This window comes from Osmerus mordax, chromosome 4 (assembly GCF_038355195.1).
Source record: "Osmerus mordax isolate fOsmMor3 chromosome 4, fOsmMor3.pri, whole genome shotgun sequence".
NCBI classification, from domain to species: Eukaryota; Metazoa; Chordata; class Actinopteri; order Osmeriformes; family Osmeridae; genus Osmerus; species Osmerus mordax.
Genome location: NC_090053.1, coordinates 17,125,265 through 17,264,162, shown reverse-complemented (window position 1 = coordinate 17,264,162; position 138,898 = coordinate 17,125,265). Strand labels below are relative to the sequence as shown.

At 43.7% G+C, this 138,898-nt stretch overlaps 10 protein-coding genes and 16 non-coding genes across 32 annotated transcripts; 16 read left to right on the top strand and 10 right to left on the bottom strand.

Annotated features, from left to right (window-relative positions):
* The first annotated feature begins 724 nt into the window (after positions 1-724).
* Positions 725-4,987, top strand: si:dkey-12e7.4 (uncharacterized protein LOC558132 homolog). 2 transcript variants are annotated; one of them, XM_067235207.1, is made up of 7 exons: positions 725-934; positions 1,074-1,125; positions 1,332-1,519; positions 1,828-1,989; positions 3,985-4,095; positions 4,366-4,496; positions 4,592-4,987. In XM_067235207.1, exons 1-6 carry the CDS (start codon positions 785-787, stop codon positions 4,477-4,479), a joined length of 777 nt encoding a protein of 258 aa, XP_067091308.1. In that variant the 5' UTR covers positions 725-784; the 3' UTR covers positions 4,480-4,496; positions 4,592-4,987. The 2 variants fall into 2 exon arrangements, with proteins under 2 accessions (XP_067091308.1, XP_067091307.1); XM_067235206.1 differs by having other exon boundaries at positions 4,366-4,987.
* Positions 4,988-5,338: 351 nt separating this feature from the next.
* syt19 (synaptotagmin XIX) lies at positions 5,339-10,292 on the top strand. Its single transcript, XM_067235111.1, has 7 exons — positions 5,339-5,484; positions 6,250-6,443; positions 6,629-6,699; positions 6,787-7,173; positions 7,533-7,655; positions 7,847-7,958; positions 8,191-10,292. Exons 2-7 carry the CDS (start codon positions 6,269-6,271, stop codon positions 8,496-8,498), a joined length of 1,176 nt encoding a protein of 391 aa, XP_067091212.1. The 5' UTR covers positions 5,339-5,484; positions 6,250-6,268; the 3' UTR covers positions 8,499-10,292.
* Positions 10,293-11,682: 1,390 nt separating this feature from the next.
* On the bottom strand, positions 11,683-21,521 carry chka (choline kinase alpha). Of its 3 annotated transcripts, XM_067234669.1 has the most exons (12): positions 20,813-21,507; positions 20,315-20,423; positions 18,846-18,899; positions 17,728-17,841; positions 17,400-17,533; positions 16,622-16,726; positions 16,455-16,513; positions 16,260-16,347; positions 14,988-15,096; positions 14,522-14,628; positions 14,342-14,423; positions 11,683-13,806 (listed from the first exon to the last, which is right to left on the bottom strand). In XM_067234669.1, the coding sequence occupies exons 1-12, from the start codon at positions 21,043-21,045 to the stop codon at positions 13,747-13,749; spliced, it is 1,254 nt and encodes a 417-aa protein (XP_067090770.1). In that variant the 5' UTR covers positions 21,046-21,507; the 3' UTR covers positions 11,683-13,746. The 3 variants fall into 3 exon arrangements, with proteins under 3 accessions (XP_067090770.1, XP_067090772.1, XP_067090771.1); XM_067234671.1 differs by lacking the exons at positions 20,315-20,423; positions 20,813-21,507 and adding an exon at positions 19,769-20,057; XM_067234670.1 differs by lacking the exons at positions 11,683-13,806; positions 14,342-14,423; positions 14,522-14,628 and adding an exon at positions 14,636-14,834 and having other exon boundaries at positions 14,889-15,096; positions 20,813-21,521.
* A 6,243-nt stretch (positions 21,522-27,764) lies between these two features.
* On the top strand, positions 27,765-31,456 carry si:dkey-12e7.1 (uncharacterized protein LOC557553 homolog). Its single transcript, XM_067235014.1, has 3 exons — positions 27,765-28,153; positions 28,438-28,798; positions 29,303-31,456. The coding sequence occupies exons 2-3, from the start codon at positions 28,499-28,501 to the stop codon at positions 30,128-30,130; spliced, it is 1,128 nt and encodes a 375-aa protein (XP_067091115.1). The 5' UTR covers positions 27,765-28,153; positions 28,438-28,498; the 3' UTR covers positions 30,131-31,456.
* A 1,533-nt stretch (positions 31,457-32,989) lies between these two features.
* anpeplb (alanyl (membrane) aminopeptidase-like b) lies at positions 32,990-40,895 on the top strand. Its single transcript, XM_067234499.1, has 20 exons — positions 32,990-33,669; positions 34,051-34,193; positions 34,291-34,433; positions 34,615-34,735; positions 35,102-35,256; positions 35,811-35,924; positions 36,043-36,186; positions 36,293-36,358; positions 36,691-36,756; positions 36,884-37,032; positions 37,107-37,186; positions 37,544-37,677; positions 38,003-38,058; positions 38,213-38,360; positions 38,600-38,688; positions 38,840-38,947; positions 39,242-39,409; positions 39,842-39,982; positions 40,409-40,490; positions 40,634-40,895. Exons 1-20 carry the CDS (start codon positions 33,068-33,070, stop codon positions 40,790-40,792), a joined length of 2,868 nt encoding a protein of 955 aa, XP_067090600.1. The 5' UTR covers positions 32,990-33,067; the 3' UTR covers positions 40,793-40,895.
* A 1-nt stretch (position 40,896) lies between these two features.
* On the bottom strand, positions 40,897-42,967 carry arpin (actin related protein 2/3 complex inhibitor). The gene is made up of 6 exons (XM_067234500.1): positions 42,801-42,967; positions 42,176-42,251; positions 41,932-42,064; positions 41,628-41,834; positions 41,383-41,549; positions 40,897-41,245 (listed from the first exon to the last, which is right to left on the bottom strand). Exons 1-6 carry the CDS (start codon positions 42,890-42,892, stop codon positions 41,237-41,239), a joined length of 684 nt encoding a protein of 227 aa, XP_067090601.1. The 5' UTR covers positions 42,893-42,967; the 3' UTR covers positions 40,897-41,236.
* Positions 42,968-45,140: 2,173 nt separating this feature from the next.
* LOC136942630 (U2 spliceosomal RNA) lies at positions 45,141-45,331 on the bottom strand. Its single transcript, XR_010876625.1, has one exon. It is a non-coding gene; the product is annotated as a U2 spliceosomal RNA (small nuclear RNA).
* A 3,340-nt stretch (positions 45,332-48,671) lies between these two features.
* Positions 48,672-48,862, top strand: LOC136942619 (U2 spliceosomal RNA). The gene has a single exon (XR_010876614.1). It is a non-coding gene; the product is annotated as a U2 spliceosomal RNA (small nuclear RNA).
* A 1,828-nt stretch (positions 48,863-50,690) lies between these two features.
* Positions 50,691-50,773, top strand: trnal-cag (transfer RNA leucine (anticodon CAG)). Its single transcript has one exon. It is a non-coding gene; the product is annotated as a tRNA-Leu (tRNA).
* A 474-nt stretch (positions 50,774-51,247) lies between these two features.
* trnal-cag (transfer RNA leucine (anticodon CAG)) lies at positions 51,248-51,330 on the top strand. Its single transcript has one exon. It is a non-coding gene; the product is annotated as a tRNA-Leu (tRNA).
* A 514-nt stretch (positions 51,331-51,844) lies between these two features.
* trnag-gcc (transfer RNA glycine (anticodon GCC)) lies at positions 51,845-51,915 on the bottom strand. The gene has a single exon. It is a non-coding gene; the product is annotated as a tRNA-Gly (tRNA).
* A 2,973-nt stretch (positions 51,916-54,888) lies between these two features.
* Positions 54,889-54,971, top strand: trnal-cag (transfer RNA leucine (anticodon CAG)). The gene has a single exon. It is a non-coding gene; the product is annotated as a tRNA-Leu (tRNA).
* A 539-nt stretch (positions 54,972-55,510) lies between these two features.
* LOC136942469 (uncharacterized) lies at positions 55,511-57,103 on the bottom strand. Its single transcript, XM_067235378.1, has 2 exons — positions 56,903-57,103; positions 55,511-56,633 (listed from the first exon to the last, which is right to left on the bottom strand). Exon 2 carries the CDS (start codon positions 56,518-56,520, stop codon positions 55,612-55,614), a length of 909 nt encoding a protein of 302 aa, XP_067091479.1. The 5' UTR covers positions 56,521-56,633; positions 56,903-57,103; the 3' UTR covers positions 55,511-55,611.
* Positions 57,104-68,823: 11,720 nt separating this feature from the next.
* On the top strand, positions 68,824-68,906 carry trnal-cag (transfer RNA leucine (anticodon CAG)). Its single transcript has one exon. It is a non-coding gene; the product is annotated as a tRNA-Leu (tRNA).
* Positions 68,907-69,050: 144 nt separating this feature from the next.
* On the top strand, positions 69,051-69,121 carry trnag-gcc (transfer RNA glycine (anticodon GCC)). The gene has a single exon. It is a non-coding gene; the product is annotated as a tRNA-Gly (tRNA).
* A 3,541-nt stretch (positions 69,122-72,662) lies between these two features.
* trnag-gcc (transfer RNA glycine (anticodon GCC)) lies at positions 72,663-72,733 on the top strand. The gene has a single exon. It is a non-coding gene; the product is annotated as a tRNA-Gly (tRNA).
* A 7,454-nt stretch (positions 72,734-80,187) lies between these two features.
* On the bottom strand, positions 80,188-99,699 carry vac14 (vac14 homolog (S. cerevisiae)). Its single transcript, XM_067235219.1, has 20 exons — positions 99,348-99,699; positions 99,126-99,250; positions 98,363-98,513; positions 97,818-97,985; positions 97,640-97,702; positions 96,574-96,681; positions 96,291-96,400; positions 94,605-94,726; positions 94,362-94,499; positions 94,016-94,153; positions 85,781-85,844; positions 84,329-84,473; positions 83,929-83,994; positions 83,617-83,752; positions 83,160-83,277; positions 82,708-82,882; positions 82,184-82,302; positions 81,925-82,004; positions 81,544-81,694; positions 80,188-81,364 (listed from the first exon to the last, which is right to left on the bottom strand). The coding sequence occupies exons 2-20, from the start codon at positions 99,227-99,229 to the stop codon at positions 81,193-81,195; spliced, it is 2,328 nt and encodes a 775-aa protein (XP_067091320.1). The 5' UTR covers positions 99,230-99,250; positions 99,348-99,699; the 3' UTR covers positions 80,188-81,192.
* On the bottom strand, positions 86,313-86,383 carry trnag-gcc (transfer RNA glycine (anticodon GCC)). The gene has a single exon. It is a non-coding gene; the product is annotated as a tRNA-Gly (tRNA).
* On the top strand, positions 87,654-87,724 carry trnag-gcc (transfer RNA glycine (anticodon GCC)). Its single transcript has one exon. It is a non-coding gene; the product is annotated as a tRNA-Gly (tRNA).
* On the bottom strand, positions 88,179-88,261 carry trnal-cag (transfer RNA leucine (anticodon CAG)). Its single transcript has one exon. It is a non-coding gene; the product is annotated as a tRNA-Leu (tRNA).
* On the bottom strand, positions 88,583-88,653 carry trnag-gcc (transfer RNA glycine (anticodon GCC)). The gene has a single exon. It is a non-coding gene; the product is annotated as a tRNA-Gly (tRNA).
* On the top strand, positions 89,323-89,394 carry trnad-guc (transfer RNA aspartic acid (anticodon GUC)). Its single transcript has one exon. It is a non-coding gene; the product is annotated as a tRNA-Asp (tRNA).
* On the top strand, positions 91,704-91,774 carry trnag-gcc (transfer RNA glycine (anticodon GCC)). The gene has a single exon. It is a non-coding gene; the product is annotated as a tRNA-Gly (tRNA).
* trnal-cag (transfer RNA leucine (anticodon CAG)) lies at positions 92,138-92,220 on the bottom strand. The gene has a single exon. It is a non-coding gene; the product is annotated as a tRNA-Leu (tRNA).
* On the top strand, positions 98,487-104,201 carry zpd (zona pellucida glycoprotein d). Of its 4 annotated transcripts, none has more exons than XM_067235221.1 (10): positions 98,487-98,568; positions 101,113-101,161; positions 101,287-101,394; positions 101,513-101,721; positions 101,918-102,075; positions 102,326-102,452; positions 102,748-102,860; positions 103,449-103,632; positions 103,814-103,919; positions 104,054-104,201. In XM_067235221.1, the coding sequence occupies exons 3-10, from the start codon at positions 101,331-101,333 to the stop codon at positions 104,182-104,184; spliced, it is 1,092 nt and encodes a 363-aa protein (XP_067091322.1). In that variant the 5' UTR covers positions 98,487-98,568; positions 101,113-101,161; positions 101,287-101,330; the 3' UTR covers positions 104,185-104,201. The 4 variants fall into 4 exon arrangements, with proteins under 4 accessions (XP_067091322.1, XP_067091323.1, XP_067091321.1 ...); XM_067235222.1 differs by lacking the exon at positions 98,487-98,568 and adding an exon at positions 98,879-98,928; XM_067235220.1 differs by lacking the exon at positions 98,487-98,568 and adding an exon at positions 100,880-100,919.
* Positions 104,202-105,099: 898 nt separating this feature from the next.
* Positions 105,100-114,418, top strand: mmp15a (matrix metallopeptidase 15a). The gene is made up of 10 exons (XM_067234056.1): positions 105,100-105,330; positions 106,338-106,486; positions 107,151-107,276; positions 107,392-107,729; positions 108,046-108,207; positions 109,235-109,617; positions 110,105-110,243; positions 111,292-111,442; positions 111,664-111,779; positions 113,187-114,418. The coding sequence occupies exons 1-10, from the start codon at positions 105,208-105,210 to the stop codon at positions 113,690-113,692; spliced, it is 2,193 nt and encodes a 730-aa protein (XP_067090157.1). The 5' UTR covers positions 105,100-105,207; the 3' UTR covers positions 113,693-114,418.
* The last annotated feature ends 24,480 nt before the right edge of the window (positions 114,419-138,898 follow it).

Sequence of the window (138,898 nt, the reverse complement as noted above, 5' to 3'; positions counted from 1 at the left end):
AGAAGGGGTGGGTGAGAGGATGAGAGCAGGAGAGAGGGAAGGAGAGGAAATGAGACATTGTGCAGTGTGAACTCACGTGATGCCAGATTTGGTACATTGTCCTACCATCTCTCTACATCAGGCCTGACTACCTTTGTGCAAATGTCCTATATTTGAATATTTGCTATGACTCCATACCACTACATCTGAATGTGGACTGTTACAGTTTGTCATTGAGGGGTGGTTGTGGAAAGTAGCCTAGTGTACTCATGTGAATGATCAGTGACTAGCTCTGTTTTGGTAGGCACACCCATTTGAGTTACCTTTTTTTAAAGGACAATGGAATACCCTATAAAACTTTTAAAAAGCAGGATTGAAGTGCTCCGGGATCTATTAGTATGCTTACCATGAAATATACAGTATCTGCCGGTCTACGGTAATGCCATCTTATCCTGGAGCAGGATCAAAGTGCAATGCTCCCATCTTGTGGTGAGATTTGACAACGAGCGATTCGGAGGGGCTGGAAATGTTACTGTTTGCATGTATACGGTTCTATACAATTTGACAGCTATCTAGACTATCAAGAGTAGTATGTCTGAATTGAAGGGGCTATAGACGATACAAATGCGAGCGGTGTAGGTGATATGTGGCTATTGCGCCGGCATTTATCCGTGGTCGTAGATTCGACATGCGCAAGAGTTCCTTTCAACCACGTGACTGGCTAAGCTTACATTACAGTATTTACATGCCTTACTAAAACTCACTACAATACTCAAATATTGACCTTTTACGTCACAAAAAAACGATGTCTGCCGCAAACTTTAAAAACTGCCGGAATATAATGATAACGGGAGCAAGCCGAGGACTCGGTCTGCAAATGGTAGAAAGCCTCGCTATCAGTGGTAACTCACCGGCCAAAATAATAGCTGCCGCAAGGAATCCGAGCGGCGCACAGGTAACCTTCGGTACACATCCCAGCTCGCCAAACCATTCATTTGGTGGTGGAATTTCCAGATATAACTATTTATGTGTGCAACTTAGGTTAAGTAATGTACCACCAAGCATGATAGATTTGTGTGAATTTATTGTTGCAGCAACTGCAGAAGTTGGCAGAGAAATACTCCAATATCCACATAATCACCCTAGGTACGTTTGGGTATGCTAAATGTGTCTGCTTGTGTGTGTGTGTGTGTGTGTGTGCGCGCGCGCGCGCGAGCGAGCGTGTGTGCATCCACGCGCTCATGTGTATCCACGCGCTCATTTGTGTGTATTAAGACAGCTCTAGCCTCAATCCGATATGATTGTGTTGTAATAATAATATCACAGTGTGTTGTGGTCCTGATGTGTTGCAGATGTGATCAGCCAGGAGAGCATTGAGAGGGCCGCACAGGAAGTGGATGTGCTTTTGCAGGAAGAAGGCCTCAACTGTCTGATCAACAACGCTGGGATCAACGTGGTGGCCAACTTTGAGACAGTCACAGCAGAGAAGATGCTGGAGAACTTCCACGTTAACTCTGTGGCTCCGCTCATGATCACAAAGGTACTGACTTCTCCAGAGAAACCATGAATAAATATATTCAGATGATAAATCCCTAATGCACTGTAGCTGTTGGTTCCGCTTTTTTACATACTTTTTACATTTGATATAACAGACACTTTTTAGCCCCAGCATTTTTGTGATGATACTTGCTATATGTCATGTTATTGTCATGTTATTGTTGTAGAGGATAATATAGAATAGGATAGTATTGGATAGTGTAGAATAGTATAGGATTGTATTTAATAGGATAGGATAGAATAGTAGTCTAGTATGCCTACATCATGTGGGTAAGTAACTGTCTTTACCAGGCTGTGCTGCCGCTGCTGAGGAGGGCAGCCAGGCAGGGTGGGCCGGGCATGGGCATCCACAGAGCTGCTGTCATCAACATGACCTCCCTGCTGGGCTCCGTGGAACTCAACTGGGGAGACCGGGCCAATAACTTCAAATGGTACCCGTACAGAACCTCCAAGGTACTGGCCCCTACAGAACCTTCAAGGCTCTGGCTAGGTGGGGTGGACAAGGACCTGGCTAATGCGGTTAATGGTTCCGTATTATGAGGTGCGTTCGACATGGACTGACTTCATGCATCGCTGCAGCCGGCTGCAGGCGGCTGACTTGAAACAGTGAATTCTGGCTAGGTCACTGTGACGTACCCATCAAAGTACCGTGAGATCGATTCGAGAACTGCCGGCTGTGTAGCCCATAGATATATATAAACACTAGATGTCTCGTCCGCGTTGCCGGACAACGGAGTCGAACGTCCGCACATGGCGGCCATCTTGCTACAGTCAACTCGCTCACCCATAACATTGTGTAGATGCTACATGTACTTTTTAAATGACCATAACTTGCTCAATTTTCAACCGATTTTGAAACGGTTTGGTTTGTTATCAACGTCAGAGATGTTGGTATGCCACTGCATACTTATGAATAATTATGTTTTTGTTTTTTTTATAGAATAGAAGTATGCAGTGGCATAACGACATCTCTGACATTGATAACAAACCAAACCGTTTCAAAATCGGTTGAAAATTGAGCAAGTTATGGTCAGTTAAAAAGTACATGTAGATTCAACACAATGTTATGGGTGAGCGAGTTGACTGTAGCAAGATGGCCGCCATGTGCGGACGTTCTAGACTCCGCCGTAAGACATCTAGAGCCGAGTGCACCAGCTGGGCGTAAAAAAGTTGGTCTTAACTCCTACGTCGGTCTTAGTTACGTCCGACTTTGTGATTTGAATTTACACCGAGTGCACCAAGCTTGACACGCCACGGTCGTAGCTACGCCTGGTTTTAAGATGCGCGTCCTTGTGAAAATGCGAAAGCGTCCATCGTTGCCAAGCAACACATTTAAGATCCAAAGCGCACTTAGCTAGCCTATCTCCCTTCAAATCAAGCCATGGATTTAAAAAAGAAAGAAAAGGAAAATACGCCCTTTATGTGCCGCACATAAAGGGCTTAAGTCTAGCTGGTGCACTAGTCGTAACTTTAAGTTAGTCGTAACTTTCAGTTCTACGTCGGACGTAGCGTTACACCCAGGCGTACGCCCAGCTGGTGCACTCGGCTCCTGACGACAGTTTATCAAAGGAAAACATAGTATTGTAACGACCCTGTGTTGTAGTTATTGCTCTTCAAGCCAAAACCCAAGAGAGAGAGAGATATCAAGACAGCCGCTCTGATTTATAATTTCTCAACCCCGCGAGATTACCCAACATCCCCCCCAACCTTACTGTCTCCCCAGTGTTTATATATATATCTATGGTGTGTAGCCGAGCGCATTTTCTAAAGAGCAACTGCACGGGTTCTAATGACGACACAGCTATTTCATGATTGGCCAGACTCACACACGACAACTTAACGCGTGTTTTGTAATTATTCTGACACCTAAGTTTCGCCAACGCTGAAATCCAGACCAATCAGTTTAATTGAATTAAACATTTGTTGAAGAAAGGGTTTTAGTCCACATCTTCACTAACGGAAAGATTAGGTTTAATTATAAATAAAGTAAAGTAAGCAAACAGCGCTTGATCGGCCATGACTGACGTCAACGCAGCAAACCACGAGAAGCTGGAATGTCCGTCTTCACAAAGCCGTTTTCAACATCTCCCCGACTGCAAGCGGCTACTCTCACCGGTCGTTTCATGCAGCCGCAGTCTATGTCGAACGCACCTATTATTACATTCTTGTGTCATACACTGTCTTATATGGGGCGCCCTGTTAGCTCACCGGATTAGTGCGTGTACCTGGGTTCGAATATGCCCGGATTTGGCATGTACCGCAGTGACCTGGGTTTGAATCCTCTCCCGGACCCTGTGCTTCATGCCCTCATAAAGCATGAAAAATGCAACAACAACAACCAAAAATATCTAAAAACAAACACACCATCTTACATTTTGCAGTGTCTGTTTTTGCGTTGTGGGGCAACTGCAGTCGTGTGTGACGTGTATTTATTGTGTGCTGCAATAGAGCGCTCTGAACATGGTGAGCAGGTGCATGGCGGTGGATCTGGTGGAGGACGGGATCCTCTGCATGATGCTGCATCCTGGCTGGGTACGCACCGACATGGGCGGGCCTGAGGTAAGACACACCCAAACACAAAATGATCATGATAATAATGTATTTACTTATCCAAAGTAATATACAGAGGGTGGATTTCAACCATGTGACATCCAGATCTGCAGTCAAATGTCCAACCACTGAGTTATACTAATCCCCACACCTGTTATTGAGAAACTTTTCCTGCAACTTTTCCTCTCAGTATTTTTAGCTTTCTTATTGTGTTTCAGCAGTTGTGTTACTATGGTTACTGAATGACCCCCCTTGACAACTGTGTTGTTGTGTTCCCAGGCTCCCCTCAGTGCCGAGGACAGCATTTCCTCTGTCCTGGCTGTGATTGGTGGACTGACCGAAAAGGATCATGGGTCATTTCTGCACTACACAGGAGAGCCTTTGCCATGGTGATAGAGAGCCGATTGGAAGTATGGATTAGTAATTGATCGGTGTGCACATATTTAAGCTTGAGGAGCTGAAAGAGATGAGTAGGTAGACAGTGTCTTGCTCTGTTTGTGTTCAGTGAGAATCAGCATCTGTACCATCTGGAGACAGAGACAACACAATGGGGGTCCAGGATTGGCTTTCACAGTTCTCCCACCCAGAGGAAAATAAGAGCATCTTTTTTGCTGTTACAATATTTAATGTTTAAGATGTCTCCAACTTTACTGAGTGTCTCCGGTGTTGTTTAAATGCTGCATTTTGTTAAGCACTCTACTGTCAGTTAGTATTATCAAAGCACAATAAATGTCATGAATGACATGAGAGTTAGTTGTAATAATAGGAAATAGATCAGTTATAAAATACATTTAGGATATCTAAGGTAATCAGACTGGGAGAAGTCATATTCAGTGCTTTTTATACCGTTAAGCACTTACTACTGTAGCTCTGCTGTTAGGCTTCCAGTCTGTCCTAAATAAACTTGTATCTACAATACCTTTCTGCTCCATTTGTCTTCATGCTGCTGGTTGTATAGGTGATGGTTCGAACCAAAAAGAAGAAGGGCCAGTTTTAGTCTTATTGTTCTTCCTCCTTACTTCCTCATTCCGAGAGTACAGTAACATTTCAAGATCTGCTTTGTACGTCTATAGATGCCTGTTCTATGCCTCCAGCCTGCCTGACTGTATGTCTGACCATTGTCAGGCTGATTGTAAAGCCGTGATGGCAGAAGCTCTTTCAATAAAGTTGCTAGTGTTGACACACCAGGAGGACGGCTAGGGAGGCAGCCACCATCAACCAACCAAACTTGTTAGTCAAAATATGTGCTGCAGATCGTGACAGACCAACAGAGGACAGACAGAGGGAGACGGATGCCCTCGGATAAATCGGCCAAGGAGGCAGAAAAGGCAGCTAGATAGCGCTTCCAATGCATTTGCATTGTTTTGTATGAAACTTCAGGGTGAATGGTTTCCCAAGGTAAGAGCTTTAACTTTAGTTTTGTTATTTTCAATCTTTCCTCAGTTTGTGAACAGTGAAGATCCTAGTGTTGTTTGTGTCAGGATAGCCAAGCTGCCTAGCAAGTCTGTACAACACGAGGAATATCAGAAATAGAATAGAGACTTGTTGCTCTTGTGGTTAGTGGTAACTGATTTAAAATTGTTTGTACTCGCCGTGATATATTGTTTTTTATTATTGTTGCTTGTCTTTTTTTTTTTTTTCACAGGTACACTTGCACTTATAGCAGTTCATGTTGTTTAATTGTAACTTGTTTAACTACATGCTCTTATGGTTCTTCCCTTTGGCACTTACTTTGGTTGTTCACAATGTGTGCTTCATGTTTTGGCTACTCGCAATGTTTTGTGGCTATCTCGTTGTTATGATCAGTGACCTATGCACTTTGTAAAGCTCTCTCTTGGAAGTCGCTTTGGATAAGCGATAAGCGTCTGCTAAATGAATAAATGTAAATAAAAAATGTGAGTTACTGAGGGGTTGTGGTACACTGTCGAGGACACTGTATTGTTCTGACAGCAAGGTTTACAGGGAGAAGGGCTATAAATGTACTTTCTCTGAAGTATATCTGACAGTTAGTGAATGTGGAGACCTTTCAGGACACAGAAGCTGAAAAGGTCCATCTTTCTTTACTCCCTGTCTTGATTTGCATGCTGCAAACATTTGACTAGTTGGTATCTGTGGGGTGATACAGGTGGAGGCTTGACTGAAATATGGTTCTACTTTCTTCAGAGAGGCTCTGCACAGAGCAATGACCTTCCTCATTCATGACCCTGTGTCCTGGAAGGCCATGCTTTTGCCAATGTCGGAGCAACTGAAATTGATCATCCTGGGAATATCAGTAGTCTTTTTCATTCTGGCGATGGGCTTCCTGTTGTGGCAGACCATCTACTTCTGCACATACACTCCCACACCCCAGGAACCTGGTACGCACGCACACACACACACACACACACACACACACACACACACACACACCAGGAACCTGGTAAGCAAGCACACACACACAAACTCTTTAGGAACAGAACCAAATTCAATGGAACATAAATGTACTGTTTGGAGTCAGGATAATTGTACCACACATTATTGACCTACATTCTGTTTTCCTCAGATTCTTACCTCCCTCTTGATACCGCACCACAGGGGCCACAGACCCGACACTCGTTCATTCCAAACTACAAGGTAAGCCACTCCAAACAGGCAAGTACTTAAAACAGACTGAACTCTGTAAACTTGAGAACCACCCTGAGTAGAACGGCGCATTTACAGATGGAGGCCCCGAGGTGGACCAGCTCTCCGTCTACGAGCAGCGACCTGCCGGCAGAGCCCGGCTGCAGCTGGCAGGATGTGGAGCGGGAAGCGCAAGGTTCCCTGACGTTCTCCCTCTATCACAACCACGTTCAGTCCCAGCTGGTGGTCACCGTGCTGCAGGCCAGTGGGCTGCAGCCACGAGCTCCCAACCAGAGGCTCCACCCCTTCATCAGGGTGCGGCTGCTGTGGGCGGGGCCTGTGGAGGAGGGGCGGAGCCTGCAGCGGGTGCAGGGGGAGTGGCAGAGCCGCGTGGTGAAGGACAGTCTCAGCCCCTCCTTTGGGGACCAGTTCATCCACACCCTGGAGCAGGAGAAAGAGCTGGCTCGCTACACAGTCAGGCTGGAGGTACAGCCCTCTGCTCTACACTCTAACACTCTTATGTCCATCCTATGCTACACTGAACACATGTCAGAATCTGACTGTACATCATAGAGACAACAGCATTCTGGGTGCTCTGGAAGCTCACTGGGCTTGAGCAAATACTATCAAGGCTAATGACTAACGCAGGAGCCTTGGTTCATATCCGATAAAGGCTATTTCCTGCATGCATGCTTCCTGTCTCTATCTCTGTCCCTGCTTTCCTGTCTCTTTCCAACTGTCCCATCAATAGCAACAAAGCAACAACAAAAAAGCCCCCAAAAATATCAGTATTCAGAATTTTTTTCAGGTGAGTTTACTGTCCAGCACCCCTGTGGTTTTCCCAGGTGAAGGATTATGACAGCTTCTCCAGAGAAGAGTCTCTGGGCGAGGTGAGGGTTCCTCTGGGTCAGCTCCACATGACCTCCTACCCCCTGGAGCTGCTGAAGGACCTGCACACACCTCAGAAGGTACAACACACACTTACTGAGCCTTGCTCTTCAGACTGTGTAAGATTGTGTGTGTTTGTGTCTGTGTGTTTGTGATGTGGGTTTGGTTTAGGTGTGTGTGTGTGAGTTGATGTGGGTTTTGTGATGTGGGTTAGAGTTAGGGATGTGTGTGTGTGTGTGTTGTCCAGGCTGATTGTGAGTGTGTTTTCCAGGACCTGGTGGGTGAGGTGCTGCTGTCCCTGAGGTTTCTGCCCACCTGCCAGAGACTGGAGGTGGGGCTGTTGAAGATCAGGACTCTGCCACCACACACACACACACAGAAGGGTACTACACGCCTCCCAACACACACACACATACATACATAAACAAACACATACATACAAACTCTCTCACACACACACAAACATACACACATACATACACATTCACACACAGATACACACACACATACATAGTACATGCATACACAAATACACATGGTATAACAATGCTGTCACACAATGCTTCCACCCATGCCAATGTGTCTTTGTGTGTGTCGGTGTGTGTATGTTTGCAGCACTGCATGCCAGGGTCAGTGTCCAGTGTAACCAGGTTCAGCTGCATCATCAGAAGAGCTCATACCAGCCCTACACAGAGGTGACCATCTTAAACCAGGTCCTTCCCTTCTCCCTGCCCGAAACTGACATCTATCAGTGTTCCATCCTGCTGTCTGTCTACCACAGCCTGGCAGGCAGGAAGTCAACACGCCGCCTGATTGGTCAAACCAGCCTTGGGAAGGGAGGGGCCTCTGAGGACCAACACTGGAGCTTGATGATGCGATCAGTTCGCCAGCCAATCGCACAGTGGCATCCACTCTTCATCTGAGGCCGGCTTTTTCAAGCGTGCCTCCAGAGCCTGTTTAAGGAGAGCCTGCCCACTCCCTATTAAGCCCCATTATACCGAATTTTGTTGCAGTTCCACCAGAGTTCCACTGGGAGTGATCGCGGTCGAGTGCAAAATGAATGGGAGTCTATGGAGCTAAACGGCTATATTTGTCTCTTTCACCTGATTTTTCGTTGAGAAATCTCAGATTTGATTGTAGTTTTTGCATGTTCTACATGGATTATAGGTAAACATTTGAATGAACGAGTACTTATTTCCTTTTGATTTCTTACAGGGTGAGTCGTTGTTGCCCATAACACGATAGCATTCTGATAATGAATGCTGATTGGTTAGTGAAGGACTGACTATACGACCAGAGATCCCGCTTGATGGCATCCAAAGTGGAATCAGAATGTCAGAGCATTAGCAACATTAGCAACAACATTAGCAAGCCAAAACTCTTTCTAGCATGTGTATTGACAGGGAGAGCCTAACTTGTCAGCTATGTTGTCGATGCCTCGAGAGAAAAAAGGAAGTGACCAGAGCTTGCCGTAATGCAGTATCTCTGGCCGTACAATGTGTATGACGTCATTGACATTTTAAAAGGCTTTGTAGAACAAAAGGTGACTTTTTTTTTTTAACCCAGCAGTGTGTATTGTATTTGCCTCCCCTTTTGAATTCAACATTCAAATTACTAAACAAAGAATTATATCCTGAGAAAAGTGGATTTTGAGGGGTATAGCTCCATAGACCTCCATTCATTCTGCACTCGACCGTTAGCGCCCTCATATGGAACTAGAGTGGAACTGCAGAACCCGGAAGTTTCCCGAGAGTGGGAGTTCTCCCCATATTAGACATTCTCTGGTGCCTCCTAGGCAAGACCAGGAAATTATCATAATATTTGATCACAAATATACATTTTATTTAGCCTGACGTTGTCATACTCATAATTATAGTCAGAAAATGAGTCTGATACCGCTCCGTTGGGCTGTGAGTATGGGGCGTGTTTCAACCGAACCCGGAAATAAAATACCTCTTCGCTCAATTGGATAGACCTACAACCAATCAGAGCAACGTAGTATGTTAACTTTTACCGAATCCCGTAGGAAGGACGGCAAAAAAAATTCCATCGACAAATGCCTTGATCGCGTTTCTCTGTTCCTCTTTCAAAATGAATGCGCTGTTGATGTCTTCTAAAACAGACTTGATGGCAGAATCTACACATCTCAGCTCTCAAGCGGCAGCCATGTTTGTTGAAAACGAATTCAACCCAAGCACTCTTTGGTGACGTGGTTGATTACGTTACTGTTGATCATCTGTCCATCATCGTATAAAGCCCGCCCTGACAATTTGATTGGTCCGGACATAGTTTTTCCCAAAACTAGCGACCCCAGACCCAACTCCCATTTTTTTTTGTGGGCGGGGCTAAGCTGGGTTGGCACCCAGGCTACATTTGATAATTTACATATTTATTTAACTTGTGTATGTGGACATGTATGAGTGGTATGTGAAGGACTATTACTTGAATGTGAGTGAGAGAATATATTGGCGGTGTTTTTTTATAACAATCTTGCCACTGTTTTATGAAATATATAATGTTATAGTATTTTAAATATTATAGACGGTATATGATCTTCTTGTGCATCAATCGTATGCAGATATCCTTGTTTACCACACGAGGGCACTGTAATACTGGGGGTGTTCAGGCCATGCAGTCATCTCAGCCAAGGGAGATTCGGAACGTTCACAGGTTTCCTTCCTTCCTCCCAGCTGCTATGTCATCTCATATTGGTCATTTGGTTTTCATTTGGACAGAGAACAGCCAGTGTGTGTGAGAGACAGAAATAATGGTTTGCTAATTGGAAACAAGAAAGCATTGAGAGAGCAAAAGATAGAGAGAGAGATAGAGTCTGTGAGATAGCACGCCTCTCTCCCCAAAACACAGCTTTGTTGATCCCCACCCCCCCTGCAATCCAGTCTAGTCAAAGCGCAACATCACCATAGGTAAAACCAAGTAATTAAACGCTGACTGTTGCTTCTCAAGGCCATTCCCAGGCATGACCCACCCCCTCTCCCAGCCAATGGGCTGTTGGGGAAGCACGTAGGGGGTAGAGGATAGGGGATGAGGAGGAGTCATGAGGCCCCAGACTCTTACGACACATTCCAGCCTGGTATCAAACAAAGCTGTTTCCTGATACGGATTTCAGATGTTGACATTAATGGGCAACTGTGATGCCTTTAGTTATATTGTTTGTTATAAAAAAAATAAAAATAACAATTGCTTGCTATGCATTTTCCATTTAATTTCATTCACTCACTCACACACTGTATTCACACACGTTCATTCACACACACACCCACACACACACATGCGTACTGATCCGTGTTTGACTGTTGAGAAGCTTTTGGGGACCCTGCAGCCTCAACCTTGGGATGATGTCATCACATTGGAATGCTAGGCCACATACTGACACAAGACAGGAAGCTGGGTCCTTAACAGTAAAGAATCCTGCAGATCTCGACACAGTTTAAGATTGAACTCACTTTCCACTTTAACTAGTGGTAGTACCACAATTAGGTCCACTCCACCAGTAAACATCTAGTAAACCGTATACATTAAAAGCGGCTAGTTTAGAGCTCATAACCTGTCTCCTGGTCCATCCTTCAGTTTTTTGATTTCCCTCCCCCGCCCTCCATAAGACTTTGGCATCTGAGGCAATGTTAGAGAGCCAACTGTCACCCATCCCCCAGCTCTCTCCCTGATTACTGCAGCAACTCAAACATTTTGAGGACTGCAGACATACGTTTCTGGTGTATCCTAGGCTGTGCTGATCAGTTGTACAGTGGTCAGTTGGAGGGTAGTTAGTGGTAAGATGGTGAATTTAAAGTGGTTATCGCTGTACTGGTGAGTTAGAAGTGGTTGTCACTGTACTAGTGAGTTACAAGTGGTTGGTTTTGAGTTGGAGGTTGGTCAGAGATGTGCTGGCAAGTACATCCCTGACCAACCTCCAACTCCAACATCCTACAGTAGATTTTCTGTACTCTCATCTATGTGTTGCCCAAGAAGATTCCATGTCCACATGGTAAACATCATAAACCCTCATTATCTTGACTGTCCATGGTCATGTAACATACTGTACATTTTGAGAATATACACTTCTTGTATATCGGAATGACAACAAACAAGTCATTGTTTAATTTATTTATTTTTATTAGTTGACCACAAGTTACATTAGTTACTTGTTTTTTCTACAGTTTGCAAAGCAAGACTCCCTTTAGAAAATCACAAAGGTAGATGTTTTATTTTTTATAATTATGATATTATGTTATTTTTTTCTTTATTTGTGCATAGCTAGATACCAGTCGGTATGCAAGATAACTACTTTTTGCAAACTTCTTTTCAGTTCCATTGGTTAGTAGGATGTTGAAGACATAACATTGTTATTCACACGAGAAGAATTTAGCTTGGCTAGGTTGTTGTATAAACAACTGATTGTATCACTATACAGGACAGCAGGTTAGCACAGCCTGAGGCTGGACACCTACAGTATACTGGCTTTAGAGTAACTATGCAAAACTTTATACCCCAGGTGTTTTAACACATACGTTGAATTCACAGAAGATCTACAGCAGGAGAATGAGAGGTTTTGGTATTGACAGAAAATAAAATGTAGAGCATCCTAGCTCTACGTGAATGGAATGGCATCGCCATGATCACACAACTGTGACGTAGCATGTGGAAACACTGTTTTCTTATTAAGAAAAATACATATTCCATTCAAGGAAAAATGTAAGCACTTCATCCAATGGTACTGTATTTACTGGGAATACTGGGTAAGTACTTGGTGTATATAAGTATTGTTTGCACTTTTAATACTGTATTTACGCTATGTGATGTGGTAGGTACTGCTTGTATTGTCTGTGTACTAGATATTTATTAGATGTGTACTAGGCATGAACTAACTATATTTGTGTGTGTGTGTGTGATAACAAGATGAAGTGGCCAGAGACAACACTGTCCGTGGCAAACAATGCTTGTCAGTGTCAGTAAAAAGGTAGATCAGTCAGACAGTTTTGGTGAGACTGTCATTCACTGTCAAGTAAAAACCCAGTTGTCTCAGTATCTGACCAATAAAGTGCAACCAACAAACAATGTTTGTCAATGTTTCTTAAAAAAACTAAAAGTGGAAAGGAAAGTGCTGCTGACATGGTAACCACCAATGCCAGGCGAGAAAGAGGTTCATTAGATAAAACAATAACATCAACATTACTGTCAACAGTGACACTGTCTGTTAACAGACAAATACAAAAATGTAATATGCATTCAACAGAACTAGCAATCACAGTCTAAGTAACAAATTACAAAAACAAAAATCTAGCAATAAGGAGGTTAAATTAGTCAGTAAAATCCAGTTCTGAAGATTAATAAACAATCAAATCGTTTCTAGATGAAGGTTAAAACCCCTCTAAATGATTTTCTTTTGTCATAATCATTATCAGTTCACAGTTTACCCTCCCCCTGCTCTCCTCACTGCACACAATGTCACAATATGTCACAACAAAACACAGCAGCCAATGACAAAAGCAGTTAATGACATTTGGGCGAACTGTCGCTTTAAAGGTCAGCTACTATTGTATGTGTTTATCATGTTGTATTTACACTTCATATTAACAAGACATTGGGAAATCGCTGTTTACATTTTCAAGCTGACCCTGCTGCACTATGACCACTGGTGGGAGTGAGAGTGATGAGTTAGACAGAAAGTCGGAATAGGCTCTAACGTCATCAGCAGAAGCTGGACCTTGGTCATATGTTGATGAGTCATACAGTAGATAACAGGTGAGGTCAGCAGGGGGGTCCAGTTATTTTCCACTCATAGAAGAGGGTTTTTTTCCATCAGGGAATGATGCATGGATACATTGATACAATGTTGACTTTCCAAAATAAGGATCTACTCTGGGGGAATGTACAGGAAAAATCGGAGGCCCTTTACTTCCTTCTCACGATCTTCCCACAGAGATTTTTAGTTTTCACTCGCGACTACGGGGGGGTGACCATGACAACAACGGGAGTATGGAATGAAAGGTAAATGCTTAATAGCGTGAACACTGAGCGGTAATGCATACTGAGACTTCCCTTCAGATATCTGGGGATGGGTCCCACAGGGGCAAGACTGCAGGCCCCATAACAGCCTTGTCATGCACTCTGACTGGCTGAGTTAAAGTGCAGAGGTTGCGTGGCTCCTCCCCTTTAAACGCCAAACATCCTCTTCTGCTTGAAGTATGCCTCAAACCTGGCCTGGGCGTATTCCTGAAACACATGAAACACTAACGTCAAACCTGGCATGGGCATATTCCTGAAACACCAGTTTCAGACCTGGCCTGGACGTATTCCTGAAACACCAGTTCAGACCTAGCCTGGGCGTATTCCTGAGATACAGGAACACTAAGTCATACCTGGCCAGGGAGTATTAATGAAAAACCAGGTTCAGACGTGTCCAGGGTATATTCCTAAGACACATCACACACTATCGTCATACCAGACCAGGCCAGTCTTGGCAGAGTCCAGGCCCCTCTGCTCCAGTATTCCCTTGTTACCCTGACACAGCAGATATTTATGGAAGTCAGAGTGCTAAAGGCGATGTGGCACAGACACAAATATGTCTGTGTGTCCCACTGCCACCAAATGGGTCACGTCACCAGCTGAGAAACATTCGCTACGGTGACAGAGAATCACCATGGAGACAGATACCTTGTTAACAGACACCTTGTTACTGACACTCATGGTAACAGGGACCATGGTAACATACACCTTGGTAACAGGGACCATGGTAAAAGACACTCACCATGTAGCCGAACTCGATGGTGGAGATCCTGGACTGTATGATGGACCACAGACCCCAGAACAGGTGGGAGGCCATAGCAAACCTGGTCAACAGACCCACAGACAGGTTAGTAGACAGACAGGCTGGTCACAGACAGACAGGCTGACTAACAGACAGGCCTTGGTAACCACCTTAACTAACCTGTTGACTTCAATGTACATCTCCTCTAGAATGTTCTTCTGGTCCTCCTCAGAGAGGTTCTCGAAGCCCCGGTCAGACTCCCGCAGGTAGCTCCCAAAGAAATGCAGCTGAGGAGAGAACTCACATGACTGGATGATGTAGCGTGGAGCTGTCCCTGACCTATGTATCAGGTCTGGGTGCACTAGATGCTACCTTTACAAGGAGGGAGGAGGACTGTCTGCTTGAGAAGGTCTCAAACTCTGAGCTCATCAAACTCTCAGATCTCGGTCTTATGAGGTGGTGGCTCTTCACCCCTGGTCCTGACAGTATATACCTGGTACACCCCTATACACACCTGGTACCCAGCCCTGGTCCTGACAGTATATACCTGATACACAGCCCTGGTCCTGACAGTATATACCTGATACACAGCCCTGGTCCTGACAGTATATACCTGATACACAGCCCTGGTCCTGACAGTACATACCTGTTGGGCTTTGGTGGGGTAGTTCTGGGAGGTGACCTTAAAGAAGGGGAACTTCTCATAGCTGTAGTCATACATCCATTCACAAAAGTGATTGCCAATGTCAAAGCCCCTGCAGATGACAAGAGGAAACACATGAACACATAGAAATCTAAAACCACCACTTACAAGTCACATTTTTATTAACATAGCAAGCATGCTATGTTAATCTTGAATACTTTCTGCCACTATGTGAACACATTTAAGAAACGTAATTTAAATAAAGAAAATAATTACAGTATTTTGTTTTTACTTTATCAAGCTATTGCCTAGACATACTTGGTGTAGAACGAGAGGGAGACATGAGCTAGTGAAAAAGACAAAAAGTTCGAGAGAGTGAGAGAGCGAGGGGAAGAAAGAGAGGAAAGAGAAAGAGGCACGAGGTGCAGAGCCCTAGACACGTCTGATGCGAGGGAGGGAAGCAGGGGGGCTGGTGTAATGCGAGGGAGGGAAGCAGAGGGGCTGGTGGGGGAGTTTCACACTGAGCTACCAGGCCTCCACAACACAATAACAGGGGCAGCCTGGCTTCCAAGAAATGAGGCACCAAAACATTCCAGGATTTACTGAAATCCAAAATCCCAGTACAGTAACAGTCAGGAGGAATTACAGTAGTAATTCTGTAGTGTTGTCCACACTTAAATAGTACAGCATTGGAAAAATAATTAGGGGATATTAATGGCTTAATAGGACTTAGGAACAACGTTTTTATTTAAACGTACAGAAACGTTGAGAAAACTGTTGAGCATCAGTGGCCTCATGGCGTGTTACAAAGTCTCACCAGTCTCAGTTTCCTAACAAACTGCATCAACAAATGCATAGAATGCCATGACTGTGAGTCATGGATGTGTCAGAGCAACCTTAAATAGTGGTTGGAAACATGAGAAATACAGGGGAAAGCTGAACCCTCTAAACACATTGGTAAACTTGCTTTATGGAACAGGCCTCAGGTACACGAACCGTCAAAGGACATTAGGTTATGTTAAAAGTCAAACCGTAAGACATAATAAGATGTCCTCCCTGAAGATTTGATATGAAACAAGAGGACAATATGTCCTCCCTGGAGAGGAAACAATGGGAGTAATTAGACCAGTCTAACTGGCTGTAGTCCAGAACATCCCTCTACTTAAATAGAGGTGGCCAAACCGTCAAGGTGAAATAGTGTCATAGTGTGGGTGTCTGTGTGTGTGTGTCTTTGTGTGTGTGTGTGTGTGTGTGTGACTGTGCCCGTGGACCAACCTGAAGTTGTAGCTGCTGTATTCAAAGTCGATCAACATGAGCTTCTGCTTGTCTGAACGCTCACGTCCATGAAGCAGCAAGACGTTTCCTGAAACCAGACCAGATGCAGTCCAATCAAAACATCAACAGGGTTTTACAAACACGTTTTACATGTATTCACATCTCCATGCACACACACACGGAGCGGCCTCGTACCTTCTTGACAGTCGTTATGACAGAAGACAACAGGCGAGTGGGTGGAGTCTAGAAGGAACCTGCAGCAACAAAAGGTGATTTGATATTTTATATTGGATAGTATAGTATTGTGTAGTATAGTATAGTGTAGTTTAGTATAGCATAGCATAGCATAGTGGGGGCCGTACTTGAGGGTGTCCATCTCGTGAGGGAGGTTGTAGCCCAGCAGGCGGTTGAACCTGCGTGTGAGGCTCTCCTTGGTGAAGGAGATCCTCAGAACCTGCTTCAGATACCTGCAGACAGGAGCAGCAGCGGTCAGACTGGGAGGCAGTACACTCACTGTTCCACCACGTTGCTCTTTGTTGTTCTACCATATTGTATACAATAATATTAAGATAACAGAATGGAATTAAATAACATTGAAATAATGACATTAAAGTGGTACAATACAATTTTACCATTATGTTACCCTCTCATTTTTACCCCTCTCTTTGATCGTTTGGTTCTTCTTCTACTCTTTGAGGTCTTTTACCCCAGACAATATCCAGCCTGTGATGGGGATTAGCTAACCAAAACGGACGTGCCACGTCTCCACAGGAGATAATGCTGATAACGGTGTTTGTTCACTGACGTCGAGATCAGACCACGCTCTTCTATCACTGAGTCACCTACTGGCTTCCCAGTCATCACCTGAGATGTTGAATGTTACGCAACCATGGTTTCTTCAGCCTTCTAGAACAAACCTATACGTTGTTACTGGTTCTCAAGGAACAGAATGGAACACTTACAGAACAAAACCACCACTCCTGAGTTGTTGGAATAAAATCCAGTCTATCGTTCTAAGCCCCCACCCCACTCACTTATAATGCATTAATTGCCAAGAATGGAAGTTGAACCTGAAACCTCTTGATCTGCTCTAACCACCCACCCCACTGAAATATGTTTGAACAGAACAGAATCACTCACTTCTCCATCGTTCCAAACAACCACTTGGGCTCCTTGTTGAAGGGCATTCTCATTGCGTGGAACTTGGCCATCTTCTCTGCAATCTCCGCTGAGACACTGGGCACGCTCAGTTCAACCGTCTCCAGCTTGCGGCTCTAGCGACAGAAAGACATGGTCATGTAACACGCTGCTTTCTGGTTCCTCAGTATCCTGTATCTCCCCTCAATGTTTAGGACGCAGGACAACTGTTGACATGACATTAACACAGATTGTCTTGGCTCTGATCGTCTCATTTCAACACACACACACACACACACAAGGGTTTTGAGCAGCCTCAGACATAACTCACAGGAACATACTGCTCCAGCCTTCCCTGGGGAAAGATGCCGTAGAGTTTAGGCCCCAACTCCCTCTCAGCTAGGATGGCAAACATCACACTTTCCAGGACCATGGCCTCCGCCCCCTGAAACACACACACACACACACACTGTTACACACACATCGCAATCACACAAAACATAGGTCTGCACACTTTGCCAGGGGTTAGAGATGGACCGGTATGAGGTTCCAGATACCTGCACCAGCATAGACGTTAGGACATACGGGTTACAGTTCACAGCTGTGGGTAAGTGAATGTAGCAGTAGTGGGCCTGGTTGCCCTGGAGCAGGGAAGACAAGGGCCAGATTGTTTTAGAGAGTATGCGAGAGAGATAAAGCGAGAGCGAAAGCGAGAGACAAAGCGAGAGAGAGAAATAGAGAAAGAGAGCTGGCCAGGCCACCATTCACTGCAGCGGCTGAGCTGGAGAAGACAGCACAGCTTTTCTACACAAAAACAAGTCAAGGACATTATCTAGGTGCCATGGCTCGGCACAGCCAGACTACCAGAGGAGCTTTAGAGGAGGAGTTACTCTGGTGTAGCAGAGGGAGAGCTCTCTGCTGGGGACACAGCACCACTGTATTTAATAGGTTTAGTATAGACCGGGCCCTAACCCGTTTTAATAACCTATGAATGCATGTGTCCAACTTCAGTTTATTGTACTGGAGAGGACAGGACAACGATCGCCCCTTGAGCTCACACTAACATCTTCTAATTAGAATGGGGTGGTTATGCAACACACAGCCACAGTGCTGACAGCGATAGCTGTAAATCTACTGAAGGGGTATTATCTTTATTACAATAACCGTCCTTGGACACATACAGAAGAGGCTTAAAGTCTAATATCCGATTCATTACTAACCATCTGAGCTGCTATGATTATTATTTGCATCGCAAGAATATATTGCTTTTTTCTTTGTGTCTGATTCCACTGCAAAGCAAGGACATCGGAAAATTCTAACTGGCATAGCTCACACAATGAGAGTCAGGGACAATTGAGGTTAAGGTCAAGTATGTTAGGGTTAGACCTAGTCATGATCAATACACTAGCTTATCTGATAAGACATCTGGAGAGATGGCCGATTACTTACTTGAGATTGATTTTCTTTGTTGGATTGTCTGGACTCTCCTTTATTACATGACATCTATCAATGAAAGAAAACAAGGTACATGAGTACACACGAATCAATCACAACAATGAGTCGGCAGGACTCACACACAGTCCTCTAGTGGGACACACACCACTAGCTCCCATGGCTGTAGAGGACAGAGGGCACGGTCTAGTTCCCATGGTCCCCCAGGACAGAGGACATGGGGATGTAGAGGGGGTACGGGTGATAGCCCTCATTGGAGGACTGGTCAGTACCAGATATGTTTCCCCCTGCGGAGGGTAGACAACAGTATTTCTATGTCCCTCACCTCAGAAGATGACCTGAACAACCCTGCACCATCATATCTGTGGTGATAACCGGTTTTAAGACGGTTTGAGGTAGTCACCTGATGATCAAAGGGTGATGGAATGTTAGTTGATCAGCCGACAGGTTCTAGAAACCCTCCCCTACATTATTGTAAATATGAGTCATCTAGTCAAACATTAGTCAGTCTCTGGTGCTAATTTTTGTTCAAGCCAACTAGTTAATTTCTCGTTGAAACCCACTAGGAAGACTTTAACCCCATATTTTCTTCACAGATGGACAGGCAGGGTGTTTGTAGTCAGTCACTGTCATCACAGCAGAAAGACATCACATGGTCTGAGGTTGAGATTCAGGGGAAGGGTAGGCTACTTCATAACAAAGGAGTTTTTACCAACACTCCTTTAAGCATCTCACTAACTTGTCTCACTGCTTTATTTAACAACTATATACTGTGGCTTCTAAGCACAAATCTATAGATAGGACCAGAGAACAGAAGCCCCTGTTCCAGACGTTCCACAGTGGAGAGGTTCTCAGGATTGACCTGCGAGGTGTGTGTGAACTTTGTGGTGGGCTGAGACTTCAGGGATCTCATACTGTACCGTGTGGTGTGTAGGGGTCGCCTGGCAACAAGAGTGCTCAAGGCACGCTCCTTTGGATAGCCTACGGCAAAGAACACACGCATATACAGCCTTGGTGGTACATGACCTCACAGCAAACATCATCCACACCAAAACACACACGCATATGCAGTATGCACACACACACACACACACACACACACCCACACGCACACACACACACACAAATACACTCACTCGTTCACACTCTGCTCACTCACTGAGGACATCCTTCGGGTGTGCTGTCTGACAAGTTATGAGGGCAGCCTACAGTTTTGTCTGATGGGAAACACAGCAGACCTCCTACACCAAGTGGAACTCATAAGCACTCAAAGGTACAGTGGAATCATAACATACAACATCAGTTACCGTCCTTTTCTTGTAAGACAGTTTGATGTCAGTGAGATCAATATTACAATGTTTGTGTGTTGAAACTACATATAATTATTTGTGTAAGTATTCTGAAACGTGATCAGGCTACTTAAGTTCAGTAAAATTTAAGAAGGAAATACAGTTTATGGGACACACCTGTAGGATGGCACCATACAGGCGCAGGAGGATGTTCCGGGGTTCCTCTCCCAGAGAGCTGAGACTGTCTGGCAGGGCGCACAAGAACAGCTTGTTGCTAAGGCCTCCCCTGTCACGACACCAGATAGGAACGACACATTTAGTCCGCATGAACGTTTGTGGCCTAATTCAATATTCGCTTTAAACCCGGACTGAAGACATCAATGATGTAGACACCAACATCTTTTATAGGCCTAAATGGCTATGAGACAATCAATTAAAAATCAAATAATGAACATAGGCTGCGGATATAAAATAATCGAGACAAATAAACTTAAAGGATGCTATTGTGGCCATGAAACCCAAACTGTTTGGCTATGCTACATAGCTTAAAAGACAAAAAAAACGTAGGCCTATTCACATTTGAAGAAAACTATTTTTTTTTCGGAAAAATAACATGGGTTGTGAGATTTAGTATCATATATATGATGTGTCACATTAAAATACATATATTCAAACCTTATAATGCTGATCTGGAAATCTTCCTCTGACACAGTTTTCCATGCGCCATGGAGAAATTCTTTGCACCATAAATACGCTTTGCGTTTCGTCTCTAGTTCAGGCTCATCAGGCCGGATGATGTCTTTGCAGTCTTCAGTGTCTGGGTGAACCACCAGTGCGTTCTCTGTAACAAGGCGGTCCAGCGACATAGACGGAGAAGAAGACACTCCGTTGATGAATTTAGTCTTCATATTGATAGGAAACTGTAGCCAACAGCTCAAATAAATATTTATGCAAATATAAGGGTCTCTTCGGGGTAAACGCCGCTGTATAAAATATATGTATTTGCGCTTCTAGTATTAAGGAACACTAATAATCTTGAGTGATTTTTTTTTAAACTGAAATAGTTTCTTTCCAATGCAGTTTGCTGTGAAGTCGTAGGTCTGTTCACTGTGTTTGAATGAATCGACTGAAGCTCCTTTCCTTGCTGCGCCACAAGATACAGAGGCGTTTGCTAAATGCGTCACTGTATTATATTCCCCCTATTGGTTGGCTCAGACACAACCCTTCCAAGGACCAAAACAAAAGATGTGTAAAATGATGCATGAGTAAATGAGATCCGTATACAGTACTTAACCGCTTCGTCATAAACAACCCACATCGGATGCGGGAAATATAAAATACATTCTAGACAAATGTAGCGTATAATAGGCCTACACAACTGTTGACCTAATTTCTTAGACCACCATCGAACCTGGCTTAATCGACACGTAGGGCACGATTACAGCATAGTTCAAAGAGAGTTTTGCCAAGTTTGTCTAGATGTCAAACTCAGGCTAGTAAGAATACGATTTTCTACAACGACATCGTTCTATTAAGACCTTCCATAGAGAGGAAAATGTCAGCATCTGGCCAACAGTCGTCGGTCGGAAACTTCACTGTAGTAAACAACAGCGCCACCTTCTGGACACTCGGAAGTTAGTATTTCTTGTTCCGAAACGCCCACTGGTGTCTCTTCTTCCCACTTGTTTGATTACGCCCACTTTCGAAAATACACCCACGCATCCCGTTATCTAACCGTTTTTGACAAACGCAAAATAGGGCCGTAATGTCGTTTTGTCACTTTAATAACTCAAACACACATTTACAACGGCTTATTTTGGTTGTTTCGTTTTGAAACAAGGAAATAATGGAAAGGGGAAAGAGGAAATAACCATACAACGCAAATGGTATAAGCAGGGTTCTAAATTAACACCCGCCAACCCGCCAAATGCGGGTTAAAATTCATTTTGGCGGGTGTTAATAAAAACTCACTAGACAGTTTGGCCGGTGACACATGATGCATTACATGAATGATACATAAGGCTCTGTTCTCGGCATGGTTCTCGGTCATTTATCCCCCTGGCAGTACTTACGTAATATAAGTTTCCCATGAACACTGTGCCGTAATGCTACGTTATAACGTTTTATACGCCCATTGGCTGCGCGCAGTTAAAATGAAACCGGCGCGAGAAACCGTGGAAATGAACGGAGCGTCCACCAGAAAACACAAGGAAGAAGTAAAACGAAGCATAGCGGATCATAGGAGGTAATAAGAGCTAGCTAGAGTAGGAAAGTAAAGTCAAAAGTTAACTTAATGCGGCGGTGGTTAGGACAAACTTCTGGGGGCGAGAAATAGTGATGGGTCGTTCGCGAACGATCCGGCTCTAAGAGCCGGCTCTTGAAGGTGAACGTCGGGAGCTGGCTCGCATATCTGAAGAGCCGACTCTATTTTTAATAGATTAATACAGCCTATAAAAACTAAATGATTATGAAATAATGAATTTTAATTGTATTTAAAATAATTGACTAATTCAAAGGACAACAAAAAAATACTTGTAGGCTTAAAGGCGCACACGATCATCCTCACATTCTGTTCCTGTCAATCCTGCATGAGGGAGGGCCGAGCCAACTCACACAGTCAGAGAGTAGTCAAAACTCGGAGGAGAGCCATGACAAATCAATGCATTTTTAAAGATATGTGGTTACGGTCGAGTATGATTTCATTTAATAATTTAATTCAAATTGTTTTCACACCCATCATAGTCAAATTCATAGTTAAAACATGTATTTTTTAAAGAGCCGTTCGGGAGCCAAAAGAGCCGGCTCTTTTTAGTGAGCTGAGCCATACAAGCCGGCTCACGAAAAAGAGCCGGAATGTCCATCACTAGCGAGAAGAGGAACGAGGCAGGGGATGAGGATATTGATAGCACTAGAGAAACGAAGAAAAGAAAATGTAATGCCAAATGGCTGACGGGTCGGGAATGGCTTGTGTTTGACAATGAAAATGTTGTCATGTTTTGTAAGGATTGCCGCATGTAGTCTACGCATAAGAAATATTATGTTGCTTACTGACACAGTCTTCTGTAATGTAAATACACTGTTCTTAATAAAGAGTATATTAGGTCAGTTTAAAGATCCTGTAAAGTGGACCTGGAAACGAGTTTTAAGTTCGCCACACCACAGAATAATGTGTTATTAACTACCCATCCAAATTCGAATGAAAAAATAACACCAAGTATATTAAATTAGGCTTTGAAATCAGAAAAAAATCAGCAGTCTTCTCTGCTTGAGACTGGGGGGGGCGTGTCGCCTGAAGGAGCTGAAGCTCCGCCCCTCGCTGCCTAGTGCCTACCTCCGACCCAGATAATGGACGCTATGTCAAGCCGAACAAAACCGTATAGAATTAGAATTTATTTGTTCAATGAGTGAAACATACAGATACATGTAAATGAAATGTTCCCCTTAGCTGTAACAGTAAAAATGGACACCAGAGACAGCAGACAGTGAGCTCTTCAACTAGGCTACTTCTAACACATTAGCTACCATTTCACCAAAATACCATCATTCTACACCGAGTAGCCTAATATCAATTTAGCGGTTTGCACTAACTCATAGCAGAGATACCTCTGGAAAAGTTATCTAGTATAATTATAACAAGCACACAGAACTGAGTGATGACCTGCTGGCGGCGGTGGATGGTCCAGGTGCGACCGGAGGATGAACGGCCGGAGGGGCGATGCTCAGTACGGCTCCGCGCTGCAAGAGAAGCCGTGTGTTGGTGAACCCCGTCTGTCTCTGGTCCATGTTAAAACTGTCTGCCGTGAAATGGTCAGTGCAGAGGCGGCTGTTGGAGTTTATCCGAAGCATTCCATGAGCGTGGCTCTTCACAAAATCTATACACCTATTTTTCCTTTCATTATCAATAGGGAACTTAAATGGCGTTGCAGCGCAGCTGGAGTTCTTGCATCCAGGGAAGATGCAGTTGCGGGTGGTGGGCGGCATCCAGAAGCTAGCTAGCTAGCTGATGTAAGCTACAATAACAGTACAGCAGGAGGAGCCATTGAGTGATCTGACGTAGGTAGGGCGAAATGACGTAGATAGGGCATTTTTTTGGCTCCGCCCATTAAAACCTGATCTGAAAACGGAAGAGACTGTTCTTCGGTTTAACTCCACATTTCAGTGTGACAAAGTTTTAGCCCTTTGCACTTGCTGTCAGGAACTAATTTCACACGTATATAATGTACTTAGAAGCAAAACATGGAATTTACTTTACAGGATCTTTAATCAATGCCTGCTTAGGACAAAACGTTACTGTAAATGCATGGGCAGGAGTTAATCTCATGACGGGAATGGACGTTTTAGCCATTTACAATAAATCGTGTCCTTAGTCACGTGTTGGTGATTGCACATACCCTTGCATCATACTTCGGTGCTTCATTTGACTTCATTTTCTGTGTTTTTCATGCCAACAATGTTAATAAAATGATTAAATGCATTCAGTGAAACTCATAATTGTTCTTATTTTCACCGGAAAGAATTTGGCTAGTGGAAATTCTGATCAAAAAAGTTAATTTAGAACCCTGGGTATAAGAGTCATTAATCGTTGTTTTGATTATTTCATATCCTTTATGCTGGTATCTGCAAACAATGAAAAATAGGCTCGTAGTATCGTTTTGTCCATTATGGATGTCAGAACCAGATTATGGAGAAATGCTTGGTTTTCGTTGTTTTGTTTTATTTTGGAATACTGGAAATACCATATAACACAAACGGTATTAGCCATTTACTTGTTTGTTTGATTGGCCGTACTATGTATACTGGCACGAGTGAAAAAAAAGAGAGAGGGGGAGAGATGTGCAATGATTGGAGGAGTTATTATTTTCGAACACCAGAGTGCAGCAACAACTATATATATATTTTTACCTGTGTACTGTAGGTCTACCAGAGCCTGTTTGCGGCTTCAGCATTCCAAGTATTGTTCTTTGAATCTTTATTCAACTTCTTCATATTAATATTATTCTATTTCTTCCGCGACACCTTTCAGCGCCTTCAAATCTTCAGCTATTAAAACTGTTCTGCTATCAAAAGATTCAGCAGTTTCAGGCCATGGGTGCTATGACTTTTCAGCTTTGTACCTCTTATGCTTGAATTAATACAAATCAATATTCATGTTTTTTTTTTCAAATCCTCTTAAACTTCTTAAACTTTCAAATCCTTCTTCTTCCTCAATCCTTCAGCTACAGCCACCATTTAAACTATAAAATGTTGAAAAAACCCTGAACTATTTTTTTTAAAATTCAGCTTTTTGATATACAACTCTCCGTTACAATTCATATTTCAGCTAAACAGTACATGTAAAACAGCATCTGAATTAAAATGTGACGAGAAATGGGCAGTGTAGTTGCTGAAAATGTGCGTATTTTATTGATGAAACAGCTAATTTGTAAATTTGCTCCGACTTCTCGATAACCTTGGTAAATAAACACTCGACGACGACTTACAAAAAACCGTTGCGCCACCATCTCTTCTGGCGGTGAATTGTTTTCAGCACCCACAGCCTACGGAGAACCATAAACGAAGTCTATCCGTCCGTATCCGTGCGTATCCGTGCGCCCGCCCATCCGTAAACGGAGACGCAGAAGCATATTTCGGCCTTAAGAACACTATAATTTCAGCTACTAAAACGAATATTCTACTTCTACAGTTTAACAGTTCAGCTTTTCCATCATTGTATTTCAGCTCTTAGCATTGTTAGATGATGCAGTTCAGTTTCCACACTGCCTCTTTTGTGTGACACAAATTGAAATTCATTTCATCTTGCGGGTATCACCCGTTGGAGTGCCTGCTGTTCAGCCTTTGTGCAGCTGGAGAACCACACTAAGAATCCGTACGTTAAAACGCTGCTGATGGCACAGTTGTAAAAGTTTGCCATCAGTGGTTTCGGGATTTTGGCACTCCTCAGTTTCCTCAGATAGAGGCGTTGTTGGGCCTTTCTCACAGCTAAGGCAGTGTGAGTACCCCAGGACAGGTCTTCAGTCATGGTCACCACCAGGAACTTAAAGTTGGGCACCCTCTCTACCTCCTCTGCGCCAATAGAGAGTGTCCAATGGTTATTTTGCCCAAATTTGCGGAAATCTACAATAATATCCTTGGTCTTCTTGATGTTCAAGACCAGGTTATTGCAGTGGCACCATGACGCCAGATGTTGCACCTCATGCCTATAGGCAGTCTCATTGTTGTTGTTAATGAGACCGAGCACTGTGGTGTCGTCAGCGAATTTGACAATGAGATTGGAGGAGGAAGAGGCAAGGCAGTCGTGTGTACAGAGTATAGAGCAGGGGGCTCAGCACGCATCCTTGGGGGGCCCCGGTGTTAATGAAAAGGGTGGAGGTGTACTTGTCCACTCTGACCCTCTGTGTGCGATTTGTTAAAAAGTCAACAATCCAGTTGCACAGTGTGGTGTTTAATCCAAGATAATATAACTTGGCCCGGAGTTTGAATGGCCGGATGGTGTTGAAAGCCGAACAGTAGTCCACAAAGAGGAGCCGTGCATAGATGTGCCAGATTCCACACTGCCACAAATCCAAGGCAGGTCTGGGAGGGCATCAGGGCCATCACAGACTATAAGAGGAAAACTCCACCTCCCTCAGCTGACTGTCCCACCTTAGCTGAGGACCTAAACCTCTTTTTTGCCCGCTTTGACAGGGAAAACACAGACCCTGTCCTGCTCCCCCTACCCAGGTGTCAGGTGGCTGAGCGGCTATCCGCTGAGAATCGGGCTAGTAACCAGAAGGTTGCTGGTTCGATTCCCGGCCGTGCCACATGACGTTGTGTCCTTGGGCAAGGCACTTCACCTTACTTGCCTCGGGGGAATGTCCCTGTACTTACTGTAAGTCGCTCTGGATAAGAGTGTCTGCTAAATGACTAAATGTAAATGTACCCCCCACGAACTCCGCCCCGGTCCTGAGCACACATGAGGTTAGATGTGTGTTCCGTTTTGACATAGTTCTGTCAAGGACTTGACATCACCCGATTCCTTCAATCTCTCGATACAGTCGCCATGAACTGACCAGAAGATGTCCCTAATGGAGAAGATGTATCAAACACTTCGAAAAAGTGAGACTTTTTTGACACAATTGTTTCAAATAGCTCGTTGTTTCGGAAAGCTTTGTTTCCCCCATCACTGAGGATCAGTATATGAAGTGATTCAATCTAGTGCAGAACGAGGATGAGATTTTTGAAACTTTTTTACTTAATTTAAGATCCGTATATGTTTATTGTCTGCACCTTCCTGCCACAGTAAATTCCGTGTTTGTGTAACATACATGGCGAATAAACCGAATTCTGATTCTGAAACAAGAAACAAGAGGGCAAGAGATTAGGTGTTTCGACTTCATGCAGAGTCGGCGGCGCCGACAGCCGGCTGCCTTGAATCTGAGAATGCCATTGGCTGCTTCAAGTCAGCCGGTGCTATATGAAATCGAATGCACCCATCCTAATATCGGTAGACCATAGACATGTATGTCTATGCCGTAGACGGGTTCTGACTCAACCTTACGGCAACGCGCTCTTTGATGATGTCATCGGCAAAACACAACAACACAACTCTTCTGTCGGCTTGCTATGTAGCCTAGCTATCCTGCTAGTTAGATTGCTAACTGTCTTAAACCAAAAATATTGCTATCCGTAACGGTTATACGATACATTGTTTTACTAATCTTCCAAATGAATCTTCTAAATGGCTAATCATAAATGACAAACTAAATTCTAGCTACGTTACGCTGGCGTCCAGCTAACGCGTTGGCTACAGTAGACTGTCTTGCTTGCTATATCTGCTACAGTAGTGTCGTATACTAGCTAATATTCTTCGTAAGAAACATCACACGGCACACTTTTACCCAGCTTGTTAGGTACGTTCGCTTGAAAAGTTTATTGCAAAGCAAGCTTCCGTACCCGGCCAACTAGTATCACAGTGCAGACTTAAAGCTCTCCCGATTGTTTTGGTTCTCACTCATATCATAAAAATCAAGATGGCAGGTATGTAACTTTTTAACATGTTTGCTTCAGTGCGATATAAAACAAATGTAAATCATTTAATTTAGAAAGTGTTTCGTGTGCTCTGAGTTGAATTCGTAATTAGTGAGCTACACGACGTATTCTTCTCACTGGCCCTTCAAAAATCATGAAGGTAAATGCGACTGTGGTACTTGTGTACGATATAGTATGCTGTGAATGTAATGTTACTGTAACGCTTTGTGTCCATCTTCCTTAGCTCTGTTTAGATACTAAGGAATAAGGATACTTATCATTCTCATTTTCAGGTCTTAGGGAACCACCTCTAGAAGATGAGAGTTGAGAGATTGAGGAAATTGAGCTCCACCAATGAACCTCATGTCTCCCAGGAAGAGGCCTCTGGTCCCAGTCAGTGCTAGGCGGAGGGCCAAAGCAGAGGAAGACTTCTTCCCTTTCAATCTGCTGCCCGTGGAGTGCCAGCTCCACGTGTTGTCCTTCCTCAGCGAGGTAGATAAGTGTAACTCAGCGTTAGTGTGCTCCAGCTGGAGTTGTCTGGTACGTTCATCGAAGTTGTGGCGGGTCGCCGACTTCTCCCGCCGCGGAGTGTTCCACCTGGGCCACGAAGGACTGCTGGTGTCCAACCGAGAGTTTGAACGCTGGAAAAACTGGGTGTGTAGGCTACCGTAACATTTCTTTTTACAGTTTACACGCATACTTAAGCAGTATCACACGTTTCATCAGCCATGCTGATATTCAGCAATAACGCACAACTTCGAGTGTGATATTGCTTTTAAACAGCAGTTCCACAAGTGCCATTATTAACAAATTGAAACAGATTATAATTATAACAGATTATGATTTGTTTGTTTATTTCATCGTTTATTTTGCTCCTCTAACTCAAAATAGTTTTGCAACTGGACTGTTGCCAAGCGACACATTTTCCTGGACACTACTAGCGACTAACTTTCGTTAATGTATACCGAGTGATCCATGTTTAGTTAAAAGTTCCAGTGCATATCTAAAGCTCCAGTGTTAATACTAAATACCATGAACGCCTCTTTTTCAATCAAATTACTTGACGGAACTAACTGTTCCATAAAGTAAAAAGGAGACAACATAGGAGAAGGGAGGCACAACGTATTTTACATTAGCAAATTTGTATTCATTTTTCAGGTGCACCACTACACACACCACCTAATTTCCCGTAGAGCCAGCCTGCTCACCCTCAAAGCCAGCTTTGACCTTGGGGACCAGTGCAATAACTGGGGGCAGCTGCTCTGCCACCTGTTGGATAATGTCCACTGCAGAGACCTCAGCCACCTGGACCTGAACTGGACCTTCACGCTGCTTGTTCCTCTGGACCTGCGTGTCCACTCCAGCTCTCACCAGGACAGCATCACCAAGATGGAGCAGGTCTCCAAGTTCCAGGAGCTTCTTGCAAAGCTGACCCACAGCTGCCCTCGTATCTCCAAGCTGCGCCTGCACTTCGACTGGTCCGAGAACTCTGTGCTCCTGCTCTCCCAGTTCCAGCAGCTGCGCGTCCTCGAGCTCAAGTACTTCTGGGTCTTCAGAGGCGTGAGCCCTGGCACCCTGCACACCCTCACCAAGTCCCTGCCCAACCTCAAGTCGCTGACCCTGCACATCTTGGTGCCCTTGAGGAACCTGGGCATCTCCTACACCCTGGAGTCAGACTCCCTGGAGTTCCTGGATGTGTCCCCCAGCCGGGGCCTGGTCTTCTCCCGTCTCCAGCTGCCGGCTCTTCGGGAGCTGAGGGCCAAGAAGATTGTCCGCGGCATCACCCTGGACCGGAGGACTCGGCTGCGCATCCAGAGCCGGTGGCCCTGCCTCCACCAGGTGCTCCGGGAGGGCACCCCACGGCTGCAGGCGCTCAACAACGAGAGGCTGATTCCCACCTGGAGGGATGAAGGCTACAGAGAGCTGTCGTCCATTTTGCATCAGTCCTGCTACTGTCTACAGCACCTGGACAGCTGGCTGTGGTAGAATGAAATTGTCACACCTGGACTTCTCTGGTGGGTTTACTTGGCCAAAGTTTACCACTGCTTCTGGTAAACCAAAGGACCTTATTGACAACCTATTAAGCTAGTTGGGGTGTAATAGCTTTTTGTCATCTGTCTAAACTAGCAGAGGTATAGCTGATAACAAACCAGTCAGTTAAAGGGTTGAAACTGTATTACTTAACATGCCAAGTTTTTTGGCATGCCGCTAGCCACACTGCTAGGATGGTTGAGCTGAGAAAGTCAGGAATGCTAGCCTAATCAGGGATCACGCCAGTCTTGGCCTCTTAGAGAACATTCCTTCAACCTTCCTTTGATCAAAGTTGTGGGGGTTGTTAGTCACTCATCAGTCTTTACTTTTAATCAAGACTTTTGTACAGAAATGATTAGACAACTTACTGTGAAGCCTGAGTCCTTCCAAGGGTCCGTTCATTTTCTAGCCAAAATTATTTCACTCACAGGAGTGAAGAGAAGTTCCTCAAGCTGAAATTCTGTTGAGTTGTTGTCCTGAGATGGTGTTTTACAGCTGGTCTCACTTACAACAACCAGGATGAAGGGCTTGATGTCAAATGTTGGTCTTGTTGTTAGACTTGATAGGTGAGACTTTTTAAAGTGGCTTGGCATTATATTTATAGCTAGTGGAAATTATGCTTTAATTACAAGCTTGTTTACTTTCTTAATGTTTTAACATTCCAGTAATATGAATTTTATAATGGAATAAACACAGAAATGCTCTGTGTTGAATGCCATTTGTATAATACAATATAGACGAAACGTATACCTGAGGTGTGGAACCGGTAATGTGAGATATTGCCGCAAATCTCATGCTGGTCAATGATTAGCCGGAAATTATGAAATTGTAAATTTCCATTCAAAAACCTCTTCAAGGAGTCTTGGTTGTTGTATCTGAGTACTGATCAGAATGAAGGAGTTTGATGGACCACATTTGTCTGCTGGGACATCACTGTGCACTGCTGGAAATACTTTCATCAGCCATTTTGTTTCACTCTATGATAGGCAGCCACTGTTAACGCCCACCAACATCAGCATGGGTGGGGTTTTTTATTTTAATTTAAAAAAATATTTTCTTAAGAAATACATTTTTGGTGTTTACGGATACTCTGTGTGTATGTATGTACCCCCTGTAAATCTACAATGTTGCAGTGCCCATTTCAATCAGTAGAGGTCACAGCCCTCTGCTTGTCGCCTTCTGGCCTTGATGATTTATTCCAAAGGTTGTTAGACTGCACATACCTGTATAACTTGCCTGTATTTTCAATTGCACTAGTAAAACATAATCTAGACTCATGAATTTCAGGATGTGTGTGATTATTTGTGTCATTGTCATTGATGACAAGTCTCCAAACCACTTTAGGGATACTGTGTGTAGATGATATTGGATTTGCAAATACTGTAAATAGTCTAACCCTGTCTAATGTCTCCTCACCTGACACCTTGGGCTGAAAGTTTGCGTCTTATCCACACACAAACCCTGTATTACACATTGCTTCCTGCAGAACCACTTTTCCTAAAAGCTTTGTTTGTTTCATTTGGTTGTTTTCTCGTTTTCTTTCGAGGAAAGGAATGAGCGGTGAGTAATTGTGTGCCTGCCTGCTGTCCTTCCTGAAATACACTCTCCTCCAACACCTGCTCCTCGTTTACTGGAGCTCTGTATTCACTGCTGCTGCCTGGGACACATCACAGACCAGGCTGATACATTCATGTTCTGACCATTAAATCCACAGCTTCCCCAAGGGAATGAATATAGTCTTACCATTCATCCATCTACTTGGTAGGCAAGACAAAACATGAGCTCATGAGAATAGCTCAAAGCAGATCTTTTTCTTCTTCTTCGAGCTATAATTACATAGTAGATATTCTATACACAGGTGTGTGAGTGTTCTGTAGTGAGTTAAGGATTCCACTGTAATGTGTGAATCTATAGGTGTGTAAAATTCCAAAGCAGGTGTGAGGTTTCAACAAGTGTGTGAAGGTTCTGCAAACATGCATGTCTGTAATGAGATGTGTAAAGTTTATGTGAATGTATAGATTTGCATGTGGACTCTGTAGCAAACAACGTGTGGGTTCTACTGAGAGGTGTGTGAAGGTTAGGCCACATAGTTTGGTGTGTGAGAACCGTACCTTCTGGTTGATCAATTCTCCCGAGGTTCTGAGAGCCCAGCGGTGGAGGGAGGAAAGCCTAAACACAACCAGATGTTTTACATTGCATTCTGATTCACTACATGGAGGAACTAAGTGAAGGAACATCGTCCTCCCTCTAGGGCTGGGCGATATATCGAATATTAGCAATAATATCGCAATAATTTTGACGGCGATGTAAAATTGGAAAATATCGTGAATATCGAAGATTTCAAATTCAAGCCTACTTTCTCAAAGAACGTGCCGAACTTCCAATATTACGTCCCCTTTTCGTCTTGTCGCATGTTCCTGCACAAGAGACGGGGGAGGGTCTTTTTGTGTCTTTTTTTTTTTTACTGCTTAAATTTGCACTACACATTTTGTACTTTGTAACAATAGCTGTTCTATCTAAATTGTTTTTGTTCTTTTCTAATGGGGGCAAAAGAAAATCATGTTTTTTTATTATTTAAAAGCAAATGCAAACATATCGAGATGTATATAAAATATCGTAAACATTTGGACAATATCAACAAAAAAATAATAATATATATCACCCAACCCTACCTCCCTCCCTTACGTGCTTTCTGCCAGCGCTGCAAATTAATGCCTAATCTGTGGGTCATAACTGGTTTGTACATGCCCTGTTTATGGCAGGTGAGCTCAGTTTCAGCTTTAGTGAAGTTTCCGACGGCAGAAGAGCAGAGAGACCACAGAGAAAGAAAGACAGTGACACGCCACAGACAGTGGAGAAGAAGGTTCCAGCTGAGACTTCAAGGGACCAGACATGGGTAAAGGGGTCATCTTGTCCAAGGTCTTGGCCATCATGACGGTGGTGATGACTGTCTCTTCTGTGTCAGGGATTGTTATCATGTTGATAATTTACCAGAAAGCGTACGAACTCAACCCACCCACCCGTCCACCTACGCCCAACGCCACCGACCCGCTGCCCACTGGACTACCACCCAACATGAGGCTGCCGAAAAACCTGGTGCCCCAGAGGTACGACCTCCACCTCCAGCCTCTCCTCTACACTCAGACCACCAACACCACAAACCAGACACTGGCCTTCAAGGGATCCTCCAACATCTCCTTCCTCTGTGTGGAGAGGACTGGGACCATCTTCCTTCACAGCAAGGACTTGTCTCTGACAGAGAACACAATCAGGGTGAACAACGTCGACCGGGGCAAAGTCGTCCCTGTCAGCGGTGTGCGGCAGCACATGAATGATACTAACTTCCTGGAGATCCAGCTGAACGGAGAGCTGACGGTGGGAAGCAACTACAGTCTGTTTATAGAGTTTGAGGGAGAGCTAGGGGACAATCTGGCAGGTCTGTATGTGAGTAAATACACAGAGAAAAGCACCACGGACAGAGTGGACGATGAGCGGTAAGCCTTCTCGTCTGTCTTTCTGTATTCTGTTTGTGTATGTATATATGTATGAGCCAACGCTTTGCTTTGTCACACTTGGTTAACGTTGCGGACACATGTTTATGTATGGATATATTTCTGACTTAGTGTCACTGTTTGTGTCAAGAATGTCATGTCGTTGGAAAGCAGAATGCTCACACCATGCAGTTGAGTTCTACTGCAGAAATAATTACTGGATAAGAATCTTTCAAAATACTGTCACTTGCTTTACTGTAGTTATTCTGACACCATGTGATTTCCTGACTACATATTAATTTACCATGTGCATTTTTGTAGTTTGCAGACGGATGTAACAGAGTGTATTTTGAGTTTTCTGCCATATATGTAACATGTTTGTAGGCTGCTAGTCATCAGCCAGTTGCAGCCGACCGATGCCAGGAAAGTGTTTCCTTGTTTTGATGAGCCAGCCATGAAGGCAGAGTTCATGGTGACCATCATCCACCGAGAAGGAACCAAAGCCCTGTCCAATGGGTATTTGAAAGGTATGGTAACACCAGCAGCATTAATACAAACTTAACCCCAAACTTAGACATTTGAAACAGCAGCAGTAAATTAATTTGTTTTCATTTCCTACTCAAGAGTCCAACTCTGTGGTAATAGATGGAGAGCCTTGGGAGATCTCAACCTTCCACCAAACCGAGAGAATGTCCACCTACCTCCTAGCTTTCACCGTGTCCAACTTCGAATATACGTCATCCCCTCATGATCGAGTTGAAATCAAGGCACGTACCACACAAGTTCTCCTTTGTGTGGACTGCATGTGTTTGAATGTAGAATCATTTTCCTCACTCTCGGCTGTTACCTGTACCTCTGTGTGTGTTGTGTCCATGTCTGTGTGTGTTGTGTCTGTGTGTGTGTGTGTTTGTGTTGTGTGTGTGTGGTATCCGTGTGTGTGTGTTGTAGATTCATGCTCGACCACAAGCCATCAAAGCAGGACACGCAGACTACGCCTCTGGCATCACAAAAAAGATGCTCTCCTTCTATGAGGGGTACTTAGGCAGGATATACAGCTTTAAAAAAATGGGTATGTATCTCATCTTGGTATCAGTGGTTGTGGGTGAGGTTTTGAGTGAGAGTGGGGTACAGTATACAGTACTGTGGAAAGGTTTTAGGTACACAAGATTTTTTACATGTATATTGTCTTGAATATTTTGTTTGGGCTTCTGGATTTATGTAGCAGTATAAAAGGGCAATGTAAAAAATGAAAAATGAAGTGTTTTAGTCTTTGGATTTTATTGTTATTCTAACGTTAAAAAAAATTGTGGCTAAGACTTTTGCAAAGTATTGTGTGTGATGGGTTGGTAGGGTACAGGATGTGATGCATTGGTGGGGTACAGGATGTGATGCGTTGCTAGGATACAGGATGTGATGCGTTAGTTGTGTCCTCCAGACCTGGTGGCAGCGCCAGACTTTGGGGGAGTGGCCATGGAGAACTGGGGTCTGATCATGTTCCGGGAGTCTGCTCTGCTGTACGAGGAAGGCGTGTCCTCCATCACCAATCAGGAGTGGATTGCCACCGTTGTGGCCCATGAGCTAGCTCACCAGGTATTAACACTACATAATTCATAATTCTGAGTTATTCAATCAGCCTGTGTAAACCAGAGATTTAGAGAGAAGTAGGGCAGAGCACTTTATTGATCCCAAGGAGAAATTCCTTTGTTACAGTAGCAGAGGTATTTACATTGTAAACTAATAATTAAGTTATAAATCTGATGTAAACTCTGAACAGCATATACTTTTTTCTACAGAGGTAACTGTCCCACTTAGCACAGATGATTTGGTTGTCTGGTTACATTTAGTTATTTAGCAGACGCTCTTATCCAGAGCGAATTACAGTAAGTACAGGGACATTCTCCCTGAGGCAAGTAGGGTGAAGTGCCTTGCCCAAGGACACAACGTCATTTGGCACGGCCAGGAATCTAACTGGCAACCTTCTGATTACTAGCCCGCTTCCCTAACCGCTCAGCCACCTGACTCCTGGTTGAATAATTTATTGTTGATGTGGTTATAGCCAGAATCAAGATGGAATCTTCGAAAACTTTCAGTTGGAGATTTCCAATACAGGAATGACCTAAAATAAATCCAGAACGTTCTTTCAGTGGTTTGGCAACCTGGTGACGATGAAATGGTGGAATAATCTGTGGCTGAACGAAGGCTTTGCTACGTACCTCTCCTACCTGGGAGTGGGTCATCTTCAGCCCGACTGGAACATGGTATGTCACCTTTAACCTGCATTCCTGCCTGTCTGTCCACCTGCCTGCCCGCCTGCCTGTCTGTCTGCTTGTCTGTCTGCCTGGATGTGACTGATGGTCTTCCATGTGTTATTTTCAGGAGAACCTCTTGGTTCTGAATGAGATTCAGACGGCGTTCCAGGTGGACTCTCTGGCCTCGTCACATCCTCTGAGCTGTGAGGAGAATGACGTCCAAACCCCCAGCGACATCACCGAACAGTTTGATGACATTAGCTACAGCAAGGTAGACAAACAGAGAGACAGACAGACGAACAAAGACACACAGAAACAGACAGGCAAACAAAGAGATATTGACACACAGAACATGTAACAGTATGTTTACTCCACAGGGGGCTGCTTTACTCAGGATGTTGGCTGACTACATTTCCAAGGGATCCTTCATCCTGGGCCTGAAGGTACGAAGACATCTGGGGTGTTCAGGGTGGAGTAACAGGGTTTAGTCCTGCATACACCTCCAAGACCCAAATCTGGTGGTCTGGTTTGGTAGATATTTGGGTTCCCATGTGGAAGGTAGTTCCAATTCCATGTGATTTGCATACAGTACTACTGTATACAGCTTTGTGACTGAGTTTACCAACCACGTTCACCTCAGTTTACAGTCAAACGTGTCTCAGAATGCTTTGCAGCATCTGTTGTTCACGATGACACCATGAATGTTTACATCTGAGATCAGTGACTTTTCCAAGTCAATTGTCATAGTATGTGTAACTTTTCTGGTCTGTTTCAGAAATATCTTGACGCTTTGCAGTACAGTAATGCTGACAACAAGGATCTGTGGAAACATTTACAACAGGTAAACTGTAATGGTCAGTGTGTCTCAACATATACTGCATCTATCACAAACCTTTCTGACTTTCGATTCAAGGAGAGGGAGGTTTGTCAGTACTTAAGGAAACCTGACCCCCACCTCATGTCTCCAGGCAGTGAATGAGGATGGTGGATTTGTCAATGTGGAAGAATTAATGTACACCTGGACCAATCAGATGGGCTATCCTCTCATCACCATCAACACCACCACTGGAGCTGTCTCCCAGCAACACTTCCTCCTCAACCAGACCTCAACCTATGAGTGAGTGGATCCTGACACATGACCCCATGACCTTAACCCTGACCTCCATGTTAACCCTGACCATCTCTCCTCAGTCTTGTGTGGCATGTTCCCATCAGAGTGAGAAAGAGCGGCGACAATCCAGCCATTGTGCTTCTCAAGAGCAGTGGTCCAGGTCAGTTTGTTTTGCTAGGCGACAGGAGTCCAAGTCATCTTGTGTTGCTATGAGACAGGCGCATATCGGCAGTCTCCCTGTCTCAGACTTTGTGTTTTTTCCAAGTCAGATCTCTATCAGATCACTGCAGTGTTATTACAGTGCTGCTACTGCTAAGAGTGTATTACAATAAGAGTTTTATCTTTGCAATGTTTTTACACTGTTGTATTAACAGTCTAATAACAGACAGTTAATTGTTATTACACTGTTGTTATTAAAGATACAGTTCATATATTGTGTGAGACAGCTGAAAGACTACCGATTAAAGTCAGTCGTGAGTAGTAAAGTTGTGACCTGTGGGTTTTATCTCCCATCCAGAGATGAAAGCAGCCTTCAGGGCTAACCATAACCAGTGGGTTCTGGCCAACCTAAACTGTGTTGGATACTACAGGGTGAACTACAACCCAGAGAACTGGGCCAGACTACTGGACCAGATGGAGACAGACCCCCAGGTAACTGGTACTCCCCTGGTGTAGCCAAGACACTGTTGGTGGGAGGGGGTGAAGGTTAGGGTCAGAAATTAGGTCAGAGAGGGTCAGCATTGGTTTGAGAGTGGTCAGCATTGGGGAAGATTGAGGGCCAGGTTTGGAGTGAGAGAGAGGATAAGGGTTGGGGTGAGAGGGAGGATGAGGGTTGGGGTGAGAGAGAGGATGAGGGTTGGGGTGAGAGGGAGGATGAGGGTTGGGGTGAGAGGGAGGATGAGGGTTGGGGTGAATTGTAAGAGCTAACACACAAACACACACACCAGTCTCTAAGTCTCATCTGAATCGTTGACAGGAAATTCCCGTCATCAATCGTGGTCAGCTCATTGACGATGCTTTCAATTTGGCAAGGTAATTTACACTACACTGTAGCTATGTTATTGCGTATTGGTCTGGCATGTGATCCACTTCAAATCAGATTTTATTTGTATAGCCCTTTTCAACAAGCAGTTTCACAGAGTGTTTCACATCCACCTGGGTGTGACTGATGTCCCATGTCTTCCAGGGCAGGCCACGTCAATGTGACCCTGGCACTAAGCACCACCAGGTATCTGAGGAACGACACAGAGTTCGTCCCCTGGGAGGTTGCCATCCGCAACTTCAACTACTTCCTGCTCATGTTCGACCGCTCAGAAGTCTACGGCCCCATGCAGGTGAGTCACCAACCAGGCATGACTAGTACATCACCGAAGTCGTTAACCAGGCATGACTTGTTCATGTCATGAACTGCACATGACTAGTTCATTCAGAAGTCATCAACATGGCATGACTGGTTCATCACCGAATCATCCAACACTAAACGTGCCGAGTTCATCTCAGAGTTGGAGAATAGAAATGAATGGACCGTCACAGTGAACTTCCTGTGAGTCAGTTTCATTTCTGTCATTACCAGGCGTACTTGCAAAACCAAGTCCAAGGCTTATACCAGCACTTTGAAAACGTCACCCTGGCGTCATCAGTTCCAGATAGTCATAGTGACCAGTGAGCCATCCTCTCAATGTCATCTTCATACATCACACATCATCAAAAACAACAACACTGCTATTTGCATGATACTGCTATCTGTGAACTTGGGCGTTTTTCCATGAATGTGTTTTATAACAATACTGTTAACACGTCCCTCCGTTCCCAGGTACAATCAGATCAATGCTGTCAATGTAGCGTGCAAACATGGGCTGCCTGCCTGCCAAACCATGGTACAGGAGCTCTTCAAAATATGGATGCTGAACCACACTAACATGTAAGGCCGCCACCGCCCACACACTGTACATGGTATTCAGCCTGCACTTAGCCCCTGTACATGACAAAATATTTACAAGCGGCATCTGCTGATGCTATCTTTGTGAAAAAAATGGACACTCAAATTATTCCATACACACACATATTAGGAATTCCATAAACTCAATACACAAACATGTTAGGAAATCACCTACACATAATACACACAGGAAACTGCATAAACGTAATACACACACCTATTAGTAAAGCAATTAATGCAGTTGTGTGTGTGTTTGTTATCATCCCACATGGTCAGTATCCATCCCAACCTGCGGTATAGTGTGTACTGCCAGGCAGTGGCACTGGGAGGAGAAGAGGAGTGGGAATTTGCCTGGAGAATGTTCCAGAATGCCACCTCCGCCACAGAGAAGGACAAGCTACGCTATGCCCTGTCTTGCACAAGGAAGATCTGGCTGCTCAACAGGTACACACCCTAAGGCTTGGACTCTAGCTAGATACCGTACATGCACAGCAGTTACTCTCGACCAGGGCCATAGGTTTGTTTTCAAATGTGGGTGGGACATGTTATTTTGACAACTCAGGATGTGGCAGGTTAAAGTGGAGGGGACTAATGTATAGGTGTAATGACACCTACGCCCCTGCTACAGGTGTACACACCAGCAGGCCTGAACTCTGACTAGATATTGTACATGTACAGCAGGTTCCCTAGACTGAATATGGGATGTACATTATTGGATTTATGCTTAGGACTTAGTTGGGTTGGGTGCATAACTTAGCTTGCTGTTTTATTATGCATCATACTTTTTAGAACTCATTGACAACCAGATATGTATATGTAACTTGATAGGCCCTTTACGAAGACAATTTCCCAGTCATCTTTATTGTTCTCTGGCAGATACCTGGAGTATACCTTGGACCCTGACAAGATCAGGAAAATGAACGCTGTCTCAACCATCAACTATGTTGCCGAGAATGTGGCAGGGCAGGCCCTTGCCTGGGACTTTGTACGAGCACACTGGATTTACCTCAGCCAGGAGTACGTTCTTATAACCGTTCTTTAACCTCCACTGATCGAGACTTCAGTCGAGAACCGATTTAGAACGTTTCTACGTGAAATGCATCATTTACGGCACACATTTGATGGACAGATTATGATAGTCAAGTTCATCCAATGAAGTTGGTTTCCCCTGCCTAGTTAACCCCGTCATTCCTTTTCACATGAAGGAAGTACAGTAGATTATTCTAGACAAGCTACGAAAAAATTTGCCAGTAAAACAATTTCCAATAAAAAGATAGTGTTGGTTTGTTTACATAACCAAGCCCAGCACTGGGAGCAAAGGTTTGCCTAGGAAATCAAAGCTTATCTGATTCATATTCATTGCTGTTGGTCGTTGCTTAGCAGGTGAAAACAATCTCTGAGATACAAGTGTCTCTCACAAACAAACCTCTGTCTCACCTGCAGGTATGGGGGAGGAATCATGTCGTTCTCCAGCCTAATAGATGGAGTGACACAGAGATTCTCAACAGACTTTGAGCTCCAACAGGTGATCCCAGTCATTGACTCTTGATCCAAACCTACAGTTTATAATTGAATGGAGACATACAATAAACTATCCAGGTGACAGTGACCTCCTGCTGACACCGTTTTGTAAATGCTTACACATCTCCCATCTGCTGACCTGTACAGCTGAAGCAGTTCCAGAGTGCTCATGGTGAGCAGGGGCTGGGGTCAGCCAGCAGAGCCCTGGAGCAGGCCATAGAGAGAACCCAGGCCAACATCCAGTGGGTGAAAAAGAACAAGAAGACCGTTCTGGAGTGGTTCAAGGGTGAACTGAGAAGACCCTGAGAGAAAGTCACTACTTGGATAGCGTCCTATTTATCTATTCATTTCTATAATTATTTATCTGACTAGATGGCAACAATGACTGGACAAAATCACTTATTTAAGGGTATTTAAGTCATACTCATTTATTTTACTTCTGACAAGCATTTTACTGGCTTTGTTTGTAGGTGCTGTACAATTCATAAGAAAAGTGATTTACATTTACAAAATATGACCAAAAAAATTATCTAGGTATTGAAAATAAACATGCTGTGTGTATTATGTCCAAACTTGTACACTGTGTCAGAATATTGCATTTTGTTTGTTTTTGTAATACAGAAGAGTTTGTCAGATTTCAGCAATACGTGAGACATACTACACTGTGAGGAACACACACACAATAATGAGATAGTCAGGAGAAGGCCCAGAAGATATGATAATCTTGTATAATAACTTTCCCTCCTTTCGTTAATCGTCCTGAAGAAAACAAACACAGCAGCACATTAAGTATAATACTAACTGAAATTATACAAACCCCATTTACTGTGCGGTTTACATGGTTTTATGTTTATAGAATATTTGGGTGTGGTCATGCTCATGTACAGGCCTCTTACCCATTCATCTTCTTCGGCTCCTGCACCTTCTCCTCCTACTGGCCGCTGCTCACTTCCTGATTCTGCCCGATTGGACAGAATCTTATCGGTCCATGACGCTCCCGCTTTTTCATCTCCAGCGAAGTTACACTTGGTGACGGTGCCTCCATCCACTTTGGCAAGGGAGTCTAAAAAGAAAACAGTGTAACAGCTGATTTATATTTCCTTTCAGCAGAATTAGCATTCTTCAGGGATGCCAAACTCACAGATGAATGGTCCGTCTCCACTGGTCTTCAGCCTGACATCCTGGCCCACTTCCAGCTCTGTTTTGTCCATATCAGCCTCGGGGTACCAGAAGGCAAATGTGCCAGACGGACGGTGCTTCTCTGTCAACCCCAGCAGATCGTCTTGCTTCAGCAGGCCTGCCAACTGCTCCTCACTTAAACGATCCGTCTCCCCCTTAGCCTCCACTTCTGATTAACAGCAAAACAAATGCACCCAAATCAGTCCATCCTGAGTTTACAGTTTGGAACTTCCACAGGTATTCAAGGATAGCAGTGGTGTACTTACTGAAGGAGGACATCAGATAGCCTGTGTTGACTTTCTTGGTGTCGCTAAAATTTGGCTCCACCTCTGTCCCGCAGGCATCATACCGTCTTTGATGGATGCGACTGGGCTTGATGTACACTACATAGAAACGCACCTGCCAAGATGATAAAATGTTACACGTTACATTTTTACCAAAGTCATTACAAAACAAAAAAAGGTTTAATGGTGCATGATGTTCTGCGCTACTGAAGAACAGTGTCGCCACCTTCAGGTTGTTGACATCAGTAATGGAATGTCTTGACACGTCCAGCAACTTTCCCTCCAACAACACTCCTGGGCCTCTGAATGGGACAACAATAAATAAGTTTAACGATTAGTTTGTTTTCGGGCATGTTTTGCTTGGTGTCAGGGATACTGTTAGAAGAGTTAAGTGACAAGGATCAGGATGCGCCGAAAAGATGTACATGCGCAGCTATCATGTAGCTAGTGATTATGGCAGCACCCATAGGCGCCGATACCATGGATGCTCCGGAGCTCGAGCACCCACGGAAAATACTGAGGACCCACGCGTGCCAGACTGCCAGTAGGCTACATTGATTTAAAATTAAACATTGCAATTAAACTACTTTTTTTAAGGGCGTGCGCCCATGAGCACCCACGGAGGAAAACATAATTCGGCGCCAATGGCTGCACCCATTGCGAAGTTGACTCCTAAACTTTTTTCATATTCTCATGAACAAGTCGTTGACCAGATGCATTAGGTATAAGCAATGATGAAGGTCCTGACCAAACCATACAGCTTCTGTCACAGTGTAAAAGTTGCAATCTAAGCCGTTAGGTTAGCTAACGACGAAGCTAACTAGCCAACAAACTTCAAACACAAAACGTACCGTTGATATTTCGCGGGAGACCATTCACTATTTATCTTTTCATTGTGCACAGGTTTATTTAATAAAGGCGTATTGTGGAGAATTCGGCTCATTGCATTCCGTAGGCGTTAACTCTTCCACAAAAACAAATCAGACCGAATTCTCTCTCCACCAGCAGTGACTTCCTGCTTCTTTTCCAGAAGTAAAATGACGTGTTTCGAAGCTGGTCTGCAGCAGGGTTAATGCCATTTAATGATGTATGGAAGAATACAAACACTTATAGTTTCGCCTTAATTATTCAATTTCATTATTACACTGCAGTAGCATAGCCAGAATTTTATTTTTTGGGGGGTCCCATCTTAAAATGAAGGGGAACAAAAACAACAGGCTTCCTTTTTTATTGTAAGCAATCTGAAATCTGTGAGGGGGACATATAAATGAGGGGGCCTAGCCCCCCCCCTTTTTTTAATTATAAAACATTTTCCAATATGCCTGCAGAACATTTCCAAACAAAGCTGCCATGTAGTTGAGAAACAGCTGTATGACAACACTGTTCGAAGGTAATAAGTAAAATTTGCACCATGTTTAATCTTTTTTAAATCTTATCACAGTTGAATGGCAGTAGCAACATAGTTGTAGCATCTAAACTCATTTTCTACCATCTAATAGATTATGTTTTTGTGCCCAGTATAGTGGGGGTCAGGGGGGCCGAGGTGTTGCCGGTCTGGTCTTCCGATCACCGCCAGCTCAGGGAGGATGCTTTCCGAGCCAGCTTCATGGACCACTATGAAGTGTGGGCCCTGCTCAAGCCCTACTTTGGCTCTGTGGTAGAGTGGTGGCAAGGTTCACACCCGGACCCTGGCTATGGGATACTGCTCGGCCAGGGAGCGGGAGAGCTTACTGGCCTCCAGAGGGCACTGCAGCACCTGGTGGCCACGGAGTGGAACTGGCCTACGTGTACCCGATGCCGCTCAAGCTAAGGGCGCCCCTGGCGTGGGACGTTTTATTCCTTTGTGTGGGGAGGGCTCCGTCCGCCGGGATTGAATGCACCAACAGGTGGAAGTGGGGGGGGAACTATTCTGCAAATTTGCCTTGCAGAATAAAATAATACTAATACAAAGTCAGTCCAAAGTGAAATTAAGTGTTGTGTTAGGTCAAATAAAGTTAACATTTTACAAGAAACATTTACATGCTAACTGAACTGGTACGTGGTCAATTTAGCATAGGTAAATCTTGTAAAAATGCTCATCTACAAAATGTATATAAAGTACAGTGCATTAGCTCATGGCTTCTCCTACCCCAAAACCTTGGCACAGTCGTCATAGTACTTCATGGAGTTCTTTACAAAGCTGAAGCCGTTGATGTCACAGACAAAGGAATGGCCATTCGCTCTCAGAAGGTTGAAACTGCACACAGTTTGCTGGAGGGAGAGAATGACCAATGTCCCCCCCCCTCTCCCTCTGCCTCCCTGCCTTCTTCTGTCCTTCTCTCTCTCACTTTCACTCCCTCCCTTCCTTTCTTTCTCTCTCCCTCTGGTCAGCTGATTTCCAGTCTGTCAGTATTGACAGATGGTAGTTATCAGCTTCTCTGAGTGAGAGAGAGGGCCCCAACTGCATTTCTGTCTCCTGGATGATCGCTAGTAGCCACAAAAAACCTCACCCCAGTCATCCAAAATATCATCATCAATATCTTCATCATATTCATCACCATTTTCTAAACTGTCCACACACTGTCTAGATATAGCAAACTTCTCAATACTTCCCCTGTATGCTTTTCATTTGCTACCATTTTCATGACATATTTTATACATTTAGTCCAGCTTTCCTTGGGAAACATCTTGTGTTCATGAATAGGACACGTCCTCTCTATTCTGAACTTTGTCTGCTTATGAAAGTCTGAAACAACAGCATCACTCGAGGTACACATCTCAGCTTGACTCCAGTCAGTGTTTATAGATGCATGTTTCATTAGCTGTGGTTAAAATTACAGCAGAAACAGTATTTCTGCCAGGTTGACTTGAGGAGCCAGCTCAGTCCGTGTTCTCTTGGCTGTGGTGGAGAGAGCTCGCAGTACCAACACACCAGTCACATGAAATATACAGTCAAAGCCTGAACAGAAACCCAAATGGAGATGACAGGATCACAGAGCCTTCCTGACAGTGGTTGGACTTCCGTATTCAGGGAAAACCCATTTCAGAACAGGCAGTTCTCTCTATGGCTCTAGGTTTGTCGTGGGAGCAAACCAGATAGTCTGCCTTATGTGAAATACGTAGTATAAGCGTGATCTACACACCAACATTACCCGACCCGCTGCAGTACTGTACGTGATAACTTGTTTCAGACACTTTGTTTTCCCCAGGAGGGGAAGTGCACCGTTCCTGGAAGTACTGCAATACCAGGTCGATGCGTGGAGTGGACGGAGCAAGCCCCTATTCCATCTCCCTGTTCCAAAAATCAATTTAATATATGGTCCCCGGGTAGGGGACGTATCAGATATTAAACTGATAAGAACAGATACTACACTTGATCTTAGCCAAAAGGCCGAGAAGCGATACCGGTTTGCTCCTCGAGGGACCTAACTCATTTCCAGGAACGTCATATTAATATACGGCTTCACGATTGTACTAATGAGCTACATAATCCGTAAAAAAACTAAAAACTAAACGGAGTACAAAAAAACATCATTAGCAAAGGAAAATCGCTTTAATCAACGTGTACACTTTGAAAACTAACGTGAAAACGTGGTGTAGCTGTCACGTGATACACGGCCCTCCAATTGGAAATGAAAGAAAAAATAATCGCAAACAATCGCAGTTAGGCTAATCTTCCGAGAAACAACCAGCCAATAACATGTACATTATGTGAAATATTTCGTATTTTCGGATGACGACTGTTATGATAGCTCACGGAAGAACAAACAACAGCCATGCGAACAGCCGACTCTGGCTACGACAAAACCCTGCCATCTGCTGGGCATCATAGAACAGCAGCAGCCACAGCATCGGGCTTCCCAACAGAAGACCGGTCCGTCATGCTGTTAAGCATGACCAACATGAGTGGATATGCATTTTGGCCATCAGTTGGGACAGAAGAGTATGGGGTTACATTTACATTTTACATGTATGCATTTAGCAGACGCTTTTATCCAAAGCGACTTCCAAGAGAGAGTTTTACAAAAGTGCATAGGTCACCGATCAAGTGACAAAAAATACTAGGCCTTCCTAACGCTACATGCCAACTAACTAATATAGCCTACCTCTCAACGTGTCTTCTTTAAGCCAATGCCGGGACACATTTGCCATGACACATTGCGCATCGAGTTGTTCGATAATAGGGCTATAGGCCTGCTACTACTAGGCCTGGAACACACACAGGCCACGACGACGTTAACAGCAAGTGTCTGACAACTTCAGCAAAACGAGTATGTCCTGACCGTAGCTGACATGACCGTAAACATTAACACACGTTAACCACATACATTGTCACGCATTTGGTCATAAAATTAATGAATGAAATAAAAAACAGCAGCAATGGCTGTGTGGCCTAACCTTGGCCTATCAGCCGATCATATTCGGTGCCACTTGCAAACAATACAAAATGAAAGGGGGAGTGTGTGCCTCTCCTCTGGCCATATCTGAACTGCCAGGTGGATGAACAAATAAACAGAAAGCAGCACTTCGAAACTGGGCAAAACAACTACCACTACTTTATTTAAACAACTATGTATTTAAGAAGAGCAAGACAATACGATACAAAATTCAAGTTACAAACATAACAAGATGGTGAGGTTATCGTTTTTTTTTTTTACTAACGCTATATCCTCCCATCCACTACCAAAAAGCATGTTAACTAGCTACTTGAACATCCAGCCAGCCAAAAGTGTCTAAAATTCAATCCAATGATGTCCGACAAGGCAAGGAAAATACAAGGAATGAAAACACAGCACAGCAATACAAGAGATCCACAAACCTTCTCTTCTCCCAACCCCCCAGGACCCTCAAGTTCTGTACCTCATTAACATTTCTCAGGTATGCGCAGGTCTGCACATTGTATTGGATTAGGCCTTTTGCAAGTGGCACTGTCTTTTGCAAGTGGCATCAGTCGTTTAGTCGATGTTTAGTCGGCCTCGTCTGAAGTAGTTATAGGTCTACTTCCTTCACAAACGGACCAAATAAGCCTATATATAAGGACATGTGGAACAGCAGTTTAAATAGATTTTGTAAATTTCACGCCTTGCAGGATGCCTTGTTTGAGCTCTGGGATCATTGCTCCGGTGAGGAACGACGTTGTCGTTTTACCCTTCAAACTGAGTAGGTCTATGTTTAGACCTAATGGTAAGCTAACTCCTGTTGCAAGTCGTATAAACCTACACATTCTTTCCAAATCTGCCAAATTGATTAGCCTCAAAGTTGTGGTTCTTTAGCTTGCCTTGTGGCAAATCACATCAAAAATCAAGTTTGAAGTCAGACCGATGTGCTGTGAATTGTCTGTGAAAGAAAATACACACTTTTACTGTAGGCTATCTGTCCTATTAAACGGCCTTCTGTGGAATCTGCAAATGGCACATTTCGGAGTTATTTTTAGGAGTTGTAGTGGAAGTGCTTCAATGGGGAGAAATGGAAGAGCTCTCACTACAGCGCATTGATCCAAGTCATTCGGAAAGAGCGCTTGTTGGAAGAGAAACGCAAGCATCACGACTCGCTGAATGATAAGCACCAGACTCGTCGAAAGGTATTTTGCTTCGGTTTTGTCCGCCTCTTTCCTAGATACAGGTAGGCTATGCTGAATTTGTTCATCCACCTGGCAGTTCAGATATGGCCAGAGGAGAGGCACACACTCCCCCTTTCATTTTGTATTGTTTGCAAGTGGCACCGAATGTGATCGGCTGATAGGCCAAGGTTAGGCCACACAGCCATTGCTGCTGTTTTTTATTTCATTCATTAATTTTATGACCAAATGCGTGACAATGTATGTGGTTAACGTGTGTTAATGTTTACGGTCATGTCAGCTACGGTCAGGACATACTCGTTTTGCTGAAGTTGTCAGACACTTGCTGTTAACGTCGTCGTGGCCTGTGTGTGTTCCAGGCCTAGTAGTAGCAGGCCTATAGCCCTATTATCGAACAACTCGATGCGCAATGTGTCATGGCAAATGTGTCCCGGCATTGGCTTAAAGAAGACACGTTGAGAGGTAGGCTATATTAGTTAGTTGGCATGTAGCGTTAGGAAGGCCTAGTATTTTTTGTCACTTGATCGGTGACCTATGCACTTTTGTAAAACTCTCTCTTGGAAGTCGCTTTGGATAAAAGCGTCTGCTAAATGCATACATGTAAAATGTAAATGTAACCCCATACTCTTCTGTCCCAACTGATGGCCAAAATGCATATCCACTCATGTTGGTCATGCTTAACAGCATGACGGACCGGTCTTCTGTTGGGAAGCCCGATGCTGTGGCTGCTGCTGTTCTATGATGCCCAGCAGATGGCAGGGTTTTGTCGTAGCCAGAGTCGGCTGTTCGCATGGCTGTTGTTTGTTCTTCCGTGAGCTATCATAACAGTCGTCATCCGAAAATACGAAATATTTCACATAATGTACATGTTATTGGCTGGTTGTTTCTCGGAAGATTAGCCTAACTGCGATTGTTTGCGATTATTTTTTCTTTCATTTCCAATTGGAGGGCCGTGTATCACGTGACAGCTACACCACGTTTTCACGTTAGTTTTCAAAGTGTACACGTTGATTAAAGCGATTTTCCTTTGCTAATGATGTTTTTTTGTACTCCGTTTAGTTTTTAGTTTTTTTACGGATTATGTAGCTCATTAGTACAATCGTGAAGCCGTATATTAATATGACGTTCCTGGAAATGAGTTAGGTCCCTCGAGGAGCAAACCGGTATCGCTTCTCGGCCTTTTGGCTAAGATCAAGTGTAGTATCTGTTCTTATCAGTTTAATATCTGATACGTCCCCTACCCGGGGACCATATATTAAATTGATTTTTGGAACAGGGAGATGGAATAGGGGCTTGCTCCGTCCACTCCACGCATCGACCTGGTATTGCAGTACTTCCAGGAACGGTGCACTTCCCCTCCTGGGGAAAACAAAGTGTCTGAAACAAGTTATCACGTACAGTACTGCAGCGGGTCGGGTAATGTTGGTGTGTAGATCACGCTTATACTACGTATTTCACATAAGGCAGACTATCTGGTTTGCTCCCACGACAAACCTAGAGCCATAGAGAGAACTGCCTGTTCTGAAATGGGTTTTCCCTGAATACGGAAGTCCAACCACTGTCAGGAAGGCTCTGTGATCCTGTCATCTCCATTTGGGTTTCTGTTCAGGCTTTGACTGTATATTTCATGTGACTGGTGTGTTGGTACTGCGAGCTCTCTCCACCACAGCCAAGAGAACACGGACTGAGCTGGCTCCTCAAGTCAACCTGGCAGAAATACTGTTTCTGCTGTAATTTTAACCACAGCTAATGAAACATGCATCTATAAACACTGACTGGAGTCAAGCTGAGATGTGTACCTCGAGTGATGCTGTTGTTTCAGACTTTCATAAGCAGACAAAGTTCAGAATAGAGAGGACGTGTCCTATTCATGAACACAAGATGTTTCCCAAGGAAAGCTGGACTAAATGTATAAAATATGTCATGAAAATGGTAGCAAATGAAAAGCATACAGGGGAAGTATTGAGAAGTTTGCTATATCTAGACAGTGTGTGGACAGTTTAGAAAATGGTGATGAATATGATGAAGATATTGATGATGATATTTTGGATGACTGGGGTGAGGTTTTTTGTGGCTACTAGCGATCATCCAGGAGACAGAAATGCAGTTGGGGCCCTCTCTCTCACTCAGAGAAGCTGATAACTACCATCTGTCAATACTGACAGACTGGAAATCAGCTGACTAGAGGGAGAGAGAGAGAGAGGGGGAGGGAGGGAGGGAGTGAAAGTGAGAGAGAGAGGGACAGAAGAAGGCAGGGAGGGAGGCAGAGGGAGAGGGGGGGAGAGAGAGAGGGAGACAGAGAAAGAAGGACAGAAAGAGAGGGAGAGAGAGAGGGAGACAGAGAGAGAGAGAGGGAGTGTACAGGGGGGGAGAGAAGGAGGCCGGCTCTATGCACTGAGGCAAGTTGAGTCTCAAGACTGATGATGGATGTCTGATGTCTGATTCTGTGGCATGTCTGTGGCTCTGATGTGTCTAGAGACAGAAGAGCGACTAGACAGGAGCGCGCGTGGGGGTTACAGGTCACACTTAGGTGTGGGTCGTGCACCACGACAGCCTAACTAAACACTACACAGTCAACAAAGTTGTTAAAGGTATTTTCGGTAGTTTTGTTTTATAGACACACTTGTTAGGCTATGTATTTTTGTTGTTTGTTTTTGTTCTGTTTGTCTTGTTTTTGGTTGTTTCGTTTTTTGAAAGGATTGATAAAATAACCATATAACACAAATGGTATAATGAGCCATTAATCTTTGGTTTGATTATTTCATATCCTTTATGCTGGTATCTGCAAAAAACAAAATACAAATTAGGCTCGGAATATCCTTTTGAATGTCAACGGAATGTTTCAGTTTTGGAATAACGGAATAACCATATAACCCAAATGGTATAACTAGCCATATTATGCATTCTGGCACTAGTGAAAAAGAGAGAGAGAGATGTGGTCGTGCAACGATTGGAGGTATTACCTCCGAACACTAGAGGGCAGCAGCGACTATCTTTTTTTACCTATTAATGTGTAGGCCTATTATCTTGACGAAACAGCAGCATTTTATTTTATTAATCCCCAAAAAACAGAACAACCAAAAACAAGCCGTTATACTTAAATGTAGTTTTAAGTTACTAAAGATAAACCTGTATACTACTAATAGTTGATGTTAAATATCGTAATTTTTTTTATGGTGACTATGTCAGGATGGCCGAGCGGTCTAAGGCGCTGCGTTCAGGTCGCAGTCTCCTCTGGAGGCGTGGGTTCGAATCCCACTTCTGACAATCCTTTTTTGTTCAGATTATGGAATTAATTTAAGGCTACATAAAGGCCGGTGCCTCCAAAGTAATGTGTCTATACATACTACGTAATAATGTGATATAAAATAGCATGCAATGTGAATTCAGTGGTATATTCCTTTATGTAGCTAGTTGTGTGTGTTCCGGCTATTTAGTAAAAGTTGACAACTAACTAATAGTTTGGCAGTTGATTTCAGTATACAGCTGGAGACTGCTGAGGTGTCCACAAGCACAATTTGCAATTTCTCTAGAAATTGTACCCCCTCTTATTTTAATTGTTAATACAGTTATGATCGTATATTTTGAGTGCTATTCACATAACAAGTGTTAAAGAGTCTCATGCATTGGCCGGGAATGGAACCCAATATATCGCAATAATTGATAAACTAATACTAGTTCCCATTAGGTATGTCTAACCTTTATGTTAGTAGTCCCCAGTGTTAGGAACGTAGTCAACCAGTCAGGATGGCCGAGCGGTCTAAGGCGCTGCGTTCAGGTCGCAGTCTCCTCTGGAGGCGTGGGTTCAAATCCCACTTCTGACAGTACTTTTATGTTCAGATTATGGAATTAATTTAAGGCTCCATAAAGACCGTTGTCTCCATAGTAATGTCTTTAGTTGTAAAATATAAAATGGCATACAATGTGAATTCAGTGGTAGAATTCCCACTACCCAGGAGGCCAGGGCTCCAATACAAATCAATTCTACTTCCTTTCTTTTGAGCCCTTTTGGAGCCCAATTTTAAGAAACCTATATCAGTTAAACCTAATATACATAATCAGTATTTTTCAAAGAAACACTTACAAAAAAACTCTACAGGTAGCTTTCATTTCCTTTATGTAGCTAGTTGTGTGTCTTCCGGCTATCTAGCTAAAGTTAGAAATGAACTAATCGATGGCAGTATTACAGCTGGAGACTGCTGGGGTGTCCACAAGCACAATTTCCCTAGAAATGGTACCCTCTCTTATTACAATGGTTAGACAGCTATGATTATGTAGATCGGGTGAGGTTATGTATATTTTGAGTGTTACAAAACGAAGTGTTAAAAAAGAGTATCATGCATTGGCCGGGAATCGAACCCGGGCCTCCCGCGTGGCAGGCGAGAATTCTACCACTGAACCACCAATGCTTTGACTCTCAAACTCATTCACCCTGGTTACTTGTCCCTGGGCCTTGGCAGCCGAGTATTGTTTAGCTAAAACTCTCTTAAACGTTTCCCATTCTTTCTCAATGGTAGTCCTAAATCACTACGGATGTAATATTCTGACGGCCTCTCGTAGGTTTTTGGGCGCTGTTCCGATTTTACCATAGACTCCCATAGAAAAAGAGAGAGGCAACTGTCTCAGTGAGTTTACCTGTATGGCTGCAGCCGGGAACCTCCCGTGTCATCATGCCCTCTCGTCTCATGCCAGCCCGCCTGGTGTCGTCCCTGAGTTTCTACTTTTCTAAGTAAAAGCTCGCGTCTAGTCCGCTATGTCTCCTTCCTACTGTGTTTTGGGTGGCTTTTTTTACTACACAGAAATGAATAAAATCCTTTAAAAAAATCTGTCTTTAAGATAAATGCAGACTATCATGCTAATTAATAAAATACTTACAAATATATGTCAGTCTATAAAATAAATGCAGACTATGGACAAACTAAAAATCTATATATATATATATATATATAATATATATATAGAATATAAAAATAAAAAGGATAACAAGTGGAACATGTTTATTTTTTTATTCTTGTGTGTGCAGATCCTTGTTATCCCTCCTCAGGAATCAATGCATACAGCATCCAGATGGGAATTTGCAGTGATGTCTCTGACAGCTTTATCGGTGTGTTGTCTGTAAAAGTGCTTCTTGATATTTTTTATTTTGAACTGCACATTACATTGAGAACAAAGTACATTTGTCAACTTTGCAGGTCAGGACTGAATAGCATAAGAACAGTTTCTTTCCATCCGCTGTTGGCCTCTTCAACAAGGCCAAGGGCTCACACTGACTTTAAAGACTTAATCACAATCTGCACAATGACACCTTGCCACATTGCAATTTCCACTATTTGTATCTTTTGTACTATTTGTATTTTTTGTACTATTTGTATTTTTTGTACTATCTGTATTTTTAGATTGTAAATTATGGTTACTTTATATTTAATTTGTATTCTAAATCCCCTTAGTATTAGCTAGACTTCGTTCCTTTTGTATAGTTAGACCACATATTTAAGTTTTAAGATTCCTATATGTTTAATGTATGCACCTTCCTGCCAAAGTAATTTCCTTGTCCGTGCAAACCTTCATGGCGATTAAAACCCTTTCTGATTCTGAAAAGGATTCTGGCGGTGGGTGTTGGGGTCTCTCTGCTGGGTCTCTTTGTCATTGCATTTCATTATCATGTACCTGAGAAACAGAGACACACACAAACGTTTAATATGCACATGTGAAAAACACAGAAAACATTCACACACAGATAGTTTTGTTTACAAACAGACACACATATACTCACCGATACAGGCAGTTTGTCAGTGCTGAGATGAGGTAGGCTCACACATTCTGCTGCAGAGAATTGACAATCAAACTGACAATCAACTAACAGCATTAAGTGAACACAGCCAATGCAGCTCCACAGAAAATGAAGAGTGATGCACTCTGGGAAGTGATGCTCATCTCTCTGCAGTCGGTATTAGCGTCCAACTGGGTGTCATGGAGTGGTGCCCTACAGATCTGAAAATGCCTCAGTGTATCCTGCCTTTTTATTGTGGTCTTGAGGCAGAAAGGGCAGTGGAAGTGACCCCTGCTTCCACTTCTGCAGGCCTGGTGGCAGTTTGTTATGAAGAAATCTATGAAGGGCTAAAAAGTCACTTGTTCCGGGAGTACAACGGTACTTAGGAATGACTTGCTGGACCTGATGTTGGTTTCCTCCAGGAACACAAAGACTCTTATTGAGGGACTTTTTGCTCTTGTTGGTTAGTTGTAACTGATTTAACTTCTTGTACTCGCTGTGAATTATATTATTGTTGCATGATTTTCCTACTTATTGAGGTTCATGTTTAATTGTAACTTGTTTAACTACATGCTCTTATGTTTCTTTCCATTGGCACTTATTTGCTTTTCACAATGTATGCTTCATGTTTTGGCTACCCACAATGTTTTGGGGCTATCTCGTTGTGTATGATCACTGACCTATGCACTTTTGTAAAGCTCTCTCTTGAAAGTCGCTTTGGATAAAAGCTTCTGCTAAATGAATACATGTAAATGTAAGGGACAAAGCATTATGTGCTTGCTTACCCTATAAGATAAAGCAACTAGTATGTCAAGTTACTATTGGTAAGCTTGCTAAGTAGCCGTAGTTACAAACAAACGATAATGGCATAGCACAATGCTGATTGAGGAAACTAACCTTCATATTGAATGGCATTTTTTACATGCACCTCCATGTGCTGCAAAACCTTTGCCCTACACCGGGGCTTGTACACTGAAGTGGGGCATAGGGAACAATGATGGTCGGTAGAGCACACCGTGCATCGTGTCACCTGCAATGTGTTCTTTTTTTTTTTGAAAGACACTGATGTGTACCTTAAGGAATTGCTTTAGGTAACGTTAGCTAATATTCTCTAACAAATGTCAACATATGCAACTGATGCAGTTTTAAATGGAAGTCATCGCAGGTTTCATCAAATATACGTTAACATCAGGGACACAACAATAACATCCAGAAATCAGCAAACCATATGTATGACTAAAATGGTTAATTTAACAGTTTTTCAATTGATTGCAACATGTGCTCACGAACTTACCCGTGACTCCAACTGGAATATTCGCCATTTCATATTTTTGACCCTCTGAACTTACCGTTGGACAGCCTGGGCATGCGACGGGAGGGCATGCGACGGGAGGGCATGAGAGAACTCCATAAATCCAACACCAAACCCAGGCCTCCTGCATAGCAGAATTCTACCACTGAACCACCAATCCTTAGATGCCTAAATACTCTGATGCGTAGACAGGGTATATTGTCGCCACTTGGTCAACTAGCTTATCTTTTAGGCAAGATGCAAGTGTGAAATTATCAATGAACGGATAATATTGGATGTAGAACGCAATTGTAATTACTAGTCAGGATGGCCGAGCGGTCTAAGGCGCTGCGTTCAGGTCGCAGTCTCCTCTGGAGGCGTGGGTTCAAATCCCACTTCTGACAGAAATTTTATTTCCTTTTTTCCCCCTCACCCCTCCTTCTTACCCATCCTCCTACTTTCCCACAACTACTGCTCCTCATTCCTGCTTACTTACGTCTTCTCACTTATTTTGAATCCCCCAGAGTACAAATGTTAAGAATCAAAGCATTGGTGGTTCAGTGTTAGAATTCTCACCTGCCACTTTGAGGCCAGTTACGGATAGGTGTAACAGAAAAAACAAGATTTTACGTGCCTGTTCTTTGTCATGCCAGAGATTGGGGTTCAATTCCCAAAGGCTGATTCATTTTTAAGCCCTGGTATGTTTTTTGTACTAAGTTTTTGTAAAATGAAGTAATTTATATAGCCTAAATATCAAGTCAGTCAAAATATGAAACTTTTGTCATCCATAGTTTTTTGTAATGTTTTTCTGTGTTCTGTATAGATGATAGCAATAAATCCAAGACTCATGCTGAAATCTGAACTTTGTTTTATAGTGTATTAAGTCTCAAGATCAAAAGCAAAAAACTATTTACACAAAAGCAAAACACTAATGACACACCCTTTCACTATTTCTATTATTTCACATCACTATTTACACCACTATTATTTACACAAGATTATGTGCACATTACTAATTACACACCATTATTTACACTCTCCTATTCATTTCCCCTTCTCAGCCAGCCATCTCAACTTCTCTGCCTCATAAAAGGCTGAACCCTTGAACTCCCCCCAGGTCAGCTCCTTCTCCATGCCTTGGTCCTGATACAGTGAGAAAACCTTGGCAGGACAGTATACATACTTCCCTGCCACTCCTGGGAATCCTGTGTGGATGTTTGGGCTATCAGGGCCTTGTTTAAAGACAAGGTGGCAGAACCTGCACAGCCGCCCCTGTGGTGGCACATCTGCTGCCTTCCTTTTGGCCTTCTGGCCCTGCACTTTTTGCTGGGTTGCAGCAAGCTCCCGCTCAAAAAATGGGGTGTCCATGAAGGCCACAAGTTCCATTCTGGGGTTTGTTAGTCCCTCTGCCCCATATTTTTGGTGGAGCAGTAAAAGTACCTGGTTGGCCCATTCTGGTAAAAAAAAATGAATGGATGAGCCGTCATTTTCGAACCGGGACTTGGGCTGGCCACAGGAAAGACAGGTTTTTGTCTTCTGCTTTTGTCCTCTGGTTTGTTGCTGTTGCTGCTGCTGTCTTTGGAGAATTTCACTCACCATTCTCTCAATCGTCTCCTCTGTCAGTGGCACTGCCTGTGCTGGAGGATTCACAGTGGCAGGTGAGAGGGTGGTTACAGGCACAGTGACAGTGTCACTGTCCTCAGTCAAGTGCTGCCACAGCTGTTGGGTTTCCAGCAGCTTTTCTGGATTGATGTTGAGTGAGGAGCTGGTGTTCTGCAGCTTGGCCAGATGTTTTACATATCTGCAGATGTGTAGCCGTGTTGTCGGGTGTACGAGGGAATTTGGGTTGGTGCTGGAACTGTGGACCATGGCTGCATACTCGTGGTCCACAAGCCTCAGCATGCCCTTCTGTCCATGGTGTGTGGTGAGCAGACCGTCAATGGCCACTTTCATGGGGCTAGTCCACTTTGTGTGGTCAAGCACAAAGACCCGGCCTCCAGTTTTAACAGGCCCGGTGCGGGCACTCCGAGGAGGCAGCCATTGGAAGGGTCGGTGTTATGGCACAGCTGAGAAATAAATTGGATTATTGTTAGTAAATACAGTGTATAGTTTGTTTTTGAAAACCACAAATGGATGTCTGTACGTGTAAATATGTGTACTATTCAAAATTTCCCTTTCAGAATAAAAATTTGTTTTATTTGCTATGTAAGTTCACACAAACAAGGAATTTACTGTAGCAGGAAGGTGCATACAATAAACATATACGTATCTTCAAAAAAAAGTAGAATGTATAAATTAAAGTCTAATACTAAAGAACTGAACAATATAAAATTACCTGTATTGTCCTGGGGTTCCTCTGAACTCGCGCTTGAGATTCAGTGCAGCAGGGGGGAGAGGCGCAGGACAATGAAACAGCGCTATGGAGGGCTCGCTGGAGGACTGCGTGTTTGCAGTCGTAGGGGGACAGGGCTGAGTTGGGCCAGGGGCTCTGTATTTGTCCCAGTCGGTAGGTACTGGATGAAAGCTAGGTTCCAGGTATTTCAACCCAAACATTTCTCCAGTGTCTCTGTTTGAGATGTACAAGGCTTTGTACTTGGGCTGGCCTGTCACCCTTACAGAGGCTGCATTCAGCTCCATCATGAGCACAGGGTCAAACATCGCTGGAAGGAGGACATCAGGCTGTTTCAGGTCCACCAGCCTCTCAAAGTTCCAGCGTGCCACTCCAGTCATACCCTGGGCCTGGAACAGCTCAGGGGAGACACGGTTGCCAGTCACCCATTGAGCCTGGTGAAAGTGGTAGCCTTCCTGCTGGGAAGTGCCTCGGACTGGGATCCAGATGGGCACTCTGGCACCCTCCCCCTGGACGTGATTGAGCTGTAAGGTTCCCCCATACCTGTACATGATCCCATCTTCCAGCTCTGGTTCACTGAGGCAGCCCCTCAGTATGTGGACCCGCTGGATCCTCCAGGTCTTCAGCAATGTCGGCTTGAAGAGTGGGACATTGTTTGGGTCCTTGGACATTTGGAAGTGCTGAAGAACCTCCTCTATCCTGGTCACCAGCTCCTGAGGCTGAGGGATCTTGGTCCTGCAGTGATCCCAGATGTGCTGCTTGGTGGGGTTTGGAGGCACAATGCCACAGAAAGTGTATGCAACTTTCAGCCTCTGCAGATCTTCCTGGTCAACCACAAGGAAGGCAGCAGAGAGGAACTGGCAGAAGGAGCTGTACAGTGAATGATGCTCAGACACACACTCCCTGCAAAAACGCCTCATACAGCGAAACAGGTCTAGTTTCATTTCTATGTCCGGGTAGAATTTTGACCTTGAGGCACAGGTGTTGGTCAGCTCCCCTGCAGTGACCTCTGCCATCACGGCCTCTGTGTTCTTCCAAGCATCCCACAGTAGATGTTCACCAGGGTGGGGGTCTGGAACCCTGAATGCTGCACAGCAGTCCCTACACAATAACAAAAATGGAAAAAAACAAAATTAGAAATATGCAAATATAGGGGCTACATTTATAACACAAATTAAGTTAATTAAGTTTGTCTTTTGAATTGTGTGCTATATAATAACCATACCTGTCCACCCAGTGGTACTTGCCATGTCCAGTCCAGCAGCAGTGTAGCGGTTGGCCAGACCTAAATACATGGGCTCCAAGGAGCGCTCAGACTCAGACTGCACCATCACCCAGGAGAGGATCATCCAGTTCTCATTCATGACGGCGTAGGATGACATGGCCCCTGAGGAGAGAGTAACCTTTCTGGCAATCTTGCGCGTGTGGTCAGATCTCAACACCTGCCCAAAGGTGCCCTGTAGGAGCTTGTTGATCGCTGGCTCCTGGCGTCGAAACTCCTGGAGCAAGCAGTCTGTCAGGTATTGTGCAGACACTGACACTCCACTCCAACCATCAGCATCTTCATAACCTCCAAAAGGAGGCACCTGGTTGTGCCCCCTGATGAAGGCACTGATTGTTTTCTGGCCACCCAAGCCCACCTCTGTGTCCTGGACATTCTGCACACAGTGCAGGTAGGAGAGATGAGCTTGCTCATATTTGAGGTGCAGCATCTCCGTCACCTGTTTGGCCATGTCATTGGGTGATTTACCTGTGCGCCTCAGCTCGTGCAACACCGTTTTGCAGATGGCCTTCTTGTATGTCAGAAAGGCAGGCAGGATGTTGGTGAAGCGCTGCGGAAGTTTGTCCAACCACTGAGGGTTGTCAGCAAACCAGGGCTTCCTGCAGGTCTTGCAGCACAGACGGGATGTAAAAAGGTAGTACTGGCCAATCATGCCAACAATGACACGAGGCCTTCCCACCCCCGCCGATGCTATCATCGGCTGCGGACAACCATGGAGACATGGGAGCACGTAATTGTTTCTTAGGCGCTCCATGATGTCATTCTCTGGCTTCCAGATGAAGAAAGGATGGAGCTGGAAATATTTGTGGGAGGGCAGGTCAGAAGAGGTCTCAATGAGCTCTGGCTGAGGTGGGTAGCGCCACAAAGAGAGCATCTTCATCAGATGGCGTACTGGGTGGGAACCTGGCCACAGCCCCAAAGCTTCCATCTCTGTCTTTATCCATATCCGCTGCTGATTGGAGCAGGTCCAGCGACAGACATCCGAGTCATAGCTAGGGACACTAGAGGATACTGCAGGAGAGGCTGCAGGCTGTTCTTCGGAAGGAGGATGAGAGACTACAGGGTCTACTGGAGGAGCAGTGTGTGACAGAGCTATGAAAAAGCAAAAAACAGATTGAGATATTTACATTTAATCGGCCGAGAAAACATTCTGCTCTTTTCTCTCAGTAAGTGGCATGAAATTACCATGTTTTACTTTTCAGAAAACTAACTTGTTTATAGACAGCAAAATAAGAGTTTGTGTCCATTGAAAATGAAAGGACATACTTTGTTCTGACAAGGTTGGTTGTGGGATCAAAGATTGACCCAAGGCAAGCAGCTGAGGAGGTACCGGTAGGCAGACTTTCACTGGAGCGGAGGAAGCTGGTGAAGATAAAATAACACAAACTTAAACATAAATGGGAGACACTTTCATAGCAAATAAATATGAGATATACATGTACAGATATCAACCTTGCAAAGGAGAAGCAGTTGTGAGGCAGTCAGCTGGTCTAGAGAGTGTAGCTGTTGGTTTGCTCTTCACTGTTAATAAGGAAAATAAAGTGTTATCATCTGACCCCTCGACACAGTTTGGCGTGTCAATCTTATTTGTATGTGTAATTGGTAAGAGTCACTTCTGCCTTACTTGTTATCAACATAATAACAAAGCTATCCATGCATTCTGAGTAGTTCAATAAATTAATACAAATGAAGATTTTTCATCAAATAGTAGATTTGATACCGTTCTATAAAATCTAACTATATAAATTTGATATTTCAATAATAACAGGTAAAGCACAGTGACAATACCAACATAAAATAGTAAATAGTCAAGGGTTTGGCATCTAGATTTCAAAGGAGAGAGTAACTGCAGTTTTCATGTAGGTAAGTAGAGTCATAAGTAGAAGTCATAATTAAATTAGGTTTTTTATTTTAAATGAAAGTGTGCTACAGACATCTTCATCCTTGTCCAATTGGCATGCCAAACCCTTGAAACAGCTTCATAGAAAGCATGCACAAATAGAACTCATATGAACACTTACCCTCATCGCTGACATGTTACATCCTTAGGACAGTAGTAAGTAGAACAAAAGAAAACAAGCATCAGACAGGCATATTAAAACTAAGTTATGGGAGATAATTCTGCGCGTGACAAAATTATCCTCCCAAACTGATGGATGGTTAACCTCGAGCTGTGGATGAAGCCAATGTCCCAAATGCTGCTACTGCTGGTGAACCTGAACAGAGAACAAGTACATTGCATTATGTTTAAATAATACATTTTAATTGATCTGAAAGTGACTGATATAAGTATGGACATGTTCCTTTAGTTAACTCACTCAGCTGGGTCCCAAACTTGGAAGGGGACAGACTCAGCATTGCCCTCTCCAAATCCTCATCATCCTCTATGACTAGGAAATAAAACAAAGGTCACATTACAATTTGTATGGAACAAATATGTAAACCGTTATGTAAGTGATGTATGTTACATGAACAGACCTGGAGGATCAGAGGCAGGGGTTGAGGTGGTATTGGAGTCGGCAACATTAAGGGGTTGATGTGTGGATGCTGTCAGGGTACTTTGCTTCATAAGGTACTGCTGTAGATTGTGCATTTTGCTGCGCTGCACGCACTTCTTTCCCATTATGAAAGCTGCGTACCCATCAGCTCGATCGTTCCAAATCTCCCCCCAGGTGCTTTTAGCCCTGGAACCAAAGCCAACTAAGTTGTCATGGTCAGAGGCAACGGGTGCAGCGGGTCTTTTGGCAGAGTACCTCCGGAGGTCCTCAATTTCCTGAAAGCCTTTGGTGTACTCCAGGAAGGACAGTAGGCTGTCTTTACTGTCGCCCGTTGGGTTGAACTGCCCGGCTGTCTGCTCCTGCTCTACCTTGTTGATTAAGTACAAGGTGTAGCCTACATCGTTTTCCAGGAGCCACCTGAAGGACTTTCCTTTGTATTTTCCAAACTGGAGGATGTATTCTCCTAACACCTCCAGCCGGTCAGACACATCCCCCCCCCTCTCAGAAACACCTCAGTGTGGGCATTGGTTTTCACCAAGTCTTCGCTTTGAGGTGCAGACTTGTCCTGGGGGGGCTGTTTCAGAGGGGTCCTGTCTCAAATACCCAGATGAGCCTTTTCTGAAGGAGACTTGCATTTTTCCAGGGAAAAGCGGTAACTTCTTCATATTGATCTCTACAAAAGACAATGTGCATAGAGTGATAAAAATGCTTTCATCTAGATTGTTTCAATTAAACAATATACTGTAATACTAAAACTGTTATTGGGTGTGCTTTGCCTTCGGCAAGGGCACAACCTTTGTTCTCTCACATATATATTATTGGGTGTGCTTTGCCTTCGGCAAGGGCACAACCTTTGTTCTCTCACATATATATTATTATTATTGTGAGAATGCTGTTAAGCATTCTCACTATTGTTTTCCTGTTTCTCTTTATTATTATATCAACTTCTTAGTTCTTCCGCCGTTTTGTGGCCTTTAACTAGTTCTGCATACTTTCACCGATTCCTACAATTTATGTATCAAAACGTTCAGCTCCTTCAGGAGATGTTGGCTATGACTTTTGGTATTTCTCACTTTTATACTTTTTAAGACATTAAGGTTTTTGTGCAAATTATTCTCCCATTAAAAGTAATGGTAAATCCTTTCAAATCATTAAAAAGCTTCCTCCTCTTTCAAACGTAACTACTTCAGCATACTTTCAGCTAGAGACCCCATTCAACCTTTAAAATGTTCACAATTCAGCCAATTTTGAATTATGACAGTTTGAAATACATTAAAATGTTTGCTCCTTCTTGTTTTTTATGAATGAGCAGCAAGCAGAGTGGCACACTCTGCTGGCTGCTCTTTTTCTGATATTCAACTAATTTGTCAAACAAATTCCTCTAACGTTCATATAGTTTAACTTACAGAAACAAGTTATACCTTAAAATGTAGGAATAATTGTCCTCTTTCAGACAATGTAACTACTAAAGAGCTCACATTTACAGATTTTCAGCTATGAGCCTTGAAGCGAGAGCAGCCTTTCAAATTCTCTCACTAACTTCAATGGAGAGGTGAGTAAAATCAGTCAGAGAAAGCAAGAAGGAACAAGATTTTGAAACTGCCGATAGAGTCTTATTTCTGACCGCACAGACATATAAAGGACATCTCTGGTTTCGGCAGAGTCTTATATTCTGGATTGGACGTATAGTTTTGCGTCTAGATCAACTTGTTTGAGGTGTGGATGCTAGGTAAATGTTCGTTTTTCTCTCTGCCTAGCTCGTTAGCTATCACAGCTGCGCCATCACCGTGGCAACCAAACAAACAAGCACCAGGAAAGCAAAAGGAACACGTTTTTGAAACTGCAGGTAGAGTCGTATTTCTGACTGCACAGACATATAAAGAATATCTCTGGTTTCGGCAGAGTCTTGGGTCTCGGAAAATATCCTTATATTTTGGATTGGACGTACAGTTTTGCGTCTAGGTTATCTTGTTTGAGGTGTGGATTCTAGCTACATTTCTCTTATTCTCTGCCCTCAGCGCGTTAGCAATCATAGCTGCACCATCACCGTAACGACAGACACGCACCACTCAGTCTCTCACACAGGTGATTGGTACGTTTACTTGACCATGAGAAACACGATTACTAGCAATTGTCGGTTTATGCCAATAATACGATTACTCCGTTTACATGTGTAATTAGTTATGCGATTACTCAATAAACACGTCTACATGATTCTTTTTTATTAATCGTTGTATGCTCCACGGACAAAACTTGCACCATCATCCTTCTGCAACAAAGTGTCGCCGTGTCTTCCTGTATCGGCCCTACTGCTGTATGTTTCATTCCATCAACACATTGAATCCAACTAAGAAAGCCGATTAAACGCATAGGCTACATCTGCTACTGCTAATACTATCCCAACTATAATTTAATCTGTTAAAACGATAATATTCTTGTTACGACTAGCTAGCCTACTTCTTCTGTTTAACAGTTCAGCTTCTCCCACATTGTAGGCTATTTTAGCTCTTAGCTTTGTTAAGATGATGCAGTTCAGCTTCCACACTGCCTCTTTTGTGTGACTCACACATTTTTGAAATTCATTTCAGCTTGCGGGTATTTTCTCATTTCTCACTTTTATACTTTTTAAAATATTAAGGTTTTTGTGCAAATTATTCTCCCTTTAAAAGTAATGGTAAATCCTTTCAAATCATTGTTGGAATGCTGCTCCAGCCCCTTTCAAAAATACCTTTCGGTTGCTTTGAAGCTTCATCTTATAACTTTCTACAAAATTTTCACTATTTTAGCATGGTCAGCTATCCCCATTCAGGTTTTCAGCATTCTCACTGCTGTTTCGCAGGAACAGCCTTTTCTAGTTTTTATTTCTTTTTGCCCCACTAAATCTTCGTCAATATTTGGCCTACATAGACAACCTAGGTGTCAAAAGTTTCGTCTTGGTAGCGATTGAGTTGCTTGTATTTTTATTTACGTTCCGTTGCGGGGTTTAGGCTCAAGTTAAGTTTTTGTGACGAAAAGTGAAGCTAACCGTGGCTAATTTGCTAGCCACAGTCACTGACGTTACTAACTAACTAGTCACGAAAACACGCGTGACTGTAGCAGAACATTCGTTTCGCATCTGTTAACTTGGGGGATAGCTAGGCTAACTATAGCTTTACTGCAAGGCAGCTGCAGAAACGCCACAAGCAAAGAGGCCAGGGTGATAACTATTTACTCATTTTACTTTGTGATATGACACACAATTGTGATGTGTAATGTACAGTATAAGCTGATATTATTAAGGAAGTACATCTACTTTAGGAAACAGTAGTCTACTATTTCACTGAAGTATTAGCATCATGACATTAGCCTGTGTTGCCCGGGCAACACATACTACAGTGGTCTATGATGTAGCGTTATCTGTTTTCAATCGTTAAAATAAACATTCCTCACATATACATTTTCGTTGTAGGATTTATTCTGACATTAGTAAACGATTTGTTGGTGAAATTACCATTACCTGTGGTTTCAAACCAGTGTAGCTCACTGCAACGCTGTAGTTTACGCAAGACACACTACAAAAACATCTACTGTAGACTCACGGTGTTCCGTACACAACTTTTACTCACGGTGTTCCGTACACGTCACATAAAACACGCCAGCCAATAAAAAATACTTTCTGGCAAAATGTGTAATCGATACTGTTACAAAGTTAATTTTCTCCCGCTTCCAGCCAAATCAAATTGACATCAGTTGGACTTCTGCTGTCAACAAGAGCACAGTAAGTAGCGAAGCTCCCCCTACCGTTGAATCATGGGCTTTAAAAATGGTGCCGGGAGAGGAATTTGCATAGCAGCTAGCTAGGCGGAGCCATATCTCCGTAAGGGAAACTGCTCTCTAAGCCTTGTTTTATCAACTTACAAATGTCTAAATTAAACAAAAACATCTTAAAGTATGTTTTGACGTATCATTTCATACAATTTGTAGTTTTAAAATGACTTGTTACAGTCTTGATTACGCGATGGTTTAATGCTAGAATCACCGCAGGAAAATTGACTGTCATGACGCGTCTTTTTGAGTGAAACCAATATAAATGTATTATTATGTATTGAATTACGTCAAACTGATCTTATTTTATTTAATGCCAATGTATTCCTTTACAATCATTATCAAAACTACCCAATAAGACCATTTTTTTTTTTTTTATTACCTCAGGAAACCTTAACTGTCATGTTGCGTCTTGTGCAGCCGCAACCTAAAATCATTAGACTGAACACTACTGTTAGGACGTGATATTTCTCTTACTTAAAATACAATTACTGAACAGTTATTACTGATGCTGTAGTCAACCTTATTTAATATATTATGAAATAGAAAACAGGTACAGTAGGGTCTAATACTGTGTGGCGCTCCTTTTGACTCCAGTGGTGGCACTCCTGCTTTGTCAGGACGGGGTTCAAATCCCTGTGGTGTCTTTTGCCTTTATTAGTAGACTTAGCATGATCAATATATATGATCATCAATATACTGTATTGTAGCCTAACTGTGGCGCACCAGCAAAAACAATATCTAGAAGAACTCGAGCTTCATCTATTATGCCACAAACGATAACGCTTAGTTATCATTCTCAGATTGCTCTCCTGTCTGTGTCCCTTGTCAGGACATGTGAAGCACTAGGTCTGGTCCCCTGGTGTTCTCCAGCACCATCCACACGTGTGTTCACAATGTGTTATAGGCCTGAATAAAGGATTGTCGTTTTCTTTGTCTATTTCTACAGCTATGACATCAAAAGAGTCCAAGAGGAGGAGGACCTACACCCCTCAGGAGATGGAGGTAAGGGTGGCAGAGGTGAGGGGGGGGAGGAGTGTGAGGGAAGTGGCCAAGGAAAGTGGCATGCCTGCCACAACCCTCCAGGATTGGGTGACTGGTAAGTACACCCATGGGCCCCACACCAACCTGGCCATCACTCCGGATGAGGAAGAGGAGCTGATCAGATACTCCCTGTGGATGGCAGACCATGGGTGGCCATTGAGCCGGGCCACCATAAAGGTGTATGCGCTGGAGATGGTGAAAGCCTCAGGGAGGGCATCTCTGGTCAATCTGGAGCGGGGCCTGAGTGACAACTGGTGGTCACGGTTCCGGGCTCGCCACCCGGAGCTGTCTACCAGGATCCCCAGCCACATCGACAGGGCCAGGGTATTTGCGGCCACGGAAGAAGCCATCGATGGCTTTTTTGATATCTACGAGCCAATCTTCCACCAACACGGCTTCCATATGAAACCGCACTTGGTTTTTAATGCCGATGAGACGGGGTTTGGGGACAAACCCAAGTCCAGGGAGCGGGTGCTGGCGCCTAAGGGCAAGAGGCACATTTACCGGCAGCAGGTGACCACCCGGGAGCACATCACTGTGCACAGCTGCATCAGTGCTGCAGGGGCAGACATCCCCCCCTTCGTCATCTTCACTGGCTGCCTCCCGAGTGCTCCATATGCCCTGGAAGGCCCCCCTGGTGCCATCTATGGCAGGTCAGAGAAGGGGTATATGGACAGTGGCCTGTGGCTGAAGTGGTTAGGCCACTTTATCAAACATGCCCCCCCAGAGAGGCCTCTGCTCCTTGTGGTCGACCAGGCGGAGCCACATAAGAACAGGGAAGCCATCCGGTTCTGCAGGGAGAACATGGTGGTTGTTGTGTGCCTCCCTGCGCACACCACCCACGTGATGCAGCCACTGGATGTGGGGGTGTTTGGTCCTCTGAAGAGGATTTTTGACCGGGATGCTGCCCGTCTTGGCCTGGTGAGGGGGGATGTTTTTTTGGGGAAAAAAAACTTTTCCCCCCTCCTTAAGGAAGCTTGGCCTAAGGCTGCCAAGCCTGAGAACATCCGAGCAGCCTTCAGGAGGACAGGCCTCTTCCCTTGCAACAGGGGAGGGTATGACAAGACGCAGCTGACCAAAGTCAGACCTGCACCCTCCACGGCGACCACCACCGGCCCAGCCCCCTCCACGGCGACCACCACCGGCCCAGCCCCCTCCACGGCGACCACCACCGGCCCAGCCCCCTCCACGGCGACCACCACCGGCCCAGCCCCGTCCACGGCGACCACCACCGGCCCAGCCCTCGTTGTAGGATTTATTCTGACATTAGAAAACGATTTGTTGGTGAAATTACCATTACCTGTGGTTTCAAACCAGTGTAGCTCACTGCAACGCTGTAGCTTACGCGAGACACACTACAAAAACATCTAGCTACAGTACACTACTGTTTAGGAAGTCAAACGGCGACAGAACATGTTCGGCACTCCCCTTACTTAAATCAAAAGTCTAACTACTAACCTGAACTTCATTGCCACAGCCTAAACGTTGTCAATCTGTTCATGAAAATAATTAATTTCAGCTTAAACCATACAACGGAACGTTAAATCCAATTCAACCAACGCAATCGCTACCAAGACGAACAGTAGTCTAGTACTTTACCGTAGTAGTACAATTTACCGGGGCAGTTTCTCCACACAGGGCTATATCGCATTTTGCGTTGTTACTGACAATGATCGCTACCAGTGAGCTTTTTATGAATGAGCGATTTTCCACTAAATAAATGTCAAGCTTATTTACGTTTTGGGGGGCATATTTTCAGTTAGCAGATGGTACTGTTTGAATCGCGATTCCATCTTCTACTGCCGGGTAACGTCGTAGAATAATCTCCAAAGGGGGTTCTTTATTAATGAATGAATGCAATGAGTAAGCTAAATGCCTGAAAATATCATGAGAAGGGAAAAACTTAAGATGACGTTTAAGTCATAGAGATTAGGTAAATTTTTACACCGGTCTGCCAAATTTATTCGTTTTGATTCAACGTTGAGGCTGCCTCTTGCAGGGGAAATGAGAAGACATCTATTTCATTCTACACTTCACTCGTATTTTCAGTTGTAAATGAGCAGCAAAAAAAAGATGCTTTTAAATCTATGTAATCTTTAGAAATAATAAGTATGAATTTTTATATAAAATATACAGAAATATCAGTTGTAAAAATGTCATTCAAAAACGGAACCCTGTGCAACCGACACAAGCAAGCACACCCTACAATTTCCCCAGAAATTGTACCCTCTCTAGTTATTTATGCTGTTCAAAATTCTTCAACATTGCCCACTGTAACCTACTCATGAAACACTTCATAATGTAGCAACATCAGAAAATGACTGCTAATGTACATGAACGCTACTGTACTTCAGTAATAGGCTACTCTTCTTGATTCCTAGACTCATCCCCTCTCCAAACACACGGTCATTTGTTGTAGCTGTCTAACATACTCTGTACACAAATTATTAGATTGCTAGATACAGACCGTGAGCTAGCTAGTCTAGCTTGCTAAGTAGCCGTAGTTACAAGCAAACGATAATGGCATAGCACATGCTGATTGAGGAAACTAACCTTCATGTTGAATGGCATTTTTTACATGCACCTCCATGTGCTGCAAAACCTTTGCCCTACACCGGGGCTTGTACACTGAAGTGGGGCATAGGGAACAATGATGGTCGGTAGAGCACCCCGTGCATCGTGTCATCTGCAATGTGTTCTTTTTTTTAAAAGACACTGATGTGTACCTTAAGGAAAATCACAGAAAGAAACCATCAAAGTCTGTAACTATAAATTGCTTTAGGTAACGTTAGCTAATATTCGCTAACAAATGTCAACATAAAACGCTGATGCAGTTTTAAATGGAAGTTATCGCAGGTTTCATCAAATATACGTTAACATCAGAGACACAACAATAACATCCAGAAATCAGCAAACCATATGTATGGCTAAAATAGTTAATTTAACAGTTTTTCAATTGATTGCAACATGTGCTCACGAACTTACCCGTGACTCCACATGGAAAATTCGCCATTTCATATTTTTGACCCTCTGAACTTACCGTAGGACAGCCTGGGCATGCGACAACTCCATAAATCCAACACCAAACCCAGGCCTCCTGCATAGCAGAATTCTACCACTGAACCACCAATCCTTAGATGCCTAAATAGTCGTACACAGGGGTTAATGTCACCGCTGAGTCAACAAGCTTATGATCTTTCAGGCAAGATACAAGTGTAAAATCGCCAATGAACCCATCATATGGGATGTGAAACACATTTTGGCACATGCTTTCACCAGTCAGGATGGCCGAGCGGTCTAAGGCGCTGCGTTCAGGTCGCAGTCTCCTCTGGAGGCGTGGGTTCAAATCCCACTTCTGACAAGAATTTTACTTCCTTATTCTTTCCCTCACGCCTTATCCCTACCCCTCATCCTACTTTCCCCACAACTACTGCTCCTCACTCCTGCTTACTTACCTTTTCTTACTTATTTTGAATGCGCCAGGGTACAAATGTTAGGAATCTAAGCATTGGTGGTTCAGTGGTAGAATTCTCGCCTGCCACGCGGGAGGCCCGGGTTCGATTCCCGGCCAATGCATGAGACTTTTTTAACACTTCATTTGTGTATTTAACACTCACTACACTTACCTACATAAATATAGCTGTAGTAACAATCGTAACTGGAGAAATACAGATATCACATGCTAAACTAAGTTGAGACATAAAAAAAATAGAGTTACATTACATTACATTTATTCATTTAGCAGACACTTTTATCCAAAGCGACTTCCAAGAGAGAGCTTTACAAAGTGCATAGGTCACTGATCATAACAACAAGATAGCCACAAAAACATTGCGAGTAGCCAAAACATGAAGCACACATTGTGAACAACCAAAGTAAGTGCCAAAGGGAAGAACCATAAAACAAGCAACAATAATAAAAACAATATATCACAGCGAGTACAAAAATTTAAAATCAGTTACCACTAACCACAAGAGCAACAAGTCTCTAAGCAAGAGTCATTGTGATCCTTGAGGAAACTAACATCGGGTCAAGCGAACCATTCCTAAGTACCGTTGTACTCCCGGAACAAGTGCGTCTTGAGCCTTTTCTTGAAGGTGGAGAGACAGTCAGTGTCTCTGATGGAGGTGGGGAGTTGATTCCACCACTGGGGGGGCCAGACAGGAGAAGAGCTTGTGTTGGGACCGGGCGGTCTTGAGCGGTGGGACCACCAGGCGGTTGTCTGAAGAAGACCATAGGTGACGGGTGGGGGTGTAAGGCTGTAGGAGAGACTTGATGTAGACGGGTGCAGTCCCGTTCACTGCTCGGAAGGTCAGTACCAGGGTCTTGAATCTGATACGGGCCATGATAGGTAGCCAGTGGAGAGAGATCAGGAGCGGGGTAACATGGGAGCGTCTGAGTAGATTGTAGACCAGGCGGGCCGCTGCGTTCTGAATCCTCTGAAGAGGGTGGGTTGCACATGCTGGGAGACCAGCGAGCAGCGAGTTGCAATAGTCCAACTTGGAGAGGACAAGTGCTTGGACTAGCAGCTGGGTGGAGTGCTCAGACAGGTATCTCCTGATCTTCCGGATATTGTAGAGGGTGAATCTACACGACCGTCGCAGATCCCAGGGTGATTGAGAGATCGTGGGAGATGAAGGGTTTAGCCGGGATGATGAGAAGTTCTGTTTTGGCGAGGTTCAGGCTGGAGGTGGTGCTCGGTCATCCAGGCAGAGATGTCTGTGAGGCAGGCCTCAATCCTAGCTGAGATCCCCGGATCGGTCGGGGGGAACGACAGGTACAGCTGCGTGTCGTCAGCGTAGCAGTGGTAGGAGAAGCCATGGGAGGTGATGATTGGTCCAAGTGAGGTGGTGTACAGAGAGAAAATGGGGGGTCCAAGGACGGAGCCCTGTGGGACACCAGTGGAGAGCTGGCGAGGGCCTGACAGTTTGCCTCCCCAGGAGACCTGGTAGGATCTTCCCGACAGGTAGGATGAGATCCACTGGAGTGCAGTGCCAGTGATGCCCATCTCAGAAAGTCTGGAGAGCAGGATCTGGTGGTTAACCGTATCAAACGCCGCAGAAAGGTCCAGCAGAATGATGACGGATGACCTGGAAGCCGCTCTGGCAGACTGGAGGGCAGTGGTGACTGAAAGGAGGGCAGTCTCTGTGGAGTGGCCAGTCTTGAAGCCCGATTGGTTGGGGTCAAGCAGGTTGTTCTGAGAGAGAAAGTTTGACAGTTGGTTAGATACAGCACGTTCAATTGTTTTTGAAAAGAAGGGTAACAGTGATACCGGTCTGTAGTTCTGGAGGACGGCAGGGTTAAGGGAGGGTTTTTTGAGTAGAGGGGTAACTCTAGCCTGTTTGAAGGCAGAGGGGAAGGTGCCGGAGGTAAGAGAGGAGTTTAGGACATGGAGAAGAAAAGTTATGATGGAGGGGGAGATGGTTTGAAAGAGAGGGGAGGGGATAGGATCAAGGGGACAGGAGGTGGGGCGATGAGAGAGAATGAGGTCAGAGATCTCTGCCTCAGACAGGGGAGAAAAATAATTTAGACATTTAGTTGGGTCAGTCATGGAGGGTGAGAGGGTAGGAAAGGTGGGTTTAGGGAACCGACTGCTAATGTCGGCGACTTTTTTCTCAAAGAAGGAGGAGAAGTCGTCTGCTGTCAGGGTGGAGGGAGGGGGTGGGGGAGGTGGGTTAAGAAGGGTGGAGAAGGTAGAAAAAAGTTAGCGGGCGTTTGAAGCTGAGTTAATTTTGTTCAGAAAGTAGAGGGTTTTAGCACCAGTTATGTGAGAAGAGAAGGATTTGAGGAGGGAGTGATACTTATCAAGGTCCAGACCGCCTTTGGACTTGCGCCATCTCCTCTCAGCTGCCCGAAGGGTGGACCGTTCTTCACGAATAACATCCGTAAGCCACGGGCAGGAGGGAGAAGATCGTGCAGGCCTGGTTGACAGGGGACAGAGAGAGTCAAGTGATGCAGTTAAAGTGGTTAACAAGGTGTCGGTGGCAGTGTTAGTGGGGTGGGACGAGAACTCGTCAATGGGGGGGAGGGAGGATGTTACAATAGAGGAGAAATGGGAGGGGGATAGGGAGCGGAGGTTGCGCCGGAAAGTTACAAGGGGAGGGGAGGTAGGAGGAGTTGGAGGGAGAGAGACAGAGAATTGGATAAAGTAGTGATCAGAAATATGCAGTGGGGTTACAGAGGTTAAGTCAGTGATACAGTTACGTGTCAGGATGAGGTCTAGCTGTTTGCCTGCCTTGTGGGTCGCCGGTGTGCTCAACAGCGTCAGGTCGAAGGAGGTCAGGAGAGACAAGAAGTCGACGGCCTGCGTTCCTTGGAGGTGGATGTTGAAGTCCCCAAGGACTATCAGGGGGGTTCCATCATCCGGGAGGACGCTGAGGAGCATGTCCAGCTCCTCCACAAAGTCGGCTAGCGGGCCTGGTGGGCGATAAAGAACAATTAAGCATGCTTTGATAGGATCAGTTAGCATCACATAATGGTGTTCAAATGATTTGGCAGTAACAGGGAGTGGTGTGGATGTGTATTTAATATGTGGGGAAAGAAGCAACCCTGTCCCACCACCCCGCCCAGTTGAGTGGGGTGAGTGAGTGAAGGAGTGGTTGACGGAGAGAGCAGCTGGAGTTGCCGTGTTCTCAGGGCGGATCCATGTCTCTGTCAGCGCAAGGGCATGAAGAGAAGCATGAGATGCAAACGCTGGGATGAAGTTGCAATGCATAGCAGAATTCTACCACTGAACCACCAATCCTTAGATGCCTAAATACTCGTACACAGGGTTTAATGTCACCGCTGAGTCAACAAGCTTATGATCTTTCAGGCAAGATACAAGTGTAAAATCGTCAACGAACCCATCATATGGGATGTGGAACACATTTTGGCAGATACTTTCACCAGTCTGGATGGCCGAGCTGTCTAAGGCGCTGCATTCAGGTAGCAGTCTCCTCTGGAGGCGTGGGTTCAAATCACTCTTTTGACAAGAATTTTACTTCCTTCTTCTTTCCCTCACCCCTTCTCCTTACCCCTCCTCCTACTTTCCCCACAACTACTGCTCCTCACTCCTGCTTACTTACTTCTTCTCACTTATTTTGAAATCACCAGGGTACAAAAGTCAAGAATCTAAGCATTGGTGGTTCAGTGGTAGAATTCTCGCCTGCCACGCGGGAGGCCCGGGTTCGATTCCCGGCCAATGCATGAGACTTCTTTTAACGCTTGATTTGTGTATTTAACACTCACTACATCTACATAACATAGCTGTAGTAACAATTGTAACTGGAGAAATACAGATATCAAATGCTAAACTAAGTTGAGACATAGAAAAATAGAGTTGCAATACATAGCAGAATTCTACCACTGAACCACCAATCCTTAGATGACTAAATACTCCTAAACAGGGTTTACAGTTTTTCTCGATTGCTAAAACACGTTTATGTTACTAGTGCAGAGTGCCCGTGATGCATTTGGTGCTTCCTTAACCCTTATGCTGCCTTCGGGTCACATGACCCACATGTTTTTACCCAATACAAAAACAAATAAAAATTATTTGATTTTAACCTTTGCAATGTGGGGGGTCTGAGACAGCCCAACGGTTAAAAGAAAATGCTTCACTTTGTTTTTGTATGCGGTAAATTTGTCGCAATACGACGGTGGGTCACAATGACTGATGGGTCAGAATGACCCGAAGATAACACAAGGGTTAAAGGGATCATTGACTGATTTTATAGGGTATTTCACACTGTTCCTTAAGGTTTCCGAATAGGGTATGTAACATTGGTTAGTCAGATGTCTCCGGTAGATTTTCTACCGGCGAATCAGCGAACAGAGGGAGTGGCTGAGAACGATGACGTTGATGTTGTGCGCTAGTTTGTGTTGTAGTTCCGTAATGGCGGCGGAGCGAAGCCATTCGGTCCGTTGTGGCAACACTGCCGAATATCTATAAACTAAAGCCGGAGCAAGAACAAGTTTTGCTGAGTTTTGTAGGTGGCCATGATGTTGTGGCCCTCCTCCCCACGGGGTTCGGGTTTGATTTTCCAACTACGGCAGCTAGCTCTGCTACAGTAGTGGTGAAGTACTCGCCTACAAGGAAGTCAACGCTTGTCAATGGAGCGAGGCCAGACTCTTTACAAATGAAATGTACGAGAGTCTGGTTAGGACCAGGCTAGTTTCATTCGTCATTTGCCTGAGAAAGCGACCTCCGTTAGCCAGGCTAGTTTTGCCCGATCACTTGGTCAGGCTATTTAAAGGTATCGGGGTCAAGTGACTTTTGTGCATGGACAACTGAAACGTAAATGTACTTGTCCAAAGGAGAAGTGCATCAAAAAGTTAATGTCAAGCCCTGCAATCCAGTGGCCAGAGATATATGATGACCTGATTGACACTCCAAGTGTATTATATCCGGGAGAAGTTCGTCTTTTGCCTCCGACATGAGCAGTTGAGCCTGCTTGACAGTCGTGTGACGTAGGGTGATAATTGGTCTGTATGAAAACACTTCAACAAATCATAAAACAAACAACATTAACTTTTACAGGAAAAGGTAGGGCCTATCTAGCAGAGGACGGACCCTCCTGATTGGACAGACTGTCGTTTAACAGGAAGGAGAGGTGAAAAACACGTCTATTTTGAAAACAGTACTCCCGAAGATACTTTAGATATTTTTAAGAATTATTTTGATGCAAGGCATACCTACGACGTGATAGTTGATATGTTGTCAACCAATCACAACATCAGGATGAGTATACGCACTTTGAAGTCACGTTTGCGAGAAGCAGGGTTGTACAGAAGGAAAAACTATCGATAGCCAAATAGTTGCCCTGGTCCACGCAGCTCTTTAAGGATGGCACGTCTCACCTTATCCAGTTTTGAATCGTTTTTCCTTCTGTACAACCCTGCTTCTCTCAAACGTGACTTCAAAGTGCGTATACTCATCATGCATTTGCAGCAGTACCTTATGAAGCAAAGTGCCCTGACAGCATCCACACTTTCAACCCTAAATGTTGCAGCCTCCAATACCACCTCAACCCCTGCCTCTGATCCTCCAGGTCTGTTCATGTAACATACAGCACTTACGTAACTGTTTAAATATTTGTTCCATATAAATTGTAATGTGACCTTTGTTTTGACCTTTGTCATTGATGATGAGGATTTGGAGAGGGCAATGCTGTCCCCTTCAAAGTTTGGGACCCAGCTGAGTGAGTTAACTAAAGGAACCTGTCCATACTTGTCCATGTCCATCAGTCACTTTCAGATCAATGAAAATGTATTATTGAAACATATTGCAATATACTTGTTCTCTGTTCAGGTTCACCAGCAGTAGCAGTAGCAGCAGTTGGGACATCTGCTTCTTCCACAGAGGTTTACCATCCATCAGTTTTGGAGGATAATTGTGTCACGCACAGAATTGATCTACCATAACTGGCCTGTTCTGATGCTTGTGTTCTACTTACTACCGTCCTAAGGATGTAACATGTCAGTGATGAGGGTAAGTGTTCATATAAGTTCTATTTATGCATGATTTCTATAAAGCTGTTTCAAGGGTTTGGCATGCCAATTGGACAAGGATGAAGATGTCTGTAGCGCACTTTCATTTAAAATATAAGCCATCATCAATATAAGCCAGCAGGAGAGGACACTTGCAGTGAAATCTACTTGCCAAACCCTTGACTCTTTACTATTTTATGTTGGTATTGTCACTGTGCTTTATTTGCTTTATGTTATTATTGACATGATCAAATCGATATAGTTTGATTTTATAGAAAGGTATCAAAAATATCTATCTACTGATTTGATAAAAAAAAATCTCCATTTGTATTCATTGATTGAATTAATCAGAATGTATTTATTAATCAGAATGCTTTTATATCTGTTATTATGTTGATATCAAGTAAGGCAGACTCTTACCAATTACACATACAAATAAGATTGACACGCCAAACTGTGTCGAGGGGTCAGATGATAACACTTTATTTTCCTTATTAACAGTGAGGAGCAAACCAACAGCTAGACTCTCTAGACCAGCTGACTGCCTCACAACTGCTTCTCCTTTGCAAGGCTGACATCTGTACATGTATATCTCATATTTATTTGCTATGAAAGTGTCTCCCATTTATGTTTAAGTTTGTGTTATTTTATCTTCACCAGCCAGGGCTCCAGACTAACTTGTTGCCTTGGTTGCACTGGTGCGCCTAACTTTTTTATTTAGGTGCACCAGCACAAAATTTAGTTGCAACCAAATTTTTCCTTGCGTCGCCACAATTTCAAGGTCACCTTTTTATCACGCTCCATATACATTCATATATATTATGTAAATGATCTTAAACAAGAATAAGGTGTAGGTAAATATATTTTTTATTTGAAGCACAATCATACTGTATATATATATATATATATATATATATATATATAAAAAAATATTTTAAGTGCTTCACTGAGCTACCAAACTAAAACATTTTAAGCAAAATAAAACATTTCAAAATAGAAAGTGCTACTGTTTAAAAGTGCTTCCCTGAACTGAGACCTAACATTTCATGGCTCAAAGTCTTATAGCGGGTCCCACCTTGCTGTCGCATGCCCTTCAGATGGCCAACACCTGTAATTTGGCCTTCTTGCCCTATGGCCCTGGCTAAATCATCTTGCCACACTCTCCCTAGCCTCAAAATCCTAGCTCCATGGGTTAGCTCCATGGCCCAGCTTCGTAACTCAGGGGTCCACAATTCATTTTTACAAGGGGCCACATGAGAAACCTGAAATGAGTTGGAGGGCCTCATCAATTTGCTCACTATTCATTTTCTCCCATTGTAAAAAGCAGTAACGTATATATTTTGATTAGCTGCTACTGGTTATCAGAAGAATAAGGATATTCTGTAAATATTTATATAAATATTTTAGATTTTGGTGTAGGTCAAATAGGAAAGATTATAGAAGTAATAAACAGTATAAACAACAACAACAGTGTTTCATTTTATTTGTAACCAGTTAATCTTCAGAAACACTGAAAAGTTGTTTTGCAGTATGTTAAAGATGTGGAATTGATCAACTTTATACAAAAAGCAATACGTTTTTTCAGTTCATTTTGTTCTCTGAGAGAAATCCAGTGGGCTTAAACAAGTGCATCGAAATCTGTCTGAATGTCTGAGGTGGATATGCGAAGGACAGCTGACAGGTAATGATCAGGGTCTGCAGTTCAACTAGCAAACCATCAGCCCGCGCCCACTGAATCAGTCAAGTTCTTATTATGTCCGCGTAAGTTTTTTATCTTCACAGCTTTCACTTTGACCTCAGTAAACAGATATCCAGAAGTTTGTCCAACCACTGAGGGTTGTCAGCAAACCAGTGCTTCCTGCAGGTCTTGCAGCAGAGACGGGATGCAAACAGGTAGTACTGGCCACTCATGCCAACAATGACACGAGGCCTTCCCACCCCCGGCGATGCTATCCTCAGCTGCGGACAACCATGGAAACATGGGAGCACGTAATTGTTTCTTAGGCGCTCCATGATGTCATTCTCTGGCTTCCAGATGAAGAAAGGATGGAGCTGGAAATATTTGTGGGAGGGCAGGTCAGAAGAGGTGTCAATGAGCTCTGGCTGAGGTGGGTAGCGCCACAGAGAGCATCTTCATCAGATGGCGTACTGGGCGGGAACCTGGCCACAGCCCCAAAGCTTCCATCTCTGTCTTCATCCAAATCCGCTGTTGATTGGAGCAGGTCCAGCGACAGACATCCGAGTCATAGCTAGGGACACTAGCGGATACTGCAGGAGAGGCTGCAGGCTGTTCTTCGGATGCAGGGTCTACTGGAGGAGCAGGGTGTGACAGAGCTATGAAAAAGCAAAAACCAGATGTGAATGAAAGAAATGGTGTGTAATTACTGTTTTGCTTTTGTGTAAATGGATAAGAGCGTCTGCTAAATGACTAAATGTAAATAGTTTTTTTGCTTTTAATCTTGAGACTATAGGCCTACACTATAAAACAAAGTTCAGATTTCAGCACAAGTCTTGGATTTATTGGTATCATCTATACAGAACACAGAAAAACATAAACAACTATGGATGACAAAAGTTTCATATTTTGACTGACTTTATATTTAATAAAATTACTTAAATGTCGATCGGTGTAAAACCAAGCCCTGGGTGTTCTTTTCCGCCTTTCAGAAAATGAAAGCTCAATTGCTCTGTTTGAAAATGTCCTCTTTGTGACGTAACAAAGAGGAAGGTTACCTCCCATCTCTGTCCGCCCAGAGAATCTGGCCCGCCCATAAGAAACTGAGCTACGACCGTGCAAGTGTTTTTATCCTCGAGACATGGCTTGCAAACGAACGAAGCATTACATTTGCTCAGTTTGGATGTACAAAGGAAAACAAAAATCTTTTTACAGTTCCTTCATCCGAGCCTCTGAAGACCCAGTGTCTTAATTTTATTTTCTCTGGAAATGCGCCTACAACTTCTGTTGTAGGCGCATTTGTTTTGTATGTCTGCGCCAAACACTTCAGCCACGACTGTTTCCTCAACTTGAGCTAATACAAAACTGGCCTTGCTGAAATTAAATTCTGGATCAGTACTAACTCTCCTTCGTCCAGCTACTAACCTCGGACAAGTAAGTTAACTAAGGCTATATAATTTTGTAGCTTTACTGTATATGGTTATAGCTTGCTACCCTTAGAATGTGGCTGTAACATTAGCTCTGCAGCTAACAGCTGAGTTACTGTCCCTAATGGAAAGGTAGATAGCATCAAGTATGTGTGTGAATACACATGCTGTAACGTGAGTGTTGTACACTTCTTTGTTATTTGGATAACCGTTCTGCTGCTGGTGTTATGGCGCGCGCGATATCCGCCTTTCGGGAAAGAGACTTATGATACAGTATTAGGGGACCATTAAGGCCTATATAAAAGCATCCAAAAACAGCATGTCATGTCTCCTTTTAAAATGAATCAGCCTTCGGGGAATTGAACCCGTCTGACAAAGAACAGTCACGTGAGATCATGTTTTTTTCGTTACACCTATCCACGACCTTCAAGAGGTCGTCAGAATATTACATCCGTAGGTGGTTTAGGACTAGCCCGGTCCTAACCAGACCCTCGTACATGTCATTTGTGCAGAGGGTCTGGGATAGCCTGGTCCTAACCAGACCCTAGTAGGCCAAATTGTACAGTGGGTCTGGGATCGCTCCATTGACAAGTGTTAACTTCCTTGAAGGCGGGTACTGTGATGAAGTTTAAAACTATTGGATCTGCCCAGAGCCACTCTGATCTGCCATAACCAATCGCTAGCGTTCGCCTTAGCCAACTCCTTCACCACTACTGTAACGGAACTAGCTGCGGTAGCTGGAAAATCAAACTTTTCCCGAACCCCGTGGGGAGGAGGGCCACAACATCATGGCCACCAACAAAACTTAGCAAAGATTGTTCTTGCTCCAGCTTTAAATTGTGGATATTCGTCAGCGACTCCGCCGCCATTACTGAACTAAAACTCAAACTAGCGAACGACATCCACGTCATCATTCTCAGCCACTCCCTCTGTTCGCTGATTGGACCTACAAAAATGTTGTTTCCAAAAACCGACTAATACACCAAAATCCCAGACCTAGTACAGAAGCAAAATCAAAATTGAGCGGAAGTACGTAGGAGGGCAGAGCCAGGCTAGTTTAGGACTACCATTGAGAATGAATGGGAAACGTTTTAGGGAGTTTTCGGGCCCATGCCGAGCCCATGCCCCGGCCACACCCTCCTCATTAAGATTCCAGGGTGAAGTAAGTGGAGAATCAAAGCATTGGTGGTTCAGTGGTAGAATTCTCACCTACCACGCAGGCCACATCTTTAGCGAACACTTTATGAAGTTCGCTATGTAACTCACGTATGGTAAATGTATCGTGACAGTAGTACTCGGCCAATATTTCATCCGCACAGAAGGGGGAAGTGTCTTTTTTGGGAGGGGTGAGAAACGGTATATTTATGTGTAAAGCTGGTTGTGACGATTGCTTGGTATGCACTGTAGTAGATGTCTCAAACTTTTAATTTTGATGATCAACATCAAAGTATATATTTTTGCAACTATCACAGAATGGAACCGTTCAATGCAGGTTTCATCTCAAGTAGGGCTCATTCTAAGTGACAATACTAATTTCACATCAAATCAAAAATAAGAGTTACGTTTTCTTATGCAAGAGTGTCTTCAACCATAACTAACTGTACTGGACTGTAGTTTACCAATCACTATTAGTACCAAGACTAACCCCTTCACTCGTGCTAGAATAAATGATTTTACTTGGTGAATTTGTCGTTTAAGGTCCAACCATGGACATCTTGGTTGTTCTGCAAGGAGAGGCTGGTATGAAGAGGTGAGTGTGGCATAACTGTGAGATAAATATCAGAAGAATAAACTATGTAAATCAGATTTGTGTTAGATATGTTTCACACATTTTGAGAAGTAACAGTTGAGTTTCCTGTATAGCAGTATACTTTCCCCCTCATGTCCTGCGCTGATCTGCAGTTACATGGAAAACCACTGATCTTGACCAATAACCATCCTCAACAGAGTATATTCGTTGACAGTACACTTTAAAGTATGACTCTACAGACTTACGAAATACAGAAAACAGGTTGTGTGTGACACTGGCACCACAGACACAAAAATAAATAGACATGGGTCAGTTTTCAACATGGTCCACTTTATTTGAGATTACTCCTAACTCCTTAGTCTTTCTACACAAGGCATTACAGGAAGCAGATGAGGGAAGAAATGAGAGAATACAAGCTGGCTGCACAGCAGCCACTGAGGGAGTTGACTGGCTGCTCAGGTGCACAATGAATTAATGGACTGTGTTTCAATCTAAAGAGGCCTCCTTCTCTCCTACTGTCATTGGAAAGACACCGATTACTGACCGGCCCAAGCTGTGTTGAGGAGCATGTTTTCAAGTGGGCAAGTTCAGAGCTTCTTTACCTTAAAAGGAGAGGACAAACAATTATGTAAGCTTTACCTTGCACTACACTTACAGGAAGGTGGGATAGTGAGGAATGGGTGAGATAAAGGGGGAGATTATGGAAAGAGGCTTGAAATTAAGGTAGGGAGGGGAGAGAGGACTGTCAGATAGAAGACCACAATGGAATTTAAAGATACATTAATATGAAGCCAGAGAGGGTAACCACAAGTTTGCCGTTGTTAGAGGCAGCATCTCCTCTTATCTTTAGCTAATATGGTTCAAAAACTTTGTTGAAGATGTCAAGGTTCTCTGATCTACATTTAAGAAGAAACAGGGCTATTTCAAGGCCTGAGTGCCAGGATAAACATACAGGTTTGCATGCTGTGCAATTGCAGCAGTTGTGTGTGTCTTAATGTGCGCACTTTTAAACAACTCAGTATCTCATTAACAACATCTCAAACACAAAGCACTTCAAAAAACAGCCCGTAACTGAAAAAAAAAAAAAAACACAATTGAACATCCTTCAAAGAGAGTAGAGCATGCCTGAAATCTGTTGTAGAAAATAGATCTTCCCTCTCCTGCCCTGCGTATGCAAGCCAGTGCCCTACAGTTTGGTTTCTATAACTTGAGTATGTGTTTGTGTCCCGATCTGCATGCGTTGGAATGGGGGGGGGGGGGGGGGGGGGCTCAACCGAGTAACTCACACCCCGGCCTCAGGGGCTCAGGGTTGGTGTTGATGACATCATAGCAGTTTCCTGTCGCCTTGCTCTGCCCGTCCCGATCGCTGGTGTCGGACCTCCAGGTGTTTGCTCTGGACGCGGTCAAAGTGTTGCAGCAGCTCTCTGTAGTCCATGTGGGCCTGAGCCGCACGCTTGGACATTACTGGCTTGGCTTCAACATATTTTGATTCATCCCTACAGACACAGACAGACATGACTTCATTTAGGCGATTTAGCAGCCTTTAAACGCCCGTCATGAAAATGTCAGGAAAGGTGTTGACTCTCTATAAGCACTGTTTCATTTAGCCAATGTGTCTTGTCTTATTCAGGCCTACCACAGTATATCAGACCAAGTGTGTGTGTGTTGTACGTACACAGTCCTCATGAGTTCGGGGTTGGGGACGCAGCGCAGACGATGGGAGAGCAGCTGGAAGGCCTGGCTCTGGGGAAGGAGCATCAGGAGGCCGTACAGAGCCTTGATCAGGTAGGGGTTGTTCTCCACGTCGAGCAGCTGCAGACGAAGGTCTGGGCCAGGGTGAGAAGGGAGGGTGAACGTCAGTGAGGATTAGGGACTCGATAGCACAGTTAAACGTATATATCCGTACGGGGATTTCCCCTGGGATTCCCCCCTTTTTTGTGGCATTTCACACCAGTGAACGCCAAATTCTTTTTCACGTGGACCATGTTGACAAATGCGTGTGTGTGTGTTTGGTAGAGATTTAAAAGAAAAGTGTATATGTGACAGTAAGACTCACAGGTGAAAATGGGGCTCTCTATCAGCTGCACCAGCTTATCCACCTCCATGAGGAAATCAACAGTCACCTCTAGGTCTCCACTACACACACTACTGTCAAGGAACACTGCATGGTCTACATCTCGTTAAACATGGATTAAATTAGATTTAACATAATAAAGGGGAAAATACCAACAGCCACAGAAGGTTTTTTTCCTTAAAGGAATTTGGAAACATGTTAGGTGTAGGGTTCTGGACTGGATCCAGACGAGGAAGGATACAACTTCTGGATAAGATCGTAAGCGTGTTTATAGTTCTGGGTCAGGAAGCAGAGGGAAACCGTGGCAACAGGGTTGTGACACCAGGAACGGTACAGACAGCAGAACAACGCACAGCTCTCCTGCAGGGGGCAACACTCGCATCACTACACACATCAAACATCTTAAAAGGCCGGGTAGGTAAATTTAGCAAAACTAGCAATTTTGGCTTGAGTATGAAAGTATCCAAACAAAAATATCCCCACCCCCTCCCTTCAAACCCAGCCTGACTACTGGAGGACAACAGGTAAACAGCCCGTCCAATCAGTGCATTCGGTCCGAACGCAATGATTTAATAAACACATTCTCAATAATTATGGACAATATGTTGAGGCCGGCATTGGAGTATCAAAGCAATTGAAATCTTTTAACTACATAGTAACATTTGAGGGAAATCCCTCAATCTCATATCGTATGAGATTGAGGGATTTCTCATATATAATGTACAACAATAGTTGCACCACTCTGGGCAGGGTGTGTGTGGTGACCTGTGTGCGCAGGTCCTTGAGCTGGTTGCGTAGCTGGAAGAGCTCGGCTGAGGTGAGCAGGATGGTATTGAGGGTCTGGACCATGGTGGAGGCAAACTTCAGGTCCTCCTCCTTCAGCAAGATGTCAGCCATGGAATGGAAGATGTTCTCAGCGTGCAGCAGAAGGCACAGCTGCCTAGAGAGACAGAAAGGTAGATCATGTATACAGTCACACACACACAACTTCTTGTGTTGTGAGGATAACTGATAAGTACTTAGATTACAAAGGAGTAGTCAGATTGGATAAAAGTGTCTGCTAATTGAACACATTATTATTGATCATTTAATTACAATGCAAGACCCCTTTGTCTGAAACTATACATTTGACTTACAAACGTGATCTCAGCGCCAAAGGAACCCACTCAGCTAACTTCACATTCAGTCTGTGGTGCTGTCTCGTTGTGCGTATCTACCTGATGATGAAGGCGCCTCTGTTCTCCAGCAGCTTCCTCTCCAAACTGAAGCGCTTCAGCAGGTTGATCATGAACTTGTAGAAGTAGGAGTTCATGCTGGGGGTGGAGGGAGAAGAGTCTGCAGAAGGGGGAAGAAGGGGGACATGGCTGAAGTTATCATTTCTAACTTTGATGCCAATCCCTCAGATGCCAATGTAGCTGCTTCATTTTTGGTACACAGAAAATGTCAAATTGTTTACTTGTGTTGACATTTCATATAAACATTATCTTTAGTGATAAAGTAACATTTTAAAATTGGCTGTGTAGCCTGGCTTGGGATTCGAACTAGCAATCTTTCTGTTAAAAAGATGCACATGTGCACACAGTCTGTGTCAGTCCACTTCCCTTTTAATCAGTCTGTTTTCTCCCTCATCCAGACTGTTTCCTTTCTTGCTTGCGACCCAGTCTCTCTACTCACCTGTTGGCTGCTGCCCAGCCTTGCTCCCCCCTGGAACCTGCAGCTCCAGTTTGCTGTCACATGACCCTGTCGCGTCGGTCTGGCCGGCAGGAGAAGAGGCAATCTCTGCCAGAACCTCCAGATCTTTCAGAATCACCTGGGGACGAGGTCCGGTTGCATAAGGAACATTGTTTAAGGGGACATTCCAATGAAAAAGTCATTAAGTAATCAAAACAATGTTTGAAGTAAAATTAAGAGTTGTAAAAAGCAACCCACAAAACAAATCAGAGCCTCAGAGCTTTGCACTAAAATGGTCTGTTGTACTGTACTAACCTCATCAGACTCATCGGAGAGAGTCTTCAGCAACATGGGAAACAGGCTGTCTGTATGCCGGAACATCTACATTGTAAAAACAGACAGATGGATGAAATTGAGAAATGCTTGTTCTGTCCATGCCACAAGTTATCAAAAAAGGGGTTGTTTAGGAGGTGTGAAGGATTGTCTTACAGAGTATATAATTATAAAGTACATGTTTTGAAAAATAATTGTAGAATAACAAGCAGGCACAAATTTGAACACAGTCCAGTGGAGAAACTGGCATTCCCCTTACAATGACTAGAGCTATTAACCTTGAGGTGGTAGTTACTATCTAGACACTAACCCTGAGGTAGTAAAGATAATATCAAGAGATACAAACCCTGAGGTGGTAGAGGTGCTATCAGGAGATGCTAACCTTGCGTGGTGTCTTGATGTACAGGTGGTAGAGCCATTTTAGCACAGAAATACGGGTCATCATGCCAGTAGAAGAATCATGCAGGTGTCTGTCCAATACCTGGACAATACCATCCAGGTCCAGACTGACCTGGGAGCGCTCCACACTGGGGGGAGATGGAGGGAAGAAGAGAGAGAAACAGATAGGATAGAGAAAGAATGTGGGAAGGACAGAGAAGGATAGGATAGAGAGAGAATGTGGGAAGGAGAGAGAAATATCGACAAAGCAGGGTCAGTGTCCTGATTGTTTAAGCAAATGATCCATGCCGAGAGGAACTTTAATTGAAGGTTTACATATGAGTCTATCACCAGTCTGGGGGAAATTCAGTAGAGTTGGGTCAGACACATCTGAAGTCATCATAAATCAACAAAAATGTCCAGTTAATGTGGGATTCAGGTGTAGTGTTGAGTATGGCTAGGTATGGGTCACCATCTGTCAGTTACATGGATGTATCCGCAGGCCCAAAGTTTACGTTATATTAGGATAGCTGTATTAAATTACATTTATATTTGATTTATGACGAGTGATCATTTGCGGTCAGTTAAGGGCAGTATGCAGACACTTGGGAAGCAGTGACACATGGTCTGGTAATGTCCTCTCATTTGGAATGGAAAAACCATAATTTACTAAATTAAGTACAAAATATAAAAGCTTATGTTGGGATACCCCTTCAGCCCTCAAGGTAGATAGAACTTTGCCATCTCACTTCACTAAGGCACCACACAACACTGGGGAAGCATACTAGAGGGGCAATTAGCACTAGGACAGTATTCTATGAGCAGTAGGGTTGGGCTTGAACCGTTAACATCTATGTAGTACTTATGAGAGAGTTGGAGATGGACAGTGGTACTCGTCAAACCCTGGCGAGGGGTCACCGTGGCAACAGTGGAGCGATATAAAGGCTTCTCATTTGGAATGGAAAAAACATAATTTACTAAATTAAGTACAAAATATAAAAGCTTATGTTGGGATACCCCTTCAGCCCTCAAGGTAGATAGAACTTTGCCATCTCACTTCACTAAGGCACCACACAACACTGGGGAAGCATACTAGAGGGGCAATTAGCACTACGACAGTATTCTATGAGCAGTAGGGTAGGGCTTGAACCGTTAACATCTATGTAGTACTTATGAGAGAGTTGGAGATGGACAGTGGTACTCGTCAAACCCTGGCGAGGGGTCACCGTGGCAACAGTGGAGCGATATAAAGGCTTTTGTAGCATCTTTCTTGGCCTCAAAGGGAAAAAATAGCCCAAAAAATAAGTTAATTGCTTGTTAACCAACTAATGGGGTCATTCAAAAGGAATACATCTTGAATGCTAGCTTAGTGAGAAAAGGTCAGTTAACAAATGAATGCCAAACCTGACATTGACAAAGGCCGGACAATGACAAATCTGATGAAGCAAATACTTACCTTGTAGGAGTAAAGAAGCAGATGTTACTAAAACCAACAGACTCCTGTGACGCGTTCAATACATCTGAAACCAGACAGGAAAGATACAAAATAAAAATCCTTGACTAATTCAAGTAAAATGCTCTAGCGGACACCGACATGATGAAATGTACAAATAACATATTGGCATACACATTTGTCCCAAATGCCAGAACGGAAATGGGAAAAAGGGCTTTTATGTGTTGTGCACCCTTATCATGGAATATGTTGCAGAATGATTTAAAACTCAAATAACTGATACCACACTGCTTTTAAATCGAAAATGAAAATATTTAGGCAGGTTCCCAAAAATGTCAATGTTTTAAATGAACTGTTTTCATGTTACTCTTAACTTTTAGTTTTTTTAACTTCTCTTCTGTCTGTAACTATGTGTTTTTATGTTGCTGCCAGTCTTGGCCAGGTCTCCCTTGAAAAGTAGATTTTTAATTTCAATGGGACTCTCCTGGTTAAATAAAGGTTAAAATAAATAAAATAAAACAACAAAACATAGACATGCATTGGCCGGGAATCGAACCCGGGCCTCCCGCGTGGCAGGCGAGAATTCTACCACTGAACCACCAATGCGTTGTCATAAAAGCACAATGCATTATAGGGGATTCAAACTAAAGTCTAACAACACACGAAGGTTGTGAGTGAGTTTGCAAATAACCTCAGGGGCCAGTTGTTCAGAAAGTTTAATCTGGATCAGAATTATCTGGATTTTAAAATCCCATGTTTTGCTGTCCAGGATCAGGCAATCCATTTTACATTTTTACTGGTTTTCAAAGCAACATTAGATTGGATAACCGTCATCCAGATACAAACTTTTCAAGATGACCAAATTCGGATTCCCAGTGTTGTAGATGAGACTATGTATAACAATGTAGGCCAATGTAGTAGGCTAGCCAAGTAAAGAACAGGTTCAATGGCCAGCATTGGGTCATTTTTAAGTGTTTTGATTTGAAGACACAGAAAAAGTCAAAATAAAACAATCCAAACAGTCCAAGCCATCATCTGACCCACCAACAATTGAAACAAACAAATATACATTCTTCACAAATACAATGTGAATATTTTGAGCATGTATTTCAAAATCTGACAAAGGCTAAATGTCCTATAGTTAACAAAATTAAAGAACTTTCAAAGTTAGTCTTCGGTTGTCGAGAGACCAGCTTTTTGAAACTATCCTTTTAAGAGGCGGGCTCTTGGTTTGCTGAAGTTGGGAAAGAGTGATTTGTTCCTCTGCCAGAATAATCTGTACTTCTGCTCTTACATATAAATACATTTATATGAATTACATGATACAAATACAGTTTCATTTGACCAATTTAAAGTTTTATTACATTTTGTTCCTGAATCCACCTTGAATCCACCCTTCTGCTGGGATCAGAATGATCTAGATTTTTTAGATCAAAGCTATCCCAATCCTGCTAAAACGTTTTGAACAACACATATTGAAGGTTTGATCCAGATCAAAACCAAGACTGGATTACGTGATCTAATCCACTTTCAGAATCCTTTTTTGATTTTGAACAACCCATTGTCAAGATTTCATCCAATCCAAATAGCCAAAATCCGATCAAATCACTTCTGAACAACTGGCCACTGTGGATTGTAAAAGTACATCTTGAATTTCATTCTTAAAATTTGTAAGCTTGATTGGGACTGCAGCTGCCCTTTCCAGGACATGCAGGGTGCATAAAACCTGAACCGTGAAAAATTAGCTTGAATCGGTCCTCGAATGCACCGATGCCTTAACTACATAATGACAAATGTGCCGTCTCAGTAGCCTTCTAAACTGCCCTACATGTGTTTTTGTTTAAAATGCTGAAATTCTTAGTATTTAGACATCTAAGCATTGGTGGTTCAGTGGTAGAATTCTCGCCTGCCACGCGGGAGGCCCGGGTTCGATTCCCGGCCAATGCATGAGACTCTTTTTAATACTTGTATTCTATCTCTATTAATGACAGGAATCTGTCATTATTACTGAGAACCACTGAGAACCAATACCATTTTGATCAACAAAAATATAATCAATTGACAATGTAACAGCAGGCTGTTACATTATCAGCTACATTATCATTTGTATGAATGTGTTTGTTTTAAATAATGATAAATTGCTTTTATGATGTGCATAAGTGACTACAAAAGATTAGGTTGAACACATACTTCAGAGGTGACAGAGAATTTTACCAAAGCCACTGAGAAGAACTGTCATCTCCAGCTGCATCATGGGCATCTATTTATAATTCCAGACATTTTTGTGTGTGTCAACGACATCATCACGGGCACTGTGCCCTATCTATAATTCCAGGAATTGTGTGTGTGCCACCAATTTGATCACGTATACCGTTATAGTTTTGTAATTAAAGAAAATTCTTGTCAGAAGTGGGATTTGAACCCACGCCTCCAGAGGAGACTGCGACCTGAACGCAGCGCCTTAGACCGCTCGGCCATCCTGACTGGTGAAAGTAAGTGCCAAAATGTGTTCCAAATCCCATATGATGGGTTTATTGATGATTTTACACTTGTATCTTGCCTGAAAGATAATGAGCTTGTTGACTCAGCGGTGACATTAAACTCTGTTTACAAATATTTAGACATCTAAGGATTGGTGGTTCAGTGGTAGAATTCTGCTATGCATTGCAACTCTATTTTTCCATGTCTCAATTTATAGTTTAGCAGTTGATATCTGAATTTCCCCAGTTACAATTGTTACTACAGCTATGTTTATGTAGGTGTAGTGAGTGTTAATTACACAAATCAAGTGCCAAAAAAGCCTCATGCATTGGCCGGGAATCGAACCCGGGCCTCCCGCGTGGCAGGCGAGAATTCTACCACTGAACCACCAATGCTCAGATGCTGGACCCAGCAACACTGCCGACTACTATCATACTTAACATGCCACAGGGGACAATCACTGGGGTTAAACACAAATAATTATCTAACTATAGATACAGGAAATAACTATATAATAAATGTATAATTATTTATTTATGCCAACGGGCGTTAAACTAGTTTAAATTGTCATCAACTATACGATTCAAAGAGAAACTCTTTGCCAAGAAACTGCTTTTAACCCCTTGGTGCAGTTTCTAGAAAATACTGTTGATTGGAAAACTACATAATATGAACAGACATGCTGTTGGTCTTCTGTGTGCCATTACAGTTTTTCACAATTGCTAAAACACTAAACCCCATTCTCTAAATTAAATGTTCAGTGGCCTAAACCCATTTGTCGTATCAAACACTCTTTTGGCAAAACTCTAAACACATTCTCAGTCAATAAAAATGTTTTGCACTGTGATGCACTTGTGCTGCAAAATTGTAAACAAAGGCGGCAAACAGTAAACACAACTACAACACAGTTGTCATCTGTAAAACACAAAAAATGTAAAATGTAATTTAATGACATGATTTTCTACTTATATGATATACAAGGATTTGAATAACCACAGAAAAACTGCATCTTCACTGGAATCTACTTAAAAACAATATCTTAACCTTTTCACATTCTCAACAGCTCCTCGTTAGTATAGTGGTCAGTATCCCCGCCTGTCACGCGGGAGACCGGGGTTCAATTCCCCGACGGGGAGAGCTACTTTTTGATTTTCCTTAAGTTAGTACTGTAGGCTAGGGCTGCAACAAACAATTATTTTGATAATCGACTAATCTAACGATTGATTGACCAATCGTCAAGACAATGCCATTCACTATTTACTTCACTTTACTAACAAGTAACTTATTAACTGATGCAGCATTCTGCCTAACATCCTTTTGTCATATGAATATGGAATCAGAATCAGTATTATTCGCCATGAAAGGCGAATTAAGGCGAGTGTTGTTTTATTTTGGGATAAACTATAAATTTCTTACATTTACATTTAGCAGACGCTCTTATCCAGAGCGACTTACAGTAAGTACAGGGACATTCTCCCCGAAGCAAGTAGGGTGAAGTGCCTTGCCCAAGGACACAACGTCAGTTGGCATGACCGGGAATCAAACTGGCAATCTTCGGATTACTAGCCCGACTCCCTGATTTCTTAAGTCACAACATTTCCTCTCTCATCCCTTGTAATGTTACGATAATCAAAACTTTCCCGACTTCTTATGCTAGATCGCTTTCATTTATGCAAACTAATCTATCACTTTAATGCAATAATGTTTTTTAGTTTTGTTTTTCTCTTATTCTATTCACTAATAAAAAGATTTAACACTAAGTGCGTTCCAGTTGTAGCTACTCAAAAGTCTGTTATAAAAATGGTCGCACACACAGTACCTACTGTCTACCTCTGTCTGTGGACATGTTGCTATGGTGTTAGTAGGCCTGTCTGTGGACATGTTGCTATGGTGTTAGTAGGCCTGTCTGTGGACATGTTGCTATGGTGTTAGTAGGCCTGTCTGTGGACATGTTGCTATGGTGTTAGTAGGCCTGTCTGTGGACATGTTGCTACGGTGTTAGTAGGCCTGTCTGTGGATATGTTGCTACGGGGTCGAAATAATTCACAAAATCAACAACAACAAACAAATACCTGCATATGCAGGTAGCGACGCTAGTGCTAAATAACTATTTAACTGGTCGGCTCCATGACGCCGGGTAAGTAGCTAGCTCCTGAGACTTCTCACCAAAAGAACGAAGGGGAACCTTCGATTATGTCCGTAGGTACCTAGCGAAAAGTAGCCTCAACTTTCCTTGACCTTAGCTATGGCACTAATGCGGAAGGCTCACTGATATAGCTGTCGGTCTTACTAGAACGGCGTAGGTATGCATCGTTGCTAACGTGTGCTGACGTTGTGATTGTGCTTATGTGAGAAAGACGGAGAGACGGAGGGAGAGCAGGGAAAGGAAATGCAGCTGAACGAATACGCTGCGTGTTTTTACCTAAATAGTGTAATTTTTGTTGTTGTTGACGAAACACAATATGTGGCGGCCGGTGTTGATTCTGTGGCGCACCGCCACGAATTAGTCTATGTGTGGGAAACACTGCTAGAATCATTAGTGAGTATATGTTGGTTTGACGATCAGATGGAATAAAAGGCCTTGTTGTGTTGTACAATGACAAACATTCATCTTTTATTTTGATAAAAACTAAAATAAAAATGTATGTGCCAATACAGAAAGTCCCCAGCTGACCCCACCAATGTGTGATTGACTATTTCGCCCTTGACTGTAGGAGTTTCATTGTTAGTTAGCTATTCTGTAATGATCAAACTATTTTAACCCTTGTGCTGCCTTCGGGTCACATGACCCAAAGGTTCATTACGAACCATCGTTGCGTTTACCCAATACAAAAAACAAATAAAAATAATTTTATTTTATTAACCTTTGCAATGTGGGGGGTCTGAGACAGCCCAACGGTTAAAAGAAAATGCTTCACTTTGTTTTTGTATGAGGTAAATTTGTCGCAATACGACGGTGGGTCACAATGACTGATGGGTCAGAATGACCCGAAGATAACACAAGGGTTAAAGAAAACAGATGGCAAACTTCTTGTCTAAAGGGTTTAATATAAACAATTCTCTCGTAAAAACTACTTTGGAAGCACAAAGAGCAAATAGCCTACTCACCCAGGCGTTTAAGGCAGTACATGTTTTTATTACAATACAATTGTTTATATGAATAAAGACTCCATTCATCAAAATGAAAGGGTTGAGATCTAATATAACTGCAGGACCAAGCAATCATCCCAACCAGCTTTACACAAAGCTACCAGCTCTGTTTCTAACTCCTCCCTAAAAAAATACACTGAAGACACCTCCCACTTTCCAACAACCACCCTTCCTCCTTCTTCGCTCCCTCACCCCTCCTCCTCCACCTTTCCCACAACTACTGCTCCTCACTCCTTCTTACTTACTTCTTCCCACTTATTTTGAAATTGCCAGGGTAAAAAAATCAAGAATCTAAGCATTGGTGGTTCAGTGGTAGAATTCTCGCCTGCCACGCGGGAGGCCCGGGTTCGATTCCCGGCCAATGCATGAGACTCTTTTTAACACTCGTTTTGTGATATCATTCAAAATACTCGATCATAACTGTAGTAACAATTGTAATGAGAGGGTATCATTTCTAGAGTAATTGCAAATTGTGCGTGTGGACACCCATATATGTATACTCAAATCAACTGCCAAACTATTAGTTAGTTGTCAACTTTTACTAGACAGCCGGAACACACAACTAGCTACATAAAGGAAATGTATTGGAGCCCTGGCGTCCTGTGTGGTGGGGATTCTACCACTGAATTCACATTGGATGCTATTTTATATCTTACTACAGACATTACTATGGAGGCACCGGCCTGTATGTAGCCTTAAATTAATTCCATAACCTGAACAAAAAAGTACTGTCAGAAGTGGGATTTGAACCCACGCCTCCAGAGGAGACTGCGACCTGAACGCAGCGCCTTAGACCGCTCGGCCATCCTGACTGATAGGCAATCATCCTAACACTGGGGACTGTGAAGACATACCTAATGGGTACTAGCATTAGTCTACAGCAATTATTGCAAAATATATTAAATCTCGGATTCCATTACCAGCCAATGCAAGATGTTCATCAAATTTGCATCAATTGACTCCACAGACAACACTGTGTCCCAAATTAAACCACTAATGACTTAAAAAACATCCCTAAAGCCAACAACCACTTTCAACAAGAAAAGTTTTGACCAGATTCATTCCTTTGATTTGAACATCTTTAGGACCCGTTAACACTAGAAGCGAGAGGGGTCATTTTGATCCTGAGGCTATTTTGCGTTTCTTACATTCCAAGGCTGATATTCTCTTTTCTATCAGCAGATGTTTCAAGGGCTCCCGTTTGTGAGTCTTCTGATATTCAGACAAAGTTTAATATATATAGTGTATAAATATACCTAATATGTATAGTATATACACGTGTAAAATGATAACAAGAATTTAATTATACGACGTGCATTTGTTTCACATACATTTGTCTGTAGACATTGGTATAATGGCTCCTACAGTGAATGGAGAGATATATTTTATTTAATTCTAATTCCACTTAGTACTGCTAGTTTATGTACCCCTAGTATAGATAGTCCACATATTTACATTTTAGGTCCCTATATGTTTATTGTATGCACCTTCCTGCCAAAGCAAATTCCTTGTCTGTGCAAACTTTGATGGCGAATAAATCCCATTCTGATTCAGATTATAAGCGCAATTCTTATGTCCCATTATTTTAGAGCGGCCACAATAATTTAAGATTGCAAATAAGCTATGTTTTGTAAAGCAGACAAACGTAACTAATAAAAGCATTTTTGCATGTATTCAAACATGAGTCTAACGAATCATTGTCAATTTTCATTGGTGATTTTATTGGCTAATCAACGTATGTAAGGCAAATTAGTGGATACTCAAACTATAGTTTGCAATCATTAGATCTATGAAGGACCTATTGAAATTGTCTCATAAACATTCAAGGACCTGATAGATCCAGCTATCCTGGCAAAAAAGTTGTTCTTTATTTACTGACAGGGCACGGTCCAAGTATTGCAAAAATGAGAGAAGTGTAGCATATTAGTCTGGAACTTCTAAGCTAGAAGCTACAATCTCTGATTGCTGTCCCGTTTATCCTGCTCTCAAATGTTTGCTCCCTGAACAATAAATTGGACTGTGGCTTGTGCACATCAACACGAAATGGGGACAAAACTCTATGCTAGTTTCTAATTAGGCTACTGCTCATCGTTGGAGGAGTTTTGACTGTCGTGTTCACACTTTTAGTTTGGTTCTCTTGGATCCCTTAGTCTGGACCAACATTTTTAATTATAGCCTATAGTCCTGGTTCGCTAACAGAGCAATCGCATCAAAGTTTGTTTTCATCGAACCAAACCTGCCAAGTGTGAACACACCCTTAAATGCAGACTATTTTATTTACCACTGCTCTAATCCGCCCCCACCTTAGCTAGGCTACTAAAACCTCATCTCTGTTATGCTATTCCCCGCATACAGAAAGCTAAATGAAATGTATTCTTGAGCTGTAAGTAAGCCTATCAGAATGGAATGCTTGGAATGTTGGGTTACTGGAATAGAAGCAACGCAATCGAGACCAAGACGAACATTTTTACATCCGAACTGTTGTCTATGTGGTCCAAATATTGAGGAATCCTTAGGAGTGGGAAAATAATAATAATATATATGAGAGAGAACAATAGTTTGTGCTCGCCCAAGGCAAGCACACCCCAATTAGAGAAAACCACTCACCGTTGCCGTCTGCCGCTGTCTTGGGTGGGCTGTCCTGTTTCGGAGGAGTGCTTACTCCATCCTCTTCATCTTCATCATCCTCTGGGGTCACCAGCTTCATCAGACTGTGGTTGCAGGCACTGGCAGCTTCCTTGGTGCCTGGACAGGAGTGCTTAAGAACCACAACCTGAATCATATGCAATTAGTGATAACACAACTCTGAAACCATCTAAACCCGAAAGCTGAAATGTTTTAGTTTTTTTTATCGGTGAAAACATTTTTTATTTTTTATTATTCCTCCGCATTACAACTTCTAGCGGCTAATATGGAGTATGTGAATGGAAAGAAATGTCAGAGAGAAGGATACTCTTCTTGCGGTCGTCGTAGGAGAGGCAGGGGAGAACAGCAGTCAGGATGCCAGAGGAGTAGGGCAAAACCACCCTGCCTGCCAGCTGAATGAACTCCCTCATCCATGTCATAGCTGTCAGCTGGATCAGGTCATTGGCTAGGAGAGAGGGGAGAATGAGAAAAGGGGAAGATAAGGGCATAAGACCAATGAGTAACAGTATGAACAAAAGTAGCAGACAGAAAGATACACAATGTCCCTTACTTAGTTTGGACTCGTCAGACACCTGGCAGTGGATGACCAGGATGTTGGCCATCTCTGCAAACTTCACGCTGGAGGGAGTTTTCTTGATCTCCTTCAGGAACTCCCCCAACACCACCTCACACCTGTGTGGGGTACAGACAGGGTCGGACTGGGACTGATCAAACCGACGATGGAACTGTTTAAAGTAAGAAGCCGAGCCCGCCACACCAGGCTAGCTAGCTAGCTAGTTTGCTAGCTTGCCTGCCACGGACAACGTTTCGAGGAATGACAAGACAACTTAAACGAACTCATAGCTGTCAAAATACCTTACCAACAACTCACGCTTACTGGCATTGATAGACATATTACATTATCTGCCTGTTGTCGGACTTGTCAGTCTTAAACCAAGTTAGCGCCATCTATTTTGGCCAGCAAACTTACATTTCCATTGATTAGGCCCTCTGGTTGATCAGAGAAGATCGACGGACAGCTAGACTAGCTAGCTCTGACATAAAGAGCTACATTTGCTAGATGTAGTTAGCTCTAGCTTCATGGTTTGTGGCAATTCATTTCAACCCACGATAAATACTTTCAGAAACAATGTCAATACCACTAGATTACTGAAACAATTTAATAGAGCAACTGAAACTGCATAAATAAATAAATAAAACGTCAGATAAAATTATGCCAATAGTAGTCAAAAAATTATCAGGCCTAACTTGTCTCGCTAAAATTAACGAAGCGCAGGCATACAAAGGTAAGTTTTCTGCCGTGTTGAGAGCTGTCTCAAGTTATAACCTATTGAGTTAAAGCTGGGTTCGGCAAGTTGTGTAATGCTAGCTATTTTAGCTTCTATTTGACACGATTCAAACCAAAATATCACACCCCCTCCCTTCAAAGCGATTCCCTCAAAACTCAAGTAACGCGCATTGAGTGCAGGGGCAGAGTGCGTGCAGGTAGCTGGGTAGACAGACAGCCCGTCCAATCATTAGTCTCGGAACGGTCTTAATGATTTCTAGTGTTTATTACAGTCCTGCGACGCCCACAGATGTCGGATTGATTTAATATTACCCTCAAACCTTTAGATGTATTGGTTGCTATTAAGATGTGACGTTTATTTAGGCAAATATGACAATGTGATTTTTTAAACACATGAGATACCCTGCCTTTAAATGCCACCTACCAGCCAATCAAGAACAACAGCAGCTGGTTTTATGTGCCTAGTTATGGTTTGTGAAAAGCCTCAAAGGAAAGAGAATTCAAATGGCCACCACAACACAACTATCAATTCACAAACAAGGTTTATTCCAGTACACAGCTACTACACCTGTTACAGCATTGTACGGCTCCTGTACTACATCATACAACATTGTACAGTACTACATAATACACCTTGTTTGTGTATCGATTTGAATTAGGATTTGGTAGTCATTTGAACTTCCATTATTTTGAGGCTTTTCACAAAACACAGCTCACCATATAAAACAGTTGGTTGTTTTTAATACATAACACAGAACATACACGTTTGTCTGTTTTGTGGGACAGAGGGAAGGATGTTGTTCAAGCTTCAATCAAAAATATTGTTTGTATGATATGATTTTGGTACAATTAGGAAAGTGTTCCCTCAGGAATGTTATCGTGGTCATGCAAGTTGTTGGTCTGTGCACATAAAAGACAAGAAAAGAGAAATAGATAACAGTATCTTACGTCCTTCGAATCTCCTTGCCGTTGTCTCCGAGGATCTGGAAAAGGCCATCCAGGATCTCAGGAAGGTAATCAAGCAGGTTGATGTCTGGGACAGACTCCAGAACCAGGATCTAGACATGGGAGAGATGACCAGCCAGGGATTAAAAGGACTAGCAGAGCAGAAAAACATATTCTTTCTCCGTCCAACACAACCACAGTCATATCTCTTTACAAACTTGAGATCGGATTAGATACAAACACAACATTTAGTTTATTTTGTAATTCCAGCCATGTATGTACTCACCCAGGAGATGATGAACTGACGAGCGTACTGGTTGTTGGAGTAGATCCTCTCACGCAACAGAGGCACGAAGGCCACCAAGTCAAACTTGTTACTCTCTGTCACAATGTCCTGGAAACAAACATGGATTCAACACCACAAGATGTTCAAATATTAACAGATTCAAAAGGTCTAATGTATATTAGGTTTGAAAAACCATAATCGCAAATTAATAAATTGTAATGCAATTCGAAGAGACATTTTTGTTCCTGATATCTCACAGCTTTGTAAAACAGGAATATTTGCTACATGATACAGCTAACTATGTGTAACCAATTTTATAGCTGTGTAACCAGTAGGTATCACATGCTGTTAGATAATCTTCTGTCTTATCTAGCTGCCCACTCAAGCTTTATCTAGTTCCACACAAATCAACATACTGTACAAAGAACATGAAAAAGTCCAGTTAAATGGCACTACAGAGCGGTCTCACTTTGCCAATGCTTTTCACAATGAATGTCTGTGCATATTAAAGTTTGTGTGTGCATATGATGAATAATTTACTGTATATAAACAGATTATTGTATATGTAGGTGTGTATTGTTTGTGTTCCTCTAATGGGTACTTCCTTGCAGCTATAACTAAACAGTAATCCAGATCCCTTTTACTCCAGCGAGGATAATAATCCTAAAAGTGGCCAATTCAGGACTACTGTAATTGCCTATAAACTTTTCATTTTAATTTTTTTTCTACACATTGTAGAGCATTCCTTCCCCCAGACCATGCAGTCCAAGATAATATATTGACATTGCACTTTCCAGTACAGTTCTATTCTATACCCTGTGCTAGATGAAAGACCATCAGATTTTCGCTTCAGTAGGATATAGCAGATTAGATATTCAGTGTTTTTAATCGTAGGACTGGATCAACATACATAAATCACATGCAAGTCACTGAGGTGCATTGATTTGCTTCACAGCTGGCGCAATTGAGGGACTTATCAGTAGTTTTTTGTTTTGTCTGTAACTTCATCGGACCAATTACTATTTGCAAATACTGTCAATCAGCCCTGCTGGTTCAGATAGCTCACCTTCAAGAGTCTGTCGAGGAGCTCCGAGCCACTCTTCACGTTGGGATCTGGGTCCGCTGCCAACTGGAAGACGACAACGACAACAACAACAATCAATATAATCATCATCTTCTAAAGATGTCGCATAGAGATGTCGCTATAGATTGTCAGTTGTCTAGACATTCTTAGCAACATTCACCTTGCTAAGTCCATCAAAGAGCACGTTGAAGTGAGGCAGCACAGCCCCTCTGGCCACCTTCACTATGTTGTAGAGAGCCTCGCAGGCGTAGTAGCGCAGACGGCTGTCTGAGTCATTGAAACATGTGAGCACTGGCTCAATCAGCTCCTTTAGGTACAGCCCCGAGTCCTGCACACACACAAACACACGTTTACATGTGGAAATAGCAAGTAAACTCACAAAGAACACACGTTGGACGGGTGGGTATACACACACACAAACATAAAAATGCACATTCAGGTCCATTCCTTATGATGTTAAGCTGTGAATGTGTCACAGGTGTCATTGCATTGCTTGTCAGCAATTTCTTCCCTCTGTTGCCCACCCCTAGTTAGAACTCAGGGCACTCGTGATTTACGCATGCAAAGACCTCCTCTCATAAACAACGCTTTTACCAGCTAGACCACCGAAAGGTAGCTTTAGTGTGGATGGGCAGTATTTATACTGAGAAGTGAGTTTATCCAATTCAACTTGGTTACACCTGAATGGGACTGAGACGGGCCTACCTTGCCCAGGGCGATTGAGCAGGCTGCCAGGCCAATGAGCCCTCCCTTGCGGCTGTGAGGGTGCTGGGACAGGGCAAACTCTGAGGCCAGGATCTGGATAACATGTCTGATCTGAGTAGAGTTATTCTGCGCCACAAACTCTCTCACCAGCCTGGTGAAAGAGACAAGACAGCCAGAGCTGTTTAAAAGAACTATCCCAAATTAATGTAAGTTAATCATTTTCTTTTTTACTGACATTCTGGGTGGAATGTTACATATAAGATTGAGTATATACACAGGTAGAGAAGAGGTGATTAGACAGAAATTGACAACAGGCCCCAAGTAAATCAGCCTCATATGACTAGACAAGAATGGCACCTAAATACAGAAACAGAAACTGTTCCAGACAGAAATGCAACCAAGTGAAAGATTCGTATTTAGCAACACATTCAGGGAGCGGGTGAACAAAATAGCTTTCCCTTCACAGCATTTCTGGGAATTACTGTTAGCATTGAACATTATGTCATGGCAGATGGTCACATGAGTTCTCAGGAGATAGGAGTTCTGCCCACCCATGCAGTCTCTGGGTAAGGAAGTTGAGGACATGTTTTGTCCTCAACTACTTGTAGTAGTTTTACAATATCAAAGACTCAATAATTTGTAGCAGACGATAGGAATTTGAAACAGGACAGCATACGTGACAGGCAGTATAGTCCTTTCAAATCTACACACAAAAAAACCTTTTCAGGTTTCAACTTGATCAAATGCGCAAGAGACAACTTACTTTTCTATCTCGAGTGCAGCAACCTTCCTCTTTTCGTATAGTTTGTCATTCAGAGCTCTAACGATGTTGGGTGTCAAAGGCGAGAAGTCCTTCTCGGTGTTCATTATCAAATTGATGCGGGTGATCTATGTGAGAATTAGCTCAGGTACAGAAGTCCTCTTCACGATGTCAATTAGAAACAACTTGTGCAAGGAAATGTTCAAGAATTCAAAATCGTTTTACCTAAAGTCTGTCTAGTTTAAATGTTTTGATGTATTCGTAGAAGAACTGCATCACTCAGATGTTGGCAACATCCATCTATTCGCGTTCGACACAAAGTGAAACAATAGCTACACAACACCTAAACTTATCAACACGTGCACTTGAGGATTTATAAACTAATGGTTGGATACTGTTACAACGCCAACGATTATTTTAGATAGCTAATAGCTCGGGTTACGAAATAACATTCACTTAACTATACTAACATCCTTGATTTAGCTTTCAACTAGCGTGCTATTTTAACCTATTTATATCACCCCTTTCGGAATTTGAGTAACCTGTGACAAGAGTGCGTGGACGAGATGTTGTTATAGTCTCGAGGACAGGATAAAGACAATATATCAATGCCTTGATCATGTAGCTATATTTCCCGGCTCACATGATTTCCTTGTCGGGTAGCATAGTCAAATACCGAGCTTGCGATCCGGGCTGCGTTCACTGACTCTACGTATCGTTTTGTGAAAATGGATAAACGTTTTGCAGCCTAGGTCGCATGCAGCTTGGCGTGGCCCAAAACCTACCTTTCAGAGGTTATGAGCCCAAAGTTGCAAAAGCAAGGAAATGAAAAATAATAATATCTTAGTTGATTAGCATCGAGCGTTTGTCAACGGTTTAAGTTGGAGCATTTGCCATATGTTGAAGGCAGCTCAAATAAAGAGGGGACGGTTAAAACCATCTGATCACACACACACCCAAAGGGCTAATGTATGATCACAAGTATGTTCTAGTGATTTTGGTGGAATCTTAAAGAAAAGTGCAAATTTACTTTGAATACACAAACAGCTAACTAAACGTAAACAAATACATTTGTTTACGTGTTTGAAATGTTAGGCCAACTTTTTTCAGTTGGGCCTATATAGGCATTATTTGGCACAAACATCTACATGTTAGAGCATGGCACGTATACTGAAAAACGTATACATTGCATGTGTTTCACATACTTGTTATGAGATACAGGGCTCTCGAGTCGCATTTCAACTATTTCTCACGCTGAGAAGTAAGAGATAACTTGTCCCGCTATACTTTTAATGAACCAGGCACAGGCATAGTGAAATGATAGTTGTCTCGAGTTAAACAGAGTTAAATGCCAATCAGAAAACATCACCAGCATGCCCCCGTTGGCCGGAGTTCTCCCTGTTTTAACCCAAACGTTGAGAGGTATGGTAATCTCATGCCAAATGTTTTACAAAACTTTTGAGCCCTGAAATTTGGCGTTGACAACTACATTAAATGTAGTTACACAAAGAACAGTTGAGTTGCACACTTTGGCAAATCTATAACTTGCTTTAATTGATTAACTAGAAGTTTCTGAACAACCAATCGTTGTGATATGTAGGCTACTTTAAGTGACAATGTGAAGGCGTATTCGCTGAGGATAATTCGAGCAGGTGTTCATCCGGCTTGCACGTGCACCCCGTTGTCCTGTAATTAACATAAAGACAATTTTCTATTCGATTGCAAAACCGTAATCTGTATGACACAACGACTAAAGGCCTATATTGACTTAAAATGGACGAAAATGGCAACATGCAGGTGTGTAGTTTGTAGGCCTCGTGTTAAACTTCGCAAAGTAGGCCTAATGCAGTCATTTTACATGACAAATTCCGTCTAGTTATTAAATTATGGAAAACAAATGTTACAGTATAACACTCAAATTGTATATGGTAGCCTACCAAACGACTAAAATGTACTCTAAGTTAGGCCTACTTCTGGTGATGTGTTACAGGTGGTTCTGACCCTCCTGTTATTTTGCTGCGCCTGGGATGAAGTCACTGGTAAGAGAAGGAAATAACGTGGCAGGGACTGTACCGGGTGTTAACTACGTCAAATTATGAGTTGACCAACCATTAGATTGAGATTTTTTCCAATGATGTTTGATCCCTTTTAAATATTTTTCCAGGTATATGTAATGTGGCTCAGTGCACCAATGAAACTAGGTGTTTGATGTCCCAAGACAAACAAATCTGCAAATGCAAGACGGGTTATTATGGTGACTTGTGTGACAAAAGTAAGGATACGTTTTTTGTTGAGGAAAAAATGCTGGACACCACAATGTGTAGTTTATTTGACAACCATATCTTCTTGGCCTAGAATTTATGAATGACAGTTTGTTCATCATCTTGCAGATGTAGACATTAAAGTTATGTGTGGCAAAGACTTCATCACTGTCTTCGTGATAGAAGAATTCTTTCAATACTATAAAGTCCCTCTGGAATCCCTTCACCTGCCCAACGCGTCTTGTGCAGCTCAAAGAACGAATGTGTTGGGAGTTACCTATTACTTTGCTCGGACAACTGAGGACCAGTACTTGTCCTGTGGTGGAAAACCACTAGAGGTATTTCTCTCCCAGGCTTGGCTTATACAGCCTCCCTTTTCTGTGAGCTACGTAACTAGATGTGGTGACAGCTGTGTAGGAACGGGTTCACCTTAAATTATTCATTTAAAACCGGCTGTCCATGAGTATCTGCTGTGGGTGACTACACTCCCAGGTTCGTAATATGACATTGTTTCCCTCCTTTCCCACCCCACAGAAAAACACCACTCACATATCGTACTCCTTGACCCTCATGTCCTCCCCTCAAGTCCTTGGAAACATAATTAGAGAGCCCTTCATCAATATAGTGTACACCTGCATCTACCCTTTCAGGCACGCTGTCAGCCTCGCACACCCAGTCAGCCCCTATTCCAGGTAAGGATTGTGGTGGAATATCACATTCACCTTAAACACAAACACTGAACTCCTCACTCTTCTGGAAATGGATGTGGAAATGCCTCACAGCTTTCCATACTTGCTCTGCTGTCTGGCTCCGCATTTTGCTAATATTGGCTGTCTTCCCTAGTGTTTGACTGCATATCTCCTTTTGCCTGTCTGTTTTGGTGTGTATATCTAACTGCTGGCACCCCTGTTGTCCTGTTTGCCTTCCTGTGGATCCCACCAGGGAAACGTTGGTGCACATTAAGGAACAGGAGGCTAAAGTGGAGATGCTTGTATACACGGACCACACGTACACAGATCCCTTTCAAAGCACTCCCATGGTGCACCTCAGAGACAAGGTGTACGTGGAGGTGAGGCTGAAGGAACAACCTGACATGGCTAGCCTGGGCCTGCTCACTCGAATGCAAGACAACTAACCAGCACACATGTTGATTCACTAATGTCATTGTTTGCTAATCTGTCATCTGAGGACCATGATTTTCAGATTACATATCCTTTATGAACAATTGGTCAAATCCTCATCCTTGATCTACAAGTCAGTCTAAACGTGTTCCAAGTGTGTACTTTGACAGTCCAAGATGTGATGTCTGTGTCATAAGTCCTCTACACATCGTCTAGGTAAAGTGTTTTATTAATCTCAACCAGGTGAAAGTGACCGATCCAGAGGACGTCTTCCTTCTGCGGGTGAACGAGTGCTGGGTCACCCAGGACCTGGAGCCCAACAGCACAGGATCTGTTCATACCCTTCTAGACAATGGGTCAGTGGGGAAACTCCAGGTCATATCTATCTGAAGATGGGTATAGCTCATTGGTAGAGATCTAGAGGTTTGCAGGTTCAAATCTGCGCCTCTGTGGCTTTGGATAAGAGTATCTGCTAAATGAACATGATTGTACATGATGTCAACATGCGAGTAGACAAACCAGACACTATGAAGTGGATAGGTTTCACCACAAGCTTTATAACATGTACAGGTATTTGTGTGTTAATGACGCACTGTGTGAACATTTGAGTATGGGGATGGGTATATTTAGCACTGAGATTTGCTTCAAATGTAAAGTGCATTACAAATACAATCTATGATTATTAGTATAGCTCAGTGCATTTAACTGCAGATCCAAGATGTTGCTAGTTCAATCCCCCCTGTCCCCCATACCGTGTGTAATATAATATATACAAGTGGAAATATTTAAGTGCCTCTTTGCTTTTGAAAATGTATTTGGATGTTTGTGATTTAGTAGTTCGAGGTCTCTAAATTAGATTGTTTAACTTTGCTGTGACTGTCTTGTGTTCAGTCTCGCTGTCTGTTTAACCTCACTCTCACTTGCTCTGTTGCTGTCCCTCTCAGGTGTATGAAAGACGAGACGGCAACCTTCTTGAGTATGACCCCTGAGCAGACGGGCAGCAACGGGCAGAGCTCTACCATCCGATACAGCTTTGACATGTTCCGCTTCACAGTTGAACCTCACGACCTCTTCCTCCACTGCATCGTGCACTTATGTTCCCCTGATGACGAAAAGCCCTGCATCCCTGTGAGCTTGGTTCATCTTTTGGTCTTGGTAGCATTGAAAGAGGTCCAAATATCTCACGAGTTTAAGCTGATTTTAAAGGGAGACTTGATGATAATGGAAAAACTATTTACTGATGACACCTTTCCTTCCCACCCCAAATGCACACACTTAACATGCATCCCCACACACTCCTTGTTTACAGGAGTGCAAAACTATCACCAAGAGGGAGGCAGTGCTGGGAGATCCCACTCAAGGCCTACTGTCATACGGGCCGATTAAACTCAAGATGCCTGAGAGTCTTAAATCTGGTGAGCAATTTGACTGCAGATCAAGACGTTGCAGGTTTAAATCCCCCCTACTGTACGTTGCTTTGGAGAAAAGCGTCTGCTAAATGAATACATAGTTTCATGATTATTAACTTGAAATGGCTCCTCTGGTCCAGACTTGTTGATGACTACTGTGCTGCCAATGGCTGGGATTTGGGTCCTCGGCATCTTCCTCATCATCATCATCACCATTGCCAGGGCAGGCAACCGCAGACTGGCACACTTACACCACAACGACCTGAATTGAATAAAACATTGAGATTGTATTTTGTTTGAGTGGAAATTACGGTTAATTTAAATGTAATTGTTTTGAGCTGCGTTAATAAAGTAAACCACTATTGGGGGTCACAAGATGCCAGAAGTCAAAGTGGAAAAGTCATTTGTATTTTAACTTGAACAGTAATGCTTCTTAACAGTCAACAGATGGCAACGTGGTCCATGTGGTCAGTCTTCTATCATAGAGAAGGTTGTTTTTTTTTTCCACAGGAAGTCTATTGTCCAGTAGAGAAATCACTGTTCTGCTGCATGCTATCCTCCTTCCTACTATGTCAATTAAGCACGGATTCGGCGCAAATATAGCCTGCAATACTGTTCAGACTGAAAAATTGGAAATGCAGGTTTAGAGTCGGGACTCAGGAGAGATTGAGATCTAATGGATATCCTGATTATGATGTAGTGGGTAATCTAAATTAGCGTTTTTTCCCCTCTGTAATTTACATTAATGTGGTTTGTTTGAGTTTTAGCTTTTTCATTTTACCCATCGATAACAATACCTCCTCCGTTGCAGTTAAACTACATCCCTCCCTACCTCGTTTATGTTCCAAAGCTGGGTAGTCTTTGTGTGAGGGAGAGAGGAGGGAGCACAACTCAGATAGCAAGAGTCCACGAGCGTATGACAAACGAAATTACCCTGCAGAGTGAACTATTGGGAGATTAGGAAATGGTTCTGAACTGAAACCCACTTTAGAAGACGACGGAACAATCCACGACCACCGCGGCGGGGGGAATTTGCAATTGGACAATGCTGAGTTTATGTAGAACTTTTACAAGTTAATTTATAACGGATTAGGTGCGCTGACATCCCGAAAATGGACAGCGGTTGAAGCGGAGTGTAGTCTAAAAAATATATTAATTTAGCATTCAACGAACAGCGAGTGAGTTTTATAGTTAGGATAATATCGCGTAGGGCTTCCATCCGTAGGCTATCCAAATCTTCTGTTAGGCTACATCGACCTGCAACTGTTTCGTGGCGAGCAGGAACCGCTCAAAAATGGCATCTCTCAGGAGATGCTCTACTCCGGGGCTTCGGACACTAATTATGGCCTTTTTCGTCCTGCTCCTGTGCAACAGGCTTGTGGCCCATGAGGAGGAGGAAGACCCTCTCAACGCTGAGGTATATTGTTTAGATATGTAGTCGTTGTATTTGTGGACAAGATACCGTGCAAGATACCGTGCAGACCCTAAGGCTGGCTCTGACTGCTTGACACTACTGTTATCCACAGGATTGTAGGCTATTTATGTTGTGGCAATGTAATTATATGTAATAGTAAGTATGGTATATACAGTGAATATCCTTTCATCCTGTGGGCAAACATGGTGGCCATATAAGATATAAGCAATTGATAAGTATAGTGAATTTGTTCTTTCATGGAAAACCATGTGCCTGTAGCCCACATAGTTTCTCTGCACGATTCTTGTGCTACGGGGATATATACTTAATCATCATCGTTTTGTCCTACCCAACTGTTGTACCGGTTTTAAACATGCATGTCTATACTTGTGTCCATGCGTGAGTGTGAAAGTATGAGCCTTCCAGCTGTGCTCAGTGGTCTCATGATGTTTTCGCCCCCGCCCCCTCCATTCAGTCTTTATCCAGGGAAACTTGTCTGTGATCACTACACTCGGTGTAGAAAACATTTATCGTTATTGGTGTTCTGTAATATTCTCAAAGTCATAAATATTTACCGGCTTCTCTGTCTTGAATCAGCTGTTAACATTCTCCAAGACCCATACAGTTAGACCCTAAGACGCCTGTGTGAGTGTGTGAGAGAGAGTCCTATTCTCTGGTCCTGCTGTGGTTATCTAGCTTGCCAATAAGGAGGAGGTGCGATTCAGAGCTAGGAATGCCATCATGCTAATGGAAGCCATCTGTCCTTTAAACTCCATGTCCTATTCACCTCCCTTTCCTATTCTATTTTTCTCCTTATAACCTTTTTTCCCTTTTGTTCTCTTTCGAAGTTTCTGTACATTTAATCGGCATACATTTGTTGGAATGTCTCACTCTCTGTCTCTCTACCTCTCTCCTTTACACACATACATGTACACACATTTCTCCCTCATACACTCTCACCCCCCTCAACCCTCACCCTTCTCTCCTCTCTCTTTGCTCTCTCTTTCCAGTCATGGTTACGGAGGTTTGGCTACCTGTCCCAAGCCAGCAGACAGATGTCCACCATGCAGTCGTCGCAGATCCTGTCCAAGGCCATTGGAGACATGCAGCGTTTCTATGGGCTGGAGGTTACTGGGGAGATGAACCCTGCCACGTTGATGTGAGTAGTAGAGTGCTCTGTCTGTGTCTCTGTCCAATCTGTCTGTCTTCCAGTCTTGTCTGTCGGCCTGTCTACCTGCTTGTCTGGCTGTAGGTCTGCCTGTCTGTCTATCTATCTGGAGCCCCTTTTACACAGAGATCCCGCAATGTTACCGTAAAGAAGATCCACCATTACATCAGCTTTTCCTGTTTATACTGAACCAACCAAAGCTGCCGTAATGGCAGTCCATGGCTGTCCATTTTTCAGAGACGTCAATATATATATAAATACATACATATAATGTCAATATACGGATCTGAACGTCTGCCTGCTTGTCTGCCTGTCTGTATGTTTGTATACAGTAAAAATGTTCAGCATATACTGTTTATGTCTGTCAGGTACATTAGTGAAAGATGAACCTTGAAGGGTACATTCTGGTCCAAAATGTATCTGTCTGTGTTCCATCAAGCACAATCAAAGCATTTTTTCACATTTGTATCACACTCAGTCTGTGTGTTAGTGGTTTGTTTGATTGGCTCGGCAGTCCGATAGACTCTGAATAAATCTCTGCTGTAAATTCCTTTGTGCCTCTTTCTTTCTTTCTGTGTCTGTTTCCTTTTATGATATCTCTCGTAGCTTATTTACTGTCCCAGCCCTGTATTAAGTGCTGTGTCTCTCCCCTCAGGGCCATGAAGAAGCCTCGCTGCGGTGTTCCTGACCGGCCCTCGGAGCAGCAGAGTGAGGTGGGGGCCAGGAGGAGGCGCTATGCCCTGACAGGACAGAGATGGGATAAGAACCACCTCACCTACAGGTACCAGTAGGGTCTGTGTGTTTCTGTTTCTTTCTGTTTGTCTATTTTTGTGTTTCTTTGTGTGTGTGTGTGTGTGCTTAAGGTCACCCCTACCTGTTTTTCATCTTTCCCCAAGTATAAAGAACCACACCCCCAGGCTGGGAGAGGAGCGGACCAAGGAGGCGATCCGCCAGGCCTTCCAGGTGTGGGGAGCAGCCTCTCCCCTGACCTTCCAGGAGATTCCCTCCCAGGAGCTTCCCTCCCAGGAGCTTCCCTCCCAGGGCTTCATCAACAGCAGCCAGGAGTACTTCGACATACTGCTACTCTTTGCCAATGGTTACCATGGAGACATGTCGCTGTTCGACGGCGAAGGGGGTTCGTTGGCTCATGCCTTCTACCCGGGCCCCGGGATGGGCGGAGACACACACTTTGATGCAGACGAACCATGGACACTGGATAACCATGACCCGGCAGGTTGGTTGGTACATTAGTAAACCAACAGGGAAGTGTAGTTCATTTAACTCACTTAACTCTGGCTTGATGGGTTGGTTTCTTATTTTGCTGCCTCTTTTCTGTTTTTCTGTATCTCTGTCCTCACATCCGGTTTTTCCCTCGATTTGTCCCCATCCCGTTTATGTTTTCTCTTCCCTCCTCCCTCCTGCTTTTCCTTTCTCACTCCCTTCATTCTCTACCTCCCCTCCAATCATCTTGTTCTCCCGCTCTTCTCTCTCTCACCCTCTTGTTTATTCCCTCCCTGTCAACTTTCCTACTTCCCTCCCTCCCCCCCCAGGTATAGACCTATTCCTGGTGGCGGTGCATGAGCTGGGCCATGCGCTGGGCCTGGAGCACTCTGACAGCCCCTCAGCCATCATGGCTCCCTTCTACCAGTACATGGACACGAGCAACTTTTCTCTGCCACAGGATGATGTGGAGGGCATTCAGGATATATATGGTGAGGAGGAGCCTCGTCTGCCTTTAAACACTCAAGCACACACACAAATGCATGCACACACGTACAAACACATGCATGCACACATACAAACACACACATAAATGCATGCACACACACACAAACACACACAGGCACACACAGACACACACACAAGTGATAACACACAGGCATACACACACACACACAACCCCTTGTAATGCACTGCTACAGTCTTCACAGTCTTCCGCTGAGTGAATAGACACCATTGTGAGTTGATATAGAAGCCATTGTTTGTGTGTCATACTAGCTGTGGGTGTCTGTGTAATTATGTGCAGAAACACTAGTGATAGACCAGTCTAGAGAGTCAAGCATAGTATAGCATTTGATCATGATTACACAGAACATCTCTTTTCAGTGGTCAAAAACACACAAAATAATTTGGGGAATTTGTAAAAAAGAATTGTCTGCATGTGTTTGATGTCGATCAAATTGAGTAATAAAGTAAAGAAAAACAGTATATCCATAGACACACAATCTAAACATCTGGACTTAACTGTAATTGAAGAGTCTGTCTGAGAAAATCTCAGAAAATTATTTCGAATTTGGCCCAGGGTGGCCCTCGGCAAACTGATGTTCAAACAATGTGATGATTAAAGTCCAGATCTTAATACATTGTCTATATGGATCTTAGTATTACATTATGTGAGCGTTGGTATGTGTTGGTATGGTATGAGCTGAGCCTGTGTGAGAGTCTTTTGCAACGTCTGTTTTTCCTCTCCTAGCAACCAGCAGGGCTTCCTTCCCAACTGCTCACTCCAGCCCCATGGGCCTACTGCCACAGCACAGAGTGGAAAATTAGACTCGTAACTCTCCCTGTGTGTGTGCGTGTGTGTGTGTGTGATAGAGAGAGAGAGATAAATAAATAATAGAGGGAGAAGAAAGGGTGGGAGCAGGAAAAGGAAAGAAAGTTAGGGCAAGAGGAAGTAGCCATGTGTGAGGCAATGTCTAACATGCATCATTCTAAAGGTCACCATATGGGATTCCACAGGCCCTCCTGACAATGCACCAACTGAAGCTCCTCCCACCACCACTCCTGACTCCTCCACTGACGACAAACCCCCTACCAACCATCCTGACACCGCTCCCCAGGACCCCACCACCTCTGACATCCCCAATGACCAACCCGGCCCCACCGACGCCCCGGACCCCTCGCCTCAACCAGAGCCTAGCCCCTCCCACACCCCTCAAGACCGCCCCCTGCCCAGCACCACGGCCCCCCAGCCTGAGCCCATCACTCCCTACGTTCGGGTGGAGTTCCCCCCTCCACCTCCACCCCCCAGGCCCCCCAAGCAACCTGATCAGGTCCCTGATATCTGTGATGGGGACTTTGACACGGTCACCATGCTGAGAGGGGAGATGTTCGTCTTTAAGGTAAGAAAGACAGAGAGGCAGATCCAGAAAGACAGTACAGAGACGAAACAGTGCAGAGGCAGAGACAGATGCAAGGTAGCGATGGATTCAATCCTGGTCAGACCAGTCTGTCGAGTCCTAATCCCTGGACACTAATATAGCTATGACAGTTTAACATTGTTTGGAAAAAATGAAAGAAATTCCTCCCTAGCTGAGAGAGTACATTTGTCTTCTCAACAGAGGTAGTCCTAGTGGAAGTAATAGTAATAATAGCAGTTTTAGTAATAGTTGTAGTTTTTAATCGTAGCTGTAGAATTCTTCAGTATTTGTAGCCGGATTAGTAGTATCAGTAGAATTGATAGTAATAGTAGTATTAATTGCAGTAAGAAAACTAATAGTAGTAGTATTAGTAGGAATAATAGTAGGATTAGTAGAACCAATAATAGTAGCAGTTTTTCATGCTAACAGTCTCCTACTGCTACTACTACTGCCCTTGCTATGCTAACAGGGTCGTTGGTTCTGGCGGGTCAGGAGGAACCAGGTTCTGGACAACTACCCCATGCCCATCTCTGTGTTCTGGATCGGACTGCCCCAGGACATCGATGCAGCATACGAACGCCATGATGGGAAGTTTGTCTTCTTCAAAGGTCTGTACTTTAACGGCTTTGGGGACAGACAGGATGTGCACACAACGTGCACACAACACTAACAAGATAGATTCATTCAAGCGCACCAAGTATTTCAGACATCTGTAAGTTGATTTCTTGTGTTTTGCAATGTGAATAGGCTGTACCAGTGACATTGCAGCCAAGTGATATAATTAATAACATCAGATCGTCTACACTGTGCTATCATTCATCTGAATATGCCCTCTGTCTCCTTAATAGTCTCCTTATATCCTCCAGCCAAATTATGTCACTGCTCAAACACTCTGAAACACAGGGAATATTAGAGGGGTGGGGTGTGTGTGTGTTTTCAGGATGAATGAGGCTCCAGGGGCTTTGGCTTGCTGGCTGACTGCAGCTGTCAGGTCTGCAACTCTGCAGGCAAGATTCAGGAATGAAGTATTGCATCAGCCTGTTTTCCAGATGCTGACTGTTAGAGTTTCACTTTGAGTTGAGGAAACCGAGGACAAAGAAAAGAAAGTAAGAGATGAAAAGTATGAAATAATAATAACAAAGGGAGCAAGATGATTTCCAGAGTTAGGGAACAGATGCATGCTTACATCCCAGGGAAACAACTGCTTTATTTACTTGTTGTTCCTCTTAAACTGTTTTGGGATTACCTAGCTCACTTCAGTTGAATAATCCTCAATCAAGTATAATCCTATTTGTCCACTCCATGTGTCACGTGTGGTAAATTAACTGCATCTTAAGTATTTTAAGGTATTTAAATACCTAACCCTAACCCAAACATGATGTAGTTCTTACCTATGATTAAGCTCTGTCTACTGTCTAGGTGAAAGAGTACCAACAGTGTGCTTTGGCTGTGTAGGTGGAAAGTGGACTGGGTCAGTGTCAGAGTTAATCCAAATGTGTCAGACAGGAATGGAGTCATTGGCGTCACACACATAAGGAAACTTGGAAGTAAGGGTTTTAAAATCCCCCTCTCCTCTCACCTCCTCTGCTCTGCTCTACTCTCCACTCCCCTCTTCTCCCTTCCTCTGCTCTGCTCTCCTCTTCTGCTCCCTCATAGGAGATAAGTACTGGGTGTTCCGTGAGGCAGATTTGTTGCCAGGTTACCCTCAGCCCCTGGAGGAGTATGGTAGGGGGGTCCCGGGCCACAGCATCGACACAGCCATCTGGTGGGAGCCCACAGGCTACACCTATTTCTTCAGAGGAGACAGGTACATACGCACAGGCAAACATATACCCAGAAACCCTCCAATCTGAGTTGTTAGTAGAAAACCAAGCGTAAGTTCCTCCATTATCAGTACTATGCACTATTTGTATTTTGCTTTGGATAAAAGTGCCTGCTAAATTAATAAAATGTTCTGTAAATGTTAAATGTATTATCAGTCTATGATATATTCAACACTATCTGCCTCCTCCTCGTCTCTGTCTCCAGGTATTGGCGCTACGATGAGGAGTTGCGTGCAATCGAGTCAGGCTACCCTAAACCAATCAGCCGCTGGGGCAATATCCCGCCCTCTCCACGGGGAGCCTTCCTCAGTGAAGATGGCGGTAAGTTTGACCCTGTGTTTTTATTGGCTACTGGGATCAAAAGAATGATCTTCCCACTCTCTCTACTCCCCTGCTCCCCCAACAGACCGCTCCTATCCTCCTGATACCTTGCTGCCTGTCTCAGGCACTTGTTTAACTCCCTTAGTGATAGGATGGATGTTTTTGTATGACTCTGCACCTGTCACGCCTACGTCATAGGTCATCTCGTGGACTTCACTTATTTCCATAAATAGCACAAGGCTTCCCCCCAGGAGGAGAGCGTGAGAGTGTGAAGAGACTTAAAAGGAATAATGAGTTATGATTGTCATGGTACACCCTTTAAGGCCACAAGATGAACACTATAGTATTCTTTGTTGAGAGTAAACTACCTCATGCTGTCCCTTAGAAGGAAATAATTATATTGGAACATATTTGTTCTTTTTAAACTCGATTTTATAAAAGCTACTCTGTAACCTACCTACTTACTACTTACTAAATAGAACCACAACTCACTAGGATGAAATGGTCAAAGCATCCAATCGTGTACTAAAAAGCTTCAAACATTTTTATTGACAGTCTTACTCTTTCCTCGTTTGTCGAATCTTTCCCATGGGACATCAACACAGCACAACGCTTAGCGAATGATGGTGGAAAGGGATGTGTTCAATCTGAACAATAATGGACCAAAAATGGCAACAAAAACTGGTTTAGATTCTGAACACATGGACACATACTGAGCTGAAAATAAAGGCTTGTAGAAGCTGGTAAAGCTGAAAGAGGAGGGAGGGGGAGAGAAGAGGACTATAGAGGATAGGAAAGGAGAGAGAAGGAGAGGAGGGGTTAGTAGAGTAGAGGAGTGGAGTGGAGAGAAAAGGAGAGGGGATGAGAGGCGGTGCGAGGATGAAAGGGGAGAGGAGATGAGAAAAAGAGGAAGGGAGGGGAATGGAGGAGAGGAGGGGAGTGGAAGGAGAGATGGGAAGAACAAAATCTCTGGTTTGGAGAAGCACCAGTTCCTCCCGGAAATTACATTCCTGGCAGAAGTCCACGATTGTTGGCTTGTCTCCTATTGCGGCCCCCCTCTGCCAAGCTCCCCAACTCTGCTGATACTGCACACACGAGACGGAGGCGTCTCCAGGTCTTTGTTAAAGGTCATATTTGGAACTTTCACCCATTGTTCAAACTCTACAATATAGATATTATGAGCTATTGAGGCAAAGCACAGAGAGAAGCACTGAAACACTCCAGAAGGAGAGTGAACCTGGAGCTACCAAATGCCATGCCATATACATTCATAAACTAACCCCACCTTAACCCTGACCCTAATCCTAACCCCACTTTAACCCTGACCTTAATCCTAACCCAAGCCCTAACCCTAACTTTAACCCTGACCCATACCCTAACAGTAATCCTCTCCCTGTGACTTCCCAGCCTACACCTACTTCTACAAAGACTCGTTCTACTGGCGCTTTGACAACGTGAAGATGAAGGCAGACCCAGGCTACCCGCGCTCCATCCTCAAGGACTACATGGGCTGTCACGGTGCCACACACCCTGACCCCGACACACACACCGATACAGACACACACACGGACAGAGACACACACACCGATGCGGGCACAGACAAGGAGAGGAAGTGGCCTGGTGTGAACCAGCCCCCCGTTACAACGGCTCCCAACCCAGATGGAGACAAGGACTCCGGAGCTGGGAGAGAGTATGACGATGAAGAGGAAGACGAGCAGGAGAAGGACGTGAACGTGGTGGTGAGGTTGGCCGACAATGAGTCCAAGGTCATGACCTTGATCATGGTGACGGTGCCGCTCGTTCTGATCCTGGGGATTCTGATCCTGGTGTACGCCATCATTAACTCCCTGCAGAAGAAGGAGACTCCCAGGCTGCTGGTTCACTGCAAACGATCTCTACAGGACTGGGTCTGAGGATGTTGTTTAGTAAACACACCCTCACAGTCGAATGCACATACTCATACACTCATTCACACAGTCAAACGTAAACACACACACACACACACTTTTTGCATTGAAAACACACATAATTTGACATGCCCAGACAAAGGAATATGCAGTGTACACACACAAAAAACACAAGCTTTCCCTGATCATGGTGCTTTAGCTGACCTTGACCCTGTTTAAAACAGACCATTTTGGTCTTTTGCACTTTTATGTCCCACGTTTTATGTTTTATCGTTGTTTTTGTCACAGCTGCAGTTTGTGTGTTGTTTACCCAAACATGATCTAGGTCCTGTTACTGTACTCAGAAACATAAAACCTTGTTGGTGTGGTCCAACCAGCAATGGAATGACTATGACTGACACACATGCACGCACACACACACACACACACACAAACACACACGCACACAGCTGTGTTCATATAACAAGAAGCCCCCCCCCAGTCCCCTGCTGTGGTCCTCTCTACAGCCAAAACAGACAGGGCTGTATTCATGTGGAGGGACATCTATATTAATACTGTGTGTTAAGCCCCCCCAAGTCAGATAAAATGTAAGTGTTGTAACAACGTGTGGTAGAAGCGACGTCTCTGTGCAACTACAGTACGTAGAGCTGCTCTAACGGTGTGCCTGGTGGAATGGAGGCTGGATCTGGTTTGCATTACACAGATGTTGTCCATTTAGTCATTCTGGGTGGAAGGGGCTGGAGAGGGGATGGGTGAAGAGAGGAGAGGAAGGGAGGGAGGGAGAGGGAGAGAAGGGAATGGTAGTCTGTCCAGCATTGACTTTTGCCTGAGTTACAAGTTCTTTGGTGCGGGTTGGGTGGAGGAAGGGTGAGGGGGAGTGGAGCAAAGGAGGAGGGGGTGAGGGCTTTGCTGGCATTGTGCCTCGTGACCTAGATTGGCAAGCTCCGCTCCTATTTTTTTATGGTCATACTTTTGGGGGTTATGAGAGGGCTGGCTGGAGAGGGGATCTGAGGGACCTGCGCCCTCTTCCCCTTGCCCATTTTTACTTTTCTCTACTTTACTATTCTATCAACTTCCCTCCCTCATTCATTCTCTCCCTTTGTTTCCCTTCTTCTAAAGGAAAGTGTTAGAGCTGAAAATAAAACAATGACTGTGCCTTTTTTATTACTGAGTAGTTAATCAGGGGTTGTGATAAAGTAGCTGGTGTCTGTGTGTTATTTGAGTGTTTATAACTTTGTTCAAAAATGTTTGGTTGCTCTCCTTCAACCGAGCCCCTTCTATGGGCCTCCTGTTATTGCCAAGTCCCCTCGATCCCAAAGTGCTTCGTTCTTCCTTGCACGCACACACAGACACACACAGATATAGTGAACTTGCCTGTAGTATAAATCATAATAGCATACATACACACAGGCCCAGCTTAATCTTATGCATACCTAGAGAACTATTGCCTTGATGTGTACAATTATGGGACCAATAAATATCTTTAGCTACATGAGGGTTTCCCTCGGCAAAGCCACTATGCACATGTATTATTTACACAATGCCTGTTAATGGGTTTTGTATTGCCTGTGTTCTGTACCATGTGTGCTGTTTGATCGATTGTTTGTTTGAATAGAAACTAATACAAAAATGACTTTTTCTATGTTTGTTTTACAGAAGAATCGTTTTTGTTTTATTCCATTTCGATTTTTTGTTTTTGTACATTTGTGTTCACAGAGACACAGTAGAAGGATGCATGCAGGGCATGTTCTGTAGAGCCTATACACAGATGTTACTGTAGGACTAACGTGTTGTTATAAGTTCACAATAAAACCTGAATAAAGGCAGTTGATGTCTGTTGTGTTGATGTTACTGTGAAGGACACTAACATGATGTTCGTGAGATATAATGGACAGGCATGTTGAAAGATAACCATATTTAGTACAGTATGGATTTTTTTGTTCTGTAGATGTAATTCTTAGTTTTTGTCAGCAGAGGGACATCATTATTGTGCATACAGTGGGTGGTTTAGTGAGAGGAGGGATGTGCGTGAATGCTCCTCACGAATGTCTTACTGCCACAACAAATCAGGATTAGCTCCAATCTCACAGATTATCCATTTCAGGATTCACTCCTTTCTCTGTCTTCTGTTCTCTCGTTCTCCTTTTGATTTTTTTTCTCTCTTTTTTTGCAGTGTTTTTCACTCACTCACTATCTCTTTCTCTCACTGTCCCTCTCTTTTCATTCTTTCACTTTATTCATCCTTCCTCACATTCACTTCAGATCCTTTTCGAGGTGGCTTCCTTTTGTCTCTTGTCCAATCAGCATGGAGGACAATATGGTTGCCAGGAGCCATCAATAGGCCTGGCACGAACCCAGAGGTTGTGTTGTCACTGTTTTCCCCGCAGGCTAATCCCTTCTTAAAGCTACAATAGGTAACATTATACAATTTTAAAAATATATGAGAAACAGTGTCCCAATGTCTTGTCTGAGTTATCTGACGTCTTCCTCCAGCTCAAGTTTGACTGGCGGTGGTTTCACAAAATAAGCCTAGGATGGAGACCTGTCTCGCCGAGGGCTGGAACCAGATTGCTGGAACATAATTGACTGTAAAGCAGCGTGCTGCCCCAAACTTAGACATTCCACTGGCTCTGACTATCAGAGGGCCTCCTTAGTTTACAGAACATGTTTGTGCAGACACAACTTCTACCTGACAAAACTTTCAGTACATGTACCTTGTACATGTACTGAAATAATCATACCTTCTAATCGCTGGATCTCATCAGGACCTTTAGCATCTAGACAAAGCTAGGCTAGGCTAGTTGCATAGGCTGGGCTAGGTACGGCAGGTAAGCCTATGTCTCCCGGATATATAAACATTTTAGTTTGTTGGAGCTGGTTGCAGGCTTCCAACACCAGGTTTGTGAATATGTTTACCTTAGAACTCCTAATAGAGGCAACCAAAGGACACAGTTGACCCTCACTGAAAGGGTTTACTGCTACAGTTCAGATCTTTATGAAACTCTCACAAAGCAGATACCCCTCACCAAGCATTTATAGGTTGAAGACTCTTATGGCACTTTCGAGCAGTTTTCACATAACCTGGTAAAGAACAGAATATCATGCAATAAATAAACTATGTGCCCCTTCCTTCCCTTTCTATCTTGTTTCCTCTCTCCCTCTCTTTCCTCTCCTCTCCCTTTTAGCTCTCTCTTTCCATGTGCATGTCCAGCCCTGCATCCTGGTTAATCACCCTCTGGCGTGCTTCACCCTCAATGCACTATCCATGGATCTTAGATACTCTAATTAGCTTACTGGCCATCTCCCTCCCTTTCTCCTACCGCTGGCTACACAGGTGACTGTAGGGACAGCTTTTCATAGCCCAAACCTTGGTACCTCAACTTTAAGTCAGTTGCTTTGGGCAGGGATGTGTAGGGGAGGTAGAAGAAAATGTTTCGCTCATAATTAATTCAAAATTATACACAAGCACAAACTAAAACACACACACAGATAGCACAAATATATACAGAGCAGAATATTGAATAAAAAATAAAGTTTGCAGTACTGTGTGTGGTTGAGTAGGGTGGAGTTGAGGTTTGTGTAATGAGTAGTTGAGGTGTATGTAGTGTGTGGCTGAGGTGTCTGCAGTGTGGTGTGTGGCTCAAGTCAGACCAGTGTTGTTCCAGCTCAGTGGGTTCGAAGCAGGCGTCCTTCGGGTCTTAATCCTGTTAGCTGAGGCTAGCTTCATCCTAATCCCGGCAGAGCTCTTCTGGAGACCTGAGAACTGGATCCCCCTCAGGTATGCTGCTCCACTAGTGAACCAACAGGTAAATATCACTCAAATCCATATAAAGTGGACAAGAGAATAATATGCTATACTTTATGTGAGTGCATGCAGTCATGCATGGTCAGGGTATACTGTACAGAATGGGAATGTTCCTTTGTATGTTAGTGACATACTTGGCTAGATCATGAATTAGGTGTTGTCTTTGTCTAATGTGTTTGTCTGCGTCTTTTGAACAGACAAATCTTACTGCTTTGTGCTGTACTTTCCATCCTGTTGACTTAATAATATTAAGAAACTATATGATATAGTGTGATATAATGTGACACAAGGTCAAATCAGTATAGGAGGAATTAGGTTTAGATTGTTAAAACGTGCTAATCCGTGGGCATCTGGAAAGCCCTCTGTAACGTTGCAAGTAAAAGGGCCTAAATTCAGACACATTTGTATTCAATTAGGAAGTGCATGGCAAAATGCTGGATGTTATTTCAAAACAAACAATCATCCAAAGCTAGATGTCCAAAGATTGACAGCAGAAATGAAGAATTGGTTCTCCTTCTGAGGTGATCCTCAGATTAGGAGGTCCTGTGGGCTGTGGAATTTAACCCTGGCCTCGACAGATCCGCTCAGCCAGCCGAGGAGAGCACCAGATGGAGAAAGTGAGGTAGAAACTTGCTGGTCACAGTATTTGGGTGGTCATATTCAAGGAAGTATTTCCAATGCTCAGTGACTCTCAACAGACTATATGGTTTACATCTGTGGATTGTTCCTGGAGCTTGGTCTTGATTTGATCATCGGAAACTTCAATAGAACTATGAAGTATTGAGGAATTTTCTCAGCCGTACGTGAACTCATCTCCTACAATGACACTCATGTCCTGTAAAGCAGCTTAGGGGGGTTCAGGGGGTGAGGTCGGGATCTGGCCTATTTCCCGCCACACCCGTATTGAGGAACCAAAGTTGATTCAAGAAGCTTTGTTCAAAGTACGGAAAGACAAAGGAATTAAGCATGCAAGCAGTAAACTACTGTTTAAGAATAGATTAATGGTTAGATTCTGTTCAACAGTCCTAAATTTGACTGAGATAATGTTCTCAGCCGGACGTGAATTCATCTCCTACAATGACACTCATGTCCTGTAAAGCGGCTTAGGGGCGCTCTGGAGTTGAGGATGGGATCTGGTCCACTTTCCTCTCCACCACATCTTCTTTCTTCATCTGAGGGGCCCCATGGTCCTATAGATGGTTTCCCATCAGCAGAGTAAGGAACCAATGGGGATCTAACCAATGGTTCCTCACACATCAGACAAAGGTGTCTACCGGTTGACCCAGGAAGATGGCTTTATCATTTATATTCTACGGTATTTCGGTGGTCCGGGTCCCTATGACCCTATGAAACTGTGGATCCTCTTGTGATTACCCTGTTGTTACATTGGCCTAGCCAGAAGAAAACAAGCTTTTTATTATTTGCCTCTGGCCTTGGAAGTGGTGCAGGTGGAAGGAGATTACTGGGCAAGTCAAGTAACAACAGCTCTATACTCCATACCAAAGAGAGTCCAGAGAGACGATAGAGCAACCTAGAACGGTCTTACCTGCAAATGGCCAGAGTAAAAAAAAAGCGACAGAGTAGGAAAAACGGTTTGTCTTTGAGTGTTGTTGAAATTATTGTAGGGTCAGACCTGATTAAGATTGAAGTGTTTTGGATTTTCATCAAAGAAAAGGGCCAACCTGGCAAACGGTGGTTGGTTGGTTAAGATTGTTGGGTCTTTTCTGTTTGTTTTTTTTGTCTTTTGAATGAGGCTGATTTGCTGGGTTCTGACGTGTGGGTATGTGTGTGTGTGTGTGTGACTCAGGATGTTCAACTGGGTGGTAAAAGTGGTCCCTCAGCCCCCTGATGGTTCAGGCTCACTGGGAGAGGACATCCCCCATGCCCAACCTGCTGTAAGACTACAAACTACAACTATGAAAATGAAAGATGAAAATCATATCCCAAAGCTAGACAACTAGTACTGCATTCATCACACCAAGACCAAATGAATCACTGTAGATCTCATATTTATTCCACTTCCATCGGCCCCTCTATTTTGCTTACCCAAACACTTAATTCTTAATTTTTATACATCTTATACTCTCTCTCTCTCTCTCTCTCTCTGTCTTTTCCCCTCTTTTTAGGAAAATAAATCATCAAAAGATGAAGCAAAAAAAGGTGACACTGGATCTTGTTCCGCTGTTCATTGCACTTCATTGTGAAACCAAAACAACTTTATCTTTAGATGTAAACATCTCCTGTGTCTTTCTGCCAGCAGGCAAGGCCAAAGTAGTAATACACCATGACGAGGAGCAAACGTCTGAAGAGAGCAGGTAAGCATCATAGAGTGTGTGTGTTTGTGGTATTCTAACCTTACCTTGAATTATATTATATTATCTATTTCCTCTCTCTCTCTCTCTCTCTCTCTCTCTCTCTCTCTCTCTCTCTCTCTCTCTCTCTCTCTCTCTCTCTCTCTCTCTCTCTCTCTCTCTCTCTCTCTCTCTCTCTCTCTCTCTCTCTCTCTGTCTCTCTGTCTCTCTCTCTCTCTCTCTCTCTGTCTCTCTGTCTCTCTCTCTCTCTCTCTCTCTCTCTCCCTCCATCTCCCTCTCTCTCTGTCTCTCTCTCTCTCTCTCTCTCTCCGTCTCTCTCCCTGTTTTCCCACACCCCCCTAGTGGCCAGATTGGGATGCTGACTTGGCTGTCCAATGGTTTCGCCAACACCCTCCCCCAGCCGACCGGCTCCCCCCGTCTCAGCAGAGGCAACTCTGATGCTAGGGTGAGTACACACAGTGGTGGTGGTTCAATGGCTCCTAATACAAACTAAGGCAACCTTACTGTGCAGAGGGAACCTGGGTTCTATATGTAACCTCACATCAAGCACTACTTTCCTTAAGCGAAATGGGATTCTATCCTTCTCTCATAATTGTCTTCTCTTTTTGTTCCTCCATCCATTAGTTTGTGAATGGAGAGGAGGTGGAAAGGTATGGGCCTGATGGACAACACATTTGAGTCCATGTTTTTTTTATTCTAATTTCTTTAAGGATGCCTGCTTCAGTATGTAATCCACCGTCTCTCTCCTGGGTCCCCCTCCCCCCTCCCCATCCCTCCCTCCCCATCCCTCCCTCCCTCCCCCTCCCTCCAGTAATGGTGTGATAGGGTGGATAGCCCAGGGTCTGGGGAAGGTGGTGCCCCAGCCAGATGAAAAATACAAAGATCGATATGACCCCGATGACGTCACAGAGGTGAGACATTAGACCCCACCCCCTGCCCCCTCCTTTGTGTTTGACTGTAGACTATAAAGTAGACCGTCTGTTGTAGTGTTTTTTCCTGTTGCTGTTGTCAATATCATTGCTAAAAACCTGATTTAATTATACAAAGAGCAGACCACCAACTGTATAAATGATAGCACAAAAACATTTTTAACCTCAAGCTCTTGGTGCATAACATAACATATCCATATTACATATGGTTACATGTTATAGTTGATTAAATCTTTGCTAAAAAAATAAAAGTAAAACTGTCGCTCCTTTCCCCACACTTTAACCACACCCCGGCACTAGTCGCATGATTAGAAGAGACGTGAGAGGAAGAAAAGTGAAACCAGATTTACCCTCGTTTACCACAGTCACAGTACCTCAGAGAGTGAGCTGGGACTCATGATACTTACTTAATACCTGGAGAGAAGCTTTGAGGCCTTATCGCTAATAATCCAGCATGGAAATCCTGATCCTCAACGTAGCCAGGCGATGCCTGCTGCTGCTTCACCAACAAAAACATCCCAAGCAGCCATTTTAGACTTTAAAACCATGAGTGGAAGCTTTTTAAAAGTCTTGAGCCAAGGTCTTAATTCCATTAACTGTTCCTTACAAGTCCTACTCCTCCCTCAGAGACATTAGAGCATCAGCCTATAGTTTAACTTGACTCTCGTTCAGGTTTCAGACGCAAGCAGGGTGGAGGAGTGTATCGCAGAGCCGTGTGTAAGTACAGCAACGCTGTAGCTCTGGACTGGACACACACACCCACCGCCTGTGTCTGAGTGGCCATATGCTGCCCTTATTGCAATGTCCAAACCAGCAGCACCATGCCTAGTGGAATAATGTAGCAAAACTGAATGGTGGGCTAGTCTGGACATTAAAATACATCCAAACTGTCAAACACATCCCAACCAATTAAGAAGAAGCTTTTGTCCTATAATTAACTTTAAAGCTTCAGGGAAAACCTATCAAAATGACTATATGGTTATTGACCATGGAGGTCAATGATGGTGACCTTATGAAGAGAAGGACATTTGCTTGTGCCTAATTGGTGGGATCTCTTCCTTGTATTTGCTCACAGACGTATAATCATATAGATTGGATGTTGTTAATGCCATAATTCACATACCTGTAAAATCCTATCAATTCCCCATGTTGTTCAGTATAACCTAATCTTGTAGAGGAAAAACACGTTAAATAGCTAAATAAAGAAATTATTTGTGTGTAGTGAAACATGATTTTTTTAATACTGATATATAAAATCATAAATAATAATTCACACCATAATAATCCTACATGAATACATGTGATATTAGATGGCACTGGAGCCTTAAATAGTAAAGTGTTGAATAGCAACCGATTACTAATACTAACTATAATGTAAATAAATCTATAATATAGTTATATTATGAAAAGCATTGTTTTAAAAGTTGTTTTGTTGTTTTTTAATTGTCAAACCCGATTCATTTTATAGTGTGATTCAAATAATGGTGTCTTCTGTTTCAATAGGTGTACCTCGCAAGCGAATTGCCAGGTATAAATATGTCTCAAAAATACATTTGACTGAACATGGTCATTTCTTTACCCTATCTTTTGAATGTACTGTCTAATAGCCACAGTATGGCCTAGGTCATTGCACAGGTGGTAACAGACTTCTATTTGATTGGTTATTCAGATGTGGAGCCCCTCCCCCATATACCTGTGGTAGAGGTCTTGTCAGAGGACGAGGAGGGGGACAGTGTCCCCCAGTTCCCCCCCAAGTGAGTCACAAACACAATTACACAAAAACACACTCACACACTTCTTACTTCCTGTTGCTTATTATTCTATCTCTTCTCACTCTTTCATTCATTTCTCTCTCCCTCCTGCTTTCTGACTACCTGTAGGATGGTGGACTGGCTGAAGAATGCCATGCCCCACCGAGTGTTGGTTCCAGGCCCAGGCTGTATCGAAGGCCCGCAGATCCACAGATCTTCACTAGACAAACGTACACAAGTCCTTCATGCAGCCAAGGGGGACCACTAAAAAGTGGCAAATATATTTCATTTTGTCCAATGAAATTTAGATTTCAGTTTTTCTCTGTCTCTCTCCCTGCCCCTCTCTCTTTCTCTGATCCTCTTTCTTTCTTTCTCTCAGTTCTGTCGCCTCCACCTGAGTCTCTGAGTGGAGCGGAGGACGACTCCAAGAGCTCCAAGTACGTGTTACCCGTAGAGAGAGCTGTATCTGTCACTATGTCTGCTCATGTCAGATACTTATTTCATTTTCTGCGTGTCCTCCAGAGTGGTGGGCTGGTTCGTCCAGGGACTAGGCCTCAGGATGCCCCAACCCGTCCCAAAAAACAGAGATGACGCCGGGGTGAGTGCATTTTTGTGTGTCTGTGTGTGTGTTGTACTGAATTGTTCAATTGGAATGTAATTTGTGTATTGAAAAAGATCTAATATAGATAGACTACTTGCTGTGGCTTTAGCTGAGATTCATTTTTTTTTTACTACTAGGTGGCAGCTGAAGTTCTACAAAATGGTAAGTGAGGTTCTTTTATCTTGTCCAACAACCTTGCTCCTTAATTTCCTTGTTGTTGGTTTTATAATCACAAAGATCACTGTGAAAAATCAAGAATAAGATCCATCAACTTTGTAAACAAACTAAGAGCAATTTAGACACAAAGATGCAGGAAATACACAACCATAGACTTAATGTAGCCTAACACCTTTATTATAGGCCTATATTGGGGCAAAATGTGTTAAAAGAATGATCCACTCAAAAGTAATATATTAGATGTGCATTGATACTTTTTCCATCCGTTGTGTTCATTGTGCGCATCCCAGCTGCGTGTCAGTCCTGATCTTTCATTTTAAATCCAAGTGAAGGTGAATGACAAATATGGTCTTTTTAGTTTTGGAGTGGAATACACCTTTAACACTGCACACCCCACAGGGATAGAGAGAGAGCTAAGACAGACCCTAACACAGTCTATCTTCTCCTTGTGTTTCAGTGGGAAAGGCGCTGAGAGCCCCTTAAACAAAAGGAGAAAGAAGACTGAGGAACAGTCTGTCAGACAGAGACAGATACTAACAGACAGACAGACAGACAGACAGACAGACAGACAGACAGACAGACAGAAGACAGATACACCAATACAGACAAACAGTTAGACCCACAGCGACAGAGACAGAGAGGCTCTTGCAATTGAAGACTTATAGTGAGAGAAACAGTGAGAATGAACACACACACACGAATATGACAAGCTGCAGCCGACCACAGACAACTATGTAGAGACACAGACGGACTGAAGGACCAACTTAGTGACGAGACATGCCAACCAAAAGACTGACTCACATAGGAACATTATACTAGACAAAGAAGAACATTTTGGCAGCTCAACAGGGCTTTCAGGCAGCTGTGAGACAACACATTTATTGTGCACCTTACTCTTTATGAAAATCATCTAATCATCTAGTTTGATTATATATATTTTAGTGAATGTGAAGAATGTGAACACTGGTGTTGGATTTAAACAACTATTCTTCAGATGAGTTAGCAAGTCTATATGTAGTGAAGATGTGCTGTGTTTGTACGGAAACATATCAGGAGACTTTTGAGACTGTTCTTGAACCAGTGGTCTTTGTGATTATCATTTTGCACATGTAGGCTGAATCATGTAGAGATGTTAGGAGACAGTGTTACTCAGTGAGCTATTTCACTGGGTGTTTCGTTGAGTGACATGCTAGGCTAGATGAAGTAAAACAATCAGGGTATATAACAATGTAGTTTCTGCTTCATGACATTCTTCAATGTCATAAAACAGATTTTTTGTGTTATGAAACCATAGAATCAAAAGGTTATGAAATCATATCAATGTTATTACAGCATTAAAACAACTTGTCAAAATGACATACAAGTTGACTAGTAAATAAATAGGCCTATTTTGCCCTTGTGGCCTATATCTATTGCCTTGACCTCTGAATGTGGCTTAAATGTTACTTCTGATTAAGTTTGATTGACTTTACTTTGCAACCAGTATTGTCATAGTTCCTGCCTAAAAGCATTTGACTAACCCTGTCAAGGCTGTCAATTGACTTGTACTAACTAAAAAAATTGCCTAAATATGAACTTATTGTGAAATTCTGTTGAAAGAATAAAGATATGATGACTATAACGACTTTGTGTGCTGTGTCTGCCGATTACCCAGAAAACAAAGTGTGGTCAGTAGGTGCATTTCAATGAAATTAAATATATTTCAATGTCGTTTATAGTTGATGACATGTAAGCTGTTTTCTACCTTTAAGGCTTAATATCAATAGACGGTGGCCCTATTTTACTTGAACTATTCAATTGCTCTTATTGGACAAAGCTCATTGGGTCAGAGCAGCCAAAGGACAGAATTGCTTTGGAATTTGAACACAGATCTCCTCAAATGTAATTATTGTTTTTTAAGAGGATATCATCGTTAAGTTAATTTTGTATCCATCTGAGGTATATCTCACTCCGCAGGATGATAATAGTGACCCTGTGTGTCTAGACATACGCAGTGGCCTACAAGTATGGTACAGTCTTGCTGCTTGTTCCTTTCACAGTCCCATCTCAACCCAAACCCTCGGACCTGGTCGTGGAGGAAGTTGACTCCGACTGGGAGGGTCAGAACGAGGAAGTACCATCAAAGGCTGTCGCTTCGCCACCAAAGTCACCTTCACCACCAAAGTCACCTTTACCAGAACCGGTCCAAACAGCACAACCTGTCCAGCCGGAGGTGGTGGAGCAGGCTGTCCAAACCCAGGGTCAGACCGAGGTCCAGGTCCAGACTGATGTCCAGGGCCAGACTGAGGTCCAGGTCCAGACTGAGACTCAAACCCTGTACATCCCAGAAGCAACTGAGACGCCGCAGGAGGATGCAGAAACCCAGACGGACAGGTGGACACCCATGATCGAAAACATCAGGAGGGATGCTGAGGGTGTCGCCATGGCCAACATGGAGGAACGGTGAGGAGGGGAGGAAGTGGGGTCCCGTGTTTCCTTTTGGAAAGCCTTTGGACTTGGCTCTAGCACGGCTAACTCTTTGAACCACCTATGCTACACTTTCTGTACATCCCAGTGTCTGTTCCCTACGTGAAAGTTCATGCAGGGGTGTTTGGAGATGACACTCCTCCAACGCATCAGTACTAAGTAACACTGAGCCCAGCGTCATCCTGGTGTCTGTCTCCTCTGAGCAGGCTGATGCAGGAGCGGCTGGAGTTGATGCGGGTGGCGGAGGAGGTGGCTAGATATACAGCAGAGATGGCCATCAGGCAGATGGCAGAAGAACAGTCCATCAGACTGTCTTTACAGAGTCAGGAGCTACTAGAGGATAATGCAGAGGACCCGGAGTAAGTTGTGGACAGTGTATGTGTGTGTGTTTTTGTGTGTGTGTATCTCATTGTGTGTTACCATCCTTCTCTAAACAGGTTACACATGCTCAGGGAGGAGGAGAGTGACACGGAGTGTAAAATTCCAATGTAAAACTCTGATTATGTTGACTAGAACAATTCGCCCTATGGTGTTTCTACCTTATCCTCCTTCCCTCTCCCTTCCTCCCCCAACTCCCCCAACTCCACCCTGACTGTCCTTCTTTTTGCGCTTGGCCATGGCCTTGGTCTTGGCCGCTTGGCCAAGTCACAAAGCCTGAATCCGGACAAACCGTCACACAATCATAGATGTTGCTCCTAGTGACTGATTGTACCTCTGGTCGCCGTTTACTACAGCATGCCTGGATCATTCAAGATTGACCTTAATCAGTGTCTAAGAGCAATTTAACTTAGATTATGCACAGAGCGACAATTTACGCACAGGGCACTTTGAAACTTTAAAGTTCATCCTGTTTAAAAATTGTCCGTCCACTAGGCAACCACACATAAAACGTATCTCAACAAAATTGTTGAAATTAAATGTTTTACACTTCATAGACAATATATGAATTATAGTTCTATACATTTCTATAAATGTTGTTGATGAGAGAGTTAACGATGCTGCGTGCAGTTACCCACAGGGGAAACTAGTGGATGTTGCCAACCACAGCATTTCCGCCCTCGTTTCTCATCTCTGGAGGATGTTTTTCGGTCCCCGCCGCTTAAGCATCATTTCACCGTCATGGCAACAGAATCGCTAAGCCTGGCAACAGTGGGTCCCCTCTCAACGGTTACCCCAGTAACGCTTCGCGCCTGCTTCTTTTGCGTTCTCTTTTTTGGTGGGTATAGAATGGCGCAGGTCCTTGGTGTCAACGAGCGGATGCGACAAAAATCTTGTTATTTTCTCATAAAATGAACTTCGTCAACGATTTACTGCCCACATCTTATTAACAGATTTGTGGAAATATATGCTTGGAAATTATAACTTGATACGCTGCTTATTTTGTGTCCAAGTGAGTATATATCATTGCCGGCGATTGTTTTGATCTTATGTTGGTTATGTAACCGATATTCAACAGTCGCTTCTTTTAGGCTTGATTCAAGATGCTAGCGTGCATTTATCTATATGGCAGGACGGCCCGTTAGTTATTGTTGTTGTTTGTCGGTGGAACTAATCGGACACATCGGACTGGACTGATTTGTAGTGTTTGCTACTAGTAGAGAGTTGATCGGAGCATTAAATATATTTTTACAGTTGAACAATTTGGAGTGTACGAAGATCACGTTTGTGTAGCCCTGTGTGTGAAGGAGGTATTGTAGGAGGTATTGTAGGTGCAGGTTTTGTGTGTTGTAGTTTTTGTTTCCTGTTTCATTAGCCCGTTTGCCACTCTGCCCTTTAAGATGCCAGGTGTGGTTTGTGGAAGACAGGCTTCCCTAACCACCCCTGTCTACTGCTAACTACCCCAATCTACCCCTAACTACTAGTAACTACCCCTATTTCCTGCTAACTACACTGAATTACCCCTAACTACTGCTAACTCCCCCTATCTACCCCTCTAGATGTCAGGTGTGCCCAGTTGCGGAAGAACCGGCTGAGGCATCGGAATCCTCAGAATCCTGCAAATCAGCGCAGCCCGTTGCAGAACCAGATCCTGAAGAGGAACCGGACCCGTCCCCCCCTCCTCCAGAGGACGCTCCACCGGTACCGGATTCAGAACCAGAACCGGAGCCCATTACCAATCAACCGCAGAGGGCAGAGGTCACAGTCGACGTTGGGGCCAAGGTATTTTGACGATCGTAGAAAGCCATGTTTACAGTGTGTGTATGTTTTCACCTTTTTAAGCCTGTTACTCAACAACAGGTAAAATAATATAATAATAATGATAATAATATATTTCTTTAGCAGACGCTTTTATCCAAAGTGAGGTACGGGGGTGAGGGGGGGGGGGGGGGGTAGAGCATGCGATCTCTTGATCTGCAGTCACTTTTAAGATGCATGTTTAAAGTTGTTTTCTCTCTTGAACAGAGATCTTATTGGGATTTTTATTTTTGTTTGAATTGTTTATCACTTGTATTATTGTTTTTATTGTTTTTATGTAAAGCACCTTGAGCTACAATTCTTGTATGAAATGTGCTATATAAATAAAGTCTTAAAGTCAAAAACTCAGCAATGCCCATCCCCGCAGGTATTAGACAAGCTCACATCTCTGCACTGTGCAAATTTCCTACCTGTTCTCTTGGCATAACCCTTGAGCAAACTATAACAGTTATTGCTAATGCTACAGCACTCAGACTGATAGACATAGTTTCTGCCACTCACCAAACTGCTCTCGGCTGCACCCCCACTGTTCAGGAGGAGCATGAGCCGGAGACTGCAGACCAGGGCTGTGGGGGTACGTGGTATTTATTATCTCCATAAATGATGTTGTGTTGGTCATGTGTTTGTTTATGGGCATAGAATTGCTAATACGTACCAGTACCATCCTGTATCCCAGGACCATCCTTGAGATTTGTGTATGAAATGAAATGAAAATGACGGCTATGAGGATTGTTGTGATGAAACTATACGGGTCAGTGGATGCTGAGAACTGTGTTAGGGATTGTGTGCATGTTTGAGCACCTGTGTACTCTATGCTCGTGAACTCTCTCAATACTATCCTACGCCTCACAATGTCGCCTGAACATTTTTCCATAGGCATCTTAACAGATGTTGTTGAAATGCTTGAGTTCCCCTCTGCCAGCATTCCTTTCCTGCCTGAGTCATTGCATGTTTCACAGCCTGCCTGCTTTTTTCCCCAGCCCCAGCCAGGTGCGATGCAGTAACGAGCTGTCTCATGTCTATCCCTCACGGTCCTGAGTGCCTGGACAGCATCAACACCGTGCTGAAGGAAAAAAACATTACCCTCCCAAAAGTGCCCCCCATGCCCCAGTTTCCCACCCAGCTCTCCCAGATCACCCAGCAGATCCCTTCCCTCCCCCCGGAGCTCAAAGAGGAGTACACCCATATCGGCCAGAGGTTCACCCGCTACCCACGGGAGCTGTACGAGGAGATCAACCTGCAGCTCAACCAGCTTAACCAGCAGTACCCGGGCCTGAGCAGGCCCTCGCAGGTCCTGCCCCAGCAGCTCTCCAGGCTTCCCCAGCAGCTCTCCAGCCTGCCCCAGCAGCTCTCCAGCCTGCCCCTGCAGCTCTCCAGCCTGCCCCAGCAGCTCTCCAGCCTGCCCCAGCAGCTCTCCAGCCTGCCCCAGCACCTGACCCAGTTGCCCCAGCAGATCTACCAGCTCCCAGAGCGGGCCCAACAGTACTACCTCAACGTCCAGAACCGCCTCAACAGCCTTAAGCCTCAAGATGCCTAAACCGCAGCAGAACCACGGACAGAACCAGATCCAAAACCTCGAACTGGACCGTCTGGTCCGACACTCCCCCCTGCCTCCTCACCCGTGCCGCACTCCATCCCCCTCCTCCCCCGTCTCTGTCTTGGAACTGCCCAACGTGCCCTACTACCCCCGCCTGCCCCCTATCAGCCCCCCTGCTATCTCCGGCTTCTCCAACCCCGCCTTCCACATCGAGGACGACTCCGGCTCTGCCGGCCCGCGGGCTGCAGGTGAAGCTATGGTGGAGGTCTCTGTGTTGGAGAGGGTCGGTTTGAGCAGGTCACAGTGACAGTGGTTAATCTCCTTCAAGGATCGTTTATTTTGCAGGTTCAGATCAGGAGTTAAGAAACTACTGCTAATTGGCTGTGTTTTGATGAGCAAGGCATTCACAATGCCAACTAAAATTTCCACTGAACAATATGTTGACAGATCAATCACATTGCTCAATGCCTTCCTCTCCAACACACTCAATGTTCCCCATGGTCTCTATCTAGCTGTGCTCTGGTGTTCTGTGGTATCTCTGGTGTCCTGTGCAGTACTGTGGTTTACTGTGGTGTCTGTTGTGTCTATACTGTGGTGTCTGTCTGTTGTGTCTATACTGTGGTGTCTGTTGTGTCTATACTGTGGTGTTTGTTGTGTCTATACTGTGGTGTCTGGTGTCTGTGGTGTCTGTAGTGTTCTATGGTGGCTATGGTGTCTTTGGTGTACTGTGGTATAATGTGGTGTTTGTGGCGTACCTTTTAGAGGTCTCTGTGCTTTATCATGGGTTGTAGTTGTTGCCAATCCAGTCGTCTGTTGTGTGTGTTAGTGTGTTTTTTCGTACGTATTGCTCTCCATTCTTTATCTAGTTTTAAACAAAAGTTGGTGTTATGACTGTCACTCTCGCAGGTTTCTCTCTAGACGTAGTGGTAGTTTTGTGTAGACAGGAGTATCCTAGACAGATTTTGGTCTGTGTTCCACAGCATACAGCAGTGTAGATGACCTGGAATGTAGTCGGCCTACCAGCAGTGTTACATTCTCCCCCAGAGGACACAGGCCCATGTCTTCAACATGTAGATAGCTTTATGTAATGGGAAAATGTGTCCAAACTTTTGACTGGTACTGTAGGTCAATAGAGAGCCACATTCTAAACTCTTAACCCTTGTGCTGCCTTCGGGTCACATGACCCAAAGGTTCACAACGAACCATCGTTGTGTTTACCCAATTTTACCCAATACAAAAACAAATAAAAAGCATTTTCTTTTAACGTTCGCGATGTGGGGGGTCTGAGACAGCCCGACGGTTAAAAGAAAATGCTTCACTTTTTTTTTGTATGCTGTAAAGTTGTCGCAATACGATGGTGGGTCACAATGACTGATGGGTCAGAATGACCCGAAGATAACACAAGGGTTAAGTATCTAAACTAGAACCTAGAACTATTTTCCACATGTATCTGTCCTTCCCTGTGGAACAACCACATTTTTTAGGAGCCCTTTATGATCCCATTAAAACCTTATCATTCAATTCTTCCCCGACAAAAAACATTCTTGAAAGATTTTCAAATATTTTCTCCCTCAAGACCAAAGAACCCTGTATAATCCTCCTCCTCCCCACAAAATATTTGAGTTCTAGTGGAGTTGTTGTGATCCGTGTTACAAGGAGGTCTCCGCACTCCACAGTGAGCTGTGTGGACTCACCCTGTCTATCTATCCCTTTCTAGAAAGTTCCAGACTAAGCCCCCACCCGGCCGTCAACGTGGAGGATGTGGACTCAGACCGCGAGCTGGGAGGAGGAGGAGGAGACGAAGAGGGAGGAGGCGTCCACCAGCGGCACATCCCCCAGATTCTCACCCCCCAGGACCCCAATCTCAAGACCCTCACCGTTCCTGTAGCCATCAAGGCTGGGCGCCCAAGGTGAGTCCACTCTCACTACTCAGCTCAGCTCTCAAATTCAATCAAATATTGCTTTTAAATAGATTTACATTTTAGATTGCATTAACATTTTCTTCATATAGTAGACACTTCCAAAGTGACGTAACAGTCTAAGAAATATCACAGCAGGATCCACAGATGCCCACAGATCAGCTAGAACCTTATAAACCACCTAGAAATTGTGTACAATGCAGCTGCTAGTGTGTTGATGTTACTAATGGCTACATACAGTATACATATGCAGCCTAAATAATATGATACTAACATCATCAACAATATTGCTTTAGGAAATGGATTGTAACTATGTCTCTGTGTGATTTTCTCTCCCATATTGCATTGTCCCATTCAGCAAATCTGCAGATAAAGAGTAAGAATAAAGCATGGATGTTGAACATGAGAGTTTAGACCCTGGCTGTGTCCTTAATCGCATATTTTTACTCTTTAGTTTAAGTTGGTACAGAAGCTGCCAGGACATACTGTCACACATTCAGTGTGCATACAATTTTACCTGTTAAGAACATACAGTACTGCTTCATCATATAAATGTCATATTAACTTGCACAGATGCCAAATGCTACCACAAGTAGTAGGACATCCGAGATATTTTTGGCGTACTGCATTAGACATACTAGTGTATACTGTATTAGCAATTTTTCTAGCATACTAAATAGTATGGTAGTATGGGTATTGGGACACAGTTCAAGGTGCGATTCAGAACGCAGCCAGTTTCCTGTGTACTGTGAGCTTTTCTGTCTCCATTGACATCTCCAGTGTCTCTCCTGCGAATCCTACTGTTTGTCGTATGTAAAGCATGCTATTTCCTCTCGACATCATTCAAGTTTTCTGCAAGGAATAGGTAGCTTAAAGTACAAATGTGGTTTGCAGGGGCACAAGGAGACATTTTGATAGAAGCATGACTTCTTTCTAGGTGTTTATACAAGGTTATGGTCTTTGACTCTTCCCTCTTTGTCTTGTCCTTGGTCCTGTGTTTTGATGTGCTGTGCTTTAGGCTGTGCTTTGTCGTGCTGCGCTCTGCTATCTATCATGTTCCTTTGAGATTGTATTTCTGCTCCAATGGTTACATTGGCTGTAATGAGCTATAAGAGCAACAGACTGCAGAAAGGGCCTTGCATCTTCAGTTTGGAACCATTTATCTTTCCTGGCAGGATGATTTGATTTAACAAAGTCAAACATAGTTAACTTGAGGGACAACACTGTCAGGCATAGTTAGAAAATGGTCTCTGCTACATCTGTGTCTTTAGTGGACCTCAGTGTTCACCTGAACTGTGTAATTAAGTGTAATATGTTTATATTTTTCTCTCTTTCCCAACGACAAACACACACGCACACCACACACACACACACATCTGTTCATCTAGAGTGAAGAATCCAAGGACTATATGGACCCAGATGTAAGATACTCAATATTGCATGGTCCAGGATTCACTTGATTAACTTTTTCTCACCCATCCCCATTCCCCTGTGTACTCCCTATGTGCCCCATGAACTCGTCTGTCCATATAGAATCAATATGATTCCTTTCACTTTACACAGGAGTTCAGTTCAAAGTTCAACATCTGACATTCCAATCCATTCCATTCCAGTTCATTCGATCCATCTCATTCCAACGAAGCAACCGTCACTGCATTGTACAGCACGAGACAACTTCATTGATGTGCTGTACATACATGCTAAACATGCATACTGTATGTGCTTTTCTGGCCTGAATAAGCTAGGATGGGAAGCTCCTCTAATAATGTGTTCATTTAGCAGACGCTTTCATCCAAAGCGACGTTCGGGAGGCATTCAAATCTGCGATCTCTTGATCCGCGGTCAAATACTCAATGGAATGCTGTATGTGTGTGTGTGTCTGTCCAGAAGGAACATGTACTCGCAAAGTGAGGAAGAGGATGATGATGAACTGGAGACCACCGTCCGAGCCTGGCCAAGCCAATCCAGCATAGTCAGTGCAGACGACGGGTGAATTCAGTTAACAATACCACCCCATAGCACTCAGCACAAGGCTGTTTTCAGTCATGTGTGTTTTAACAGGTGTGTGTGTGTACGTCTGCATGTGCGAACATGCACGTTTGTGTGGGTGTGCTTGTGTGTGTGTGTAGACTGCGGGAGCGTCCTGCCTCGTCAGCCAGCCAGGCCAGTGCGGTAGTGAACGAGCGTCTGCAGGAGCTGGTGAAGATGTTTAAGGAGCGGACGGAGAGAGCCAAGGAGAAACTCATAGACCCAGATGACTCTGATGAGGACAGCCCCACCCCCTGTGAGAGAGATACACACACACACACACACACACAGAGATACACCTATATTTAACTCACATGTAGGGTTGGGTATGGAGAATCGGTTTCATGTTTAGATCCGGTTCCAAATTTCCAAGAACCATGGATTCGATAAGACACGCGCGATTCCTCATTTCGGTTCCTAACTTTATTAATAAGGGTATTATGATCCCTTTGTGGTATTTTTCCATTGATACCATTGCAAGTGGTTTCTTATGCCCTGTCGCTTGTACTCCCCTGGTTGACCCTTTCACATGGCTACAGGCTGACTTTACACCTCAAACACCTTTTTTTTGTTACATAGTGGATACTAGGCTTCAGGATAAGATAATAGGCCTACACATGTGGTTGAATAAATAGGCTACAGAAAGCGGGACATGTTAATTTTTCCCATAAATATCAAATGATATTCTCCTGTTTCTATTTGCACATCAGTCAGAGCTAGCTAACAGAACATTAGGCAATATTGTGATATTTTTTCTCTACAAAATATTATTGGAATCGGAACCAAGGTTTGATAAGAACCATATTTGAAAACCTGAATCATAATCGGAATAGATCAAATTGAAACAATACCCAACCCTGCTCACACGACACTCTACAAACTCATTCTATTGCTCAAGTTCCTGAGAGATGCTAGCCACCTAGGGGTGGGATTGGGTAACTGCAGCCTGTGGCTGTAGGCTGTTGTGAAGGGTGTCCACTACCTTCTATTTCCAGGTGCAAACACCCAGTCACACCCACAGCTGGAAGCCCCGCCTCACCCCCAGGTGAGCAGCATGACTGCAGCCCCAGGCCTGACTCTCTGAACTTTTACCCTTCACCTTTAACATTTGACCCTCTCTGACCTCTGGTCGATAGCCCCAGCACCCGCCGCTCCAGCTCCTCCTCCTGCACCTCCAGAGGAGCCGAAGGAGGAGGAGGGCAAAGCGCCCTCTGGTGGCCCTGGGCAGGAGGAGCACCCTAGGGCTGGGCTCTGCTGCAAGGTGACCGCTCCTCGAAGGCTACGATCCCTGCTACAGTACCGCCTCCCTGCTAGCATCGACCCCTTCACCAGTGAGACCCCCCCGCCCTCCTCTCCTTTCCTCCTCTCCTCTCCCTCTAAGCTTTTGCAGTTGTTGGTGCCTATCTGTTTAAGTGAGACCTACCTGTATTCATTTACATGGAGTTAAACATCAGAACTCTCTCCCCTTCCCCCCTGCTCCTTCCCCCCACCCCCCACCCCTCCAAGACCTGGTGTACGTGCTGTGGCTGTTCTTCGTGACCTTGGCCTGGAACTGGAATGTCTGGCTGATCCCGGTGCGCTGTGCGTTCCCATACCAGACTCCCGGTAACATCCACATGTGGCTGACCATGGACTACCTGTGTGACCTGCTCTACATCCTGGACATGCTGCTCTTTAAGCCGCGGTTGCAGTTCATACGCGGCGGGGACATTGTGGTGAGAACATGCCACACGACTGGAGATTTCATGCCCATGGAACTACACCTAAAGCAACCTCAATTTAGCAGACGCTTTTATCCAAACGTCATACATCGAGGGGATTTCAACCTGCAACCTCTTGATCTGCAGACACATGTTCACTGCTGAGCCAACACCCACCCCAGAGAATGAACATCCAAGGGTGGAATGAAAGGGGGAGGCAAATAATTTTGGGGGGAAAATCGATAATGTTTGTATTTGTTTCCTACTACAGTGTGACCAGAAGGACATGAGAAAGAATTACATGAAGACCACGAGATTCAAGGTAGCATACTCATTTAGTATTATTATTATTATTTTTTACTTGTTTTTTAAAACTTTTTTTTACTCCCTGTTGTACTCTTGTTGGACCGTATTAGCAGTGCTGAGTAGTTAAGAAGAGCTGTGTGTGTATGTGTGTGTGCGTGTGCATGTGTGTTTGGGTATGATGACTGTGTTTTTCTGTGTTCCAGTTGGATGTGGCCAGTCTTCTTCCCCTAGAGTTGTTCTACTTCAAAATAGGAATAAACCCTATCCTCCGTGTCCCACGGCTACTAAAGGCAAGGCTCTCATTGGTCATCCGTAACCTACACACCTTGATACCAGTAGGAATGTCTCTTCGGTAACTAATCTCTCTGTTGTTGCCATACCTTTCCAGATCATGTCTTTCTTCGAGTTCAACGAGCGTCTGGAGGCTATCCTGACCAAAGCCTATATCTACAGGTGAGCTGCACAGCCAGAGTGTTCCATTCTCACCACTAGGTGTCATCACTTGTACTATGTCTCTCTCTCTCTGTCTCTCTCTCTCTCTCTCTCTCTCTGTCTCTCTCTCTCTGTCTCTCTCTCTCTCTCTCTCTGTCTCTCTCTCTCTCTCTCTCTCTCTCTCTCTCTATCTCTCTCTCTCTTCTTTTCACTCTTCCATTCTATCTCTCTCCCTCTTTCCCTCCCTCTCTCTTTTCTATCTCCTGTTTCCTGACTATCTCTTGCCCCATCCAGAGTGATCCGGACAACCAGCTACCTGCTGTTCTGCCTGCACTGTAACGCCTGTCTGTACTACTGGGTGTCTGACTACGAGGGCCTGGCTTCCACTAAGTGGGTTTACAATGGCGAGGGAAACAGGTGAGTTCACTAGTGGCCTCTTCATCAATATCATCATCTTCATCCTTCTAAATTCTCATTATTATCATGATTACGGGGTTCGATGGTTGGGGACGGCTGTGGTTCTGGGGGTAGAGAGGGTCGTCTGTTAATCGCAAGGTTGGTGGTTCGATCCCCGACTCCTTGAGCAAGACACTGAAACCCAAGTTGCTCCCGATGGCCAGGCTAGCACCTTGCATGACAGCTCGGACGTCATTGGTGTATAAGTATGTGTATGAATTGTCGAGTGAGAGGCATAATGTAAAGCGCTTTGGGTGTTGGGACAGAACAGGAAAAAGTGCAAATTAAATGCAGTCCATTTAACATTGTATCCTCACATCAACATCATCGGTATCACTACCAACATCATCATCTTCCTCATTATCCCCACCACCACAGCCATAATTGTCATCACCATCTACTTTCCTCCTTTCCTTTTCTCCAGCTATATCCGTTGCTACTACTATGCTGTGAAGACCTTGATCACCATCGGTGGTCTTCCGGATCCAACCACTCTGTCAGAGATCATCTTCCAGCTCATCAACTACTTTGTTGGAGTGTTTGCCTTCTCCATCATGATTGGACAGGTGGGTTTCCATCATGATAGGACAGGTGGGTCTCCATCATGATAGGACAGGTGGGTCTCCATCATGATTGGACAGGTGGGTCTCCATTATGATAGGACAGGTGGGTCTCCATCATGATTGGACAAGTGGGTCTCCATCATGATTGGACAGGTGGGTCTCCATCATGATAGGACAGGTGGGTCTCCATCATGATTGGACAGGTGGGTCTCCAAGATAGTCACTGCCTTACAAACAGATGGTGAAGACATGCAATATTATCATTAGCATTGAAATAAGGTTTATATCTTAAGGTCTATATATATATAGATCTGGTATATATACTGTATACAGTATATGTGTCTAACAGTCTGTTGTTTAAGTTTACAAGTTTTCAGACTAAAGATTTGTTAACAGTACTGAAGAATTTGCATTCTTTCAAATCATTAATGGATGGACATGTTGGTGTTTGTTGGAAACATTTCAGACATGTCCAACATACGCATAGTGTTGTAGACGTAGACGTGATAGATAAGTGTGTCATGTCATGTCAGATGCGTGACGTGGTTGGTGCCGCGACGGCGGGAAAGACGCACTACCGTGCCTGCATGGACAACACCGTGAAATACATGGCCTCATACCGGATCCCCAGAGAGGTGCAGAACCGTGTGAAGACATGGTATAACTACACCTGGCAGTCCCAAGGCATGCTGGGTAAGGAAGCTTGCTGTGTGTGTTTATTTCTGTCTCCCTGTGTTTGTGTATTTGTGTGATTATCTTTATGTCTGTGTGTTTTTACATTTACATTTATTCATTTAGCAGACACTTTTATCCAAAGCGACTTCCAAGAGAGAGTTTTACAAAAGTGCATAGGTCACTGATCATAACAACGAGATAGCCCCAAACATTGCAGGTAGCCAAACATGAAGGATATACTGTGAAAACCAAATAAGTCCCAAAGGGAAGAACCATAAGAGCATGTAGTTAGACAAGTTACAATTAAACAGCAAGAACCACAAAAGTGCAAGAGTGTACCTGTGGAAAAAAGCAAGCAACAATAATATATTTTGCGGCGAGTACAATTATTTTAGGACAGTTACAACAAACCAACAAAAGCAACAAGTCTCTCAATAAGAGACATTGTGATCCTGGAGGAAACTAACATCAGGTCCAGACAATCATTCCTGTGCTGTTGTACTCCCGGAACAAGTGTGTCTTGAGCCTTTTCTTGTTTTTGTGCGTGTTTGGATTTATGTGTGTAATAATCTCAGTGTTTACATACTGTAGATGAACAGGAGCTTCTGTCACAGCTGCCAGATAAGATGCGTCTGGACATTGCGGTGGACGTCAACTACTCCATCGTTAGTAAGGTGGCTCTCTTCCAGGTGGGTCACACACACGCCATAAAGCCACCCACTGATGCGGAGGAAGCTAAATGACAATGACAATACTTTACTTGATTTCAAGACGCTCAATAAGATGTGCAGAGTCTTACTGTGAATGGAGCAAGGTTTTTCCACCTTGGTCTAACAGTATTTCTCTTTTTGTCTCTCAGGGTTGTGACAGACAGATGATCTTTGACATGCTGAAAAGACTTAGATCTGTTGTCTACCTGCCTGGGGATTATGTCTGCAAAAAGGTACACAAGCACGCACATACACATTCACACACAACCCCCCCCCCCCCCCCCACACACACACACGCACACACTTTCTCTCACACCAGTCATGTGTTGCAGGGGGAGGTGGGCCGAGAGATGTACATCATTAAAGCAGGAGAGGTGCAGGTGGTGGGGGGGCCAGATGGAAGGACTGTGTTCGTCACACTCAGGGCGGGGTCGGTGTTCGGAGAGATCAGGTAGGTCCTCTGCACGTGGAATCAACTAGGGCCTGCTTCAAGTACTTGTTTGACATTACATCTCCTAATGTGCAACACATAAAATGCCTTTTCTTTGATTGGCAGTTTGCTGGCAATTGGGGGTGGAAACAGGCGAACAGCCAATGTGATTGCTCACGGCTTTGCTAACCTTTTCATCCTGGACAAGAAGGACCTGAA

What these genes read in the sequence shown, in the direction of transcription:
- si:dkey-12e7.1 (XM_067235014.1), top strand. Translation starts at nt 28,499, where the DNA reads ATGAACCTCATGTCTCCCAGGAAGAGGCCTCTGGTCCCAGTCAGTGCT. An exon ending in TTGAACGCTGGAAAAACTGG is followed by an intron (nt 28,799 to 29,302) that starts GTGTGTAGGCTA and finishes TTCATTTTTCAG; the next exon opens with GTGCACCACTACACACACCA.
- arpin (XM_067234500.1), bottom strand. Translation starts at nt 42,892, where the DNA reads ATGAGCCGAATTCTCCACAATACGCCTTTATTAAATAAACCTGTGCAC. An exon ending in TCTCCCGCGAAATATCAACG is followed by an intron (nt 42,252 to 42,800) that starts GTACGTTTTGTG and finishes TGTCCCATTCAG; the next exon opens with AGGCCCAGGAGTGTTGTTGG. An exon ending in CTGATGTCAACAACCTGAAG is followed by an intron (nt 42,065 to 42,175) that starts GTGGCGACACTG and finishes TCATCTTGGCAG; the next exon opens with GTGCGTTTCTATGTAGTGTA.
- si:dkey-12e7.4 (XM_067235207.1), top strand. Translation starts at nt 785, where the DNA reads ATGTCTGCCGCAAACTTTAAAAACTGCCGGAATATAATGATAACGGGA. An exon ending in TATCCACATAATCACCCTAG is followed by an intron (nt 1,126 to 1,331) that starts GTACGTTTGGGT and finishes GATGTGTTGCAG; the next exon opens with ATGTGATCAGCCAGGAGAGC. An exon ending in CTCCGCTCATGATCACAAAG is followed by an intron (nt 1,520 to 1,827) that starts GTACTGACTTCT and finishes TGTCTTTACCAG; the next exon opens with GCTGTGCTGCCGCTGCTGAG.
- mmp15a (XM_067234056.1), top strand. Translation starts at nt 105,208, where the DNA reads ATGGCATCTCTCAGGAGATGCTCTACTCCGGGGCTTCGGACACTAATT. An exon ending in ATGAACCCTGCCACGTTGAT is followed by an intron (nt 106,487 to 107,150) that starts GTGAGTAGTAGA and finishes CTCTCCCCTCAG; the next exon opens with GGCCATGAAGAAGCCTCGCT. An exon ending in GGATAACCATGACCCGGCAG is followed by an intron (nt 107,730 to 108,045) that starts GTTGGTTGGTAC and finishes CTCCCCCCCCAG; the next exon opens with GTATAGACCTATTCCTGGTG.
- anpeplb (XM_067234499.1), top strand. Translation starts at nt 33,068, where the DNA reads ATGGGTAAAGGGGTCATCTTGTCCAAGGTCTTGGCCATCATGACGGTG. An exon ending in CCTTCATCCTGGGCCTGAAG is followed by an intron (nt 36,359 to 36,690) that starts GTACGAAGACAT and finishes GGTCTGTTTCAG; the next exon opens with AAATATCTTGACGCTTTGCA. An exon ending in CAGACTTTGAGCTCCAACAG is followed by an intron (nt 40,491 to 40,633) that starts GTGATCCCAGTC and finishes TGACCTGTACAG; the next exon opens with CTGAAGCAGTTCCAGAGTGC.
- LOC136942469 (XM_067235378.1), bottom strand. Translation starts at nt 56,520, where the DNA reads ATGAAAGTGGCCATTGACGGTCTGCTCACCACACACCATGGACAGAAG.
- vac14 (XM_067235219.1), bottom strand. Translation starts at nt 99,229, where the DNA reads ATGAACACCGAGAAGGACTTCTCGCCTTTGACACCCAACATCGTTAGA. An exon ending in TCTTTGATGGACTTAGCAAG is followed by an intron (nt 97,703 to 97,817) that starts GTGAATGTTGCT and finishes GTCGTCTTCCAG; the next exon opens with TTGGCAGCGGACCCAGATCC. An exon ending in GTCTGACGAGTCCAAACTAA is followed by an intron (nt 94,500 to 94,604) that starts GTAAGGGACATT and finishes CCTCTCTCCTAG; the next exon opens with CCAATGACCTGATCCAGCTG.
- syt19 (XM_067235111.1), top strand. Translation starts at nt 6,269, where the DNA reads ATGACCTTCCTCATTCATGACCCTGTGTCCTGGAAGGCCATGCTTTTG. An exon ending in GCTACACAGTCAGGCTGGAG is followed by an intron (nt 7,174 to 7,532) that starts GTACAGCCCTCT and finishes TGGTTTTCCCAG; the next exon opens with GTGAAGGATTATGACAGCTT. An exon ending in ACACACACACACACAGAAGG is followed by an intron (nt 7,959 to 8,190) that starts GTACTACACGCC and finishes GTATGTTTGCAG; the next exon opens with CACTGCATGCCAGGGTCAGT.
- zpd (XM_067235220.1), top strand. Translation starts at nt 100,896, where the DNA reads ATGGACGAAAATGGCAACATGCAG. An exon ending in CGCCTGGGATGAAGTCACTG is followed by an intron (nt 101,162 to 101,286) that starts GTAAGAGAAGGA and finishes ATATTTTTCCAG; the next exon opens with GTATATGTAATGTGGCTCAG. An exon ending in CATACCCTTCTAGACAATGG is followed by an intron (nt 102,861 to 103,448) that starts GTCAGTGGGGAA and finishes TGTCCCTCTCAG; the next exon opens with GTGTATGAAAGACGAGACGG.
- chka (XM_067234669.1), bottom strand. Translation starts at nt 21,045, where the DNA reads ATGAAGACTAAATTCATCAACGGAGTGTCTTCTTCTCCGTCTATGTCG. An exon ending in GGCTGGAGCAGTATGTTCCT is followed by an intron (nt 17,534 to 17,727) that starts GTGAGTTATGTC and finishes TTCTGTCGCTAG; the next exon opens with AGCCGCAAGCTGGAGACGGT. An exon ending in CCATCGAGTTCGGCTACATG is followed by an intron (nt 13,807 to 14,341) that starts GTGAGTGTCTTT and finishes CATGTGTTTCAG; the next exon opens with GAATACGCCCAGGCCAGGTT.